The sequence below is a fragment of the Lissotriton vulgaris genome, chromosome 12, assembly GCF_964263255.1.
Source record: "Lissotriton vulgaris chromosome 12, aLisVul1.2, whole genome shotgun sequence".
Classification (NCBI taxonomy): Eukaryota; Metazoa; Chordata; class Amphibia; order Caudata; family Salamandridae; genus Lissotriton; species Lissotriton vulgaris.
Genome location: NC_141700.1, coordinates 806355359 through 806499537, shown reverse-complemented (window position 1 = coordinate 806499537; position 144179 = coordinate 806355359). Strand labels below are relative to the sequence as shown.

General features: G+C 48.4%; 2 protein-coding genes across 2 annotated transcripts; one reads left to right on the top strand and one right to left on the bottom strand.

Annotated features, from left to right (window-relative positions):
• Positions 1–32517: 32517 nt before the first annotated feature.
• LOC147678810 (calcipressin-3-like) lies at positions 32518–102897 on the bottom strand. Its single transcript, XM_086946267.1, has 5 exons — positions 102680–102897; positions 55156–55380; positions 49874–50047; positions 36186–36357; positions 32518–34065 (listed from the first exon to the last, which is right to left on the bottom strand). Exons 2-5 carry the CDS (start codon positions 55351–55353, stop codon positions 33905–33907), a joined length of 705 nt encoding a protein of 234 aa, XP_086802393.1. The 5' UTR covers positions 55354–55380; positions 102680–102897; the 3' UTR covers positions 32518–33904.
• Positions 102898–103279: 382 nt separating this feature from the next.
• FIS1 (fission, mitochondrial 1) lies at positions 103280–140568 on the top strand. The gene is made up of 5 exons (XM_086946265.1): positions 103280–103415; positions 119467–119599; positions 127355–127431; positions 129617–129722; positions 138480–140568. The coding sequence occupies exons 1-5, from the start codon at positions 103371–103373 to the stop codon at positions 138572–138574; spliced, it is 456 nt and encodes a 151-aa protein (XP_086802391.1). The 5' UTR covers positions 103280–103370; the 3' UTR covers positions 138575–140568.
• The last annotated feature ends 3611 nt before the right edge of the window (positions 140569–144179 follow it).

Genomic DNA, 144179 nt, shown 5'->3' with positions numbered 1-144179 from the left:
CGTGTATGGCACTATGGATAAATGCATGTGTATCGATGCAGAAAACATCGCATATGTATCGATGCAGAAAAGATCGCATATGTATTGATGCAGGAATAAACGAATGGGTATCTATGCAGGAAGGAATGCATGAGTATCAATACAGGAATTAATGCATGGGTATCGATGCAGGAACTAATGCATGTGTACCGATGCAGGAATGAACACATAAGTATTGATGCAGGAATTAACTGGTATGTATTGATGCAGGAATGAACGCATATGTATCGATTCAGTAATAAGCGCATGGGGATCTATGCAGGAAGGAATGCATGAGTATCAATACAGGAATTAATGCATGGGTATAGATGCAGGATGTAATGCAAGTGTATCGATGCAGGACTGAACGCATGGGTATCTATGCTGGAATAAATGCATATGTATTGATGCATGAATGAACTCATGGTTATCTATGCTGGTAGGAATGCATGAGTATCAATACAGGAATTAATGCATATTTATCGATGCAGGAATGAACGCATGGATATAGATGTAGGAATTAATGCATGTGTATCGATGCAGGAATAATCGCATTGGTATCGATGCAGGAATGAACGCATGGGTATCTATGCTGGAATTAATGCATGTGTATCGATGCAGTAATGAACGCATAAGTATCGACGCAGGAATGAACACATGGGTATATATGCAGGAAGGAATGCATGAGTATCAATAGAGAAATTAATGCATGGGTATAGATGCAGGAATTAATGCATGTGTATCTATGCAGGAATTAATGCATTGTTTTGATGCAGGAATGAACGAATTGGTATCTATGCAGGAATTAATGCATGTGTATCAATGCAGGAAGGAACACATGGGTATTGATGCAGGATTTAATGCATCAATATCTATGCAAGAACTAATGTAGGGATATTGATGCAGGAATTAATGAATACATATCTATGCTGGAGTTAATGCATGGGTATCGATGCAGGACTAAATGCATGGATATTAATGCAGGAATTAATGCATGGGTATCGATGCAGGAATAAATATATAGGTATCGATGCAGGACTGAACACATGGGTCTCTATACAGGAATTAATGCATGTGTATCGATGCAGGAATGAACACATGGGTCTCTATACAGGAATTAATACATGGGTATCGATGCAGGACTGAACGCATGGATATTGATGCAGGAATTAATGCATGGGTATCGATGCAGGAATGAATGCATTTGTCTTTATGCAGGATTGAACGCATGGATATATATGCAGTAATTAATGCAAGGGTATTGATGTAGGTCTGAATGCATGGATATGGATTCAGGAAATAATGCATGGGTATGAATGAATGAAAGAGTATTTCTATAGCGCCTGACTACCCGGAGGCCTCGTAGCGCTTTGAAGAACAGAAGCAGGCACAGTCAGAATTTTCAACTAAGAGGACCAGTCAAATAGGTGTGTTTTCAGAAGCTTACGGAAGGACGTCAAATTACGATTCTCACGTAGAGACTGAGGAAGAGAATTCCTCAATCTGGCCGCCGTACATGAGAAAGAACGCCCTCCCCATCTTGCCTTCTTGCTCTTACTAATAGAAGCCAGGTGTTGGGTGCTAGAGCGGAGGGGTCTAGATGGTAAATAGGGTGATAGCAGGGAGTGGAGAATGGCAGGGCCCGTTTTCCACCAGGCCTTATGGGTTATGCACATCGCCTTGAACTGTATCCTGGCGGCCATAGGCAGCCAGTGAAGCTGTCGAAGGGCTGGCCTTGCAGATTGTCTCCTGGGAATCTGCAGAAGCATCCTTGCTACACTATTCTGGACCACCTGCAATTTATTTATCATGGCCAATGGAGCTCCTAGGTACAGCACGTTTCCATAGTCCAGCCGAGATAGTATCAAGGCCTGGACCATTATTCTGCGTGCTTCAAACGGGAGTAGAGGGAGGATTTTACGTAGCATCCTTAACAGCCCATAACAGGTTGATGATAGGACCGAGGCTTGGTGTCCAAAATTAAGCGTGTCGTCCAGCTACACACCTAGGCTCTTTATGTGCTGCTTTGGTAAAGGAGCGGGGCCTAAACATGAGGGCCACATAGGGACGGAGATTGAGGGGGAAGAATTGCCCAGTAGCATAATCTCCGTCTTGTCTCCGTTAAGACGGAGGTAGGAGCCCTTCATCCACCTGGCTACTGCTTCCAAGCAGGGAGCAAGCATGCAAGACGATCCCTTGTCGTGGCACAAAGATACCACTAACTGGGTGTCGTCTGCATAGCTGACGATCTTGAAGCCAAATGGGTGGATGACTCCTGCCAGTGGCCTCATGTATGCATTAAAGAGCGTCGGACTTAAGGCCGAGCCTTGCGGTACCCCACACTCCAGGGACAGACTAGAGGAGGCCACATCTCCCTCAAAGACTTGGAAGCGGCGGTTACTGAGAAAGGAGGTGAACCAGACCAGTGCAGCGCCCGATACCCGACACTCTCAAGTCGGTTGATCAAGATGGTATGATTGACCGTATTGAACGCTGCACTAAGGTCCAGAAGAATAATGGCGGCCCTTCCCCCTTTATCCACCAGCCTCCTTGCCTCTTCGGTTACGAACAGCAGCGCGGTCTCCGTCCCACGTTTTGGACGGAATCCGGTCTGAGTATCATCCAACAATCTGTTGGATTCTAGATGGTCAACCAGGATGTTATTTATGTGCTTCTCCAATAGTTTGCTAAGCCATGGCAGAAGCGAGATAGGACGGTAATTCGCAAGTGTGGATGGATCCAGGCTAGGTTTTTTAAGTAGTGCTTTGACCATCGCGCACTTCCACATAAGAGGAACCGTGCATGTTGAGATGGAGGAATTTAGGACCTCTATGATGACAGACGGAACAGATTCCATGACCGCCCTTAGATGTTGGGGCGGAGCAGAGTCCAGCGGGGAGCCTGAGGAGACTTTGCTGATGGCCCAACCAAGCGTCTCTGTGTCCAGAGGACGAAATTGGTCAAGCACCGGAACGTGAGCTGGATTTACGACATCACAGTCCCCCTGTTCAGACTGATTGGAAGAGAAGGTAGTATAGATGGCCTGTATTTTTTCCTGAAAGAACGCCGCCAATAGGTTACAGCGTTCAAGAGCCCCCTCCTTTGAAGGAGGGGTTTGAAGAGGGGTGATAAGGGACTTCGCTATTCGGAAGATCTCCTTAGGAGAATTAGCTGCAAAGCTAATTTTGGTCTCATAGAAATGTGCCTGAGCCGTTTTGATCTCGGCTTTATAACTCCTAATAGCCTTCCTATAGGTGTCCTTTGTGTCTTGCCAAGGGTCCAGTCTCCATAACCTTTCCAACTTGCGGCAAGCTTGATTTAAGGCTCTCAGTTGGGGGCCGAACCAAGGGGCCGCGTTTTTCCTATTTTGTTTTTGGACAGGAACTTTGGGGAGGGTCTTATCAAGTGTTTCCTGGATCCACCTGTTAAAATTGTAATTTGCCTACTCAATATCAGTTCCCTTCGATGGCTTTGCGGCCTCAAGGGATGATTTCCATTCCTCCAGAGGTAGCCTGCACCGGTCCCACGCTGCATTGGGGAGTTGAGCTCCCCTGGCGGTCTTTGTTACCAAAAATAAAGGGACTAGGAAATGATCGGACCAAGGAAGGGGGATGGGGTCTCCTGAAGTGAGGTTGTCTAAGTTACTAAAGACTGGGTCCAGGAGATGGCCTTTTTCATGCGTAGGGAGGTGGCATTTTAGACCCAAACCAAGGGACTGAAGGCCCAATAGGAGGTTATTGGCTGCTGAGAGGGAGACGTCCTCCAAATGTATGTTAAAATCCCCCAGAGTTGTAAAGTTGGCCATGGCCAGCACCCTCTCCAAGGCTAAATCAATAAGTTTAGGAATTAAGTCTTTTAACGCCTCCGGAGGGCGGTAAATCAATATGCCCGAGAGGCAGTCAGTTGAGAACAGTTCAAGTGAGAAAGCAAGACTTTCCTCATCTTTCAATGAGGATGGTAGTGGTCCGAATGTGTGCGTGTATCTATGCAGGAATTAATGCAAGGGTATTTATGCAAGAATGTACACATGGGTATCTATGCAGGAATTAATGCATGGGTATCGATGCAGGAATGAACGCATTGATATCAATATAGGAATGAATGCATTGGTATTGATGCAGGATTGAACGCATGGATATTGGAGTAGGAATGAAAGCATGGATATCGATAGAGGAATGAACACAAGGTATCTATGCAGGAATTAATGCATGAGTATCAATACAGGAAAAAAGGTAAGGGCATCAATGCAGGAAATAATGCATGTGTATCAATGCAGGAAGGAACACATGGGTATCGATGCAGGAATTAATGCATCAATATCTATGCAGGAACTAATGCAGGGATATTGATGCAGGACTGAACACATGGATATCTATGCAGGAATTAATGCATGTGTATCAATGCAGGAATGAACGCATGGGCATTGATGCAGGAATTAATGCATCGTTATCTATGCAGGAATTAATGCAGGAGTATAGATGCAGGACCAAACGCATGGCTATCGATGCGCAAATTAATGCATGTGTATTGATGCAGGACTGAACGCATGGGTATCGATGCAGGAATTAACAAATGGGTATCTATGCAGGAATGAATGCATAGGTATCGATGCAGGAATGAACGCATGGATATTGATGCAGGGATTATTGTATGGGTATTGATATAGGACTGCACGCATGGATATCGATGCAGAAATTAATGTATGGGTATTGATGTAGGACTGAATGCATGGGTATTGATGCAGGAATTAACGCATGGGTATCAATGCAGGACTGAATGCATGGGTATTGATGCAGGAATTAACGCATGGGTATCAATGCAGGAATGAATGCATGGGTATTGATGCAGGGATTAACGCATGGGTATCAATGCAGGAATGAATGCATGGGTATTGATGCAGGGATTAACGCATGGGTATCGATGCAGGACTGAACGCATGGATATTGATGCAGGAATTAATGCATGGGTATCGATGCAGGAATGAATGCATTTGTCTTTATGCAGGATTGAACGCATGGATATATATGCAGTAATTAATGCAAGGGTATTGATGTAGGTCTGAATGCATGGATATGGATTCAGGAAATAATGCATGGGTATGAATGAATGAAAGAGTATTTCTATAGCGCCTGACTACCCGGAGGCCTCGTAGCGCTTTGAAGAACAGAAGCAGGCACAGTCAGAATTTTCAACTAAGAGGACCAGTCAAATAGGTGTGTTTTCAGAAGCTTACGGAAGGACGTCAAATTACGATTCTCACGTAGAGACTGAGGAAGAGAATTCCTCAATCTGGCCGCCGTACATGAGAAAGAACGCCCTCCCCATCTTGCCTTCTTGCTCTTACTAATAGAAGCCAGGTGTTGGGTGCTAGAGCGGAGGGGTCTAGATGGTAAATAGGGTGATAGCAGGGAGTGGAGAATGGCAGGGCCCGTTTTCCACCAGGCCTTATGGGTTATGCACATCGCCTTGAACTGTATCCTGGCGGCCATAGGCAGCCAGTGAAGCTGTCGAAGGGCTGGCCTTGCAGATTGTCTCCTGGGAATCTGCAGAAGCATCCTTGCTACACTATTCTGGACCACCTGCAATTTATTTATCATGGCCAATGGAGCTCCTAGGTACAGCACGTTTCCATAGTCCAGCCGAGATAGTATCAAGGCCTGGACCATTATTCTGCGTGCTTCAAACGGGAGTAGAGGGAGGATTTTACGTAGCATCCTTAACAGCCCATAACAGGTTGATGATAGGACCGAGGCTTGGTGTCCAAAATTAAGCGTGTCGTCCAGCTACACACCTAGGCTCTTTATGTGCTGCTTTGGTAAAGGAGCGGGGCCTAAACATGAGGGCCACATAGGGACGGAGATTGAGGGGGAAGAATTGCCCAGTAGCATAATCTCCGTCTTGTCTCCGTTAAGACGGAGGTAGGAGCCCTTCATCCACCTGGCTACTGCTTCCAAGCAGGGAGCAAGCATGCAAGACGATCCCTTGTCGTGGCACAAAGATACCACTAACTGGGTGTCGTCTGCATAGCTGACGATCTTGAAGCCAAATGGGTGGATGACTCCTGCCAGTGGCCTCATGTATGCATTAAAGAGCGTCGGACTTAAGGCCGAGCCTTGCGGTACCCCACACTCCAGGGACAGACTAGAGGAGGCCACATCTCCCTCAAAGACTTGGAAGCGGCGGTTACTGAGAAAGGAGGTGAACCAGACCAGTGCAGCGCCCGATACCCGACACTCTCAAGTCGGTTGATCAAGATGGTATGATTGACCGTATTGAACGCTGCACTAAGGTCCAGAAGAATAATGGCGGCCCTTCCCCCTTTATCCACCAGCCTCCTTGCCTCTTCGGTTACGAACAGCAGCGCGGTCTCCGTCCCACGTTTTGGACGGAATCCGGTCTGAGTATCATCCAACAATCTGTTGGATTCTAGATGGTCAACCAGGATGTTATTTATGTGCTTCTCCAATAGTTTGCTAAGCCATGGCAGAAGCGAGATAGGACGGTAATTCGCAAGTGTGGATGGATCCAGGCTAGGTTTTTTAAGTAGTGCTTTGACCATCGCGCACTTCCACATAAGAGGAACCGTGCATGTTGAGATGGAGGAATTTAGGACCTCTATGATGACAGACGGAACAGATTCCATGACCGCCCTTAGATGTTGGGGCGGAGCAGAGTCCAGCGGGGAGCCTGAGGAGACTTTGCTGATGGCCCAACCAAGCGTCTCTGTGTCCAGAGGACGAAATTGGTCAAGCACCGGAACGTGAGCTGGATTTACGACATCACAGTCCCCCTGTTCAGACTGATTGGAAGAGAAGGTAGTATAGATGGCCTGTATTTTTTCCTGAAAGAACGCCGCCAATAGGTTACAGCGTTCAAGAGCCCCCTCCTTTGAAGGAGGGGTTTGAAGAGGGGTGATAAGGGACTTCGCTATTCGGAAGATCTCCTTAGGAGAATTAGCTGCAAAGCTAATTTTGGTCTCATAGAAATGTGCCTGAGCCGTTTTGATCTCGGCTTTATAACTCCTAATAGCCTTCCTATAGGTGTCCTTTGTGTCTTGCCAAGGGTCCAGTCTCCATAACCTTTCCAACTTGCGGCAAGCTTGATTTAAGGCTCTCAGTTGGGGGCCGAACCAAGGGGCCGCGTTTTTCCTATTTTGTTTTTGGACAGGAACTTTGGGGAGGGTCTTATCAAGTGTTTCCTGGATCCACCTGTTAAAATTGTAATTTGCCTACTCAATATCAGTTCCCTTCGATGGCTTTGCGGCCTCAAGGGATGATTTCCATTCCTCCAGAGGTAGCCTGCACCGGTCCCACGCTGCATTGGGGAGTTGAGCTCCCCTGGCGGTCTTTGTTACCAAAAATAAAGGGACTAGGAAATGATCGGACCAAGGAAGGGGGATGGGGTCTCCTGAAGTGAGGTTGTCTAAGTTACTAAAGACTGGGTCCAGGAGATGGCCTTTTTCATGCGTAGGGAGGTGGCATTTTAGACCCAAACCAAGGGACTGAAGGCCCAATAGGAGGTTATTGGCTGCTGAGAGGGAGACGTCCTCCAAATGTATGTTAAAATCCCCCAGAGTTGTAAAGTTGGCCATGGCCAGCACCCTCTCCAAGGCTAAATCAATAAGTTTAGGAATTAAGTCTTTTAACGCCTCCGGAGGGCGGTAAATCAATATGCCCGAGAGGCAGTCAGTTGAGAACAGTTCAAGTGAGAAAGCAAGACTTTCCTCATCTTTCAATGAGGATGGTAGTGGTCCGAATGTGTGCGTGTATCTATGCAGGAATTAATGCAAGGGTATTTATGCAAGAATGTACACATGGGTATCTATGCAGGAATTAATGCATGGGTATCGATGCAGGAATGAACGCATTGATATCAATATAGGAATGAATGCATTGGTATTGATGCAGGATTGAACGCATGGATATTGGAGTAGGAATGAAAGCATGGATATCGATAGAGGAATGAACACAAGGTATCTATGCAGGAATTAATGCATGAGTATCAATACAGGAAAAAAGGTAAGGGCATCAATGCAGGAAATAATGCATGTGTATCAATGCAGGAAGGAACACATGGGTATCGATGCAGGAATTAATGCATCAATATCTATGCAGGAACTAATGCAGGGATATTGATGCAGGACTGAACACATGGATATCTATGCAGGAATTAATGCATGTGTATCAATGCAGGAATGAACGCATGGGCATTGATGCAGGAATTAATGCATCGTTATCTATGCAGGAATTAATGCAGGAGTATAGATGCAGGACCAAACGCATGGCTATCGATGCGCAAATTAATGCATGTGTATTGATGCAGGACTGAACGCATGGGTATCGATGCAGGAATTAACAAATGGGTATCTATGCAGGAATGAATGCATAGGTATCGATGCAGGAATGAACGCATGGATATTGATGCAGGGATTATTGTATGGGTATTGATATAGGACTGCACGCATGGATATCGATGCAGAAATTAATGTATGGGTATTGATGTAGGACTGAATGCATGGGTATTGATGCAGGAATTAACGCATGGGTATCAATGCAGGAATGAATGCATGGGTATTGATGCAGGGATTAACGCATGGGTATCAATGCAGGAATGAATGCATAGGTATCGATGCAGGAATTAATCCATGTGTATTGATATTGATGCAGGAATGAACGCATGGGCATAGATGCAGGAATGAATGCATGGGTATCTATGCAGGAATTCATGCATGGCTATGAATACAGGAATAAATGCATGGATGTGGTGAATGGAAAGTTGAATGTATACCCATGAGTGGCTAAAGGTATGGGAGTGTGTGTGTGGGAGAAATATGTGTGAGTGAAGGAATAGTTGGATAGATGTCCGTCCCCTTCCTGCAGTCCCTTTGTCCATCGGACATGCTCCGGTCGTGTTCTCCAGTTTTTACATTTCCTAACCAGGGGATGTGTGGGTGGATGAAGGTATGAGTTTGTGTGTGAGAGAGGTGTAATGGGTGGATAAAGAGAGATGTATACATATGTTAGAGCATGCGTGTGGATTGGATGATTGAGGGGATGTGGGCGGATGTAGGTATAAGTATGTGTGAGAGAGCGATGTATAGGTGGACAAAGAGGTAGTAGGGTGCATACGTAGGTTAGGACTTACAGCTGGATTGAATGGGTGAATGGATGTGTGGGGTTGAATGGATGTGTGTGGGTGAATGGATGTGTGTGGGTGAATGGATGTGTGTGGGTGAATGGATGTGTGTGGATGAATGTGGATGAATGGATGTGTGTGGGTGAATGGATGTGTGTGGGTGAATGGATGTGTGTGGGTGAATGGATGTGTGTGGGTGAATGGATGAATGGGGGTGAATGGATGTGTGTGGGTGAATGGATGTGTGTGGGTCAATGGATGTGTGTGGGTGAATGGATGTGTGTGGGTGAATGGATGAATGTGGATGAATGGATGTGTGTGGGTGAATGGATGAATGTGGATGAATGGATGTGTGTGGGTGAATGGATGAATGGGGGTGAATGGATGTGTGTGGGTGAATGGATGTGTGTGGGTCAATGGATGTGTGTGGATGAATGGATGTGTGTGGGTGAATGGATGTGTGTGGGTGAATGGATTTGTGTTTGTGAATGGATGTATGTGGGTGAATGGATGTGTTTGGGTGAATGGATGTGTGTGGGTGAATGGATGTGTGCGGGTAAATGGATGAATGTGGGTGAATGGATGTGTGTGGGTCAATGGATGTATGTAGGTGAATGGATGAATGTGGGTGAATGGATGTGTGTGGGTGAATGGATGAATGTGGGTGAATGGATGTGTGTGGGTCAATGGATGTATGTGGGTGAATGGATGAATGTGGGTCAATGGATGTGTGTGGGTGAATGGATGAATGTGGATGAATGGATGTGTGTGGGTGAATGGATGAATGTGGATGAATGGATGTGTGTGGGTGAATGGATGAATGTGGATGAATGGATGTGTGTGGGTGAATGGATGAATGTGGGTGAATGGATGTGTGTGGGTGAATGGATGAGTGAGGGTGAATGGATGTGTGTGCGGTCACATCAGAGGTGGCACCAAGTAGCCCGTGGCCAGGGCATGGCTTCTTGGGGCAGTCTGGGGTGCCGGAAGGGAGGTGACTGCCCACAGGTGAGGCTGAGTGAGCGGCACTCGAAGAGTCAGGAGTTAAAGACCAGCCTCTGGCAGTGGTGTCCGCTGGTGCCAGGGTGGTAAAGGCATTCCTGGTGGGGTCTACAGGAGAGCGAGCTGGGGACATATGTGAAACCTGTGGATTGTGGACCTAAGAGCAGTGACAGCTGTTTCCATAAAGTCTCTTGGCAGAGGGCCACTCGCCCGGGTGCCCGGCACGACCATCAGCCCTCGGGGTGTTCCTCAAGGGTCTTACCGACCTCCGTCTTCTCCTCACAGCACCTCGCATCTCAGCCCACTCATCAAGGGTTGCGCCTGGAGCTTCCATGAGAGGCGAGCCCCTCCACCCTGCTGCCCTCCTCGGCCACCCTCTGCTCTCGGTCGCCTTTAGTAGCGCCAACATTGGCACACCCCTTGAAGCCCGCCCAGGGCGCCTCCTCGGGCCCTTCCTTGACCACCAAGAGATTCAAGCCTGGTGACCCCAGCTCTCGCCTCGAGTCCCAGAAGAGTCAGCTCCTGCCCCCCATCCTTCCCATACCCCCCATCTCCCCCCACCCATCTCCATCCCTCCCACACCGCACCCCTGCCCCTATCCCGTGTGCGTGTGCGTGCGTGGGTGCGTGCGTGTGCGTGTGTGTGCGTCTCACTCAGTCATTACGGGCTCCTGCTCAGATAGGAAGGGATATATATGTCTTCCTACCAAGAATGCATTAGGTTCGGTGATAATATTGTCACACATTTCTTCAAAACTACATGCAAGTTATGTTACTTACATCTGTGTGGACACACGCGCGTGTCCAGAGTCGCCCACGCGGGATCAGCAGGAGTTTCTTAAAAGCAGCAATAACTTCTCGAGGGCGCAGATCTGCTTGCGTTTTGGCCCTGGGCCGCGCTGTACTAAGTATAAAGGCACACACTCGAGCACACACACACCTACACACAGAGACACGCACACAGTACACACACTGACACAGACACGCACACACACTGACACACAGACAGGCACACACGCACCAGTACCTGTCAGGGGGGGTCACTGCTCGTGTCCACACGCACCTCCCTCACTGGTGCACACGAGGGTTTGCCCATATATACCGTGCATTGTCCGCCGTGTGTTGACACAGCTCTTTCTCTACACAGATGGCCGTTGTGTCGCTTTCTTCCTTCCAACAATGCGCCGCCCCGGCTCCTTCAGAGTAAACAGCGCCTGGGCGCTCCTTTTGTTAGCGCCTCGAGGCCTCGGGCCTGCGTGTGCTGCAGACAAATGACACACCTGCTGCTTGTGTGCTCCCCGACAAAGAGGTTGGGGGCTCACTCTACTGTTCACTGAGGCCTCGGGGTCGGGTTACCGGCCCTGACCCGCAGCAGCGCGGAGAGGCGCTATGTGAGGCGCTATACATCAAGGACACAGCACGCGTCATCAGACCGGCGGCCATTCTCTCGGCTCCATCTCTTGTCACTGTGAGCCGTCCCTGTCCGGCCTGAGCCCAGGTGTTCTGTGATATTCAGGACTGGGCCCCTCCCGGCCGGACGAGGAAGGGGCTGGGGCGTGGGGGTGAGGCATGAACCAAGTCCAGCCGAGGCCAGGGCAGGGGTGGGCCGGCACCTGCCACAGAGCTCTGTGTGTGTCCAGCGTCCAGACAGCAATACACATTGTCAAGATAGCCCTTGTGGTTCATGTTCCTGCTACAGAGAGAGAGCAGGGTTGTGTCTGGTGGCACATTGAACTCCCTATAAAATAGCTCAGAGGGTTCATGAGCCTACTGCAAAGACAGATCTGTATTTTATATGGATAGCTGAGACGATTAGTAAAGCCACCCCTCACCAGCGCTTTAAAACAAATGAAATGTATGTGGAGAGTGTCTGATGTTTCTGCCCTGCTCTCTGAAAGAAGAACCCAGAGTCTGCAAAACAAAGGGCTCCAGAGCTGAATTGGACTATGCAAAGGCCAGGCGCGGTTCGTCCATTGGGGCGTGGGGGCGTAGCCCCCCCTGCCCGGCGCCGCCCGCAGCTCCCTCATGACAATAATGTCAATGAATCAACATGACGTCAGACCGCCGGGCGGGCGTCATGTTGATTCATTGACATGATTGTACAGACGGCAACACAAGTACGCATGCGTGGGGACGGAGGGTGAATTTTTACCCGTGCCCACGCATGCGCACTTGTGTTTTGGCGGCGTTGCGCATGCCGATCAGGAGCCCTAATGGGCGTGCTGCAGGCGAGAGGGTACCTGTGCCCCTGGCACCAGGATTGGCCTGGGGCCCTGTGAGCCTGTGACGTGTGCGGGACCGGCAGCAAGGTAAGAGTGTGTGTTTTTCGGTGTTCCAGTAAACTAGCTTGCACAAATGACTTGAGATAGTTCAGTGTGTTAAAGCATCTGCTGCAGAAATGTGTGCGTCTATTCCAGGTCACCCGTTTATTTCACGGCATGGGGTTTTGGAAATGTAAAAATTCTCAGAATTTCTTTTTTGATAGTTGCAACAACAGCCTTCAACAGATTTCATTTTATAAACATTTTCCAGAAAATGAGTTAACAACTGTCACCACAAATATAATGTACTCTTTGAACTAAGGTTATAAAATTTCAAAATGTTAACAAACGGTAGAGGCGGAATAGCATGATATATGCATTTATTATTGCATGCATGTTGGTGTATTTTTGTATGTGAATTTGTATGGTACATACCTAGGGCTTACAGGATGGCAAATACATGGGCGGTAGAAGGTTTCCAGCATAAAAAGGTAGGGGTGGTGTAATATGTAAACTGGCACATCCTTCAACATCGATCCTAAAGGCTTGTTAGAGTCCATCATTTATTTTTATATGGTCATAAAAATACATGAATGATGGATGGATGCAGGGTGGGTGCATTAATGATTGTTCGGTGGATGGGTGCATGGATGGATGCATGCATGATGGGTGCAGGATGGATGGGTGGGTGGATGGGTGGATGCATGCATGATGGGTGGATGCATGATGGATGGATGGGTGGATGGATGGATGCATGAATGAATGATGTATGCATGCAGGATGGGTGGATGGATGGATGCATGAATGAATGATGTATGCATGCAGGATGGGTGGATGGATGGGTGGATGCATGCATGATGGGTGGATGCATGATGGGTGGATGGATGGATGGAAGCATGAATGATGTATGGATGCATGCATGATGGGTGGATGCATGATGGATGGATGGGTGGATGGGTGGGTGCATGAATGATGGATGGATGGGTGGATGGATGGATGCATGAATGATGTATGGATGGATGCTTGCATGATGGGTGGATGCATGATGGATGGATGGGTGGATGGATGGATGGATGGATGGGTGGGTGCATGAATGAATGATGTATGGATGCAGGATGGGTGGATGCATGATTGATGGGTGGGTGGATGGATGGATGCATGAATGAATGATGTATGGATGCAGGGTGGATGGATGGGTGGATGCATGCATGCATGATGGGTGGATGCATGATGGAAGGAAGGGTGGAAGGGTGGATGGATGGATGGATGGACGGATGGATGCATGGATGCATGCATGATGGGTGGATGCATGATGGATGGATGGGTGGATGGGTGAGTGCATGAATGATGGATGGATGGGTGGATGGATGGATGCATGAATGATGGATGCTTGCATGATGGGTGGATGGGTGGATGGATATTCGATACTGACCTATCTTTTGACCAACACGCCAGGAAGGTGGCAGGCAGCTGCTTCGGGATTATAAGATCTCTAAAAAAATTCTTTGATTTCCTACCAACTGACGCAAGAAAGACAGTAGCAGTCGCGCTGATCCTCGCCCACCTAGATTATTGTAATGGTCTAATGGCAGGAGTGAAAAAAACTACACTGAAAAAACTGCAGAGTGTCCAACATTCAGCCGCCAGACTGGTACTAAAACTTCCCAGGAGGTCCTCAGCATCAACCGCTTTGAGAACCCTCCATTGGCTGCCTCTGCACAAAAGGATATTTTTTAAGATCCTAATCATTGCTTTTCGGGCATTCAACCGCACAGGCCCCAAATATCTAACCAAACGTTACCCCCACTACAACCCCTTGAGGACCCTACAATCCTCCAACAATAACCTGCTAAAACTAGCCAAATTCAACTTAAAAACTAAAGGTGGGAAAACCCTGACCTATCTGTCCTCTAGAGCATGGAACGCCATGCCCCTTAACCTCAGGTCCCAGACTAAAGAAATCCATTTCAGGAAGCAACTAAAAACATGGATCTTCAATCTTCCAGACGAATATGTTATGGCCGCCATCTAACTCCGCTTCTGTAATTGTATGCATACTATCTAACCAGCGCCAGGATGCTCCTTCCAGAGCGATAGTTGCGCTCTATAAATACCTAAATACAAATACAAATGGGTGGGTGCATGAATGAATGATGTATGGATGCAGGATGGGTTGGTGGATGGATGGGTGGATGCATGAATGATGTATGGATGGATGCATGCATGATGGGTGGATGCATGATGGATGGATGGGTGGGTGCATGAATGAATAATGTATGGATGCAGGATGGGTGGGTGGATGGATGGGTGGATGCATGAATGATGTATGGATGGATGCATGCATGATGGGTGGATGCATGATGGATGGATGGGTGGATGGATGGATGGGTGGGTGCATGAATGAATAATGTATGGATGCAGGATGGTTGGGTGGATGGATGGGTGGGTGGATGCATGAATGATGTATGGATGCATGATGGATGGATGGGTGGATGCATGAATGAATGATGTATGCAGGGTGGGTGGGTGGATGGATGGGTGGATGCATGGATGCATGCATGATGGGTGGATGCATGATGGATGGATGGGTGGATGGGTGGGTGCATGAATGAATGATGTATGGATGCAGGATAGGTGGGTGGATGTATGGGTGGATGTATGGGTGGATGTATGAATGATGTATGGATGCATGCATGCATGATGGGTGGATGCATGATGGATGGATGGGTGGATGCATGAATGAATGATGTATGGATGCAGAGTGGGTGGGTGGATTGATGGGTGGATGCATGAATGATGTATGGATGGATGCAAGGTGGTTCGGGCTCGCTCGCTGCGCTCGATCGCTGCGGTGCAATATGCAAATTAGTTTACACCCCACCACTTTCAAATGTCACCAGCTGCCCCTGGCAAAGGCCCCCCTGGCCTGAAAGAACAAAAGAAACTGGGTATAAGAAGAGGAGCTGTGCTCCTAACAAACTAGATCCTGTTTGTGAACCAAGACGCCCCCTCTGCCTAAGGAGAAGGAACCAAGGAAGCTGAAGGAGAGAGACTGTCCCTATCCTGGGGGACTGGCCTGCAGTGGGAACCTTGCTGTCAAAGGAAAGGAAGAAACTCTGCAGAAAGACTTTGCTTTTATTTGTACAAACACTTGTGCTTCACAGCTCATCTTTAAGGGCCTGGAAGAGAGCTGGCCCCCTGATCTGAGTCTGCCCGCCTACTAAAGCTGTGAAGAAATTGCTGAGCTCTCCCCCTGCCGCTGGAGCCGCCACAAGTGTCTCTTCTCTTTGTGGCTCTTCAGTGTCCTTTGTCTTCTTAGGCTGGGGGGATATGAAGATCTGGGCCCAGGGGTGCTAACGAAATACTGAATTAGGGGTGTTAGAGGGAGTGCCAGGCAGTAGCCAAGGGGCAACCCACCTTTAGGGTGACTACACCCTAATGACCACTTCCGTTGGGAAGAGGGCATAACCCTGAGCCTGGGTGGCTAATTCTCTTGAAGACAAGATGGAGGATTTGGAAAAGTGGAAAACACTTTGCCGGCCCCACCTTAAAGGTGGTGCTGGTTGAATGTGGGGCCACCTCCTAACCTAACTCACCGCCTGTCCTCCCGCCGAAAGTGGAGCAGGACATAGGAGGGGCATCCTCCACTACCTGGAGATGCCTGGATTGCATTTCAAAGGCAGAATCACCTTTGAAGCTTTCTTCCCTGGAAGGCCATTCTGGCTTGGTGGAGTAGTGAAGCGCCCCTCTGCAGCCCCCCCACTATTTCCCCCCAGAGCAGGCTTTGTTGCTGGCTCTCACCCCATGAGGGCAGAAACAGGTCCGGTGGAGGCAGGCCGGCTAAGACTAGTCCGAGACCACACCAGTGCTTGGTAGGTTTTCAGGGGCACCTGTAAGGTGAGTGCTCTTCTTAATACATCTAACACTGGCCTCAGTGAGGATGTATTAATATGAGATGTTTGGTTCCAAACATCTTGGGGTACAGTGAAGCCATCATGGAGCTGGGCAACTCGTGATGACGGGTGTCGAGCCCATGCACTCTGCGTGGCTTCCCTGTGCACTTACAATATCCAGGCATGGTTCGGGTATTGCAGGGTCATACCTGCTCAGGCAGATATGTCCACTCATGGGATATAGTGCACCCTGCCTTAGGGCTGTAAGGCCCACAGCAGGGGTGACGTACCTATACCTTATACAGTGTCTGTGGGCTTGGTGGACAGAGCTTTGTGCCATGTTGACTCTTCAGTTTTCTCTGCATCAAGACACACAGTCTATAAAGACAGTGTGCTTGGTCTTGGTGAGGGGTCTCTGGGGCTGCACAATTTGTGCTGCACCCTAGTGGACCCTCTTCAGTGACACTTCCCTAGGAACCAGGGGTATCAATTACTAGGGATTTGCAGGGGTGGCTGAAGTTGTGCCAATAGTGGGACAGTTCTTACGGAAAGAACACTGGTGCTGGGAACCTGGCTTGCAGGAACTCTGTGCACCTCAGTCAAAGTAGAATTAAAACCAGGCCAAAAGTGGGGGGTGCTGCAACAAGTGCCCACTTTCTTACAACACCCACAGTAAGGGGCAGTATCATGCTAAACACAGATGAGGGGAAATATTTTACATTATATAACCATCTTACGAGAGGAGTCTGTTGTCTGCTGTGGGCTTGATGATGTATGGAGTATAAAAACTTTTATTTACCTAAAGGAACATTCATGGATTTGGCAGTTCTTGTCCTAAAGAGACCCTAGTGTCTGGATAACACATTGCTGTTCATGAACCAACCCTTAGAGGACTTCCTACATGCCTTTGGTTGTTTTAACACACACATGTTCACATCTATGTCCCTTCTTGTCTCTACTTCTTGCTCGTGGTTTTTCCATTTCTTTGCACTGGGGACACATTCCAGGCACTTCTTTTGGAGAATGATTGGACAATGCTTGTTTTGAAGTGCATGCAGTGACGTCAGTGATTATTCTAACTTGTTTGTGATTGACATCTATGCCCAGGTTTGCATGGGTGAGCAGAAGCTCTTGTTAGATAGGTATGTTGTAAGGGTGGTGGGTGCACAGCAGGGCTTTTACCAGCTGATTCTCTAGATATACGCATAGCCAATGGGCGAACAATAGCCCCCGCAGCCCCTGCGGTGTGGGGGGCAGGGTGAGCTTTAGAGGGCCCCCTCCAGCACTGTGCAAGGGAAGCGGCGCCTGATATAAGAGACCCTGACTGGATCTGGAGTGTGGGGACCCTCCTTGTACTTTGCAGGGGGCCCCCTCAAGTTTCGTTTACGCCACTGCTCATAGCTGTCCGTTCAGATGGAGCAGTACTGATGAGGGGTCCCACTGCACACAGATGAACACATTGCAAAAGGAGTCAGTGGCCTGGAAAGAAGAACTTAAGGAAACTTGTGTACCCAAAAATAATTATTTGGGACAGATGATCCGAGAGAAGCACAGAAAAGTCAGAGACCACCCAACTAATGCAACATTTTACCAACATTGAGGTAAAAAAGCTGACTAAGTGTTGAATGGTATGGGGAATTTCTCAAAGGAAAGAGCATATTCCTATCAGACGGCTTCTATTCACAGAATCAACCCCAGAGTAGGACATGTATCTGGAGAAGAGACGGGAATCAAGCGGAAGGAATATTCTTTAATTCTTCATCCAGCTCAGGCAACTCAGGCATCCAAGAATGTCCAAGTGGCAGTCCCGTCACTCAAGAAAAACGTTTCTAGGAAGACGGCAAAGGAAACAAGGATAGACAATGCAACCAAACTCCAACACAACATCTCATCAGCTGAAGGTTCTGCTTTACAAGATATCAAGCAAAATTCAGCAGTTGCCATGAAGCAAGTGGACGCGGATCGGATTTTTAATACAAGAAGCACAAGATCACAATGTACAATTAAGGACGCCGTTGAGCAGTAAGGGAACATTAAATCAGATTTTATCAGAATCCCCTGAAGGAAAGACAAAATGGGATATTGGAAGGTATAACATTGTGCAAAGAAGAAGGTCTCCTGTGAAGGGGCGCCCCTTACCTCCAGGGCACCGCGATACCGTAGGGACGCCCATACGGGCGGCATCACTAACCCACAGCCAAAACAGGCTACACCTCTCTCTGTCTCCCTGCAGGCGCCGACAGCACCACCGGAGCGCAGCGGACCGGAAGCATCATGGATTGACCCCGGAAGTACAGCGGCTACTAAAGGACCGGAAGTGACCCCGCCTGACCCCGGAAGCCTTTCCTCAGGGACCCGATCGGATGATAGAAAAGCCGGCGACTCAGAAGAGGAGAGGTTCCCAGCGGTGGACTCGTGGCAGGAGTTAGCGGCACGCGAAGGACCGGCAACGGAGATTGTAGGAGAGAGGACGAGGCGAGAGAAGGAAGAAGAGGAAGACGTTTGGTGCGAGGATTGGTGGCATCCTCAGGAGGTGGCTGGAAAGCGGCCGTAACTCGGATGAGAGTTACGGCGGGGCACGTGAGTAAACTGTTACCATTCTCCGTGTTTCCCCCTCCCAGTGTAGTTAGTATAAATAGTGTAAATCTTGTACAGAAGTCACGCGCACACCACTGTATATTAGAATCACCTAAACACTGTATAGTACATTCCGCACATCCCCCCCCCCCTCAACTTGCACACTGTACCTACTTCCCGTCTTTTCTTTCCCTTCTTCCCCTGCCCTACCGCCCTCCCTCACCGTCTCTTTCCTCCATCACACTCCCCGGTGCCGGTGTCAGTCGACCGAGTTCCGTGACCATTGGAACTAACCGCCCCGTGTCTCTTTCCTTTAACTCCGAGGGACACACCAACGCCCACAACGAGGAAGGAGGACACCAGCCCTGCAGTGGAAGACCTGCCTGTGTTCTCACCATCGGACCCTCTTCGCTAGGAACCCCAACCCGACGAGGACTGTACCTAAACAACCGTGCCCAAGGGCTTGACTTTTCTGTATTCAATAAAACTCTTGCTAATCATAGCACATTACATCCGGCCTCCACGCCTGTTATTCCGGCCCGCACACCCCCACACTCCACAAGTGGTGTCAGAAGTGGGATCACCAGGAAGCATGGAGGCCGCGGTCAAACAGCTGGCAGAAGGCCAGGAACTTCTCGGTAAGCTGATGGAGCGGTTCCTCAAAACCGCAGAAGATGACCGGGGACAATTGCACGACGTCCTGAAAGGGCAGGGCACGGCCCAGGACCAAGCCCTGGAGAAGTTAACGACTGTCATGGGACAACAAAGACCCATGACTTCTCTTTCCTCTGTAGTCCTGCAAAAATATGTGGCTGGCGAAGATCCCGACTTTTTCTTCACCAATTTCGAACGCCTGGCTCAGGCCGCTGCCTGGCCAGCTGATCGTTGGGGTCATTATCTCGGCCCCCTATTGACAGGAGAACTGCAAGCAGCATCTCAGCAAGCGAACATACAGGGACAAACCCCCTATGCTGATATCAAAAAGTGCATATTGGAACGTCTGGGGATAGACGATGAAACGTACAGGGTTCGGCTCCGTCAGGCCAAGGAGGGGCCCCAAGAAAATCCCCGGGCATTGTCATTTCGCATACAAGACTTGGCCGACCGATGGCTAAAACCTGAGACATCCAGCAAGGCAGAAATAATGGCCAAGATATACCTTGAACAGTACCTAGCATCCCTACATCCCGCCACGCAGAAGTGGGTGCGCCAACATGCCCGGTTGACTCTCGACAGTGCTGTCGAAATAGCCAGTGCCTACAATCGAGCCCAGGAATCCCAGCGAGTGAAGGACGAACCCCCTACCCACATTCCCCGTGGCAACCATCTCCGACCATCCAGACCACCTCCGGTGGTCCGGAAACCAGAGCCAACCCCATTGATGCCCTATCCGGTCATGCCAAGACCACCTCATCCAGGACCACAATGTTATCACTGTGGTGGATACGGGCACATAGCTCGCATATGCCCCCAGAAGGAGGAACCCATGGAGATAGGGTTGACCAGGAACTATGTGTGTCTCACCACAGAAACAACTCCTCCACCCTTCCGTTGCCCAGTGCAGATCGACGGACACAGAATGATGGCACTTGCAGATACAGGGTGCTGCCATAGTGTTCTGCGTCCCCAAGAACTACCTCACGCCGTGGGCCCTGTGACAGGGTTGGTGGCCATCAAATGTGTCCACGGAGACACAAAATGTTACCCAACAGCACAAGTATGTGTGCAACACCCTACCGACAAAGGAAGCCTACTGACAGTCGGTTTGGTGCCCAACTTACCCGAACAGGCTATCCTAGGGAGCGACTATAGTGGTCTTCCCCATCTCCTACAGGACACCACGGACTCCCTGAAGAAATGGTGGGCAGAGGCCCCGTTCTCCCGTGATTCCCCTGCTTCAGTAGAGGTGCCCAAACCCTTGAAGACCAAAGCCCAAAGAAAAAAAGAAAAAAGGGAATTTGCCCTGGCCTGCCCCGCACAGCTGGACAATCATCCGTGGGAAACTGACCGGGAATTCCGCGCAACACAGCAAGAGGATCCAGTGCTGCAGGATGCCTGGGGTCGTGCACTCCCCAATGAGGATCCCTTACAAGTAGGTCCTTACTTCTTCACACGGAACGGACTCTTGTATCGGAAGGGAGGAACCCAGGCTAATACTCAATTGGTTATCCTGGGGCTGTTTCGTGATAAGGTGCTGTTTCTGGCTCACAGCCATCTGTTGGGAGGACATTTCAGTGATGAAAAGACTGGAGAGGCGATATTGGAGAAGTTTTACTGGCCAGGCGTGTATGCTCAGATTAAACGCTACTGTCGGGAATGCCCGGTGTGCCAAAAAACCAGCCGGTACCGACCACCGAGAGCACCCCTCCAGCCCCTCCCTCTGATTGATATCCCCTTCACTAGGGTTGGTATGGACATTATAGGCCCCCTGTTACCCTCCAAAAGCAGCTGTAGGTATGCATTAGTGGTAGTGGACTACGCCACACGATTCCCTGAAGCTGTGCCTCTCCGTCAACCAACCACCCAGAACATCGCCAAAGCCCTCATTTCCATTTTTTCCAGGGTGGGGTTTCCACGAGAAATATTGACCGATCAAGGCACCCCCTTTGTCTCCTCTCTTATGCGCCAAGTCTGTTCTAATCTGGGTATTAAACAAATAAGAACTTCCGCCTACCACCCCCAGACGGACGGCTTGGTGGAACGCTATAATGCCACGCTAAAGACCACCTTGAAGAAACTTTTGGGTCTCGAGAGCAGAAGGTGGGAGGAGATGCTTCCTTTGGCCCTCTTTGCCATCCGCTGCAAAGCACAAAGCAGCACGGGTTATTCGCCCTACGAACTGCTGTATGGTCGGGCCCCCCCGGACCCTTTTGGACATGGCTCGTGAGGCCTGGGAAGCCGAGCCAGATCGGACCCGTCCTCTCCCCGAATACGTCAACAATCTGAAAACACATTTAGGAGAAATCAGAGAGATTGTGAGACAGAACCTGCTGGCCGCCCAAACCTCTCAAAAGCAACAATACGACAAGGGAACCAAACCCCGGTCTTTTGTTCCCGGGGACCAAGTACTGTTGCTCCTTCCTTCCTCGGACCATAAGTTGTTAGGACAATGGCAGGGTCCATTCACTGTCACTAGACAAGTGACTCCGGTCACATATGAAGTCCAAACAGACGTCAACCGGGGGTCCAACCAAATATACCATATCAACCTCCTAAAGAAATGGGAGGGGCCCGTCCCGTCTTGTCTGGTGTTAGCCCCCTCCCGTTTGAATGCTGCTTTGATGCAGATCTATCGGAGTGCAAGAAACAGGACCTGTGCCAGTCCCTGTCATCAGTACGAACAGTGTTTTCATCCTTACCAGGACACACTACGGTAGTAGAACATGCCATCCATACGGAACCCGGGAAAATAGTCAGACAGCGACCATACCGTGTCCCGGAAGCCCGTAGAGCGGTCATAAAAGAGGAAACTAATCAAATGTTAAAAATGGGCATCATAGAACCCTCCTGTAGTAGCTGGAATTCGCCCATCGTCTTAGTTCCAAAACCCGATGGCTCCACCAGATTTTGTATTGATTTCAGGGAGGTGAACAAGATCTCAGCCTTCGACTCATACCCCCTTCCTCGTGTAGACGAGATGGTCGAACGCATCGGCCGGGCTAAATATATAAGTACCCTTGACCTCTGTAAGGGATACTGGCAGATCCCCTTAAGAGCAGGGGACAAACACAAGACCGCCTTTTCCACCCCAGAGGGCTTGTTCCAGTTTAAGGTAATGCCCTTCGGGCTTCATGGAGCCCCAGCGACATTTCAAAGGGCCATGAATCAGGTCCTACAACCACACTCCCACTACTCAGGTGCTTACCTAGATGACATAGTCATCTATAGTGATACCTGGGAACAACATCTGTCTCATGTGCGGTCGGTTGTCTCCTCCCTAGGTGCCTTCGGCTTCACCATTAACCCCGCCAAGACTACTTTAGCGGCCCAGAGCGTGAAGTATCTAGGGTACCTGCTGGGTGAGGGGCATATCCGTCCACAGGACAGCAAGGTCAGGACCATCCAAGCCATACCTTTTCCCCAAACCCGTAAAGATCTCTGTGCCTTCCTGGGTATGTTGGGATACTACAGGAGGTTTATCCCCAATTTCTCCCATACTGCAGCCCCCCTGACAGATCTCCTGAAGAAAACAACGAAAACGGAAGAGATCCTCAAGCACCCAACCCCCTTGTTGTTGCATGCCTTTCACCTACTCAAACATTCCCTAACATCCGAGCCCATACTGATGAGTCCTGACTATACCCAGCCCTTCATATTGCAAACCGACGCGTCTGACCAGGGTTTGGGGGCTGTGCTATCCCAAAAAGACGTAGAGGGTGCTGAAAAGCCTATCCTATATCTTAGTAGGAAATTGTTTCCCCGAGAGACCAACTATTCAGTGGTTGAAAAGGAGGCACTCGCCATTAAATGGGCGATAGAAAGCCTCCGGTATTACCTGGAGGGGCGGGAATTCATTCTGTACACTGATCACGCCCCTCTGGAATGGATGGCACGTAATCGGGGTAACAATGATCGAGTACTCCGGTGGTTTCTCTCTCTTCAACCCTTCCGCTTTCGAACACTCCATCGAAAAGGGCTAGAGCAGGGCAATGCAGAATACCTCTCCCGGTATCCACCTTCCCCAACCCCTACAAGAAACAATCCTAGGGAAAGGGGATGTGAAGGGGCGCCCCTTACCTCCAGGGCACCGCGATACCGTAGGGACGCCCATACGGGCGGCATCACTAACCCACAGCCAAAACAGGCTACACCTCTCTCTGTCTCCCTGCAGGCGCCGACAGCACCACCGGAGCGCAGCGGACCGGAAGCATCATGGATTGACCCCGGAAGTACAGCGGCTACTAAAGGACCGGAAGTGACCCCGCCTGACCCCGGAAGCCTTTCCTCAGGGACCCGATCGGATGATAGAAAAGCCGGCGACTCAGAAGAGGAGAGGTTCCCAGCGGTGGACTCGTGGCAGGAGTTAGCGGCACGCGAAGGACCGGCAACGGAGATTGTAGGAGAGAGGACGAGGCGAGAGAAGGAAGAAGAGGAAGACGTTTGGTGCGAGGATTGGTGGCGTCCTCAGGAGGTGGCTGGAAAGCGGCCGTAACTCGGACGAGAGTTACGGCGGGGCACGTGAGTAAACTGTTACCATTCTCGGTGTTTCCCCCTCCCAGTGTAGTTAGTATAAATAGTGTAAATCTTGTACAGAAGTCACGCACACACCACTGTATATTAGAATCACCTAAACACTGTATAGTACATTCCGCACATCCCCCCCTCAATTTGCACACTGTACCTACTTCCCGTCTTTTCTTTCCCTTCTTCCCCTGCCCTACCGCCCTCCCTCACCGTCTCTTTCCTCCATCACACTCCCCGGTGCCGGTGTCAGTCGACCGAGTTCCGTGACCATTGGAACTAACCGCCCCGTGTCTCTTTCCTTTAACTCCGAGGGACACACCAACGCCCACAACGAGGAAGGAGGACACCAGCCCTGCAGTGGAAGACCTGCCTGTGTTCTCACCATCGGACCCTCTTCGTTAGGAACCCCAACCCGACGAGGACTGTACCTAAACAACCGTGCCCAAGGGCTTGACTTTTCTGTATTCAATAAAACTCTTGCTAATCATAGCACATTACATCCGGCCTCCACGCCTGTTATTCCGGCCCGCACACCCCCACACTTCACATCTCCTCAGTAAAAAAAAAAATGATTTCCTGAATAAAAGATATTCAGGGGTTGAATTGCTTTATTAATTCTCATAAGTTCATAAGAGCCTTGATTCTCCCCCAAACCACTCCCCACCTCCCCCCAGGTGGACCCATCCTCTCTGGTTGGGGTTCGGTTCTGCAACGTCTGGGGAATACATTAATGAGCTTATCATTGACTTTTTCCACAACAAGAGACATATATATGTGACAGCACCTGTATGGTGAATCTAGTGGAAGGTATGACCTTTGACCCTAATTACAAAATGTTGGCAACATTAGACATAGTGTCACTGTCCCGACAACTATCCATTTCAGATACAACCAGGATTATCAGCAGTGTAGCAGGACAACAATAGGGGCTGTTTTCACCCCTAATCTTGCAAATATGTTTGTCGACTCTTTCAAACACCAATGCGTACTGACGGATATGAACCCCTATAGGTCAGCTGTAAAGTATTGAAAGACATCTATAGATGATACTTTTACGACCTGGGGCGACTTAGAATCAGGACAGGATGAGCAGCGCCTGATGCTTGCGTGTACATGCTGAGATGTATGTGTGCCAGTGCACTGTACATGACATAGAGGCCTGTGAGTACGATTTTGGAAGCCCAGTGACTAGAAAGGTTAGTTGTATGTAAGTATTGCAACCCCTAAGACAAGAGATGTGGATTGCTGACATTCCTGAGGGCTGGTGAGGGGACACACATGCTGAAGGAATGCGGGCATCAGCCGTCTGCCTCCATGCCAAGACCAGCTGACCCGGTGAAGAGGAGGAGAGTGCCTGGAGGGAGCAAGGCCCAGGGGTGATCATGATGAGTGGACCTTAGTCAGCGAAGTGTGAGACGTTCGGTCCAGTGAACTGCTCACACATTCTCCAACAGGCAGAATGTGTGTGTGCTCACTAAATTCCATGACAGCACTTCTCCAGTCATTTGGGGTCATTTGGCAGAAGTTTGCCGTCCACCTGTGTACTTGATTACAAGAAAATACATGGGCAGAGTGGGTAACATTGACCAGGTTGTTCAACCATACAACACGAGTCATGAAACTTGCACTTGGTTAGGAAGCAGTTTACCCACCTTCTCCAGTTGGTAACATACAACATGGTTGTTGTTTACCGTCAGCCCAGTGTCTTTTCTTGACTCTCAGTTGACAGTCCTACATAAATATGAAGCATCTAACCATACCCAAGTGTAACGAAGAGAAAATATTAAAATTCAATAAACCACACCCACCTGCAGGCAAGCTCACACTGAAAACAAAAAATATGAAAAACACAAAAATAATAAAAACACTTTTACTTTTGCAAGTCACAGAGCGACCTCTTGAACATCTAACCGCTCACAGTTTTGGAATTGAAAATAAAAGTCCAGGGAAAATTATATCAACCCAAATTAACAACGCAGAAATATACCAATCTATATATAGAAAAAAATACCTTTTTATATGAATTGATTTCTATCAATGCAACATTTGGAGAGTTAGGAACTGCACTAGTGGAATATCTATCGATACCTGTCTGGTGAAGTTCATTTTGAAATGGGTAGCTCATTTTGATTTTTTTGTTCTTAAATGCCTCATACAATAGTAAATTCAGTAAATGTCAACAATTTAACATAAAAAAGTTAAGCTTTTTATAATTTGTGTTAAAAAAAATGTATGCATATCTGTGGTAGCTAACGTTAGCTATGCTACTATTCCATTTAAGTATTCTTTAATGCATGTTCTTAACCACGTTTCTTCACTGTAGGCACCCCTCGACCTATTGTTGTTCTTGTATGCATTCATTGGTTGAGCTTTGTTCTGGATGACATTCCATGTTTTAGGCTGCCTGGTTCTTAGTCAGTTAGGCACCCGTCTAGCTCTTTGGTGGATGCTTCAATAAAGACTGGAATTTGAACACTTAGTTTAAGTGTTTCATCACATTACATCATCGTCACAAGTTCAGTTCCAGTATTGAGGCAAGTGGATTGGCGTGGAAAAAACATGAAGGACTGCTACTGTATCTACTGTATCTTGGAGAACTAGAGCAAATGAAGCTGTGAAGTGTTTTCCTGCACATGGATGCCTGTATTGGTCTGTTGACTGTCTCCATGTAACATTAGCCAGTTGTCTTGGACTTCCCCAAAGCAGCGCTTGATATTTTTACGTCGCTCGCGTCCCTGTTTTTTTCATTCTCAGTGGTCTCTTCACTCACTGAATCGCATGTGCACTACTGAACAGCCAATTAGATTATTGTGTAGCACGTTGTGGTGGCCATACTTTGAGACTTCCAAATTTTTTCAAGCTTAACACATCTTTGTTGCTCACTCAATTTTCTTCACATACAAGAGTTTCTGTTATTTTCTGTTTGTTTCACATAGGAAGATGTTACCAGCATTTACAGTATGTTCTTGAACTTTCATTCAGATTTGAAATATATATATATATATCCTATAATGGCTAATAACAATATTTGCGGAGATCCACCACCTGCATTTTTTTAAGGGTCCCAATCAAACCAGCATGAAATGGGCCAAATGGCTTAAAGAGTTTGACAATTATCTTATAAACATCCACAGATTCCTCCAGTAATTGATGCTGAGTGTAGAAATGAAACATTTCCAAAACTATATGAGGTTCATCACTGAATATTATTGACCATGTTTAAACAAGAGAAGAAACAAGCTACAAGGAGGCATAGCCAGCCCAGATCTATTGGAATACTATAAAGCGTTCCAGTTCAAAAATATAAGGATTCTGCTAGGCAAAAGTGAAGAATGGCCTTTGCATTGGAAAGCACTAATCGGATCCAGAAACGACCACCATCTAAACAAATTTGGATATCCCAAATTTTTCCAAAAAATCAAATTGAAGATAAGATCAGCAGCGAGAATATGGTATGACATAAGAACTACCCTGGGAATTCCATATTATAGTAAATACTCCCTAATTTGGGAATCCCCAGGAACACCAGAATGTTTAAAGGATAGCCTAATCAACCCGCTAAAAGAAGCCAATATAATCTACTGGGGCCAGTTGATAAAAGGAAACAAGATTACAGAGTGGGAAATTCTCGATAGAGAGACCCAGGGGACGCTATTGAGATTCAAATACTATCAATTAACAAGTTGGCTTAAAGAAGTAAAAGAAAACCTTCAAGGGGATGAATGTATTGAACAAAAGATCCAAAACACGGTGCCTTTTACGAAAGAGATATCATATTGGTACGGGCCTTGATAAGATCAGGAGAAGAAGTATATAAAGTCCCTCAAAACATCTGGGGTAATTCTATGCCAAACCTTCACATTGGGAACCTATGGGAATCTTCGAACATCATTGCAGGCAGAGTGATAAAATCTGCTCCTCTGAAGAAGAATCACTTGTTCGCAATACATAGAGCATATTGGACCCCCAAAAAAGTGTCAAAATCCAAAAATAATACGGTAAAGAAGTGTCCCAAATGCGGTATGGAGAGAGCGGATGATCTGCACATGTTCCGAGAGTGTTCACGGCTGGAAGAATTCTGGGACCTGATTGGTAAGATGCTTTCCGATGTTATAGAACAGGCCATTTAGGTAAGCAGGGATCTAATTATTTTTGGGTCTTGTAAATATTCTCAAAATATCACACTGTCTAAGGGGCAAGAAAGTATCCTCTTCTTACTAATCCTTTTAGCCAGGAGGGAAATATGTATAAATTGGATAAAAAAACTCACCACCAAGGTACTCTAACTGGTAAAACTCCATCCTAAGGGTATATAAACTGGATAATCAGGGGAGGCAGAGTAAGAAAAACAGGTTCTGGAATATTTGGGAAAAGTATAAATTGGTAACGGATAGGGGGTCCAATGATATAGGCAAAGGTACCATTGATTTCAGCGGAGTCTTGAACAGAGTAGTCAAAATGACTAGCTCTTCCCCCTCCGAAAATCATGTGCCAGGAGATGGACAAAAGGAGGCCCCAAAGGACAAGGTAAACAGGATATCTCGAAGAAATAAGGGTCGATTTAAAGAATGGGGCCTCTGATTCCTCCATACTCTAAATCTTTTTTTGCTTGATGAGGACTAAAGATTTTCTTTAAAAAAATAAAATAAAATAACAAGGTACTGAAAAAATTGATGATTTTGTTATGTATTGATAAATATTATTGTTTTTATTTTATTTTTATATAAGGAAGGGGGGTATGTGGTAGCTAATGTTTAATATGTTACTATTCCATTTAAGTATTCTTTATTCCATGTTTCTTCACTGTAGGCACCCCTCGCCCTATTGTTGTTCTTGTATGCATTGATTGGATGAGCTTTGTTCTGGATGACATTCCATGTTCTAGGCTGGCTGGTTCTTAGTCAGTTAGGTACCCGCCTAGCTCTTTGGTGGATGCTCCAATAAAGACTGGAATTTGAACACTTAGTTTAAGTGTTTCTTTACTTCAATATCTTGATTTAAAAGACTGCTCTTTTCTTAATACAAATAGGTCTTCTACTGCTCCCAATTGTTTTTAAACATTAGATAACCATTTTCCCTGACCACACCATGGACTTTCATGCCCTTTGAATCATTGTGTTTGCTGAACAGACATGTTGTTATCATTTTACAAAGATATAAGGAGGCCAGTGCATGCTGGTAATAATGATCTTTCACTCTGTGCACTTGAACCGTTTGCAACCCATATTGTAAGATGGCGGCTTGTCTCATGCCAAGATCACACTGTGCACCTACACCTGAACCTTGTCTATGCCTTTGTACATGACTCAAATTGGGGAGCTCAGACTTAGAGGGAACCCCAGACCTTTGTCAGAACCCCGGTTCTGAGCAATGAGCACCTTTCTCGTGCAGCTCATGAGGAATTCATGAGAGAATTTAAGAGCCACCCCTGCCCCTGGTAAAACTGCTCAGAAGTGTCAAATCCCCTGTAGACCTGCTCTCCCACTGCAACATCTACAGCTTTGAATGGTCATTTGGGCCACACGTGTGGAGAATTCTGGGGAATGGACATTATTGCCAGGTTAACTTAACAATATCCAGAATTCGAGTATGTGACTGTACTGTCTTCTTAAAAACAAGCACTGCGAATACCCACAACCCTGAGGGCACACACGTGGCAATCACAAGAGTGATACTGTCTAAAAAAAGCAGCATTGTGCTGCCTTGGTGCGCACAACTGACGTCAGACAGAGCCTTCTGAAGGACGCAAACATCATGTTCAGACACACGTGTGTGGCTACAAGTAGCGCCTTCCTTGTAGCCAAATATTGCAGGATCCATCCGAAGGCCACAAACATGATGCTTCGAAGATGATGAGCCTGAGAAGCAGCAGAGAACGGTCTCTATTTGATGACCCCACCGAAGGACACACATGCAGATGCTAATTACCTTCAATAAAGCTTTTAAGGGGGACACTCTATCTAATCACAAATGCCTTCTCTTCTGAATATCCCCATGTGTCAGAGGAGCCACAGACGTTTCTTAGCAGTACCTCTAGGCGCGGATTGATGGCACTGTGCAGCTCTGCAGTGACTCTGTACAGCCATGGATGAGAAAGCATGGAGTCAGTGGCGGCTCTTCTGCTAAGGTGGAGGAGCGTCGCCCCACTGCTTTTTTGCAGTGACACAGGGGAAAATAAAATGATAACTCACCTTGTTATCATTTTATTTTCTCCTACTTCTGCCCACTTTGCGTTCGGGGCGGGGGAGGGGAGGAGTGGTGGCAGGGGAGGGGCGGGGGCAGGGGAGGAGTGGTGGCACCTTCTTAAGGTGCCCAGTGATTGCTCGGCCGGCCCTCTCGGGCCACTCAAAATAGTCCTGCGCACTTCGCATGTTCTCCATGCAGGCTGCATTACAGCCTACATGGAGTACATGCCCAGGCTCTCAGTCAGTGTCTGAGCACCGGAACATGGCGCTCAGACCAATCACGATGCTTCTAAGTCAGTGTTGTGATTGGCTGACTGATCGTCTGGGTGTGCTACGGTTAGACCGAGCGAGGGAGGACTATGGAGGAGAGGAAGCGGCGAGAATGTATGTTTTGCTTTTATATTTTTAATTCCTGCTTCCCCCCATGTCCTCCCCACTACTGCACTGCCCCCTACCTCCGGCTCCTCTCCCTCCCTTCCGCCCCTGTCTCCCTACCTCAGATCTGCGCTAGCCGTCGCTGCGCGGAACCACATATATGCATCACCCATGCATGCGGACATCAGTTCCATTCATTTACCTCCTTCTCCCCCTCAGACGCAGAGCGTTGAACACAATATTTGATATTAAAGAGGGCATTCCACAGACCAGAGAGGTGGAAGGGAGCGAGGAAACCACTGCTGGCCAGAGCATCCACCAGAAAGACTGTTACAGAAGGTACGCAACTTCTTTAGCCTGAACGACTGACAGACCGACAGAGAGACAGAGAGACAGACAAAAAGTAAATAGATAGATAGACAGACAGACAGACCCAACCAGAGAATCCTCATCTTTAGAGTATATATCATATCAGTGCCTTCCGAGGTGGAGGATCTAAGCAGTGAACTCAGGCCAAATGTCCTTGAGAAGTGAGTGGGTGAAGTAACCTTCCTGCTGGACCTGACTGTCACGCAGTGGTGCGTCATGAACGTATGCACCAACGCCCACATTGCAGCCAGGAAGATGTGTAACTAAGGTACCGCTTGCGTCAAGACCATTCTGGCCCCCTTAGCCCTAGTGGAGTAAGTCCCCAGGCCCGCAGGACTGCTTCTTGGACAGTTCATAGCAAATTCAGATGCAAAGGACTATCCACCTTGACAGGATCCACTGTTGCATCACTTTCCCTTTCTTTCTGGGGGCAGATACATGGTTGACAGACACCACAACCCCGGGTGAGTCAGCGTAAGGACTTGGCCTCGTCTGACACACATCTACAAATAAGTTGTAACTCAATACTGCCTGGATGTACAACTTTGATTAAATTAACACAATTCTTCAGTGCATGTTTGTTACATACCAGTTTCAGAACTTACATTCATCCATACATTTCACTCACAAACTTTTCTAGAGCACACACACTCTCTTATCCCAAGCTGTGTGGTTCCTGCAGGGCCCCCATTTACACAGTTAGGAAATGAAACAATCTCAAAGTACCCGGGTGCTCGCGTTCCATTTCCGGTAGGAGGCAAGCATTTGGTGATTGAAGGAGCCAACAACACTAACACGTCGTGCCCAACACTCTAACACTCCCTGAACGAACGGTAACAGGTACCTCTAGGTACCACTGAGGAATGCACAAAACCCATAAGCGTAGTGAATTTTCAAAGCACACCTGAAAACTTTGCAAATTGAATCCTTTTTCCATGAGCAAGTCTACCTTCTAGAAGGAAAACTAATGGGAAATCCAAACCAGAAGGTGTTAATGACACAAAGGAAGCAACAGGAGATTCCTTTCCACAGCCTGGAATCTTTGCCCCACCTCATACAGCACATAGAGCAGGTTGAATGGGAGCCCGCCTGGCTGCCGGATCAGACGTTTCAGAACATATACCACCGCTGTCGCGTCTCCAGAGGTGTCTAAGGGTGTCAGGTCAAGGCCCTCGGGTACCTGGAGCTGGTCAGTCAATGCTTTCCCATGGGGTCACCTTGGTGTGCTTTGCGATCTTCTACGAGAGGTTTCTCTCCATGTGAAGTGACAGACGGTCAGCTATTCCTGTGGACCTATCATCCATGCCCTAGAACCTTCAGTCGTCGTACACGAGAAACGCCCAGACCCCTCGTAACTTCCGGCACTGCCAGCAGGCAAGCCTTTCCCTCCAAGTCCTGATTGGTGGGCTCTGGGCTCAGTAATCAGCAGCTGTGGCATTTCAATCCTCTATAAAGCTTACAAGCCGCAGCATCAATACAATCCATATAAAAAGCTCTCTTGGAATAAAAGGTGATCATGTATTTTTAGAAATAATTTAATGAGTCGTTCTGTTCAGCAAAAGCCAAAGAATAAATTAAGTAATTTTATATACACAGTTCTATACAATAACAACAAGACTTCACGGCCCCTCGCTCTAACGAGGGCGGACGCTTGCGAAAGCAACCAAGAATGACTTTTAAAAGACCCTCCCAATAGGATGTGCTTCTCTTTAGAACACCAAGAACACACCAGCCCTGCGGAAAAAGGAATATGGTGATGCTCTGATACAAGCACGTTACCCCCCAAATGTTCCGCACATGAGCTAGGCACAGACGCAGTGCGTGTCATGAGGAGTTGTGCAGGGTGAACACTGACCTGGCATCAGAGGGTGCACACAAATGTTGGAGTACAAGACAATGGAATAAATTAAAAAAGATACTATGTGCCTAGTTGGACTTTGGCTGGAATTTTCCAGCAAACAAATGTCTTTAGGGGGGAGGGTGTAGCACAACAACAAAAAAGAACAAATAAGGTAAACATCCAACTAGTTATGGCGCGGTTTGAACCACGAATTGTAGAAAATTGGCAGAATTAAAAACTACTACTTCATGTGAGCAAATTGCTTCTGGATAAAATAAAATAAAATACAAAATGTAGGTTTCATTGGGACCAATAAGATACCTTTTGAGTAAAACATAAATTTGATTTTTCATTAACCCTAAAACACCTACTTGGGATGAAGGAAGGAATATTAGAAAACTACTTTTTAATTGGGAGCAAACAACGATTATTGGAAATTGGGAAGTAAGTGCGAATTCGTTTTTCAATAAATACCCTTCGGGGGTGATTCGTCCTGCGCTTTTACAATTCTTTTACAAAATGACAAACTGTTGCTCACAGGTGAACCCCTCCATCCCTGGAGGAAGGTAAGGATTTTCAAGGGCCAGGCCTTCTGGAACATGAGGTAACCACACAATTCTTCAAGCAAAGTTGCAAAACCTAACCATAATGCAAGGAACCACAAAACTATCAACTTAAAAAACATTGGTAATAAAAAAAATACTAGTTTCTTTGCTAAAAATTGAGGACACAATTTGTTGGAGGGCTTTTTCTGTAACTTAAAGTGCAGAATGTTAGGAGTTAAAACTAACAGTAACACTGGAATACAAAAGGTAAGTGCAATGAAAAGCCAGAGAGGAGATGAGGACATTGAGACGAGGGTACAGATGTCACGCGGACAATGAATGTCCAAGAATCCATTAAATACAGACAGCATTTACACTACATCTGAGATTTCCCTACAGAAACTTCCAATATGTATAGTAGGTGCGAATACACTTCGATTTCATCGTTTGTGGTGTTGATTGCATTGAAACTCTACTACGCTCTACTATCTCCTACTTAAGCTCTTGTAGACAGGTTTGGGCTAGTTTGCTAGCGGAGAGGGCTCAGTTGGGCGCTTAGTAGGAACAATCTTTTGTTTTGAACATTTCATGTCATCCTCGTCCTCTTCGGTCTCGCTCTCGCATACGTGGACGACGACACTGGGCGTGGACTCGGTTCCTGCGTGAAGTTCGTACTTCTCTCCTGAAGCAGACAAGAAACAGTGGAGTTAGTGAGACAGTGCGGGAGTGCCATAAGAGACCAATTTATATGCCCAAGAGGGACACTTGCCCCCACTAAAGGATTTTACTCAGACGTCTGTACCCAGTGACCAGAAGCCCTGCTGCCGCTGCCCTTCTACCCCTGAAAGAGGACTTCGTGGACCCCGACCTCTGTGGCCAAAGTCGCCCCACATCACTCGTGGAGTGAGGGGCCATCATAGTTGACAACAACACAACTGGATCGTCTTTGAGCATCTTTTTATCCTGCGCCGCCAGCACCAGGACCACTCCATTGAGGTCTATGGCAGCCATGTTGTAAAGGCAAGAGGTGGACTGGAAAATGTCCAACTCTAACCCACTGACCACTAGACCAAGGATACTCGCAAACATTTTCCCAGGGGCCAAAATGTTTCATCAGTGATGTGGCCGAGGGCCCCACTGATGCCAGCAAGGTGGCGATTAGGGGGATGGGAGTTGGCGGTAGGGTGGGTGTAGGGGAGGCTAAGCATACACATCTGGCGGCTGAACTGCCCAACGTGAAACAGGAAACCGGGGAATAATCTCAGCATCTCCACTCAGCAAAACTGTGAGAACCAGGTTTTATTTCACTTTCCCTCCTTTTTTCTTCATAATCATAAATAAGGGAACCTTGAAATGCATGAATTCAGGATGTGTGAGGTACAAAACTTTCTATAGTGTTTAATTTAATAAACGTTGATGTTGTTCATGTACAATAGACACTGAGGCCACGCAAAGAGTGCGCAGAACAACTGATGTACCTCAAAGGTCACTATTGGCCTTGGTGTCATGGGGTGGGGGTGGGGGGAAGAGGGGGAAGAATAACGGTGGCCAAATTCATGTTTAAAAACGATTTCTTTTAAAAAAAATACTCTGCAATGCACTGGTGTAATCTGATGTTCTACGGTGAAAGAGTTCTGCATGTTAATGAAATACACTTTTAGAATTTTGAAGTGCCTTTATCATACCTTTGCACTTATGCAGCCAGATGGCTTTAATAACGAAGGAATTTCTAAAGCTAAGCGGCGCAGGACTCCCCAGTTACTTCCAGTTTTTAACTTTGAGTTGCCTTTAAATAAATGTTTGCTTGTTTATTCAACAACTTTTGAATGTTAGTGTCATGTTGAGTAAACAGCAGCCAGGACTGCTGTTGAAAAGGGGGCTGCATGTAAAGGTCAGGAGAGCCGCATACAGCCTCCGGCCGTACTTCGAGAATCACTGCCCTCGACCTTCATCCTGTCAGATTTGGTCGTCCAAGCTCGAACTGGATTAGCCAAACTAACTTTTAGAAACTTTCGAAAAGTTTCCAAACTTTTTGTTGGCTAATGTTTGTTTGCAGTCAAAATTAAAAGTGTTAAAATCTTTGCAAAATCATATCTCCAGAACCTTCAGGTCACTTTTGCTAATCTTCCACTCTAAAAATTCATGAAAATACACTGTATTTTCATAAATGGGTGCAGAGGTTTCTTCCGTGTTGTGTGATGTTCTTATTCCGTTAAATGCTTCACACTAAGTTCCTTTGCTCAAGCCTTGCTGCTCGAAGCCACAGCTTCCAGGGTTGAGCTTAAGGTTGGTCAAATGAGCCTGACTGGACCCAGTAGAGGTTTTGCGAGTATAACGTACGATAACGCCCCGCAGCCATATCATATAATAACGCCAGATCCTCACAGCAATCCTCCCCATCTGCATCCTCTTTGTTATAGTCGCCATGGTACATTCCCTGTGCATCTCCAACTTTGTAGAGACCTCTAGTGCTCTGTACAGGCCTTCGCGAAACAAGGTAATCTATGTATGCGCCTGTCTGTGCCGGCCGGCACAAATTGCACAAACCTCAGCTCTGCGCTAAACCCACATGACTCGACAGAAAATACCCTAACGTAGCCGGCAGGGAGCAAAAGTGGACTCCTTTGATTCCAACCCAAATCTAAGCATCCTATCAGAGGGGTGGCTATTCTAGAAGGGTGCGCAGAAGGCCACGCCTGCACCCACAGGCGACGTCCTCTAAGTGATACCTGACCCGGGGCCACAGAGTTCGCTGCATCACTGTGTCAATCACCAAGGTGTACTGTTAGAAGACATCCTTACCTGGGCCCAGTTTGGACACGGCACACAGTAGGTCATAGTTGAGAACAGGCATCGCATCGCCGCCCTGCCTCCATCCGACTGGTGGGGACGCGGGAGGAGATATCAGGAACTGCTTGACGGGCTTCGGGGGGAGCAGGAACGTCTTCTCACCCTCCTCACTCGACATCTGTATCTGAAGAGAGGCAGCGAGGAGAATTGAATGACATGCTTCCTGTCCTTCTCTTCCTAACTATCCTTGGTCTCACAGGTGCATAAGGCACTCGCCACTCAGATGTCACCACAAACATAGCACAGACAGAGCTGTATAATACAGTTACAACATTTAGGGCTTCCATAGTATGCATAAGACAGCTTTCACTCTCCTCCAAGTGCGCCTAGATACCAGCATCGAAGAGTAATAAATATCAATCAATCAATCAAATCATCTTTATTAGATTCAGAAGAAGAATCATAAAAGTATACATTACAGTACAATAAAAATTGAATCAGAATCTAAAAACGTGTGGAGTAAAAGCAAACACAATATAACATACGTCAGTTAATATCTTCCTTCTGGTAATAACTGCCCTCAAGAATCTTGCTAATACCACACGTGAACAAATATGGAAGCAGTTGTCAAAATAAATACGCCGGTCTACATTATATAAAATTTAGGGATTTCAATAAGGGCTTAATAAGTATGATCCTTAAATCGGTATAAAATTTACAGAAAAACAGTACATGGATGGTCGATTGACTAGAAGCCTTATCACAGGGACAACATGTTAATTGATGGGACCAGTTATAAGTGTTAGGGAAGCTAGTCAGAGGATGAAAGATATCTAGCCTGAAGTGTCTCAAAACAAACCTCTGTTGGGCATTAAAAACACTGATTGAATACGGTTGCATCGAGAAACTGGTCAGAACCATGTTGTTATGATGTACAGTTGACTTGACCAGTTCCAACGCTAATCTTGTTTCCTCTAGGATGTATAGACATTCTCTCTTTAATGATTTCCTAGAAAAATACTGCAAGGTTTAAGGATTATCATAATATTCGAGGTGGCAGATATCAGATATAAAATTCTTAATATATTTTAGCCAAGAGATTTTCAAGGTATTCCTGTACACTCACACGATTAAAACCCACACTGTCCAATGTCCATAGTTTGTGCCTGAGAAGAACTGGCTGTACCCTTATCAGATCTGCTCGATAAGTTGCTCCCTATTCCGCGTGACACATGAAATTAGAACAGCTGATTGGGAGCCAAAGGAGATTTTTGAAAAACCCATTTTCTAGCAGCTGTAATTCGTCCACATTTACAAGCTCCCACAGCTCAGAACGAAACATCGCGACTGACCGACATTTGGCATTATAAATGTTCAACATTTCTTTGAGAAGTTGCACAGGCCCGTAATTGATCTATGAAACGGCATCCTTCTCGATTTTACAGCACTTTTCTCATTGCCAGCACCATCAAATAAAATTCCCAAATACGAAAAGGTGGGTGTTTGAGGTAAAATTGCATTTCCTATTAAAATATTACGCCCCTTAAATAACTTTTGGCTGGCTTTCATAACAAAGGTTTTGCTAATATTAATTAATAACCCCAAATTCTCCGTAATATTTACAAATGTATCTAGGAGGTGCTGCAAAGCCATGGGGGTGCGGGCCATAAGCGCTGCGTAGTCCGCATAAAGCAGAGCTGGGACGGGCCGATGAGCAGAACTGGGACGGTATCACATGCTTTAAACATATTTAACTTAACTTCTGTGCAGGCTCCACCCTTCCCTTCTTGGGTAAGGTGATAAAGCTGTGTAGCCTCCCCATGGTCACCTCACAGCCATGTAAAGTACCTCGTAGACACTCTGGTGTCCGATCGGACTACGGCACCCAGACTGCACTTCTGCAGATCGTGAATGACTCGCTCCACATCCCCGATACTGGAGACTCATAACATCTTGTGCTCCTTGACCTCTTGGCCGCCTTTGATACAGTCACCAACACACTTTTATCAGCATCCGGAGGAATTGAAGGGGGCTGCTTTACCTCCTATCTGGCGAACTGTTCTAAAGCAGTGAAAACTGGGAGCGATGACTCTACTTACACCAGCCCGCAACATGGGGGTTCATCAAGGCTCAATCCTATCCCCAACCCTATTCAACCCCTATCCTGAGCCACTTTCTTTCACCTGGATGCTGATGAGAGCCAGTTCTATCCCACGTCTCGCCCCCGGATGACAGGACCCTTCTCCCCAACACCCCGGCAAGAATTCAAACATGGATCTCAACTCGCCACTTTTACCATAACCCTGTGGTTAATTCTTATATCTCTGACCAAATCCAGCGTACCCCTAGAAGCATGGATAGAATCCACCCCTGCCCTGGATCCCCAAACTACCACTGCTCAGAGCGCCAAGTCACTTGGCTTCATCCTCGACAGTCAGTTCAACCTCCAGAGTAAAACCACACCCTGGGAAAGAACGCCTGAATCCAACTATGGCCGCTCTGGGGATCCGGCAGCTCATCCCACATGTGGGGGGAGAGGTTTTGTCAGAGCTACGGCTCTTTATTGGAACCGCTTGCCACCTGAACTGAAAACAGCACCCTCCCTCTCTGTCTTCAGAAAGCAACTTAAAACTTGGCTTTTTAACCAGTGATCTTCTATAATACTTCCCAGGACCCCTTTGGCTCATCTCTGTTCCGCATAGCGCCAAGATGTCTCCGAGCGTTTGTGTGCTTTATACGTTACATCATTCATTCACTCATTCATTCAGTTATTCAGGCGTTGGTTCTTCCCAGACTGGACTCCGGGATCTCACTCCCCTCGGGCATCGTCACAGCACACGGAGTCCAGCTCAGAGCCGTTCCCTATGCTGCAGCCCCTTTACTACTGGACACAAGACATTCAGCCATAGCACACCCATCCTCTTGTTCCTCCAGGGGCTTCATATGGAGGCGAGAGCTCGATTTAAAACTGCCCACACCACACACAAGGCCCTGCCCACACCACACACAAGGCCCTGCCCACACCACACACAAGGCCCTGCCCACACCACACACAAGGCCCTGCCCACACCACACACGAGGCCCTGCCCACACCACACACAAGGCCCTGCTTACACCACACACAAGGCCCTGCCCACACCACACACAAGGCCCTGCCCACACCACACACAAGGCCCTGCCCACACCACAGACAAGGCGCTGCCCACACTACACACAAGGCCCTGCCCACACCACACACGAGGCCCTGCCCACACCACACACGAGGCCCTGCCCACACCACACACGAGGCCCTGCCCACACCACACACGAGGCCCTGCCCGCACCACACACAAGGCCCTGCCCACACCACACACAAGGCCCTGCCCACACCACACACAAGGCCCTGCCCACACCACACACAAGGCCCTGCCCACAGCATACGAGGACCTGCCCACACCACACACAAGGCCCTGCCCACACCACATACAAGGCCCTGCTTACACCACACACAAGGCCCAACCCACACCACACACAAGACGCTAACCACACCACACACGAGGCCCTGCCCACACCACACACAAGGCCCTGCCCACACCACACACGAGGCCCTGCCCACACCACACACAAGGGCCTGCCCACACCACACACAAGGCCCTGCCCACACCACACACAAGGCCCTGCCCACACCACACACGAGGCCCTGCCCACACCACACACAAGGCCCTGCCCACAGCATACGAGGACCTGCCCACACCACACACAAGGCCCTGCCCACACCACACACAAGGCCCTGCTTACACCACACACAAGGCCCAGCCCACACCACACACAAGGCGCTAACCACACCACACCCGAGGCCCTGCCCACACCACAGACAAGGCGCTGCCCACACTACACACGAGGCCCTGCCCACACCACACACGAGGCCCTGCCCACACCACACACGAGGCCCTGCCCACACCACACACGAGGCCCTGCCCACACCACACACGAGGCCCTGCCCACACCACACACGAGGCCCTGCCCACACCACACACAAGGCCCTGCCCACAGCACACACAAGGCCCTGCCCACACCACACACCACACACAAGGCCCTGCCCACACCACACACCACACACAAGGCCCTGCCCACACCACACACAAGGCGCTGCCCACACCACACACAAGGCCCTGCCCACACCACACACCACACACAAGGCCCTGCACACACCACACACAAGGCCCTGCCCACACCACACACAAGGCGCTGCCCACACCACACACAAGGCCCTGCCCACACCACACACCACACACAAGGCCCTGCACACACCACACACAAGGCCCTGCCCACACCACACACAAGGCGCTGCCCACACCACACACAAGGCCCTGCCCACACCACACACAAGGCCCTGCACACACCACACACAAGGCCCTGCCCACACCACACACAAGGCGCTGCCCACACCACACACAAGGCCCTGCCCACACCACACACCACACACAAGGCCCTGCACACACCACACACAAGGCCCTGCCCACACCACACACAAGGCGCTGCCCACACCACACACAAGGCGCTGCCCACACCACACACCACACACAAGGCCCTGCCCACACCACACACAAGGCGCTGCCCACACCACACACAAGGCCCTGCCCACACCACACACCACACACAAGGCCCTGCACACACCACACACAAGGCCCTGCTTACACCACACACAAGGCGCTGCCCACACCACACACAAGGCCCTGCCCACACCACACACCACACACAAGGCCCTGCACACACCACACACAAGGCCCTGCCCACACCACACACAAGGCGCTGCCCACACCACACACAAGGCCCTGCCCACACCACACACAAGGCCCTGCCCACACCACACACAAGGCCCTGCCCACACCACACACAAGGCCCTGCACACACCACACACAAGGCCCTGCCCACACCACACACAAGGCGCTGCCCACACCACACACAAGGCCCTGCCCACACCACACACCACACACAAGGCCCTGCACACACCACACACAAGGCCCTGCCCACACCACACACAAGGCGCTGCCCACACCACACACAAGGCCCTGCCCACACCACACACAAGGCGCTGCCCACACCACACACAAGGCCCTGCCCACACCACACACAAGGCCCTGCCCACACCACACACAAGGCCCTGTGTTCCTCCCCGCCTACCTATCTCATGGGTAAACTGACAATCTCAGGTACTAAATGTGGTTGTTATGGTATTTTAATTTATTACGCTCTCGAATCACCCCCAAAGGGGTATATAGGCGCGAGACCAGGACGACTGATACTCAAGAAACAAACAGTTTCTTCTTCTGGAGCCCCAACCTTCAAACACGAACGAAACACGAACCAGTCATTTCAGGCAGCCCTGCAAGAATTTGGGACTCACTCCGACCCTCCGTGCGACTGGTCTTTGATATACACTTGGGCTAAATCTAGGACCGCCCACACTCTGCAAGGCCTGCTTTATATTCTCACGATGATTATTGGTAACTGTAATTTTGTAAAGCCTCCTGATGTCCCTGGGACATGCTCACAATTTATGAAATCATAAATAAAATACTATAAAATAAGAAAAAGCTCACTGATTTTTTAATCTCTTTGAAAGCCTTTAATGTCTCTCCATTCAGATCCTTTTAATGAAGGGCTGTTCTGGGCTCCCACCAGCAGGTGGCAGTAGAGGCCAACATTTCAAGTAAGGAACCGCACTGAAGGAGTTTTAGGTCTGGTTTCATGGCGATCGTCCTCGTTACATGATTAGACAAAGAGTGCCTGCAATGCACACACTATGGAGAGAAGCCAAGATCAAGAGTGCCTGCAATGCACACACTATGGAGAGAAGCCAAGATCAACCCTGCAGGCCTGCTTCGTTTGCTTAGAAAAGTTAAGTAAAATCCGCTGGTCTGGTCGGTTTATTACAGAAAGTTATGACAAAGCATGGGGCCAGAATCATTAATGTGAACATACAATGTTTCAATCAATGGCCTTTATGGGTGAATTTGCATTACCCGGCCTCAAAGCTCGCGGAGAGGCATTCCTAGCACGGATCTCCGCATCAGCCCTCCTAAGAAGCAGCTTTTTGTTGATAACAAAAACATGAGACATTATTGAAGGAGCCCCAGAGCAGCAGGAAGGGGTTGCCATGGTGAACTCTGATATAAATATTATAGGAAGGGTTTTTACACCGTACGGTTGGCCAGAAAAATATATGCAATAGTTTTACATTGTGAATTCCCTGACAAGTCCAATCGGAAGGGGTTTTACAATGTGAACTCTGATAAATGCAATAAGAACAGACTTTATATTTTCAAGGTAACAAGAACCAGAGGAAGGTTCATGACAGAGCCCCTGCGGAGGTCTGGCCACGGTGAATGCTTGGCGTTGCAGGAAAAGACGAAGGCCCTCGTCGCGACTTGCAGGTACTGGGTGGAGTTACACAGGGTGCAATCACACATACATTTACCATTACAGCGGGGTAATCCGACCCAGTGCTCTGCAGTTACAATTTAAACGCCATGGAATGGGGAATTACAGTGTCAACCAGGTTTTACCAGCCAATAACCCAACACTTAATGCTTCATTCCATGGGGCTTCACGCTCTGGGCAGGTGGGAAATGTGTGCGGGACAACTGGGCGAGGTGCAGGGGAGGCCTGGGAAGAGGGTGGGGCCATAGGGGAGGGAAGAAGCACATTCCGGGGGGGCGGGGGGGGGGGGAGGTGTTGTATACTTGCCCTTGTCAGATTTCTCAAACACACCAGGAAGGGGTGTGTTTACATTGAGAGTCCACGGATAAATACAATAGGAAGGTGTTTTACATTGTGAACTCTGTTAAATCTGATAGGAAGGGGTTTTCCACTGTCAACTCTCAGTCAAATGCAATTGGAAGGGGCTGTGAAGGTTGATAAATATGGTACGCAGGGGCTTTAGAATCTTTAAAAAAGGGCTCGATTGGAAACCTGCTCGACAGAGCACATTTCAAAGCTTTATTTGCAAAACAACCACCCAATGAGGATAAGACGGCCAGGCAGCAGAGAGCCGCAAAAGGATGGGAACGGGCAGAGCAGGCGTCCCTATGGAGTCCCTGCAAGGGACCCCACTAGGACCAGTCCAGGAAGCAGAGAGCCGCAAAAGGATGGGAACGGGCAGAGCAGGCGTCCCTATGGAGTCCCTGCAAGGGACCCCACTAGGACCAGTCCAGGAAGCAGTGAGCCGCAAAAGGATGGGAATGGGCTGAGCAGGCGTCCCTATGGAGTCCCTGCAAGGGACCCCACTAGGACCAGTCCAGGAAGCAGAGAGCCGCAAAAGGATGGGAACGGGCAGAGCAGGCGTCCCTATGGAGTCCCTGCAAGGGACCCCACTAGGACCAGTCCAGGCAGCAGAGAGCCGCAAAAGGATGGGAATGGGCTGAGCAGGCGTCCCTATGGAGTCCCTGCAAGGGACCCCACTACGACCAGTCCAGGAAGCAGTGAGCCGCAAAAGGATGGGAACGGGCTGAGCAGGCGTCCCTATGGAGTCCCTGCAAGGGACCCCACTACGACCAGTCCAGGAAGCAGAGAGCCGCAAAAGGATGGTAACGGGCAGAGCAGGCGTCCCTATGGAGTCCCTGCAAGGGACCCCACTAGGACCAGTCCAGGAAGCAGAGAGCCGCAAAAGGATGGGAACGGGCAGAGCAGGCGTCCCTATGGAGTCTCTGCAAGGGACCCCACTAGGACCAGTCCAGGAAGCAGAGAGCCGCAAAAGGATGGGAACGGGCTGAGCAGGCGTCCCTATGGAGTCCCTGCAAGGGACCCCACTAGGACCAGTCCAGGAAGCAGTGAGCCGCAAAAGGATGGGAACGGGCTGAGCAGGCGTCCCTATGGAGTCCCTGCAAGGGACCCCACTACGACCAGTCCAGGAAGCAGAGAGCCGCAAAAGGATGGGAACGGGCAGAGCAGGCGTCCCTATGGAGTCCCTGCAAGGGACCCCACTACGACCAGTCCAGGAAGCAGAGAGCCGCAAAAGGATGGGAACGGGCTGAGCAGGCGTCCCTATGGAGTCCCTGCAAGGGACCCCACTACGACCAGTCCAGGAAGCAGAGAGCCGCAAAAGGATGGGAACGGGCAGAGCAGGCGTCCCTATGGAGTCCCTGCAAGGGACCCCACTACGACCAGTCCAGGAAGCAGAGAGCCGCAAAAGGATGGGAACGGGCAGAGCAGGCGTCCCTATGGAGTCCCTGCAAGGGACCCCACTACGACCAGTCCAGGAAGCAGAGAGCCGCAAAAGGATGGGAACGGGCAGAGCAGGCGTCCCTATGGAGTCCCTGCAAGGGACCCCACTACGACCAGTCCAGGAAGCAGTGAGCCGCAAAAGGATGGGAACGGGCAGAGCAGGCGTCCCTATGGAGTCCCTGCAAGGGACCCCACTACGACCAGTCCAGGAAGCAGAGAGCCGCAAAAGGATGGGAACGGGCAGAGCAGGCGTCCCTATGGAGTCCCTGCAAGGGACCCCACTAGGACCAGTCCAGGAAGCAGAGAGCCGCAAAAGGATGGGAACGGGCTGAGCAGGCGTCCCTATGGAGTCCCTGCAAGGGACCCCACTACGACCAGTCCAGGAAGCAGAGAGCCGCAAAAGGATGGTAACGGGCTGAGCAGGCGTCCCTATGGAGTCCCTGCAAGGGACCCCACTACGACCAGTCCAGGCAGCAGAGAGCCGCAAAAGGATGGGAACGGGCTGAGCAGGCGTCCCTATGGAGTCCCTGCAAGGGACCCCACTACGACCAGTCCAGGCAGCAGAGAGCCGCAAAAGGATGGGAACGGGCAGAGCAGGCGTCCCTATGGAGTCCCTGCAAGGGACCCCACTACGACCAGTCCAGGAAGCAGAGAGCCGCAAAAGGATGGGAACGGGCTGAGCAGGCGTCCCTATGGAGTCCCTGCAAGGGACCCCACTAGGACCAGTCCAGGAAGCAGAGAGCCGCAAAAGGATGGGAACGGGCAGAGCAGGCGTCCCTATGGAGTCCCTGCAAGGGACCCCACTACGACCAGTCCAGGCAGCAGAGAGCCGCAAAAGGATGGTAACGGGCTGAGCAGGCGTCCCTATGGAGTCCCTGCAAGGGACCCCACTACGACCAGTCCAGGCAGCAGAGAGCCGCAAAAGGATGGTAACGGGCTGAGCAGGCGTCCCTATGGAGTCCCTGCAAGGGACCCCACTACGACCAGTCCAGGCAGCAGAGAGCCGCAAAAGGATGGTAACGGGCTGAGCAGGCGTCCCTATGGAGTCCCTGCAAGGGACCCCACTACGACCAGTCCAGGCAGCAGAGAGCCGCAAAAGGATGGTAACGGGCTGAGCAGGCGTCCCTATGGAGTCCCTGCAAGGGACCCCACTACGACCAGTCCAGGCAGCAGAGAGCCGCAAAAGGATGGTAACGGGCTGAGCAGGCGTCCCTATGGAGTCCCTGCAAGGGACCCCACTACGACCAGTCCAGGCAGCAGAGAGCCGCAAAAGGATGGGAACGGGCTGAGCAGGCGTCCCTATGGAGTCCCTGCAAGGGACCCCACTAGGACCAGTCCAGGAAGCAGAGAGCCGCAAAAGGATGGGAACGGGCTGAGCAGGCGTCCCTATGGAGTCCCACTAGGACCAGTCCAGGAAGCAGAGAGCCGCAAAAGGATGGGAACGGGCAGAGCAGGCGTCCCTATGGAGTCCCTGCAAGGGACCCCACTACGACCAGTCCAGGCAGCAGAGAGCCGCAAAAGGATGGTAACGGGCAGAGCAGGCGTCCCTATGGAGTCCCTGCAAGGGACCCCACTACGACCAGTCCAGGCAGCAGAGAGCCGCAAAAGGATGGTAACGGGCTGAGCAGGCATCCCTATGGAGTCCCTGCAAGGGACCCCACTAGGACCAGTCCAGGAAGCAGAGAGCCGCAAAAGGATGGGAACGGGCTGAGCAGGCGTCCCTATGGAGTCCCACTAGGACCAGTCCAGGAAGCAGAGAGCCGCAAAAGGATGGGAACGGGCAGAGCAGGCGTCCCTATGGAGTCCCTGCAAGGGACCCCACTACGACCAGTCCAGGCAGCAGAGAGCCGCAAAAGGATGGGAACGGGCAGAGCAGGCGTCCCTATGGAGTCCCTGCAAGGGACCCCACTACGACCAGTCCAGGCAGCAGAGAGCCGCAAAAGGATGGGAACGGGCAGAGCAGGCGTCCCTATGGAGTCCCTGCAAGGGACCCCACTACGACCAGTCCAGGAAGCAGAGAGCCGCAAAAGGATGGGAACGGGCTGAGCAGGCGTCCCTATGGAGTCCCTGCAAGGGACCCCACTACGACCAGTCCAGGCAGCAGAGAGCCGCAAAAGGATGGTAACGGGCTGAGCAGGCGTCCCTATGGAGTCCCTGCAAGGGACCCCACTAGGACCAGTCCAGGAAGCAGAGAGCCGCAAAAGGATGGGAACGGGCTGAGCAGGCGTCCCTATGGAGTCCCACTAGGACCAGTCCAGGAAGCAGAGAGCCGCAAAAGGATGGGAACGGGCTGAGCAGGCGTCCCTATGGAGTCCCTGCAAGGGACCCCACTAGGACCAGTCCAGGAAGCAGTGAGCCGCAAAAGGATGGGAACGGGCTGAGCAGGCGGCCCTATGGAGTCCCTGCAAGGGACCCCACTAGGACCAGTCCAGGCAGCAGTCAGCACCCTGATGAAATGGAACCCCCCATGAGGCCCTGACCCCAAGGACAGGGGGTCTGGAGCAAGGACTCAAGGTAGCAACAGAGGGCACCTCGCACTCGCCTGGTGCCCACAAAGGAAACATCCAGGGAAAGGAGACCCCCTCTGGGCAGGAAACCAGCAAAATGACCAACCGGGCAACCCAAAACTGGGCAGATATCCAGGCGTGAAGACAGGTCCTGGCAGTAATGGCCTCGGTCAGAGGCGAGTGTGGGGACCAAGGAACTCAACCTGCAGGTCACCAAGAAAGGCAACTTAAGCAGAGAGGACGGACAACTGGACGGGGAGGGTCTGAAAACCAATGTTCTGCGCCGAGCCCCATGAACCTCGCTTCTGTGTCCACAACGCATCACAGGCGCTCCAGTATCAGGTAGGCGCTGCTGGGACCTGTGGAAGGAAACCAGATATGATCTCTGCTGGTTCAAAGCAGATCCTGGGCTCACCGCATGCTCCAGGCCACTCTTTCCTGTTGTTCTCCTTCAGGCAGACTGTTGGCATACTGCACTCAGATGTGAGGTTTCCTCGCGCTTGTTCGCGCGCTGCTGGCAGGAAGAGCAGAGAGACGCTTTGCACTTCCAGGTGGCCAATTCTACCTGGATGTTGAGAGGTGTATCATGGTACGAGGATTTTGTTCATCAACAGAAGCAATTGTATAATTATCAAGACACTCAGAAGAAGTGGGATTAGAGGTAGAAGCCCAGATGCTAATCAGCCAACCTTCAATCCTGTGGGATCCACACAAATAAGGAGCTGCATCCATGGGGTGCGCAATCCAACGGAAGGAAAATGAGGCAGAGGGTTGGAAAGGCAGAGAAACTAAGCTCTGTCCTCAGCATCTTCAGTGCCAAGAATGTTACAGAACTCCAAGATATATGTCAACCAGAGAAGAAAACAACAGGGTGCAAGGACACCAAAGGAACACAAAAGCTACCCGCAGCGGCAACCACGCAACCAATGTACACTGGGAGGTGTTGGACTCTTTGGACTGCCTCCACTTAATCTAGGCCAGAAGTGACAGCCTTACTGCAGGTCGGCTCTTCCTTGTCTAATACCTGAAGCTCTGTTCGTTTGTACCCTGGAAATTCCACCTGTGCCTACAACACCCAGGCCGCCACTGGACATCCCTACCTTTCACCCTATTCATCCTGGACTCCCTGCTCTCCTGGTTCTTGGATTTCCTCCTGCCAATGCTCCTGCCCGCCACATGAATCAGGCCGGGTCACTCACGACAAGGATTACGGGGGGCCACCTTCTGGTTCCTGGCTTTTAAATGCTCTTAGCAATCATGCTGCATGCAGGACTGTTTGCTCCAGTTTGGTTGAGCAGGGTCGTTAAGGAACTAAACTTCTCCTAACACTCATATATTTCAGCTGTAAACCACATACATTTCTCCTAATAAAACAGAGGTCAGCGCATTTCCTGGTGTCGAACCCAGGTATTTTTGCTGATGCGCTGCTTCATTCTCTCTTTTGCTCTGACACAGTCTCCAATGACGTCTTACCGTTGGAGCAAGACTGCCTGCATCACATACAACAGTGGATTTGTAGTACCGGAGCGTGGGGAGTAATTTTCGTTGTCTCAACACCAGCAATCCTATTCATAGATAAGCGTTTATTTACCCATCAGAAAAGTTACAATAAATCTCCTACTAATGCGGACTTCTCTGAGAACCATAAAATTGAGGGGATTCCCCAGATCCCATTATTAGGGATTTATCATGTCCTGAAACACCACAGAGGAGGAGATCAAGAAGATAAACTCTGCTGTAAAGAGACTCGTGGATTGACACACTGAGTGCTGTGGAGTGTGGTCTTAATGTAGATAAGGAGTTTCATACATTTCTGCATCAACAGATGCATGCAGTGAATTAAGACCCGTGCAGTTATCTCTCTGATTGAACTGTTAAATGATGCAGTGGACTAGTTTGATATTTCAAATAAGATTAAATAGACAATGACGTTATTTTTTCTTTATGCATACTGTAAGTTTGGTCGGTCGTTGTGAAATTGACTTCAGTGCGGCGACATTTACAATTAAGTTTTTCTAGCAAGGGGTTCGGATCTGTGGTAAATGCAGCCCTGCAATAGGAGTGTGCTTGGCATGTTGAACTGATTACAAAAGGGACATGCAGTTATTAAGACATGGCTGATTCTCCGTAAGAGGTTTCTTACAGTAGAACGCTGTAACACGCTTCAGTACTAGATGTTGTAAACGTTTAATGCCAGAGGGGATGATGGCTTAGGGTAGAGTGCGCACGGCCTTGTTTTCTGTTGTTCCCATATATTCATATAACAATGAACAGCGAACTTGTCTTCTGTGACAGAACCCTGGAGGTCTTCTACCTTTTATTGGCCTTCAGCAGATTAGTAAGTGATTTGCAAGAGGCAAGTTGTCGCTCTCCATCGACTCACTGAATTCACCCTCTCAGTGATGCGTTAATGGCCGGCCAAGTTCAGCTTCTGTTTCACTTTGAGAAACAAGAGAACCATCTTCAGGGAGTCTAAATGTGTCTACTTATTCCATTGCCATGAATGTCTTTGCGGTCAGTAATGAACTATTGTTTTTGCCTCAATTCCCACATTTAAATCCAGAAACTGATAAGTACTTACACTCCGACACAGTGCTTTTCCTGTAGAAGTTGAGACCACAATTAAGTTAACATCTCTCTCTTAGATTCCTAACATACCGACTACAACAGAGCAGAGGACATGTCAGTGTGGCAACTCGGAGGATGTCCGCCCAGCTTTATTTGATTCTGCACTTTACCGTTTGTGCCCTTCTGTACAGATGGAGGGTGCACTGCATTCATGGTAAAATCTCGGCCAAGTTTGTCATTTTTTCTGGTGATCACCATTGGAAGGCAATTCTTTACCTACCACTCAGCACAGATCCTTTCTGCAGTCTCTGTGCGAGTGTAAACCTGCCTGTATTTTTGTTTTTAAAAAACTGCTTTGCAGGATGGCATGGAAGAGGGCAGTGTTCCCCGGAGCAGGGCTGCACCTCTGTGGCCACTTACCTGTGCAAAGTAGAGCTTCAGCTTCTTGCCATTGAAGTCCGACTCGTGTAGCTCAATCCGCGCTCTGGCCGCTGCTTCGGGGTTGCTGAAGTTTATCCGGACTCTCCGGAAGCTTTTAAACAACTGGAATGTGACGTGGGTGTCGTACATGGTGAAAAGTGCCTCAAATCTTTCCTAGAGGAGAAAGAGTGAGAATTGACATGTAAAGAGGGTGGTTCACAGTCACAAATAAAAAGATCAGCATTTAGAAGCAGGTGTAGAAAAAGCACCCCAATTATTGGTGTGTAGTACCAGACCCTGCATGCTCCCTTGACCATAGATCAACATTTCACTGTCCTATCTGTCTCACACTTACATGATATGATCTTTTTATGTCCCCCCCCCCCTTCACAAGAGATGCTGCAAACACCTGACATTAAACATCTGGAGTTTGGCTGAGACATTTCCTCTTGCTGCCCGGTGCTGCTTATGACTTGTATTTCAGGGGAGTGAGAGAGCGTGGCCGGGCGTCAAGGGCCCTCTAGTGCTCTTAGCCCAGGACGTTTCTAAAGAGAGAATGCGCCCCTTATTTAGTGTAATGAATTAATTGTCACAGAGAACGTACATCATGAGTTACACTTCGGACGGCTGCAAGAAAACCCAGAGGGAGACCACGGATTTCAATATTCTCATTTAATTTCCATGCAATGACCCTACAGTAGAAACTGAAATCATGAGAATGACTGATCAGTGTCAGACCCCATTCTGGAGACCACAGGGTGAGCTGAGTCAGTGCGCCCCAACCGTTGTGGTTCAGTTAGTTTGACTCGGTTCTCCTGTGACGGATCCGCAAATCGGGCCAAGTACAGCCCTTCCCATGCTCGATTCCCAGGTAGGCGAGGGCGAGCAGTCACCGGCTTTGCAGGGAGGCAGGGGAGGGGGAGGCAGTCACCAGCATCTCAGGGGGTTAGCGAGGGCGAGCAGTCACCAGCGGCTTGGGAATGTAGCGAAGGCAAGCAGTCGCCGACACCTCAGAGAGGTAACAAGAGCAAGCAGTCACCAGCAGCTCAGGGAGGTGATGTGGGGGACAAAAGCTTAGAATTCAACACTCACCTAACTTCACATACTATCTCAGTTCAACTTCTTTTACCCCTTGAGTTTTCTTGGCAAGAAATATGATGTCTGCTGAGCAGACCTGTCCGCACATGATGGCCTCTAGCTGGAGCTGCAGTTCTAGACTTGCAACAAGTGTGGTTAGTTTACCCCAACCTCTAGCAGCGTCTTTGCTTCTGCAGAGGCCATGATGGTGACCTTACGCTGGACCAAGGAACCTTAGCTGAAGTGGCAGGCCTGGGCAGAGGCTTCGGTTCTGCCAGGGTCATGGCGGTGACCTTGCGCTTGAACAGGGACCGTTACATGGAGTGGCAGGCCTGAGCGTTGGCCCTCGTCTTTGGAAGTGGCAGCCTCTGAGCGGAGTCATCTGTGATGAATTGAAATGAAATTTGATTTGTAGAGCGCATGGCTGCCCGAAAGCGTCCCAGCGCTTGCTTAGGGAACCCGTCCTGGTATTCCCCTGCGAGATAACCCATTACTGGGCATCCCCAAGATGAAAGCCAGGCATCCCGCTGCGAGGGGCCGTTGTGGAGATTAAGCGAGCTATTGCCCAGAGTTGCAGAGTGGGACTCCATGATTGGAATAGGCACCGAGGCGAGAATTGTCAGGTCCGGGGAAATTTGAGCCAAAGACCCGCCGAGGCGGGGAATTGAACCCTGGTCCGGGCCAGACCTCTGCATCAGGGTCTGCCGCTCTAACCACTGAGCCACACTTATCCATAGCGTGTGTTTGTGTTATAGATTTGTATTGTTGTTGATATAACATTGATGATCGACCAATGAGACTGACTGACAAGGAGTTGGCTGTCCCACATGTCATATTACGAAAGACCGCTGTATAGGCGTTTGGAAACAGCCTTTTTCTACTGCAACTTGTGCTGCGGCCCAGGTAAAGGCATGCAGCATGGGCTGCAGTAAAAAAAGGGTATTTTGTGCACATCCATGCACTGTGTGCCAAGTATCATGCAGTGTCTGGAACACGGTGCGTGGATGTGTTGGGGGCACTACAAGTGCCTCCCGGGCCACTTAGCAGTGGCCAACGGGGGCCCTGCTTGGGGCGCCAAAATTTGCTTTCCGACAGCCTTTTCATGGTGGTGGGACTGCTATGAAAAGGCAGTCAGGAATGGACATCGCAATCCTGATGGCGGTGCCTGAATAGGCATTGCCTTATTTCATGATCACAAATCTGACAGCTACCCAGTCAAGAACAGTAGGGATTGGTACGTTCCCCGACAGTCATGGATCTGACCGCCTGTCCCATAATTCTTGATCCTCTAAGACCACGGTCCAGGCTCGATCCTCCAAACCCATAGTCCAGGCTCGATCCTCTAAGCCCATCATCCTTTCTCGATCCTCTAAGCCCACGGCCCAGGCTCGATCCTCTAAGCCCACGGCCCAGGCTCGATCCTCTAAGCCCAGGGTCCAGGCTCGATCCTCTAAGCCCATAGTCCAGGCTCGATCCTCTAAGCCCACGGCCCAGGCTCGATCTTCTAAGCCCATTATCCTTTCTCGATCCTCTAAGCCCATAGTCCAGGCTCGATCTTCTAAGCCCATTATCCTTTCTCGATCCTCTAAGCCCATAGTCCAGGCTCGATCTTCTAAGCCCATTATCCTTTCTCGATCCTCTATGCCCATAGTCCAGGCTCGATCTTCTAAGCCCATTATCCTTCCTCGATCCTCTAAGCCCATAGTCCAGGCTCGATCTTCTAAGCCCATTATCCTTCCTCGATCCTCTAAGCCCATAGTCCAGGCTCGATCTTCTAAGCCCATTATCCTTTCTCGATCCTCTAAGCCCATAGTCCAGGCTCGATCTTCTAAGCCCATTATCCTTTCTCGATCCTCTAAGCCCATAGTCCAGGCTCGATCTTCTAAGCCCATTATCCTTCCTTGATCCTCTAAGCCCATAGTCCAGGCTCGATCTTCTAAGCCCATTATCCTTTCTCGATCCTCTAAGCCCATAGTCCAGGCTCGATCTTCTAAGCCCATTATCCTTCCTCGATCCTCTAAGCCCATAGTCCAGGCTCGATCTTCTAAGCCCATTATCCTTCCTCGATCCTCTAAGCCCATAGTCCAGGCTCGATCTTCTAAGCCCATTATCCTTTCTCGATCCTCTAAGCCCATAGTCCAGGCTCGATCTTCTAAGCCCATTATCCTTTCTCGATCCTCTAAGCCCATAGTCCAGGCTCGATCTTCTAAGCCCATTATCCTTTCTCGATCCTCTAAGCCCATAGTCCAGGCTCGATCTTCTAAGCCCATTATCCTTCCTTGATCCTCTAAGCCCATAGTCCAGGCTCGATCCTCTAAGCCCATTATCCTTACTCGATCCTCTAAGCCCATGGTCCAGGCTCGATCTTCTAAGCCCATTATCCTTTCTCGATCCTCTAAGTCCATAATCCATGTCAGATCCTCTAAGGTCATGGTCCAGGACGGATCATCTAATCAAACCGCATTCCACAGAGTCCAATTTTTCTACCTGGCTCAGGACATGACTGAGGTTCCTCTATGAGACTGTGTCGGTGTCGAGGTTCTGGCACTCAAGTTCAGCAGTCTCAAGACAGAGTGAGGCATGATTCTGCTTTGTTTGTGACAATGTCTTGGTATTTTAATCGTGGAGGATGACTGCAGTGAGAGCTGAGTGATGGTTCTGAGGCTTCACACATTTTCTGTCTTGTGGGAAGGGGTTTAGGAATCCACCTCAGCCCAAGATCTACGTTTTTTTAATGTTGTAATGTTTGTTGCCTAAATCTGTCCCTGATTCACTCCTTTTGCTTTCCGTCTCTTTTTCCCATAAGAAAGGCATACATTATCGATCTCTGCGTCACATAGTTTCAGGTTACATTTTTTGAGGGAAGGTAATCCCTTGGGGCCAGATGTAGGAGCCCTAATACCGATCGGAAACGTCCAATTTCGGCCGTTTCCGACCGGTATTAGGGTTTACAGATGTAGGGGGCTGACAAATACAGAATCAGTATATTTACCGATTCGGTAAAATTACCGATTCGGTAAATTACCAAATCGGTAAATATACCGATTCTGTAATTACAAATGTAGGTGGCACAGTTTATAGTGCCACAGGCCCTTAAGAGTCGGTATTTTACCACACAATCCTATTGAGTGGTAAAATACCGAATTCAGGTGTGCATGCACATCTGTGCATGCACACCTGTGCAATGTGACACACAGACATGCCCTTAGGGCATGCATGTGTGCCACATTGCACACAAGCCTGTACTTGGGGTGCAAGAGGGTGTCAAAGTGACACCCCCTGCACCCTTGCAGGATTCGGTATTTACCGATTCTGTAAATACAGAATCGGTATTTCCCATTGATTCCTATGGGCTTCAAAGCCCGATTTACAGAATCGGTAAATACCGAATTTTACAGATTCGGTAATTCAGATTTTAAAATTACCTACATCTGCCCCCTTCCCATTTACAGACTCTTAAATACCGAATCGGTAAAATTCGGTATTTAAGAGCCTGTAAATGGGAATTACCTACATCTAGCCCTTGTTGTCTACAGTTTGAACCCCCCTTTTGTCTTGCTAAGGACTCTTTTGGAAGAGTACTAGTTACCTTCAGCTCTGCCTAATCCTTTCTGTCAACTCCACTGAGAAGGGTTCTACCCGCCAGCACTTGGCATCCCCTCTGGACCATCTGCTAGAGGATTTTTATGCCATTGGCTTTTGTCTCGGCTACAGTGACTTCCTTCCACGGCCTTCACAGTGTTATTGATTCCACTAATGGGGAACGGTGGCTACTAAAAGCGGTCAGTTTTACCGTGAATTAAAGAACAAGATCACGGTGCTACGGTTGCACCCTGCACTCAACAATAGGGTGAAACCCGCACTAATAAGGTGCCAATGAAACTACAAGCCCACCATATGTGATCTGTGCCAGCATTCATGACATGCTATGAGCAGTGGTAAGGGAAACGCAGACAGATAAGTCATTACGCTGGAAGCACCATCAGGCCAAGAGTTGGGTAGCCGGCCCAGGTTCAGGCACCTCTAGACTTCGGCTGCTGAAGGCTCTGAGTCATCAGTCTCAGCCATTGCTGTTGGTTTTTTGGCACATTTTCTGGTACAATGGTCCCTACACATGAAAATCACTGTAAATTACTTGGGTTACCTACCATTTCTTACCCTTTTTGTGAAGACTGGAGGAGATAGCCAGACGTGTGTTGACTTACCCTTTGATCCTCGACCTCGAAGACGGAGTCGTGGACGCTGCAGGCAAAGAGCGACGAGGGCAGGTCGCTCAGATCCATCATTTCTTCCAGATCGTCATCGTTCTCCCCAAAGATCATCTCTTCCTCCTCCTCCTCTTGGTCGCTGCTGTACAGGTCGGACTGGCTGTCGCTCCACGACTTCATGTTGTTGCGGAGCATTGTGCACCGATCGCTGAAGAACAGGACCTGGGGGACAGCAGACAAAGACAGGACACATGGACGATCAATATCCGCTCCAATCTCAACTGGAAGGGTCGTCGCTCTACAGCGAAGGGAAGAGGACAACCAAGAGATACAAAATCACAACCACGCTGGTGCCCAGCACAACCTCCACACAACAGACGTAGGTCACACTCGACTTGTCGGAAGGCAAAGACAAGCTCATGGTGCTGCAGAATTTATAATCAACACCACTCATCATGAAAATATCTCAATTACTCATGGGGCAGTTTAATGACACAGTTTTCTTCCAGGTATAAAGAAGGTCAGAAAGAACTTTGTTATGTTAGTGCCCTGAGGTCCTACTATGTAGCACCAGATGATTGCGTCACAGATGTTATGCTCTGTGCAAAACTACTAACGCCCTGCGTTTATGCCTTGAGGTCAGGTGTGTGTCAAAGGCATTTTACTAAATGCCCTCATGTTAGTACCCAGGCTCCTTTCTATGTGAGACCAGATAAGTACCCAAGACTATTTTCAGTATGGCACTAGGTAGGTGCCCATGGCGTGCCACCATCATGAAGACGGAGGCGCCCTGCCTGAAGCCGCATGGCTTGGAAGTCTCACTTCAGCTACCCTACCTCAAAAGTAATCTTGCAAGAGCATGAATTAGAGTGGTCCACAGCCTAAAAAACGTCCTATTTATGGGCTTCACATTTTTTTAACACAGGGGAAATAACTTGCTGCCTTCCACAAGAGACACTCGATTTTACAATGATGTAATGTAAATATGGCACAATAAATCAATAAAAGGTAAGTGATGTTTGTTTGGGGCTAACATCTACTGTAAGAGAACAAGAAATGTGAAGTGTGACCAACAGTTTATGCAGCACAGGCAGAGGCAGTCCCTACAACAATCCTGCGCCTTGTTATTTAAGTTCCAGAGGCCCTCAGATGGCTCTCGCCACATAGTCCGCTTTTACTACGGCCCCCAGTCTGATATCCAGATCATTTCCTGTCTCTCATAGGTTCAAAGCTGGTTCCCCCCTCCCTTAGCCAACCCTCAAGGACTCTCATCCGGCCCTTTCAGGCTTGCGATCAGCTCTCAAAGAACCCCTGGTCTCTAGCTAGCCCTCAGCTGACCCTAAGCAAGTTCTCAGGCACACTCGAAAGGTTCCCGGCCAGAGACACACTTGGACAGCCAACAATAAGCCATTAAAAACTCTTAGCTGGATCGCAGGCTCCACTGGATCCGAGTTACTCTGGGTCATTCGGAGGACGTTCACAGTCTGTCAAACCCCCTCTACTGGGACTAAGACGACCCAACTGTAGAGTCCTCCCCAGCCTGGGTTCCCACCCAACTGCTATGACACACACGGAGCTTAGTATCACACGTCTTTATTCGTCTGTGTGTAACCACAAACTCCACATTCTAAACTTGGCTTCTAGCGTTCCGCTCGAAAACTTACGTCACAGCTCTACGGAGTCCATCAGGGGTCAAAAGGGTTCAGTCATTGCCAACTAGCAAGACAACACATCTCCCCTTCTCTTAAATTAAACATTTAACACATTGCTGCACAACCACACCCCTGTCGCTGACAAGAGTTAAAAGTGACCAGAGGATAATTAAAATAGCCCACACTGCTCATGGACCTATTCTTTACTGCTATAGAAGCCACAGTTTTCTTCCCAAGCCCTCATGCCATAATACGGGATTCCCCATAATTAGCAGATAGCCCCAGAGAGAACTGATTAAACTGAAAGCAGCTGGCTTCTAACTGTTTTGACTGTTTTCGGTTCCAGTTGAGCACGCTGTCCAACCAGCAAAAGGAAAAGACAATCACGAGGGAACTTTGTGTTCCAAGTTTCAAGAAGAGCAGTTGGAGCTGCCAGGCCGCATCTCCTCCTCAGAGGAAAGACCTCTCTCTGAGAGCACTGGAGGAGATCCAGTGGTTGCTGGATCACATGGAGGTCTGGAATGGCTGTGCGATCTCTGAAATGTTCTCAGATCTAATTACGCAGTGTGGAGCCCGCCGAAGAGGCTGGGGGAGCGCTGTGGAGATGTTGCTACCGGCAGAAAACGATCAGTAGAGCGGTCACCGCACATAAACTGCCCAGAACAAATGGCGGGATCCTTCTCAGTAAGATGCTAGGCGAGGGACAATGCCAGGTGTTGCATCCTTGTAAGGACGGCCAACTTGCCCGCGGTGTGCTATATCAACCACCTGAGGAACACAAAATCTAGAATTCAGGCAAAGCTGGCAATAGAATTTTGATAAGTGTCTGGGAATAACGATGTCTATGCAGGGAGAATATCTTCTATGGAAACTAAACCAGGAGGCGCAAATGAATTTGCAAACTTTTAGGGATTCCACAGAATGGATGGTGGGCTTCTTCAAGTCACAGAACAGGTTGTGGACCCTGAATTCCACGGGACAGGCCTCGGCCTCGGCTCTCATGATAGGTTCCTATTTATAATGGGGTTACGCTGTGTACCTCAGAACCTGGGCTTTAAGTATCGGATCACACAAAAAGGGTTCTGGAAGCATGGCACCATTGGGCTCCAGTAAATACTCCCTGGGAAAATACCAGGCGTTCTTTCTAGCATATATCCTCGGGGTATCCACGTTCGAGTAACCTTGTGATTAATGAATTTGATTCAGAAAAATAATCAACCATGCCGGAGCAATTCCATATTATACTTAAAAATTGACCATATGGAAGTTTAACTCAGCCCTTGGGCGTTGACTAGAGTACCTTAAGAGAGTGTTGCGTTACCCAGGTTTTCGAAAGAGGGTGGAGTAAGTATAATTATCCTTCTGGTGTTTGGATAGAGATATCAGGGACATTGGTCTACATATCACTCTGTGAGGTGGTGAATTGAATGTTAGGGTACCGATTACTGAACCATTCAAAAACCAGATTGTGATTGATCGCTGTCCATTTACTATGCCGGGTGTGCTTCATTATTGTCCTGAAGAAGTCCCCCTCTTTGATGTACAACTTACACGCTTCAGTGGGTCGAAACGTCGACATGTCCATACTCTTGGCCTGTATCTGGAAGACTTGAGTTGGGCCAATAGCATGTTTGGAAATGTTCAGCAATGTCCCACCTAGAGAGACCTTACGTACAAGATGCTTTTGACCAGGCCCTCAGATTGAAAGAACTAGAATGTTGTTTTTTGACGGTATATATTTTGAACAGGTATTTTTGCGCTGTGCGGGCACTTCTTGCTCTGCAGATGGTAATGTCTGTTTGAATGCTGCCATGCTTCCACAGGAGTCTTTCATGGTCTGCGACTCCTGTGTGTGTCTCTGGGATGAGTTTTCACAATGTTTGTTCTGCACATACATGGAGTGAATCCGACAGAAGCGTCTGTGTGACACGTGCTCGGTGAGCCCGAGGACAGGGCCAGCAGGAAAGCACGGATCCCGGGTTCACATGGGTCGGGGCACTAGGGCAGGGCTGACCCTTGACCCTGCAGGGGGCATGCCTGCAGCAAGGCCTGGCAGAAGGGGCACACCCCTCAGGCTTGACTTCGAGCGGGGCCTGGGTCGCATTTTACCAGCGTTTCTGGTTATTTTGTGTCGAGGAGGAAACCACGACGACCTTTGTGTGCAGCAGAGCGCGAAAAACAAATGAAAGCAAACGACAGAGAGCGAAGTCTCACTGTGCACCCATTCGCGCATGCGCCGGATGTGCCCAGCAGAGGGCGCCAGACTCTAGCAGACCCAGAAATAAAGCCAACACTTTTAGCTTCTTTTGGAGTTTCACTAAAAGATCCGAGCCGGGTCCCCTCCACTGTGAGCAGGGCTCTGAGGACGTGTGGGGGGGCTCCCTCTGGACCCAGGAGGGATCCTGCGAACCAATGCGTCCGGACGCACACCTCTCTCTGCCACCAGCAGTATCGATTTAATGTGTGTGAGAAGGACGTTTAGTGAAGGCGTTGACTATTGAAGGTCTCTCATCCCTTCAGGGGGCGCACCCCACGGGCGAGGTTAAAGTTCATTGGGGGTCATTATTCAGGGCACCATCGCTCCTGTGAGGTTCAGTGCAGTCAATCTGGGGTGTTTCGATTGGTTGGAGATGGATTTTAGGATCTCATTTATTGATGACGCTTTATCTGGTGATCATACTGAGATGCATTGGAAGTTTACATTAATCGAACAATAGAGTCTTACCAATAAACAATACTTACTTCAAAGTCGCACTACTACCTCAGGAAATAGAAATTACACACAAATAAGACGTGTGGTTTTGTAAGAGAAGCTGCCAAGCAAACACATGAAGCAGTGCAGCGCCCACCACAGTCTACAGCGCCTACGACACAGGCCGCAGGGGGTGATAATGGTGGATGAAGCGGCCTGGGGGCAGTGTAAAACTGGGGAACCGCAACACTGTCCCCTGTGAAGCACAAACATGAAGACGTGTCCACCGGAGGTCGTGAGGGAACTGAGACGGTGCGCAGGTCAGACTGGGTGGCTGGGGTCAAGGGTCAGGAGCAGTTTTCAGCGGGTGGTCGATCCCCTTGCTCCGAGGCCTGACTTGTCAGAATCCACCCAGGAAGCATTAACAGCACCTCTGGTGTGTCACATCACACGGGCAGCACGGGGCACCCACCGTGTGTGAGGAGACGGCTGTGACAGAGCAGACGGTCCATACAGGACAGAGTGCCATGTGATAAGAAAGGAACGCTTCTTGTCAGACGGTGAAGTAAGCACAGATATCCATCAATGTTTGATATTCGATCACATGAGGATCTCAATCCATCAATAAGGGTTCTTGTAAAGCGCTTCTACTCACCCGCTAGGGTCTCAAGGGGCTGTGGGCGTGTGTAGGGGAGGGTGGGGGGGATCTGCAGTTCAGTTAAGAGCCGGGTCTTCTATACATGTTGGGTGCTCGAGTGGATCCCACAATAACAGTTCCGTCCACAGCTCGCAGCCCGGCGACACCAAACAGCCTCCGTCATCAGAACATGTTTGGAGGACATGACATGGGTCGCTTCCCATTAGGAATCAACACACCAGATCTCGTGGAGCCGGTGTCGTAAAAACAGCCCCCCCCCCCCCCCAAGGTACTGGGGGCTCTCGAGCTCCAGGACCCCGTCCCTGTGCACGGGTGCGGGGCCCCTGGCCTCCGCGCACCAGACTGGGTCCCTGGGTGGCTCCTTGTACTTTGCAGGGACCCCATCGAGTTTTGTTCGGGAGGGAGAGACATCACCTTGGGCATTAACTGGCCTGCTGCTACTAACCATAGGTCCACCCATTAACTGGCCTGCTGCTACTAACCATAGGTCCACCCATTAACTAGCCTGCTGCTACTAACCATAGGTCCACCCATTAACTGGCCTGCTGCTACTAACCATAGGTCCACCCATTAACTAGCCTGCTGCTACTAACCATAGGTCCACCCATTAACTGGCCTGCTGCTACTAACTATAGGTCCACCCATTAACTGGCCTGCTGCTACTAACCATAGGTCCACCCATTAACTAGCCTGCTGCTACTAACCATAGGTCCACCCATTAACCGGCCTGCTGCTACTAACCATAGGTCCACCCATTAACTGGCCTGCTGCTACTAACCATAGGTCCACCCATTAACCAGCCTGCTGCTACTAACCATAGGTCCACCCATTAACTGGCCTGCTGCTACTAACCATAGGTCCACCCATTACCAGTCTGCTGCTACTAACCACAGGTCCACCCATTAACTGGCCTGCTGCTACTAACCATAGGTCCACCCATTAACTGGCCTGCTGCTACTAACCATAGGTCCACCCATTAACTGGCCTGCTGCTACTAACCATAGGTCCACCCATTAACCAGCCTGCTGCTACTAACCATAGGTCCACCCATTACCAGTCTGCTGCTACTAACCACAGGTCCACCCATTAACTGGCCTGCTGCTACTAACCATAGGTCCACCCATTAACTGGCCTGCTGCTACTAACCATAGGTCCACCCATTAACTGGCCTGCTGCTACTAACCATAGGTCCACCCATTAACTGGCCTGCTGCTACTAACCATAGGTCCACCCATTAACTGACCTGCTGCTACTAACCATAGGTCCACCCATTAACCGGCCTGCTGCTACTAACCACAGGTCCACCCATTAACTGGCCTGCTGCTCCTAACCATAGGTCCACCCATTAACTGGCCTGCTGCTACTAACCATAGGTCCACCCATTAACTGGCCTGCTGCTACTAACCATAGGTCCACCCATTAACTTGCCTGCTACTAATCATTGGTCCACCCATTAACTGGTCTGTTGCTACTAACCATAGGTCCACACATTAACCTGCCTGCTACTAACCATAGGTCCACCCATTAACTGGCCTGCTGCTACTAACCATAGGTCCACCCATTAACCGGCCTGCTGCTACTAACCATAGGTCCACCCATTAACTGGCCTGCTACTAACCATAGGTCCACCCATTAACTGGCCTGCTACTACTAGCCACAGTGACACCCATTAACTGGCCTGCTGCTACTAGCCATAGTGACACCCATTAACTGGCCTGCTGCTACTAACCATAGGTCCACCCATTAACTGGCCTGCTGCTACTAACCATAGGTCCACCCATTAACTGGCCTGCTGCTACTAACCATAGGTCCACCCATTAACCGGCCTGCTGCTACTAACCATGGGTCCACCCATTAACGGGCCTGCTGCTACTAACCATAGGTCCACCCATTAACCAGCCTGCTGCTACTAACCATAGGTCCACCCATTAACGGGCCTGCTGCTACTAACCATGGGTCCACCCATTAACTAGCCTGCTGCTACTAACCATAGGTCCGCCCATTAACTGGCCTGCTGCTACTAACCACAGGTCCACCCATTAACTGGCCTGCTGCTACTAACCATAGGTCCACCCATTAACGGGCCTGCTGCTACTAACCCTAGGTCCACCCATTAACTGGCCTGCTGCTACTAACCATAGGTCCACCCATTAACCAGCCTGCTGCTACTAACCATAGGTCCACCCATTAACTGGCCTGCTGCTACTAACCATAGGTCCACCCATTAACCAGCCTGCTGCTACTAACCATAGGTCCACCCATTAACTGGCCTGCTGCTACTAACCATAGGTCCACCCATTAACCAGCCTGCTGCTACTAACCATAGGTCCACCCATTAACTGGCCTGCTGCTACTAACCATGGGTCCACCCATTAACTGGCCTGCTGCTACTAACCATAGTCCACCCATTAACTGGCCTGCTGCTACTAACCATAGGTCCACCCATTAACCAGCCTGCTGCTACTAACCATAGGTCCACCCATTAACTGGCCTGCTGCTACTAACCATAGGTCCACCCATTAACCGGCCTGCTGCTACTAACCACAGGTCCACCCATTAACTGGCCTGCTGCTACTAACCATGGGTCCACCCATTAACTAGACTGCTGCTACTAGCCATAGGTCCACCCATTAACTAGCCTGCTGCTACTAACCATAGGTCCACACATAACATTGACCCTGTTGACAAGGGTGGTGTCCTTGGACAGGGGTCACCTTTGGAGTTGGCACACAGAATTACTTTTTGAGTTTGACTAATTACTGGTTTACTTTCTGAGAGTGGTGCCTATTTCAGTTATATTGGTCCACTGTCCAGTTTATGAGTGTGCAGTGTCATAGAGTGCAGTGGCCTAGAGTGCAGTGGCCTCGAATGCTGTGGCCTAGAGTGCAGTGGCCTAGAGTGCAGTGGCCTAGAGTGCAGTGGCCTAGAGTGCAGTGGCCTAGAGTGCAGTGGCCTTGAGTGCAGTGGCCTCGAGTGATGTGGCCTCAAGTGCTGTGGGTTCAAGTGCTGTGGGTTCAAGCGGATTAAAGTAGTGGAATGGACTTGGGTGTATTGGATTGGAGTACAGTGGGTCGGATTAAGTGGGGTGGACTAGAATGAGTGGGCTGGATGAGGTGGATTGGACTGAAGTAGGGTGGATTAGATTGGTTTGGGGTGGAGTTGATTGGATTAGAGTAGGGTGGTTTGGAGTGGGGTGAAATGGAGTGGAAAAGAGGGGAGAGGATTGGACTAAACTGGAGGAGGGTGGTTTGGATGAAGTGGGGTGGATTGGATTGAACTGGAGTGGGGTGGACTAGAGTAGGGTAGATTTGACTGGAGTGGGTGGATTGGATAATGGGGGGGCTAGATGGATTGGATTGAGTGGGGCGCAGGGGTGAGGAATTTAATAAAATATCTACTTGTCCATGGGGCAGGTTGCTTCATAAATCTGCTTTTCCTGTAACAAAATCCATTTGCCCCTTTGTGCCATGTAGTGCGGCAACAAATTATGGCAGCACTCTCGTTATATAAGAGCTCTGATGTAGCCTCTCTGATTATGCCAGGGCTCATACCATAGAAGTGTTTGAATACTTGCGATCCTCTTATGTTGCCACGTTTCCGCAGATCTACATACTGGGGCTGAAGGTAGTGGTAAGCCATAGTTCCAGGGTTGAAATGCCCTTTTGAGTCTCTGCAAACCTACTAACTTGCATGTTTTAAGGGTTTTCAACAACTCTTCTCTAATTTTTTCCCATACTGAGAAATGTTGGAAATGTGCTCCTGACAATGACTGACATAAACCTTCTTCCAGAGTTGGGAAAAAAGGTGTTGGAGGGAAAGTGAACTTGCAAACACTCAGATTTCCGCATGAGCAAATCTACACATGCATATTTGCTCGTGCTAAAATGCAGTTCACAAATAATTTCTAGGAGTACTATTTCTTGTCCTATTTCTGGAAATTCTTGGGAATTCACGAAAGCTGTATAGCTGCACTTAAAGCAAGGACATATACCATGGGTGCACTTTGAGACAAAATACACATGAAAACGTGTTGTGACCCCAAACAACATGTCCTGGGGGTCGGGCAATAGGAATTCCACATCCCTGCAGTGGAGTGGACTGAACTGGGTGGGGTGGAGTGCAGCAGAGATGGATGGATTGGCCAGCAGCGGAGTGTGGCGGATTGGAGTGGGGTGGACTGGACTGTGATGGAGTGGATTGGATTGAGTGGGGTGGATTGGGGTGGGGTGATGTGGATTAGATTGGGGCAGATTGTTTTGGATTGGAGTGGGGCAGATTGTTTTGGATTGGAGTGGGGCGGAGATTTCTAGATTGGAGTGAGGCAGATAGGAGTGGGGCAGATTGTTTTGGAGTGAAGCAGATTGTTTTCGAATGGTGTGAGGTGGATTTGGTGAGTGGTTTGGATTGGAGTTGGTTGGATTGGATTGGTGTGAGGTGGATTGTGAGGGGAGAGGTAGGAAGATTGTTTTGGATTGGAGTGGGGCAGATTTCTTTTAATCGGAGTGGGCAGATTGGAGTGGGGTGAGTTGGGAGGATTGGAGATTGGTGGATTGAAGTGGATTGGATACGGGTGAGAGGTTTGGGTTGGATTTGCCTGGGGTGGATTGGACTGAGTGGGGTGGATTGGTGTGGGGTGGATTTGAGTGGGGCAGACTGGAGTTGGGTGGATTGGGGTGTACTGTACGATTGTGTGCTAAAGTATCATTTCAGAAATTACACGTAAAACTGAAACAATGTCGCGCTGCAATAGAATAATCCCTGCCTTGAGAGAGCAGCACCCACAAGCAAAAACAAAAGAAAAGATGAGTGCAAAGCGAGAAAAGAACACTTGGCAAAATAAAAAAAAGTTAACACTGTAGGAAACTGGCTCTCTATAGAGTGCACTAAAAAGATGTGAACTGTGCAGCGAGGCCAGTGGGTCCCAGATTGGTCAACAGAGGCACAAGTAGATAATACTAAGGCCCTCTTTTGCTGTAGTGCGAGCGAGCAGTTAGGCCTATCACACGGCAGTGTTAAGCATTTGTTGTACTCACAGAGGCAATACATGAGACACACACTCCCAAAATAAACGAGGGACCAATTACAAAAAATAGCAAGTATCTCTACAAATGTTTAAGGCCGGTGCGTTTTGAAAATACAGAAGAAACCGATGCAGAAGAAAATGCTTAAAGACCGTCAAGAATTGACCATGATGGTCAATGTAGAATACACAGCGGTTACCAGCCTCGCCGTCAAATAATTTAGCATTGCAAGCAATGGAGGAAATCGGGTGACGGGCAGGACCGCCAATCAAAGACCGTGGCAGTCGGTGCTAAAAGCACACAGGCTTTTTCAAATGTTTGTGTCAACGGGCACTTGGAGTCAGATTTGATTTCTACACCTCCAGAGCAGAGGTCTGTGGGGTCCGAGGACCAGAGTGAAACATGGAGTTCTTGATTACCTTGCCCCGGGACTCTAGATGCAGGGACACATGGAAATGTCAGTCACCCGGGGCGAATGCTCCACAGATACGCCTCGTCTATCCATCAACGAATGGGGGTCGTGCCAAGACAGTTTCTGCCACACAGTCGACACCACCAAACAAGAGATGCAGAATCACAGAAGCGGGGTCCTTTCTGATGTCGGTCGCAGGTGCTGTGAAATGCCCTCTTGTTAGAGTGAAGACTGAAGGGGTCAGTGGACAGACAGGCTACCAACAAACCTTGGCTACGGCAAATGGAGTAGAAAGGGACCTCTCAGGCTGGAGGTCACCAGGGGTTAAGTAGGAGCTCGGAATGTTGGTGAGAGCCAGCTGCCACTCTTGGAGTGCTCTTACCACTTCTCTGTGGGTCACCACCTCGACTGACACAGCGTCAAGGACTTTGTTGTTACTTCGGACTTGGCCTGCAACGTGCAGGGGACCAATCCAAGGGAGTTCCTGGTTCTTTGTCAAAGGCAGACAGGCCTCCTGGGTTTTTGGATAGAGCTGCAGGACGAGATAACTTTGGGGCAAAAGTCCGAGACAACAGGCAGGCCAGCACGGTTGGCGCCAGGTCAGTCATTTGTCCTCTTCTCCATGCAGCTCTTCTGTGTCCTTCTTCTTAGGTCTGCATGATCTGCCTCTCTGGTGCCAGGGGCTCCCCAAAATACTGAATTTAGGGGCATTAGGGGAGTGTAGGGTAGTAGCCCATGGGCAACCTACCTTTAGAGTTTACTCACCCTCTGTGTGACGTCTTCCAGTGGAAAGTGGGCACAGCCCTGATCCTGGTTGTCTAATTTTCTCCACCACAAGATGGAGAAATCTGAAAAGTGGGGTCCACTTCACCTGCCTCACCCTTGGGGTGATGCTGGCTGAATGTGGGCACATCCCCATATCAAACTCATTTTCCTACCTCTCCTGCCAAAAGTGGGTTCTGGACAGGGGGTTTGTCATCCCTCACTAGCTGTAGAGGCCTGGGTTGCATTTCAAAGGTGGCACCACCTTTGAGGCTTCCCACCCTGGAATGTCGTTCTGGCCTGGAGGAGGTGGGAAGCTCCTCCGCCCAGAGCAGGCTTTGTTCCCGGCCTCTGAGAGCGCTGACCCTCACCCCGGTGGGTGCGGGACTTGTAAGGTCCCCGGTGGGTGCGGGACGGGTAAGGTCCCCGGTGGGTGGAGGGCTATGTAAGGACCCTCCTGGATGCAGGCCATTAAAGGACCCCCATGGATGAGGGCCTTGTAAGGTCCCCGTTGGGTGCAGGCCGTGTAAGGACCCCCATGGATGCGGGCCATGTAAGGACCCCATGAACGCGGGCCATGTAAGGACCCCATGGATGCGGGCCATGTAAGGACCCCATGGATGCGGGCCATGTAAGGACCCCATGGATGCGGGCCATGTAAGGACCCTTGTGGAAGCGGGACTTGTAAGGACCCCGTGGAGGTGGGCCTTGTAAGGACCCCATGGATGCGGACCATGTAAGGACCCCATGGATGCGGGCCATGTAAGGACCCCATGGATGCGGGCCATGTAAGGACCCCATGGATGCGGGCCATGTAAGGACCCCATGGATGCGGGCCATGTAAGGACCCCATGGATGCGGGCCATGTAAGGACCACAATGGATGCGGGCCATGTAAGGACCCCATGGATGCGGGCCATGTAAGGACCCCATGGATGCGGGCCATGTAAGGACCACAATGGACGCGGGCCATGTCAGGACCCCATGGACGCGGGCCATGTAAGGACCCTTGTGGAGGTGGGCCTTGTAAGGACCCCGTGGAGGTGGGCCTTGTAAGGACCCCGTGGAGGTGGGCCTTGTAACACCTCCACCATAGCTCTCAGATCTACTAATGCAAAGCAGTTCTTAGAAGGAGCAGCCTCAGCCCAGCCTCAGCAGGAGGGACAGAGAGCAGCAGCGCTAATTGAACTGGAGGAGGTGGAAGTTTCCACTGCAGGGCGCACTCCCAACAGAGAAGCCGGAGAGGGCGCGCCGGAGACGAGGCGGCCATCAACACCTGAGCTCTCTGGGGCTTTGTCACTGGAAGGAAGGATCTAAAGATAACAGCTTGTCATGTTCTTCAATCTCTGGGTCGATCAGTGCCAGGAACAAGATGCATGTGCGAGGTAGAGAGTGGGAAAGATCATTTATTACCCCAAACTCACTGCTCTCTGGCAACTGCAGCTCTAATTATCACCAGGAGAAAACCCAAAAGTGATCAATGGAAATACTTGAATTAATATTAACCACCGTGGGCAAAATACCCCTTACACGAGTTGGCAAAACAAATGGTTGTGTCAACGCTTGTTGTGTTCAGGTCTGGCAGAGGGAGCTGTCGGCAGAGCTATTGTTACCCATACAAGAGGGCAAAAGGTTGGCTACATTCAGCCCCTGGTTGCTGCAAGAAGAATTCACACATTCATAAGCTAGTGGCTAACTGTGCCATTCATGATGCATGCAGCATCACCTGTGCCCCGACACATGCCCACTTCACTGGCGCAAACAGTGTCTGAATCCACAGAGTGCTACGCAAACAAATGAAGGACGGAATGTTGAATACATCATACATTCAACCCCAATCAAGAGATCTGGGTTAAATCCATTTTTCTTTTGCTCACCATGCCACCCCAGTTTAGACCCAGTCATGTGCAAATCAGTCTGACCCTGTGCCTCATGGGAACAGTCCAGGCAGAACTGCCAGGCCAGGTCCTCCCTGGACCGGAAACAAGCATCCTAGGACCGGTTTCAGGGCATCACCCCTCTTCAACCAGGATTTAACCCAGATCTTTTGACTGGGCAGAATGTTTGAATACACAGAGGGCGTGGTACGTGCTGCATACACTGTGTTTGAATCCACAGAGGGTGTGGCACATTCAGCACACACGGTGTCTGAATCCACAGAGGGCGTGGCACATGTAGCACACAGTCTCTGAATCCACAGAGGGCGTGGCACGTGCAGCACACAAAGTGTCTGAATCCAGAGAGGGCGTGGCATGTGCAGCTGGGGAAATCTCTGATGTTTAGGGGTTTATGTTTAGGGGTTTTATAAAGCGCATAGCTGCTTTCTCCGGCCTTTGAATCTATGTTTTATGATCCACTGTATCAAAAGCTGCACGAAGGTCGAGCAACAGGACTGCAGCAGTGCCACCTGCTCTAGCATTCCCTTGAGTTTCTCCATGACCATTTGTAAAGCGGACTCCGTGCTGTGCTCTGAACCCCATTTGGGTCTGGTGTAGCACCTTGTCCTCTTTTAGGAATTAGGACAACGAGTGGTTGACGTGTTTTTCTGCAATTTTCCCTAGAATGGGTAGGAGTTGGATGGGGCGTTAGTTCCCGGGGTCTGTTGGGACTAGGTGTGGTTTCTGTAGTAAGGGTCGGACTATGGAATGCTTCCATTTTTTGGGGACTCTTCCTTGAGTGAAAGACGATGCTAATAGCTCTGTGGAGATGGTCAGAGTGGCATCCCCGCCTTGTAGTAAGATGTGTGCAGGTACTGGGTCTTGAGGGGAGCCTGAATTAATGTTCCGTAGATTCAAGATTGTGGTTTCCTTGCTTAATGTCGGAAAATACCCCTAGTGTGGGTACTGCCACCTGAGCCGAGGGGTCCGTGGTTCCAATAGGTAGGTCTGGGCTGTCTGCGTTCTGTTGCATAGAGTTATATATATATATATATATATATATATATATATATATATATATTCTACTTTGTTTCTGAAGAAGACTGCAAGTTCGTTGCATCTCTCCTTTGATGAAGATTGTGGGGAGACTTCTTGCTCAATGGACGTGAGGTATCTGACCATCTTGAGGAGTGGATGGCAGAATTTATTTTTTCCTCGTAATGCTTTGCTTGGGATTGTTTGATTTCATCATGATAAAGTCTGATTGCTTTCTTGTACTGACCTCTGCTAGTCGGGTAATATGATTTCCGCCAGTTCCTTTACATTTTTTTGCTTCCTTTTTTCAGGGAGGCAAGATGGATGTTAAACCATGCTGCTTTTCTCTGTATGCCGTGGGACACTGTCCTCTCTTTCTGCCTCCAATTTTCCGCCGCTTGGTTGAGCCATTCGTCCCACAGCATGTCTGCGTCCTCTACATTCTCTGTCAAGACTGGGATATATGCTTCTAGGGACTTGATCATGCTGTCCGCAATGAGTCTAGGCCACTTCCTATCTGCCTTCCTGGTGTTGCCCCCTATGGTTTGCGTATTTGTTTTGGCCAGTGTGAAAGGGATAAAGACACGGTCTGACCAGGGGACTGGTATAGGTGAGTCTGCCTTTAATTTGAAATCATTTGAAAAGATTGCATCTAGTGTGTGCCCTTTTTCATGTGTGGCCGATTGAACATGCGGTCTGAGTTGCACGGCTTCCATGTCTTGGGTTCGTCTGTTAGAGGATGTATTATTGTGTTCATCTAGGTGAATATTAAAGTCACCTAGAATAGTCACTGAACCTTTACTAGCGGTGATACCTGCAATGGGATCAGAGAAAGACTCCAGGAAAGCGTTACAGGGTCCTGGTGGCCGGTGGATAAGCATTCCTGAGAAGGTCTGGGTGCGGGACAACCCGATACGGAATTGTATTGTATCACAATTGATTATGGACTTTGGTGAAATGCTGCAACTGTATATTTCTTTATACAGGACGGCCAATCCACCCCGACTTTCCCCCCGTATCCTGTCTCCAAACGTTGATTCCTGGAGGGAGGGTGGGAGGGCCGTGACTAAGTCTAGGGTGGAACAATCTTTGAGCCAGGGCTCGGTCACGAATAAAACGCCTAAGCGTTCCTCCTCGATTAAAAGCCTGATCTCCGTTTTGTGGCCCAGATGTATGAAAAAAGTAGTAGGAGGCGTACATTACCCAGCGATCAAAGACAGCCTCCAAAGTGGTGACATACAAACAGAAAACCGGCAGAAAGTTGCACCTCTTCCGAACTCTCACCGCTTAATGCAGAGACAAAAATCCCGGCCAAGCTGGTAGCGTCTCGACTCCTCCCCGCTGTTGCCAAACTAGTCATCCACGACCAATCTGGTTTCTGCCAGGGCGTAATAAGGCATTACATTTGGTTTGCCTTAATGGGGTGTTGGGACAAATTAATTCAGTCAAAGAAGATGCACGCATCCTGTCATTAGACGCCAGAATGGCATTTGATACCATTGAGTGACCTTACCTCTATACGCTCCTGGAGTGATTGGGAATTGGCCCGAAATACCTGCTGTGGCTCCGATTACTATATGCTGAGCCCTTAACACAAGTGGTGGTGAACGGCCGCACATCACACATGTTTCTTCTCCGACGTGGCACACAGCAAGGCTGTCCCCTGTCACACTGATCTTTACTCTAATGTTGGAGCCTTTGGTGACTTGGGTCAGGGGTGATCCGCTGATACGGGGGCTGCGCTGGACTGAGGGCTGGGAGGATAGAATCTCCGTATATGCAGACGATATCCTCCTATACTTCGCATCGCCATATTCCTCCATTAATCGAGTCCTGCAAATCTTTACCAATTTTCGAAAATACTCAGGCTATACTATAAGGTGGTGCAAATCTGTAATATAGCCTTAAAGCCCGCCGTAGCGGGCTATACCGGCTATTAAAGGCCCGCCGCAGCATTAAATGCCCGAGCCGAAGGCGAGGGACTTTAACAAAGTAGCGGGACTTTAATTGCCGGTATAGCCCTGCTACGAAGGGCTGTAAGGCTATTAGAATATTCTAATAAACAACAAAGGTACCAGAGGGTCTCAGATTAATGTGCCCATAAATAAAGAGAACCAACCAAGAACTCACCCTTGCCCCCAGGTTATGTCACAGAGAGCTCTCCATGGATGAGGAAAAATACCCATCAGTCACCATTCGGATCCGCCCTTCATCATTTGGGATTTTGTCCGTACCACCCGTCAGAGGTTATTAGTACTCTCCTTAGAGGTCAACCCGGTGGTAGGGGGTATCCTCAATGAGTATAAGAGACGACAGTGTGGTATACCACTCGATGTAGGTGAGTGGCAGAAAAAGTGGGACTGGGGTGTGCAGTGCAGAAGAAGGTGTAAAAGGAAGAAACCAAGAAAAGAGTGTTTAAAATTGGTTTAGAAAAAGCACTAGACACAGATTTATTCCAGTTGTGCTTAACATACCAATGTTAAAAACAGTGCACCCGCAAACTGTCTGTTTATGTAGACAGCCTCAGGTCAATGTGGTCAACTAGTTTCAGCAATTAAAGGACTATTTTTGTCATTGCTTTCTTCAGGACCAGAATTCAAATAAATGCTACTACACCAGGTGAAAAAGTGAATCACAACCAAAAAGTGACACCAAAGAAACATACACAAGTGCACTCGGTCACCTGTATGCTCCGGGTGCCCTTACAGTCTGTGCAAATCACTGTGGAAAGAAAATGAGGAGATATAGCTCTCAATAGTAAATGGGCCAGATAGTAAAACCATCAAATATGATTTAAACTAGAACACATAAAGTGTTGTCCAAAAAAGGCACTATCTGAGTGCAAAACACAGTTTAGATACATTTGGGGAAAGATTTATGATGCCAAATGTTAGTGAGCTCTTACCTCAATCTGTAAGGTTGGCTAGCCTCACCCCACCTGGCAGAGGCTCAGGGGAAAATGAAGCACCGCTCTAAAAAACATGTAGGACACACATTAACACATAAAATGCACGTGACAGAACAAGGTTCCTCTCACTACCATTAGCCGAAAATACATGGTCAAATAAACCAATCACGGTGGTGTCACGTTCAGAAAAGAAGCTCCATATGAGTAAATACCCATAGTGGAAAACATGCTCGCAAATGCGCCTGAGCGCGAGGGCTCGCCTTACCTAACCGTCGGTACTCCTGGCCGGCGTCCTGGCCTTCTGGGGAGGTACCGACAGCTGGCGAGGAAGTGTAGATAAGCCCTGCCCTCATTGGGTGAGAGGTCACGTGGGGCGTCTCACTAGCGTCTCTGGATTGGCGTAGGTGCCTGTGTCGATTTACACCCACTCGCTGCTCAGCCAGAAGAGGTTCGAACGTGAACAGCTGCAGGCGGGCGGGAGGCTGTATAGAACCCGCGCTGCTATTGGAAGCGCGGTGACGTGACGCGTTCATAGCGCGTGTCCCGATTGGATCGAGTGCGTATTAGAACTGCACTCCTATTGGGAAGCCGCGCCAGTGGCTCGTACCGGGTCTGCCTCGGTTGCCAAAGCGACGAGGATAGACAAACTGCGAGGGTAAACAAGGAAGGGGTTTAAACACGTGCTGATGGTGCACGGACTGTAACCACTAGAATAAGGAATGTGAGTGACATGCGTGCGAAGCGCTAGTGATTTAAAAGCGCTATCAAGCATAACGTGTGGAATGCAACGTACACTCAAAGGAGTTTGTAACTTCTGGATAGGACGTAGATGTTACACCGGAAACAGTTTAATTAAGATTTTGTAACTTCTGGATAGGACGTAGATGTTACACCAGAAACAAAGCAGGGCCAATATGAACTGCTAATTTAAAGTGCCACCCACCGGCCCATTGGTCAAATGCCAAGTAATATATAGCACATGATGGTGGTTCACCCACTAAGACAGAAGGCTAGGGGCATGATATAAATATGTAATTATCTCCAAGAGTCTTGTGTACCTATCTCCCTCCTGTTATAAATGAGGCAAAAAATGACACAGTATTGAATGAAGCTGTAATAAGACGATGGTACTATTGTTACAGAGATGACCATGGAATTTCGTCATTCAGACCCTCTTTGTGTGTTTTCAATTTGAGGACCCATCTCTGTTCTTTTCTCATTAGATAGCTGGCCACGTCTGTAGTGTGTGTGGGTATGAAAGGTTGTTTGAGAACAGTCCATTGGAATTCTGTGGCTAGGTGTTTGGCTTCCAGGAAATGGGCAGTAAGTTTGGTGGCTTGTCTCGCACAACGGATCGTGCTCTTGTGCTCAGATATCCGTATGCGGACCTTGCGTGTCGTCATGCCCACATACTTGTAACCACATGGACAGGTGATAAGGTAGATCACGTGGTCACTATTACAATTAGTGAACTTAACTTGCTTCCACGGTCTGGTGGTCCCTATATCAATTTCCAGTGATTTCTTAGTCTGTGCGCAGACCTGGCAATTGCCACAAGGATGATGTCCCTGGACAGGGGGAAGGTTCCACAGTGTGCCCACAGCTCTGGGCATCTCCTCGCGTGGCCTGGTGTGCACAAGTCTGTCCCTCAGATTTGGGCCCCTCTTAAAGGAGACCAGGGGGTGGGGAAGGGTGAGGCGCCCAGAGTTCAATATAGGCCAGTGCTTCTTGACCGCACTCTGAATGCAGTTCGAAAGACTGCCAAATGTGTGAACAAAGGTGAGACGGTCTAAGTCCGGTTTGGGAGGTCTAGGTTCCAGTAGGGCTTCCCGGTTGATATTCATAGCCCTTTTCATGGACCTTTTCACAAGTTTTGGAGGATATTTACGAGCCACAAGTTGCCTGCTTAGATCATGAGAGTGTTTCTCGAAAGCTATCCCCGTGGAACAGTTCCTCTGTACCCGTAGAAATTGGCTAAAGGGGAGGCTCTCCCTTAGTGCTCGTGGGTGGTTGCTGTCAAACAACAGCAGAGAGTTCCTTGCGGTTGGCTTCCTGTAAAGCTCTGATTGTAAGCCATCTGGTCCTGCTGTTATCAGAAGATCAAGGAATGCTAGTTGTAGATGACCGATCTCAATTGTAAATTTCAGGTGATTATTTCTGCTGTTCAGCCACCCCAGGAATTCTAAGCAGCTCTCGCTCGACCCTCGCCACACAACAAAGACGTCGTCAATGTACCTTTTCCAGGTTTTCAATTTGTCAATGAAAGGATTAGTCTGGTTCAGTACATGGTTTTGTTCGAACGAGTGAACATACAGATTCGCCAGACTGGGGGCGTAAACGCTCCCCATGCTGGTCCCTGAGGTTTGAAGGTAAACCTGATCCTCAAATTGAAAAAAGTTTTGTTTCATGGCCAGTGTGGCGCAGGCCATTATGAATGAGACAGGAGTGATGCTGTTGAACTCTCTGGACTCAAGAAGTTGGTGTATCAAGTCCAGTGTCTCATCCTGCGGGATGGAGGTGTAGAGTGCCTCAACATCAAATGAAACAAGGAGGTCAGTATCTCTATCAAACTCGATGTTGGGTATCAATCTGAGGAGGTCGGTGGTATCCTTTAGGTAAGTGGGCATTTCCTGCACCATGGGTCTCAAGAAATGGTCCACAAAGGTGGAGAGGGGTTCAAGGGCTGACCCTATCCCGGAAATAATGGGACGTGCTGGGGGTGGTCGTTGCACCTTGTGAACCTTAGGTAAGGTGTAAAAGTAAGGCATCTTGGGGTGCTCAGTGCAGAGGTACCTGGCTTCGGCTGGGGTGATCCATCCCTCTGTGGAGGCTTCCTCCACCATTGTTTTAATGTTTGATTTCAGCTCATCCGTCGGGTCATAGTTCAGTGGGGCGTAAGACTGTCTCATATTCAGTTGTCTAAGGCACTCTGTTCTATAAACTTGTGTGTCCATTATAACAATTGATCCGCCCTTGTCGGCTGGCTTTATTGTTAAGTTCTTGTTGTCGGTCAAGGACTTAAGTGCTGAGTGAATAGATTTAGGCAAGTTGTTAAAAACTCTGTGGTTAGTGCTGAAGAGGTCATCCATTTCTTTTTCTAAAGCCTGTTCATAGGCCAGCACCTGGGGAGGCATAAGATGGGTGGGAGGAGTGAAAGTAGACTTACACTTTAGTCCGGTATTAGCATCTTCTTCACTCTGTATGCTCTCTTCCTTGTCCGCGAAGAAGAAGTGTAATCTAATTTTTCTAAGAAACCTGGCTAATTCTAGCCGGGTTTCAAACTCATCATTGTAATGAGTAGGCACAAAGCCTAAACCTTTATTTAAGGCCTCCTCCTCTTGTTGGGTCAGAACATGACTGCTCAGGTTGATGACTATACTGGTGCTGCACTGCTCTGTCCGGTCTCCTTGTTCTTGGATGAGTTGCTCCTCAGTGTCCTCCCTTCTGTTGATGTTGATGGGGGGCTGAAGTGAACTTGGGGCTGTGTGTTCCCTCTCTTCCTGCCTCGAGATCTGCCCCGGCCAAACCCTAAAAAAGGCTGCCCATTGAAGTTGTTTGCTTGAAAATTGCCGGGGAAGTTAGGCATGTTAGGACCCATAGGCTGTTGAAACGGGCCTGGTTGTTGTGGTGGGAAAAAAGGGTGCATGCCACCAAAATGCCAGGGATGGGGTGACCACCACTGTTGTTGTTGGTTGCCCCTCCAATTGTTTCTAAAGTTCCTCTTGCCTTGGCCTCGGCCTCGTGAATAGGAGTTATCACTACCAGTGTCACTACCTGACGAATTATCGCCGGAGCTGGATGTACTGTAGGATGATCCCTTCCTGCGGGCATTATTACCAAAGTCTGGGGGAGTGTAAGTATCACTAGAGTAAGGATAAATTTTCTCGAACTGAAACTTGTCAAGATCTTTTTTGAATTTATCCATCTTAACCGAAAGTGTATGTTCTCTGAAGTCTCTGTTGTTTTTATTCGTATCATCTAAGTTCTTACTAAAGACTTTAGGAGCAATTGTGGTTTTGATTTTGGACTGGTCTGCGCACAGACAAAGAAATCATTGGAAATTGATATAGGGACCACCAGACCATGGAAGCAAGTTAAGTTCACTAATTGTAATAGTGACCACGTGATCTACCTTATCACCTGTCCATGTGGTTACAAGTATGTGGGCATGACGACACGCAAGGTCCGCATACGGATATCTGAGCACAAGAGCACGATCCGTTGTGCGAGACAAGCCACCAAACTTACTGCCCATTTCCTGGAAGCCAAACACCTAGCCACAGAATTCCAATGGACTGTTCTCGAACAACCTTGCATACCCACACACACTACAGACGTGGCCAGCTATCTAATGAGAAAAGAACAGAGATGGATCCTCAAATTGAAAACACACAAAGAGGGTCTGAATGACGAAATTCCATGGTCATCTCTGTAACAATAGTACCATCGTCTTATTACAGCTTCATTCAATACTGTGTCATTTTTTGCCTCATTTATAACAGGAGGGAGATAGGTACACAAGACTCTTGGAGATAATTACATATTTATATCATGCCCCTAGCCTTCTGTCTTAGTGGGTGAACCACCATCATGTGCTATATATTACTTGGCATTTGACCAATGGGCCGGTGGGTGGCACATTATATTAGCAGTTCATATTGGCCCTGCTTTGTTTCTGGTGTAACATCTACGTCCTATCCAGAAGTTACAAAATCTTAATTAAACTGTTTCCGGTGTAACATCTACGTCCTATCCAGAAGTTACAAACTCCTTTGAGTGTACGTTGCATTCCACACGTTATGCTTGATAGCGCTTTTAAATCACTAGCGCTTCGCACGCATGTCACTCACATTCCTTATTCTAGTGGTTACAGTCCGTGCACCATCAGCACGTGTTTAAACCCCTTCCTTTTTACCCTCGCAGTTTGTCTATCCTCGTCGCTTTGGCAACCGAGGCAGACCCGGTACGAGCCACTGGCGCGGCTTCCCAATAGGAGTGCAGTTCTAATACGCACTCGATCCAATCGGGACACGCGCTATGAACGCGTCACGTCACCGCGATTCCAATAGCAGCGCGGGTTCTATACAGCCTCCCGCCCGCCTGCAGCTGTTCACGTTCGAACCTCTTCTGGCTGAGCAGCGAGTGGGTGTAAATCGACACAGGCACCTACGCCAATCCAGAGACGCTAGTGAGACGCCCCACGTGACCTCTCACCCAATGAGGGCAGGGCTTATCTACACTTCCTCGCCAGCTGTCGGTACCTCCCCAGAAGGCCAGGACGCCGGCCAGGAGTACCGACGGTTAGGTAAGGCGAGCCCTCGCGCTCAGGCGCATTTGCGAGCATGTTTTCCACTATGGGTATTTACTCATATGGAGCTTCTTTTCTGAACGTGACACCACCGTGATTGGTTTATTTGACCATGTATTTTCGGCTAATGGTAGTGAGAGGAACCTTGTTCTGTCACGTGCATTTTATGTGTTAATGTGTGTCCTACATGTTTTTTAGAGCGGTGCTTCATTTTCCCCTGAGCCTCTGCCAGGTGGGGTGAGGCTAGCCAACCTTACAGATTGAGGTAAGAGCTCACTAACATTTGGCATCATAAATCTTTCCCCAAATGTATCTAAACTGTGTTTTGCACTCAGATAGTGCCTTTTTTGGACAACACTTTATGTGTTCTAGTTTAAATCATATTTGATGGTTTTACTATCTGGCCCATTTACTATTGAGAGCTATATCTCCTCATTTTCTTTCCACAGTGATTTGCACAGACTGTAAGGGCACCCGGAGCATACAGGTGACCGAGTGCACTTGTGTATGTTTCTTTGGTGTCACTTTTTGGTTGTGATTCACTTTTTCACCTGGTGTAGTAGCATTTATTTGAATTCTGGTCCTGAAGAAAGCAATGACAAAAATAGTCCTTTAATTGCTGAAACTAGTTGACCACATTGACCTGAGGCTGTCTACATAAACAGACAGTTTGCGGGTGCACTGTTTTTAACATTGGTATGTTAAGCACAACTGGAATAAATCTGTGTCTAGTGCTTTTTCTAAACCAATTTTAAACACTCTTTTCTTGGTTTCTTCCTTTTACACCTTCTTCTGCACTGCACACCCCAGTCCCACTTTTTCTGCCACTCACCTACATCGAGTGGTATACCACACTGTCGTCTCTTATACTCATTGAGGATACCCCCTACCACCGGGTTGACCTCTAAGGAGAGTACTAATAACCTCTGACGGGTGGTACGGACAAAATCCCAAATGATGAAGGGCGGATCCGAATGGTGACTGATGGGTATTTTTCCTCATCCATGGAGAGCTCTCTGTGACATAACCTGGGGGCAAGGGTGAGTTCTTGGTTGGTTCTCTTTATTTATGGGCACATTAATCTGAGACCCTCTGGTACCTTTGTTGTTTATTGGTTCTGTTGGGGATAGTACCCAGAGCCTGGTCTTTAAACTTCCCCTAGGTCCTCCTCCACCGTATTGTTTTTGGTGGTATTAGAATATTCTGCCACTAAGGGCAGATTGTTCTAACAAATTAAACAAAGGCTTCTCGAGCTCACAGGGATTTAAATCCCCTCGAGCTCCGAGAGGCCTTTCTAACACACTGGAATGTTGCACGGCGGGCCTTTACCGGTCCGTAGAAGCAGGGAGAACTCCATTATCTACAATGGAGCTCATAACACTCCAATGTTCTAATCTTTATTCTACATGGCCCGATCCCAAGACTGCCCATGAGCTGCGGGAGGTGGTGGTGACAGATGGCTTTCACTACCTGGGGATCTTCGCCACGGAAGATCCAGACCTTTTGTATAAGCACAACCTGCCGAACCCCTTCACACGACCTCAAAGTAACGTCTGACACCGCAGATCACTACCATTATCCCTACTAGGTGGCGCAGGCCTTTTTAAAATGATGGTGCAGCCACAATTCATATATTTCATGCAAAACACACCATGCACTCTTTTCATGCTTTGGAAAGCAAGATAAGGACCCTACTCTGGGATGGGAATAGCAATAAAGAAACTCACAAAGGGATGGTTCGACGGTGAGATTGCATTACCTGACATTCAAGTGTACAATTGGGCAGCCCAACTGGCAAGAATTAACCTGTGGATGCACAGATCGCATGATGATTCAGCATGCTGAACGGACGGATGGCTCATGGGTCCCGGGAGCTACAACAGAGCTCTATACACAAACCCTAAATATCAGCGACTGACAGGCCCAACACAACAAACAACCGCGCTGTGGCACCGAGTATCCAGGAGGATGAGATGACACAATAAAGAGATCCAGTCTATCCGTTGTGGGAGGCGGACAAATTTGGCAGATTGGTAAGATGGCCAGGATTCGATAATTGGGATATAATATATATCTCAAGAGTTGGAGACCTATGGTCGAAAGGAAGAGTTATCCCGTTTTCAGATCTAAAAAGAGAATTCGACATGGCAGCCACAGAAACGTATAGATACCTACAAATAAGGCAGGCCCTTATGGCAGCCATTCCGCCAGGCACAGACCTCCCAGAGGCGTGACCCCTGGAGGAAGGCTCCTGGCTAATTATATGGATCGCAGGGCGATATCCATGACATATCAGAAACAACTCCATAATCTGCCTGACCTTTTCCTGCGATTGAGAGAGCTCTTGGCGGGCGGACTCAGGAGACCTAGAAGACGAGGAATGGCAAGAAGCATTGTCCTCCCCAAGGGAACGAATTATAGAAGATCTACCTTTGAGGAAAGTGACAATGTGTTTTAATGAGATACTTGCTGCTTTGACTAAACCTGCTTAAGGAATTGTATTTTGTACTGCTGTAAGACCTGATTTTTTTTTGTTTTAATATTTTTAATATTATTGCATTTTTGATATAAGGTTACATGGATGCGACAAGCAGGATAAAATACAACAGCAATCAGTCTAGCGCATGTACCACTTGTTATACATATTACTCATGTTCAAGCAAAAGGAGAATGAAATAAGACAAACGCATCCAGTAATTTACGCTAGGGTATCCATAAACAACTACAGTCCAGCACCATAGTCATCAGCACCGCACACGCCCTGTGAGATAAATAAGCTAAGTTCGACATCCCACACCGAAACCATACAGTACAGGCTCTAGGCAAGGCCTATACTAGCCAGTAGGTACGCCTCCAGCTAGGTGGCGTTGGCTTTTTACGATCAACAGGTACTGTTTCGGGTAGAAGATACACCAGGGCATGTGCAATCTGGACATTGAGAGCGTTCCCTAGTGCCAGGGCGCAGCTATCCCATTAAAATATCCCTGCTCATGAAATCGCGCAATCCGCTTCTCAACCAAATAGTGCACTCCCACCTTTGGGAACCCTGATGGGTCAGCGTAGTGCAATCCGCGCTACCGGTCTCTACATGTAGCCCAGGGGGAGTCATAACTGATGCAACATTCAATATCCCAATCTGAGAACGATAAATTCAAACCAAACTCTATAAAGCAGGAACCGAACAAGATGCAAATCAAAACAGGTCAGGAAGTAAATGCGAGGGTGTGTGTAGGGTGCGTGCTCTGCCGATCGTAGCGTAAATAGTTCAGTGTGAGCGCGGGCTGCAGGCGCGGGTGGAGGGGTAAGGGGGGGGGGGGGGGAGAGGACAAAACGCTGTTAATGCAGTGACATCCAAGATCGCGTGTATGTGGCCATGCGACCGTGCGGAAGTGTTATCTGTTGCCTTCGAAAGGGCGCAATGAGATGTTCAGATCACTTCACCCTCCTTAGTTCAAGTCCTCCGAGCGGCAGGCGATCCACCACAAGGAAAGGCCCAGCACTGATAATGGATACCACTCTTAGCCTGCACCAGAACAGCCCATCCGATTGCTCAGACGCCCAGCCGGGCCCGGCCACCCTAACGCATATCAGCAATGGACACTGGACAGCCGTATAGTCATTCAACGGTCTCGGTGACCACCGTCGGCCCCCCAAGGTGAGCAATGTTTCCAGTTGTAGGGTGGACTGGCTCAGGTTTCCAGCCTAATCAACAGTGATACCTCCCTCACTCCTTAGACGCAGGTCAAAAGATAGGTCCGGCCTGGTCAGCACACCGTGTGTCTCACCAGTAAGAGGGGACCACAGCTCACAAGCAGCAGCACATGTAGCTAGGGCCAGGGGGTGGAGAAATGTCTTAAACAAGAGCCTCAGGAGCTTTCTCTCTGCATGGACACTGCCCCTCGGTTGTGCCCACCTCTCCGCATAAGGAAGTCCCAGTGCCGTTGCCTGTAGGAAGATGCCTCCGTGTACCGGCCAGACTCGACCTCGGACCAGGGCGTACCGCTGACAGGGGGGGCGGGCAAATGAACTAGGCTCCCCGGGTCAGGTCCGCAATACGGCAAAATTCACCACCGTGTTCGTGAGGCTCTGGGCACGGTAGGCCACTCCGCTGCCCACCAATGCCGGCGAGGGCAATGTGCGCGCCCACACAGCGTCACCCCCAGAGGCCGCCTCAGGCGGGGCCGTAGGCTCCTAAATCCGCGCCGATACGCGCGTTGAGCAAGGAAGGCCCACCAAGACGGCCGCACCGGCTTCTCAGCTGGAAATCAGGGACCAGGGGGCTTGGCCCGCCCCGTAGCAACCCCCCGTTGTCACCAGGGGGAGGGAGGGGACACAGATACAGTCCTCGGGGGTCTTGTTGTTCCCAGCCGCAGCCGGGGCTGTCCCGCTGCGCCTGGATCCGAGCCCTCCAAGGCCCGGTCGGGACCAGCCTACCAAGATGGCCGCTCCTGTCCGTCGCCTTCAAGACGATCAGCCGCTCCCCGATCGAGTCACAGCGAGCAGGGGGTCCGAATCTCCACCCGACCAATCTCCGCCGACATCAGGAGGAGTTCAGGTAGGATTCTGACGTCCGCGGAGTCCGGTGTCCGCCTGGCTCATTCGCCAGGCCCGTCTCACAGCGCCCGACCCTGGGCTCGCGTAGATATGGATGCCGGCACCGAGGGTCCGCAGGAGGGGCTGGTGCTTCTCGCCCCCGCAGAAGCGGCCAGGGACCGCCTCCCGGCTCCAAACTTCGCCAAAGTGTGAGGAACAGTCACCTGCAGCCTCTCTGCCGACGGGGACCGTGTGCTGGGAAATTTGACGGGGAAATTGCCTGTGTAAGGGGAGCTCAGCACGGAGCTCTACCCGGGCACGTCTGCTTCCATTGCGTGCTTAGCCATGCCTCCCTGCTGTAAGACCGGATGTAGTGATTTGTCACAATTGTATACTCTTGCAATGCCTCAATAAAAATAGTTTTAAAAAAAATCACAAAGTATAAAGTGCTTTTGCCTAAAAGCCAGAACTGACTAACGGTGTTAAAAATGAGAAGAGGGAATCTGCCACACAGACGAGACGACGTGAAGAAAATAACCTAAAACAGACATCACTGTTTGTCAACATTTCATGACTGTTCTCAAAAGCCCCTCACATATTAAGGCTTGTATATTTACAATACATTTTTAATTTCACATATGGGACTTACAATAAAAGCAAAGACAGAGTGTCCCTCCAGTCCACTGGACACGTTAGTTCAGGCAGGGCTTGCTTGCTCTGGTTTACATTACATACATTTACTCTGGTGAACTGAAAAGCACCACTGCACAGCAATGTTGTTTATACTTGTTAGAGGAAGGGCCTTAAGGCACACTGAAATTGCTCAACTAGCTTGCAGTATTTAACATTTTATGGAATAAAAGTTAAAAAACAATTCTGTTACTTTGTGGTGTGGCACTATTCTTTTACACTAGGGGTTGAGGCATTAAAAGGTTTGGAGACTTGCTGTAAAGGGATGGGTGTACTGTGCAGCAATCTGTGAGCATAAAGAAGTGAGCTGCAGAGTAAGGAGTGTTTGTGACTCGCCTTATAAATAATACCAGAGCTTGCAAGGTAGGACCTGCCGGCGACAGCATGAGGGTCACCAGCAGCAGCGGTGACACCATCCTATCCGGTGACACTTCCGTCCTCCTCCGGTTACCGCTCTGAGCGGGGATCCTGTCGCAAACATAAGTACTCTGTTAAACACAATACACAATGCCAGAATCGATCTGACATAAAAGACAAGGAGATTCAAGATAAAAAGTGGTTCAGCAAAAAGCACTGCTTTGAAGTACATCAACCTTCCACTGGAAGACTAGCCCTCCCAGCCCCCTTGAGATGCTGAAGATGCATTAGTCAAACCACCATTCTGGCTCCTCCTTGCCCTAGTGACTGTGGAACGGATAGCAACTCGTAGAAAAAACAAGAGATATGCACCAGAGACCGACTACGAGTGATAAGCACAGACAAGAAAAGTGAGATTTGCAACAGACGAGATTTGAGAAACACGCAGCAGAGTCGATATGTGACATGCAACATAAACAACAGGAGGAGATGTGTGAGAAATCAGGTTGTTGGATTAGGGGGGTGTTAGCCCTTCGTATGCAACAGCCACAATCCTCCATCAGGAAGAACCACAAAAGTCAGTAAATTAACCTGTGCTTAACCTTCTGGTAGCCTGGCACAAAAGCGGTCAGGCTTAACTTAGAGGCAATGTGTAAAGTATTTATGCAGCACACAAACAGTAATACATAGAAAACACAACACAAGAAAAAGCGCACACCAATTTAGAAACATAGAGTAAATTGTAATAAATTGAAACCAAAATAACAAAAGTCAAATCAGTAGAACCAGAGATATGCAATTTTAAAGATTAAGGCAAAAATTGTGCTTATAAGCACAAAGAAGTAACTATGGTCAGCTGGCCATGCCGGACTGTGACAAAGTCAGACGTTCAGGGTGACCACGATGGAGTGCAGGCCAGATAGAGGGGCCAGGTCTTTCATGGACCAGAAACAATCATCCTAGGACCATTTTGGGGGTAACACTCCTCATCAGCCAGGCTATCTTGAATCCAGTGGCAAAGTGAGCAAGGGACCCATGTTTGGGCATAACCTGCCAACTAGAGCGAACAAAAAAGAGTGGTTCAAATATAAAAATGGGTGTACATGTCCACAAAATGTAAAACTTTGTGACTATTTCTATTGCTCCCAGGATATCCTACACCATATGCATAGGATTCAATCAAGATAGCGGTTTTATTCTAAAAAGAAACAATTTATCTGATTCGCTCTGTGCTCGTCCATGAATGCCTCTCACTCCAGAGACTCTTCACAAAGGGGTAACCCATTGGACAGATCTAACGCTGACGAGGCAATGAGTTCCCTGTGCCCGCTTCTCCATTATAGAATTGTTGCTATCTAGGCACAAGCAGGGTTCACCACACCCATGAGCATGTCTTCTCCTCCTCCTGAGGGGATTCACTTGAGCTGCACCTTGCATGCTTCTGAGTAGTTTTCTCCCAGTGACCTGCAGTATACCCCTGGGTCACCGAAGGTTGCCCCCTAGGTACACTTATGTACTGATGAGACCCTTGGATTGAGTTTGGGATTGAAATGTTGTCGATATTGAACACAAAAACAAACATGTTACCATTCTGTGATTTACACAAACAGAGGCAACTGTGGGCATCTTCCAAAGGACAAAGAGAAAAATCAACGTACAGTTGTCGATTCACACAGTACTGATCACTAATTCTTGGGGTTCTCAATGGAATAATATTACACCGACTGTGTAACATTAGATCTAATGATTTTGGCTTATGCTGTAAATAAACCATAGTTTACGATTACGTTCTTTCACATTCATTGCTTTCAGTGTGTAAGAATTAATTATAGTTAAAATGAGATCCTTGCGGCCCACTGTTCCTCTGGTCACTAAATACCCAGGTTCACACAGACATAGGCACTGCTCTGGTTTTTATGATTAATATGAGCCTTGGCATAATCAGAAAGGCTGTTATCACAACTCTGGCATAATTAAAGTGCTACCACAATTTGACGCTTCAGTGAAAGACACTCAATGCCAATAATGGATTGTTTAAAGGACAAGTCGATTTCTGAAGCATAAGGTCAGATGGGCAAGTTGATATTTTATAAAATTCCACACACCAGATAAGGCTTGCCACAGTAATATTCTGAGTTTTGTTAAGAAGAACATTTATTGCTGAACGACGCTACAATAACCCCGCTCAACAGCCTTTTAGATGACTCACTTACACCCCTTCACTTCACTGTTTAAAACATTTAGGTCATAAAACCCAGTTGATCCATTTAGAACTTCCATGTATTTAACGAAGAATGTGATATTTCTTTGAACAAACCATTTGAGTAACAATTAATTTTCGGTAAATATAAAAACCCAGAGTATGAGGACTGTCTCTACTTAGTTTGAATAACGAGATAAACATTAACGCTAAAGTGAAAGTCCAACAAGACTCAATGCCAAAGTCCAATTTTGAGGTCCCTGGTGGACAATACAAATAATCTCCACAGGACAGGCATTCCAGCAGGCCCGCCGCCTGGCCTTCCAGCAGGCCCAAGGGCTGGCCTTAGAGAATCACCACCGCCTGGCCTTCCAACAGCGCCGCCGCCTGGCCTTCCAGCAGCGCCGCGCCTGGCCTTCCAGCAGGCCGCCGCCTGGCCTTCCAGCAGCGCCGGTGCCTGGCCTTCCAGCAGCGCCGCCGCCTGGCCTTCCAGCAGTGCCGCCGCCTGGCCTTCCAGCAGCGCCGCGCCTGACCTTCCAGCAGGCCGCCGCCTGGCCTTCCAGCAGGCCCGAGGGCTGGCCTTAGAGAATCGCCACCGCCTGGCCTTCCAGCAGCGCCGCCGCCTGGCCTTCCAGCAGAACTACTGGTTGGGTCAAACATGGAAGCCAGATTGGGCACAATACTTCAAAGCTGTGGTTATTTTAGAGCATTATACATCTGATGGTTGTAAACAACACCTGCCATATTGATTTAAAAAATGAACATCCAATAAACTAGCCAACTACCGGCCCATTCCTGGAGAGTGACATGGAGAAGATCATGAATAAACATCGACAACAACTATCTCAACACCACCCAATCCAGCATCAGATCCAATCACAACAGTGAAGTTGCCATCATGGCTGCCACAGACGACATCCAAATGATCATGGGCAGAGGAGACACCGCTGCCTCATCCTTCTCAATCTATCCGGCGCCTTAGATACAGTCTCCCATCTCATCCTCTTTCAACGCCTACACAATGCCAGCATTCATGGACCAGCACCCTGTTGGATCTGCTCTTTTTTCACGGGCCACACCCAGCCGGTCAGCCTGACTCCTTTCACCTCAACCACCGCCGAACGGATCTGCAGAGTACCATAGAGATCCTCTTTCTGTTCCACTTGGCTCGACACCGACATGGCGCCTGTTGCCAGTATCATTTGCCATCACAGAATCAGAGTGATCCTCTATGCAGGTGACACTCGGCTCATCCTCCTCCTCAGCGGAAAATCATCAAACACCCAGGGCAGCTTTTCCGCCTGCATGGCCAAAGTTGCCAGATGGATGAAAACCAAATGCAGCAAGCTTAACATAGACAAGACAGAAGAAGTTATCTTTGTAAAGTCCCACATGGTGGCCTACCAATAACCCATGCGAAGAACCTCAGAATAATATTGGACAACCAGCTCGCTATTACAGGCCATGTGAATACAGTCTCCGCTTCCGGCTTCCACGCACTCAAGATGCTCAAGAAGATTTCCAAATGCTTCCCTTCAACGCACGCAAAATCCTCACCCAGGCCCTCATCACCAGCAAGTTGCGCTACAGCAATGCACATATGTAGTAATCAGGGCACAACTCGCCAGAAGACTCCAGACCATACAGAACTCAGCTGCTGGACTCAGACCTGCATCAAAGACCTGCACCTGCTCCCCATCCAGAACAGGCCCCAACTACCCCAACAATTGCATTAACTTCCACATACCTACCTGACACACCTTCGCTCAGATGGACTCCTACTCACACAACCCCCTATGGCAGGTGTTTAACTAGATCTGGTGGTCGTGTCTACTCCTACCTCGCTCCAAAAGCTGGAATTACCTACTTCTGTATGTTAGAGCCGCTGCTCAGTTCTTGAATTTCTCAAGGAACTGAAGACACTGCTCTTCGCAGTCTGAGCCCTGGCCCAGCCCATACTGCTCCTGCTTTTCAGTGCCAGGTTACCCTCCCGTGGGATGAGCGCTCCACAAATAACCATGACATAACAAAACAACTTGGCAGGCACAACTTTGATAGAAGAGAGTATTCTCCTAAATTACTTGGATTCTCCTTTTATGAAGATTACCTCAGAGAGTGCTCTCCTACTGCTGTTAGGTAATCAGATATCCTTCCAGTATTGCACGCAAAAGTGGCTTTAATACCGCTACCTCCAATATGGACTTTCGTAGTCATTGAAAGACAGTCTGGGGCATCGAAATGAAAAGATTTCACATTCTGATCAGTTCTAGCGCTTTTTCAAATACAACCATGACATCAGTTATATAATATGGCCATTAATCCAAGACTAATACTCCACAGGGCCCTCTGACTCTATCTCGCAACCCAGTGTCTTGTGGAAGCTCCGCTAAAGCATGTTTAGCCTCTAGGCACTCTCACACCCCTACCAGACAGATTCATACCTGCCTCGCGGGGAAATCCGATCACTCCTGGGTCTGAGGCGGTTGACACATTTCCATGATCAACTTGGAAGTCAAGATATTTTCCAAAACCGTGGCAAATAGAATTCAGTTAACCCCAATGGCCCCAATTCACCCAGATCAATGCAGCTTTATGCCCAGCCGCAGAACCCGCCAGCGTATACATGTGGCCTGACCCGCATTGGCCAGATCAAAGACCAAGGCACCCTCCTCCTAGTCAAGTTTTGAGAAGGCGTTTGACTCGGTCAGTCGGTCCTTCTTAGACAATGTCCTTCAGCATATGCATTTTGGCCCCAGATTTCAAAGACACATCATATTCCTCTACTACGGCACCTCTGCGCAAGAGTGAATAATTGCTCTGGACCCAAATCCATTCCCAGAGGGACAAGAAGAGGGTCACACTGTCCATGCTCCTCTCTGTCCTCGCTATAGAGCCTCTAGTCAGGCTGATCTGATGGCGCTGGGAGAGGGGGCGAGTGGAAACCAGGATAGCACTATATGCTGACGACGTGCTGCTCTTTCTAGCCAATCTTCATCTCACTGGGACACCAATTTTACAACTTCTTGAGGTATACGAAGACGCCTACGACCATTGAGCCAAAAGGTCCAAGTCTGGTCCAAGTCCCCGCCGATCCCACTTAAAAGACGTATTAAATGTATAAAGTAACAGACCTCTACTTCAATAAGACGACCACACTTCTACTATGTGGGCATGTACAGCTCACTGTAATCCGGTCTGTCCTAGAGCATTATCCACCGAACTAAAATGGAGAAGAAAAAAAACTTCAGAGATGGGCTAAGCTGCTTCTCCACATTCTCGTCAGAGTAACTGTGTTCAAAGTGATTATCCTCCCGTGCTTCCTACACGTCCTGAAAAACTTCCCACCAATGATCCCTTATAGTTTGTTCAAGAATCTCACTGCCATGATCCAGCCCTTTTCGTAGGCAGACTGCCCTTCCCGTATCACCCTAGACAAATGTCGAAAATCTGTTTAGGAAGAGGATGGGAGATATACATCTTTACTACGAGGCCGCACAAAACCTGGTGATCAAAGATTAACTCTGTAGAGGATGGGACGACCCGGCCTACGGCGTGCGACTGCCCCTATTGGGCCTTGACAACATTATGGGTATACTCTACGGCGACCCTATCCTGCAGAGCCTCCTGGAAGTCACTACGGTGATGCTTTTGAGCTGGCACTCAACACAGCTGGACAGGATTGAACCATTGTTTGACACAACGGTCTCCACTATGCAGGGGCGATGGCTGTCACTTACCACCCAGTTGGAAGGCTTTAGCAAATGGGACAAGATGGGCATCACTAACTTGGGAGAAGTATGGCGAGGGTTGCAAAGGAGATCATTACAGGAACAACAAGACCACTTCTATCTTTCTAACAAGCAGCTTCATAAATACTTGCAGATACACCATGCCCTCACTAGCCACCAGACCATGCTCTCAGAACTCCTAGAATGCAACCTTTTAGAAGCCAAAATCCTGATGGGGCAATTGGGAAAAGGTGGGATACCACAGATACATCGTTCACTGGTCATTAAGACTCTCGATCCATCTGAGGCCATAACCCTGAAGCAGTGCTTAATATGAGCCGGTGGTTTCCGATGCTTGGCACTGGCACTTCATTGTCAACACCGCACTTAAGACCGTTTGCCACACGGTGGCGCTCCTCATCTAATTTAGAGGTAAGCAGAACAATGGTTGTTTATAAATACAATATACATTAAAATAACTAATACTGGCCTCCCCAGCCATTCCTTTAGCTTTGGGGACCTGTAATAATATGAACGGTCGGACTTGAAGATGAGAGAGATGGTTAGTAGTTGCTTTGGCAGCGATGACAGGGCCGTGGGTGGTACAAGCAGCAGTGGCCACCTGGTCAGAGCCATTGCACTTATTACTTTACAAATTAAGCACTGCCCTTAAGTGGAAGTGTTGGACAGGACACTCTCGACACTGTCTGCTGAGCCGCTATAATGTGAAATTGTCATCACATATCACCTCACACTGGTCCAAATGAACGACCTGCATAGGACATATTTTAATTCCCAACAACTTTGGGGTGCAAATAAAAACCGCACCCATACCAGTTTTCGCTGAACGAACCAAAAACGCAAACTTTGTCCACATAGTTTGGTCGTGCCATCAAATACTGGCAAACAATTGAGAGTCTTGGCCCGGGCCCTTGAGGGACCAGTGGCGGCATCGCCTAGCGTGGCCCCATCTTGGACGACTGAGGGGTCACATATTGAGCATACCTTAGGAACAGGAGTTATATTTCTATAAGAATTAATTCCTTGGAAATAAAGTATTTTTTACTTTGAGCATAGGTTGGTGGGTATGGCTACAATACTTGCTAAAAGGGGTATTGCACATAAAAGGAAATCCCTGGTCCTCTCACACTATTGGAATGGCCTGCAGCAATGGACTGGTGGGCGAGACAGAAGGAACTATCGACCTGGCTAGTGGGTGCCCTCGAAAACATCTATCTTTGTCTCCCCCGCGTCCCTCTTTTAATCATTTATCGTCCCCCACTCTATAGGCTTCAAAAAGTCTCCGACGAAGGGATCCTTCCCATGCGACCCCACCGCCTTGAATCAAACCCGACAAAGCCCTTCCTCCCCCTCGGCCGACTCGGGGCTCCGAGTCTGTGCCTTGCTTCCGATTAAATGTAAGTTTTTGCGCATTGCATTACCCCGATTATGCAACTGTGCCACCAGTACCCTTTCTCACCTTGCCCCCCTCCCTTTCCAGGACCCCTGCTCTGGACTGTGCTGAGCCGCACGCACCTAGTGGACCCCCCCAGGCCACCTTACAGCCTACCGGACATTCCTCTTCAAGACGGTGCCTTCCCCCCTGGCCAGCTCGGGCTCCGAGCTTGTGCCACCGTTCTATACAATTGTGAGTTCTTGCGCTCTGCGAATCTACCCACTGTCCTACTCGATGTCACGGGCTAATCCTGAACCCTTACTTCCAGCACTCCCCAGGACCTCTGCCTTGGACACCTCACAGCCGCACGTACCACACAGTGGACCTCAAGGCCGCCTCCGGTAATGTACAGTATGTCCCCCTTGGACCTTCGGTTTTCCCCGTTACCTTCTGGAATCACAGTAGGTCAATCTTCTCTCCTGTGCACGCTTCGCCGCCCTCTTCTACAAACCCATCTTCCTGCTACCTAACTGTGCCTCCCCTTGCTCCCTTACACCAACCAAGCCAACCCCCACTACCGCCCTGACCCTGACTTTAGCGGACCGTCCAGCAACCCACGTTGGTCGCAGCACCCTTGACCAGGCCGTCCGGGCCTCGCTTCCAGTCCCCTGACCAAAGGGCACTCTCTCAGGGATCTGGTGCCATTACATTCTTGTCTAACTGATCCGTCACACCTACATTCCTGTCTTGCCCCTGAGGCCTGACTCATACCAGTGCCTACCCCCTGAACCATTGCCCCCGGGCCCTTCCCTCTTGTTTAGACTTCCTTATCCAGGTCACCACTTCCTTTTTCACATTCCCTGGTCTCTCCCACAAACCCTCCGAGAAGCATGCTGTCCGTCCCATACCCACTGCGTTCCCTACCCTGCCTCCCTCTTGCTACCCTAGTGCAAAGTCCAAATTTTCCTTACCCTCCCTGACATATTCCCCACTCCAGCAACCTAACCGCGTCCACTGTCCTCTTACCGGTCCTCACCGCTCCTCTTCTCCCTACAGCACTACCCGAATTGGCAACCTGGTCCTGATGAAGATCCTGATTCAATAGGATCGAAACGCCGTCGACCCTTTTACAGTGCGACTCTTGGCGCACCATCAACCTTGGTTCTCTAAGCTAACAACCATTACTCATTCTTCGAGGAAGAACCATTGTCTTTGTATATATTGTTTCTTCACATTGTCACCTTGCGTCCTTCACTGTATTCACCCAACTGTCACTCACGTTGTCACTCTTTGCTTCACTATCACTACTGCACAAAGCCCCCTTGGGTTGCCTCTGCATTTCGTGCCTACAGTGCTGTTTCCAACTGTTTTGTATGAAATTTTTTCAAATATATGATGCTTTATGTACCTTCTAAAAACTAAAGTTTACAGTCCCTCTCCCTTTTTTTCCTATGTTCTCATAATGTTTAGTACATATAATTTTATTTGTCTCTCTTACTAAATCCGGTTGAGATATTGTTGTTAAAATACTCAAAAACATGTCAGGATTTGGTGAATGTGGTGGGGAGACTACAGGCTAACAAATGACCAATGTGGTGTGTCATAAGGGGACGGTGTCTGGTATATATAGCAGCAAAGAATATGGAGTTGCTGGATGCTATTTGTTTTGTTCACCTTGTGTCATAAAACCAATCAAGTTTATTTAGAAAATAAATAAGCTCAGGTAGGAGAGAAACAACATTGACAGGTTACAGTTGTATGAAGAATTTACTCCATCAGAGGAAAGATGTGGGATAAACAGTCAGATGAGAGATCTGATATGAGCATGGGAGATGTGTGGTGTGCAGGGGGGTAATGCAGGGTGTGTAAAAGCAGGGAGAAGACCTGTGCGATCAGCACAGACAAAGATGTGTGAAACAAACACAGCTGGGTGAGTAATGCAGTAAACACACACAGGAGGTATGAGAGATGTGAAAAACACAGCTGGGTGAGTAATGCAGTAAACACACAGGAGGTATGAGAGATGTGAAATAAACACAGCTGGGTGAGTAATGCAGTAAACACACAGGAGGTATGAGAGATGTGAAATAAAAACAGCTGAGTGAGTAATGAAGTAAACACAAACAGGAGGCATGAGAGGTGTGAAATAAACACAACTGAAGTGAGTATTGCAGTAAGCACACACAGGAGGTATGAGAGATGTGAAATAAACACAGCTGGGTGAGTAATGCAGTAAACACACATGAGGTATGAGAGATGTGAAATAAACACAGCTGAGTGTGTAATGAAGTAAATACAAACAGGAGGTGTGAAATAAACACAACTGGAGTGAGTATTGCAGTAAGCACACACAGGAGATATGAGAGATGTGAAATAAACACAGCTGGGTGAGTAATGAAGTAAACACAAACAGGAGGCATTAGAGGTATGAAATAAACACAACTTGGGTGAGTAATGCAGTAAGCACACACAGGAGATATGAGAGATGTGAAATAAACACATCTGGGTGAGTAATGCAGTAAACACACACACATGAGGTATGAGAGATGTGAAATAAACACATCTGGGTGAGTAATGTAGTAAACACACACACGAGGTATGAGTGGTGTGAAATAAACACATCTGGGTGAGTAATGCAGTAAACACACACAGGAGGTATGAGAGATGTGAAATAAACACAGCTAGGTGTGTAATGCAGTAAACACACAGGAGGTATGAGAGATGTGAAATAAACACATCTGGGTGAGTAATGCAGTAAACACACAGGAGGTATGAAAGATGTGAAATAAACAGAGCTGGGTGTGTAATGAAGTAAACACAAACAGGAGGCATGAGAGGTGTGAAATAAACACAACTGAAGTGAGTATTGCAGTAAGCACACACAGGAGGTATGAGAGATGTGAAATAAACACAGCTGGGTGAGTAATGCAGTAAACACACATGAGGTATGAGAGATGTGAAATAAACACAGCTGAGTGTGTAATGAAGTAAACACAAACAGGAGGTGTGAAATAAACACAGCTGAAGTGAGTATTGCAGTAAGCACACACAGGAGGTATGAGAGATGTGAAATAAACACAGCTGGGTGAGTAATGAAGTAAACACAAACAGGAGGTGTGAAATAAACACAACTGGAGTGAGTATTGCAGTAAGCACACACAGGAGGTATGAGAGATGTGAAACAAACACAGCTGGGGTGAGTAATGTAGTAAACACACACAGGAGGCATGAGTGGTGTGAAATAAACACAACTGGGGCGAGTAATGCAGTAAGCACACACAGGAGGTATGAGAGATGTGAAATAAACAGAGCTGGGTGAGTAATGAAGTAAACACAAACAGGAGGCATGAGAGATGTGAAATAAACAGAGCTGGGTGAGTAATGCAGTAAACACACAGGAGGCATGAGAGGTGTGAAATAAACACAACTGGGGCGAGTAATGCAGTAAACACACAGGAGGTATGAGAGATGTGAAATAAACAGAGCTGGGTGAGTAATGCAGTAAACACACAGGAGGCATGAGTGGTGTGAAATAAACACATCTGGGTGAGTAATGCAGTAAGCACGCACAGGAGGTATGAGAGATGTGAAATAAACACATCTGGGTGAGTAATGCAGTAAACACACACACATGAGGTATGAGAGATGTGAAATAAACACAGCTGAGTGTGTAATGAAGTAAATACAAACAGGAGGTGTGAAATAAACACAACTGGAGTGAGTATTGCAGTAAGCACACACAGGAGATATGAGAGATGTGAAATAAACACAGCTGGGTGAGTAATGAAGTAAACACAAACAGGAGGCATTAGAGGTATGAAATAAACACAACTTGGGTGAGTAATGCAGTAAGCACACACAGGAGATATGAGAGATGTGAAATAAACACATCTGGGTGAGTAATGCAGTAAACACACACACATGAGGTATGAGAGATGTGAAATAAACACATCTGGGTGAGTAATGTAGTAAACACACACACGAGGTATGAGTGGTGTGAAATAAACACATCTGGGTGAGTAATGCAGTAAACACACACAGGAGGTATGAGAGATGTGAAATAAACACAGCTAGGTGTGTAATGCAGTAAACACACAGGAGGTATGAGAGATGTGAAATAAACACATCTGGGTGAGTAATGCAGTAAACACACAGGAGGTATGAAAGATGTGAAATAAACAGGGCTGGGTGTGTAATGAAGTAAACACAAACAGGAGGCATGAGAGGTGTGAAATAAACACAACTGAAGTGAGTATTGCAGTAAGCACACACAGGAGGTATGAGAGATGTGAAATAAACACAGCTGGGTGAGTAATGCAGTAAACACACATGAGGTATGAGAGATGTGAAATAAACACAGCTGAGTGTGTAATGAAGTAAACACAAACAGGAGGTGTGAAATAAACACAGCTGAAGTGAGTATTGCAGTAAGCACACACAGGAGGTATGAGAGATGTGAAATAAACACAGCTGGGTGAGTAATGAAGTAAACACAAACAGGAGGTGTGAAATAAACACAACTGGAGTGAGTATTGCAGTAAGCACACACAGGAGGTATGAGAGATGTGAAACAAACACAGCTGGGGTGAGTAATGTAGTAAACACACACAGGAGGCATGAGTGGTGTGAAATAAACACAACTGGGGCGAGTAATGCAGTAAGCACACACAGGAGGTATGGGAGATGTGAAATAAACACAGCTGGGTGAGTAATGAAGTAAACACAAACAGGAGGCATGAGAGGTATGAAATAAACACAACTTGGGTGAGTAATGCAGTAAACACACAGGAGGTATGAGAGATGTGAAATAAACACAGCTTGGAGTATAATGCAGTAAACACACACAGGAGGCATGAGAGGTGTGAAACAAACACAGCTGGGTGAGTAATGTAGTAAACACACACAGGAGGCATGAGTGGTGTGAAATAAACACAACTGGGGCGAGTAATGCAGTAAGCACACACAGGAGGTATGAGAGATGTGAAATAAACAGAGCTGGGTGAGTAATTAAGTAAACACAAACAGGAGGCATGAGAGATGTGAAATAAACAGAGCTGGGTGAGTAATGCAGTAAACACACAGGAGGCATGAGAGGTGTGAAATAAACACAACTGGGGCGAGTAATGCAGTAAACGCACAGGAGGTATGAGAGATGTGAAATAAACAGAGCTGGGTGAGTAATGCAGTAAACACACAGGAGGCATGAGAGGTGTGAAATAAACACAACTGGAGTGAGTATTGCAGTAAACACACACAGGAGGCATGAGAGGTGTGAAATAAACACAACTGGGGCGAGTAATGCAGTAAACACACAGGAGGTATGAGAGATGTGAAATAAACAGAGCTGGGTGAGAAATGCAGTAAACACACAGGAGGCATGAGAGGTGTGAAATAAACACAACTGGAGTGAGTATTGCAGTAAACACACACAGGAGGTATGAGAGATGTGAAATACATTTATACACACAAGAAAGGGCTCAGGAAGTTTAACGACCAGCAGGGGGCAAATCCCCTCGTATTGAATCTAGCAGCACAAAAAGGCCACCCTGGGTCACGACAAGTGGCAACAGAGTGTTGGGAAATCCCTTTTATAGGACAAATTCCCTCCCCCACCCGTAGGTGGCATGCTTCATCATCAGGAACGTCCTCGCACTGCGCACCTGGTCGCAGTGCGGGCTACAACCCCCTCACTGTGAGGAAGGAGTGCAGGGAGGTTTTAATATTGATTGAGGAGAGGTATACTAAGACCTTCAGATGAGCTGGGCGTGGAGGGAGTGTGCAAGGGTAATAAAAGTAAAGTTAAAACTAACTCCCTGGTATGCTAAAAATTAATTTTAATGGAACATCCAGTGGTCAGGATTTTAAAAAAGGAATGCGAGCCATGACTGGAAAAATCAACCTTGCATGGTTCTAATGTGATCAAAGAAGTGTCGACATACTTCAGCCTAAGTACCCTCTGCAGAGGTGACGTGGCTTTGTTCAGGACTGAATGTAAAAAATTGTGTAAGGATGCGAGTAAATCTTGCCACTGTACCAAAACTGGTGGAGGAAAAAAAGAATACAAGCAACTGATGAAATGAATGCATCAGTTGAGGTGGACTGATGTTCAGCATTGTCCCCTTCTAGTTGGGGAAGCTAGTGGCAACTCCACGCTGCACGCACTCGACGTAGCTTCCAAAAACCTCAGGTCAAGGTCCTCATTGTCAGCTAGATCAGCCGGGGCACAGAGGGGGCGTAATGAAGTAAACACACATAGTAAGTATGAGGGATGTTGACTAAATACAAGTGAAGATGAGGCACGCAAACAACACGAGAGCAAAAGTTGGAGAAGAAATAAACACAGAGCAGAGATGTGTAAAAAGCATAGGTAGAGAATGTTTAATAAGGAAAGGTGAAGGACACATGAGAGGAGAACAGATGTAATTAAACAAAACAAAGGAGTAGAACAATCATAAATGGTAGGTACATGTGCAGCAAGAGCAGGAGAGGAGTCTAATAAACACAGGCAGGAAGCAAACGTTCAATAGACACGGATAGAGATGTGCAATAATCACAGGTAGAGAAAAATGTGCAATAAACACAAATGCAGAAGAAATGTGAAGTAAATGCATGAGGGGAGATGTGTAATGAACCACACCTGCAGGAAAAGTGAGCAATAAACATGAGTTCTGGACAGATGCACAATAAAAACGGTGCAGGAAAGATGCACAATAAACACGGGTGCAGGAAAGATGTGCAATAAACACGGGTGCAGGAAAGATGCGCAAAAAACACGGGTGCAGGAAAGATGCGCAAAAAACACGGGTGCAGGAAAGATGCGCAAAAAACACGAGTACATGAAAGATGTGCAATAAACATGGGTGCAGGAAAGATGCACAATAAAAAAAGGTGCAGAAAAGATGCGCAATAAACATGAGTACTTGAAAGATATGCCATAAACATGGGGGCATGAAAGCGGTGCAATAATCAGGAGTAGTTGAAAGGTGCGCAAAAAACACGAGTACTTGAAGGATGTGCAATAAACACGTGTGCAGGAAAGATGCGCAATAAACATCATGAGTACTTGAAAGATATGCAATTAACACGGGTGCAGGAAAGCAGTGCAATAAACATGAGAACTTGAAAGATGTGCAACAAACACGGGTGCAGGAGAGCGGTGCAATAAACACTAGTACTTGAAAGATGTGCAATATACATGAGTACTTGAAAGATGTGCAATAAACACGGGCAGGAAAGTGGTGCAATAAACAAGATTAGTTGAAAGATGTGCAATAAACACGAGTACTTGAAAAATGTTCAATAAACACGGGTGCAGGAAAACGGTGTAATGAACACCAGAACTTCAAAGATATGCAATAAACACAGGTGCAGGAAAGCGGTGCAATAAACATGAGTACTTGAAAGATATGCAATAAACATGGGTGCAGGAAAGCGGTGCAATAAACACGAGTAGATGAAAGATGTACAATAAACACGGGTGCAGGAAAGATGCGCAATAAACATAAGTACTTGAAAGATGTGCAATAAACACAGGTGCAGGAAAGCGGTGCAATAAACATGAGTACTTGAAAGATATGTAATAAACATGGGTGCAGGAAAGTGGTGCAATAAACACGAGCAGTTGAAAGATGTGTAATAAACACGAGTACTTGAAAGCTGTGCAATAAACACGAGTACTTGAAAGATATGCAATAAACACAGGTGCAGGAAAGCGGTGCAATAAACACGAGTACTTGAAAGATGTGCAATAAGCACGAGTACTTGAAAGATGTGCAATAAACACGAGTACTTGAAAGATGTGCAATAAACACGGGTGCAGGAAAACGGTGCAATAAACACGAGTACTTGAAAGATGTGCAATAAGCACGAGTACTTGAAAGATGTGCAATAAACACGAGTACTTGAAAGATGTGCAATAAACACGAGTACTTGAAAGATGTGCAATAAACACGGGTGCAGGAAAACGGTGCAATAAACACGAGTACTTGAAAGATGTGCAATAAACACGGGTGCAGGAAAACGGTGCAATAAACACGAGTACTTGAAAGATATGCAATAAACACGGGTGCAGGAAAACGGTGCAATAAACACGAGTACTTGAAAGATGTGCAATAAGCACGAGTACTTGAAAGATGTGCAATAAACACGAGTACTTGAAAGATATGCAATAAACACGGGTGCAGGAAAACGGTGCAATAAACACGAGTACTTGAAAGATGTGCAATAAACAAGGGTGCAGGAAAACGGTGCAATAAACACGAGTACTTGAAAGATGTGCAATAAGCACGAGTACTTGAAAGATGTGCAATAAACACGAGTACTTGAAAGATGTGCAATAAGCACGAGTACTTGAAAGATGTGCAATAAACACGAGTACTTGAAAGATGTGCAATAAACACGGGTGCAGGAAAACGGTGCAATAAACACGAGTACTTGAAAGATGTGCAATAAACACGGGTGCAGGAAAACGGTGCAATAAACACGAGTACTTGAAAGATATGCAATAAACACGGGTGCAGGAAAACGGTGCAATAAACACGAGTACTTGAAAGATGTGCAATAAGCACAAGTACTTGAAAGATGTGCAATAAACACGAGTACTTGAAAGATATGCAATAAACACGGGTGCAGGAAAACGGTGCAATAAACATGAGTACTTGAAAGATGTGCAATAAGCACGAGTACTTGAAAGATGTGCAATAAGCACGAGTACTTGAAAGCTGTGCAATAAACACGAGTACTTGAAAGATATGCAATAAACACGGGTGCAGGAAAACGGTGCAATAAATGTACATGTATTTTATATAGCGCAAATCGCCCACATCGCAGGCATCTATGCGCTTGCTTAGGGAACCCGTCCTGGTATTCCCCTGTGAGATACCCCGGCAGGGTATCCACAAGGTGAAAGCCAGGCATCCCGCCGCGAGGGGCCGTTGTGGAGATTAAGCAAGCTATTGCCCAGAGTCGCAGAGTGTGAACCCGTGAGTCGAGTAGGCACCGGAGTGAGAATTATCGAGTCCGTGGAATTATTGAGCCCAACCCCCGTCGGGGCGGGGAATTGAACCCTGGTCCAGGGCCAATCTCAGCTTCCGGGTCTGCCGCCTCTAACCCCTGAGCCACACTTCTCCACACGAGTATTTGAAAGATGTGCAATAAGCACGAGTACTTGAAAGATGTGCAATAAACACCAGTAATTAAAAGATTTGCAAAAAACACGGGCGCAGGGAAGCGGTGCCAAAAACACCAGTACTTGAAAGATATGCAATAAACACAAGTACTTGAAAGATATGAAATAAACACGAGTACTTGAAAGATGTTCAATAAACACCAGTAATTGAAAGATGTGCAATAAACATGGGTGCAGGAAAGCGGTGCAATAAACACGAGTAGCTGAAAGATGTGCAATAAACACAAGTACTTGAAAGATGTGCAATAAACACGGGTGCAGGAAAGCGATGCAATAAGCACGAGTAGATGAAAGCTATGCAATAAACACGGGTGCAGGAAAGATGCGCAATAAACATAAGTACTTGAAAGATGTGCAATAAACCCAGGTGCAGGAAAGCGGTGCAATAAACATGAGTACTTGAAAGATATGCAATAAACATGGGTGCAGAAAAGCGGTGCAATAAACACTAGCACTTGAAAGCTGTGCAATAAACACGGGTGCAGGAAAGCGTTGCAATAAACACCAATACTTGAAAGATGTGCAATAAACAAGGGTGAAGGAAAGTGGTGCATAAACACCAGTACTTGAAAGATGTGCAATAAACACGGGTGAAGGAAAGTGGTGCAATAAACACGGGTGCAGGAAAGCGTTGCAATAAACACCAATACTTGAAAGATGTGCAATAAACAAGGGTGAAGGAAAGTGGTGCATAAACACCAGTACTTGAAAGATGTGCAATAAACACGGGTGCAGGAAAGCAGTGCAATAAACATGAGTATTTGAAAGATATGCAATAAACACAAGTACTTAAAAGATGTGAAATAAACAAGGGTGCGGGAAAGTGGTGCAATAAACACCAGAACTTGAAAGATGTGCAATAAACATAGCTGCAGGAAAGTGGTGCAAAAAACACCAGTACTTGATAGATGTGCAATAAACACGGGTGCAGGAAAGTGGTGCAATAAACACCAGTACTTGAAAGATGTGCAATAAACACGGGTGCAGAAAGCGGTGCAATAAACACAGGTGCAGGAAAGCGGTGCAATAAACATGAGTATTTGAAAGATATGCAATAAACACAAGTACTTGAAAGATGTGAAATAAACAAGGGTGCAGGAAAGTGGTGCAATAAACACCAGAACTTGAAAGATGTGCAATAAACACGGGTGCAGGAAAGCGGTGCAATAAACACCAGTACTTGAAAGATGTGCAATAAACACTGGTGCAGGAAAGCGGTGCAATAAATAGGAGTACTTGAAAGCGGTGCAATAAACACGAGTACTTGAAAGATGTGCAATAAACACAGGGGCAGGAAAGCGGTGCAATAAACACGAGTAGATCAAAGATGTGCAATAAACACAAGTACTTGAGAGATGTGAAATAAACACGGGTGCAGGAAAGATGCGCAATAAACATAAGTACTTGAAAGATGTGCAATAAACACTGGTGCAGGAAAGCGGTGCAATAAATAGGAGTACTTGAAAGCGGTGCAATAAACACGAGTACTTGAAAGATGTGCAATAAACACGGGTGCATTAGAAATGTCCTATAAGAGAGGGATGAATAGGAAAAAACACCCCTAGTTCATCGCCATCTTGGACTGGGATTGCGGTAGTCTTCATCAATGTGATGTACACAGGTCGATGTGAGATGTGCAGGAGATATAAAATAAACAACGATACATGGGAGGATTTTCCATAGACTCCGGAAAAGGAGAGATGCAATAAGCAATGGTGCTGTAGACATGTGCAACAGCTAAGGTGCAAGGGAAGATGCTCCACAGACACAGGCGGAGGAAGGGTGGGCTATGAACAGATGGAGGGGAGGATGCATCACAGCTGGGACTGTGCAATAAACACACGGAAGTGATCTATGGCATATACATGGCTGGAGAGGATTGGAAGCCATTTGCCCTCCAAGCCCCCCATCTCACCAGAGCCTGCCCCCTCTGGGCTCAGACTCACCTGTGCAGGGGCAGGGGTGCAGGCTGGCCCTGCAGTGATTGGGGGGAGGGGGAGTCTAAGCCCCCATCCCACCACAGCCTCCCCTCCCCCCACTGGGCTCAGACTAACCTGTGCAGGTGCAGGCTGGCAGGCAGTGATGGGTGGGTGGGGGGAGGGGGGGAGGGCAAGCCCCCATCCTACCCTTCCCCCCTGGGCTCAGACTCACCTGTGCAGGGGCAGGGGTGCAGGCTGGCCCTGCAGTGATTGGGGTGGGGGAGTCTAAGCCCACCACAGTCTCCATTCCCCCCCCCCCTGGGCTCAGACTCACCTGTGCAGGGGTGCAGGCTGGCCCTGCAGTGATTGGGGGGGGGGGGAGTCTAAGCCCCCATCCCACCACAGCCTCCCCTCCCCCCCCCCTGGGCTCAAACTCACCTGTGCAGGTGCAGGCTGGCAGGCAGTGATGGGTGGATGGGGGTGGGGGGGCAAGCCCTCATTCTACCCCCCTGGGCTCAGACTCACCTGTGCAGGTTGGCCCTGCAGTGATTGGGGGTGGGGGAGTCTAAGCACCCATTCCCCTCCCCCCCCCCCGGGCTCAGACTCACCTGTGCAGGGAGCAGGCTGGCAGGCAGTGATGGGTGAGTGACAAGCCCCCATCCTACCCTTCCCCCCTGGGCTCAGACTCACCTGTGCAGGGGCAGGGGTGCAGGCTGGCCCTGCAGTGATTGGGGGGAGGGGGAGTCTAAGCCCCCATCCCACCACAGCCTCCCCTCCCCCCACTGGGCTCAGACTAACCTGTGCAGGTGCAGGCTGGCAGGCAGTGATGGGTGGGTGGGGGGGGGGGGCAAGCCCCCATCCTACCCTTCCCCCCTGGGCTCAGACTCACCTGTGCAGGGGCAGGGGTGCAGGCTGGCCCTGCAGTGATTGGGGTGGGGGAGTCTAAGCCCACCACAGCCTCCATCCCCACCCCCCCCCCCCCCCTGGGCTCAGACTCACCTGTGCAGGGGTGCAGGCTGGCCCTGCAGTGATTGGGGGGGGGGGAGTCTAAGCCCCCATCCCACCACAGCCTCCCCTCCCCCCCCTGGGCTCAGACTCACCTGTGCAGGTGCAGGCTGGCAGGCAGTGATGGGTGGATGGGGGTGGGGGGGCAAGCCCTCATTCTACCCCCCTGGGCTCAGACTCACCTGTGCAGGTGCAGGGTGCAGGCTGGGCCTGCAGTGATGCAGGAGGGCAGCACAGGTTGCTGGAGGCTGGTGCACGCAGTGAGCAGGTCACCCCTGGTGAGGCAGGGCCCCCTCCGATGCCAGCCCGGGCCCCTCACTGGCAGCCATGGCAGTGCAGGCTCCAGTGTCCTTGCTGCTGCTGTCACTGCACTGCTCTCACTGGAGGCGGGGCGAGGCTGAACCAGCCAATGGGACCACATGATTCTGACATTTAGCGTGTGACTAAGGGCAGCCAATAGGAGCCGGGGATAGTGAGGGGTCTGCGCGTGACTGGAGGTAGCCAATGAAAGCAGATTAAGTTGTCATCAGACAATGAATGGGAAAAACACCGTAAATGCATCGCCATCTTGGGCTGGGATTGCGGCAGCATTCGGCCACGTCATGTCACCATCTTTGGTTGGGATGAAGGCACCATAGTGTTGCAAAACATCGGCCATCCTGGACTGGGGATTCTTTGCGTGCTTTGGCGTACTCTGTCATTTTGGTTTGGGATTGCATGTTTCGCGCATGCGCATTAGACACTTCTTGTGAAACGTAGTCAGCTCTTACATCCACACTTCCGCTTTCTAATACGCAGCTTCCGGTGTGTAGTCTCACTCTTCCGGTTTTCTTGGTTGGAAGCTGCTCCATCCTCTATCGCAGCTGCGGGAAGATGGAGGCGGTGCTGAGCGAGGTGGTGGCGGTGGAAGACCTGCTGGTGAGCGGGCTAGGGGCTGCGGGAGGGGCCCTGCCTGGCGCCAGGCAGGCAGAGACTGTGGCCCTTGGCACCTTCTGGTGATGGCAGTAGTGCCCGGCAGGGACTCGAGCGCTCCCTCGGCTTCTGGGCGCTGTGCAGTGTCATGCAGGGTTATTTGTAGGGCGCCCCGTCCCCGGGGAAGGTGTCCAGGGGGTGAGCATGGCGAGTCCAGCCCGTGGGCTGCAGCCGGTACAAGGACTGGAGATACTTGTGCTCCACGACCATCAGCCGAGCTAGGAATAATATTAGAACCGTGCACATAAGAAAAGATCATATGAGAGCCCACCCTATGCAAGATCAGCAGCCGTGATCACCCCAGGGCAGGAATACCAGCCCTCGTGTGAAAAAGGCTTTTTACATTTTGAATGCCCCTACAAGGGTGATAGATAGCGGCCACATCTGCAGTCCCTTGGCACCAATGTCATATTAGTCATACGTCTCCCAATGCTGTGTAGTTTATGATTGAAATATCAGTTGCAAATATAGTATGGGAATTAGCCGTTTCGAAAAAAACTCACATGTTCATCTTTGAATACTCACTTTTCAATTGCCGCCTGTAGCTCACGAGCTACTTATTGGAGAAGCCTGGTCCAGCCAAACCTAGGGCCTAGTGGGGCTACTCGATAATTCAGGTCTTAAGCTTCTTGCTGAGTTTAAATGAGGAGGCGGCTCTGATGTGCAGGTCCATGTCGTGACATGCATTAGGAGTGATGTAGGACAAAGCTCAACCCCTGGATCTGGTTTTCTGTATCTGTGGTATGTGTGCAAGTGTTGAATCCCGCATGTTCTCTTACAAATATCCATAGCGTGTAGCAGACTCCCAGGCCGGCTTCTTGGTGCTGTGAAATTGTATTGTAATTGCATTTATATAGTGCTTACTACCCCTGACGAAGTGTTGAAGTGCTTTCTCGGCGAGTATCACGCTCCTCCAGAACCCATAAAGGCTTAGTGGTGAATTTAGTATAGTGAAATATGAAAGTAATTTGAGTAGTGGATATTGCTGAGTCCCACATCTCCTCTTGTTGTCCACAGCTCCCAAGTTTCCTGTTCTCCCCATAAGGACCTCAGTCGGCCTCTTGGTGCTGTGGGGTGTAGTACAGAGCCCCACACCTACTCATTATTATCCACAAATTGTAAGAGACTACCAGTGCCCCCTAGAGACCCTCGGCTGGTTCTTAGTGAGCCCGACAGCTCACACTGCAAAGTTCCCATTTACAAAGAAGGGCGCCAAGAACCCTGGGAAAAAAGGCAAAGACTTGCCCTCATGCTGGTTGTCAGCTGCTATCTTGGAGCAGGTGCCAGTCTGCGAGCGGAGACACTTTAGAACTGGGGCAAGGACTTCCATCATTGAGTTATACAATCCTTTTCCATTTCAAATTGTGAAACATGAAGGAAGAGGGCAGTCTGAGCCTCACCAGTGTATGTTAATCTTCACTCTGATCTAGTGCGTAGCTCTAACGCTGTATTGTGCACCCCTATATACCATAGAAATACTGCTCGGGGTTGAACACTTTTGAAATGTGCTGAATTTCATATTTCACAGGGTTGTATCAATAAACAGATCCAGTGTTTAACCGCTTAGCGAGAGTAATCCTAGTGCCGGCCTTTAAAAAGAGCATAACAGTCCTGTTTTAAAGATGTGCCTAAATTACCCACCCCTCGCTTTAGGTGCATCAGTAAATTTGATTAGCAAAGATAGAAGTTTCCAAATATTGCTCAGGATAGAAATGGGATCCAACCATTATTCATTTAGTAAGTATATTTACAGCTGAGGCGACAGCTCGAACTAAGATTAACTGGTTTTCTACTGTGTTGAAGGCCTTATCTTACCTCCAACAGTGCCAAAACATCAATATATGTAAAAGAACCAGATATCCGTGTAAGATTTTAATTGAATCAACCACACAAATTCTTGATGCATTTAGAATGCCATGTGACTGTGGCACAGCTTTTCCCCTAAGTTGTGTTGCAATTTAATTGCACTCACTTTTTCTTCATGTTAACTAACTTGGATTCACGTAACGGTCATTGTTTCAGATCTTTCTCCTTTCGCATGTAATTTACTTGCATTGTTACTAGCCTTGCTCTATAATACGTATACATCCTATGTATTCGTATATGTTACAAATAAATAGTAATTCACGTATCTGCATGCATTCACCCCAGCTAATTATGTTAATCTCAGAGTGACTCTGTTTTCTACGGTATTTATAATACCAACTGTATGTGTGAAGCATTTTTCAAGCTTCTTTAGTCCAGTTTTGCACCAATACGCCTCTGGTAATGTTTTGTTTGCCCTGCTCTGCTTAAATATACAACCATGCTCCACTAGGACATTTTGACGTGTCATGCATATTTATCCGGTTCCCTTTGCTTTTGTTTAGCTTTAACGCTAGCTTTAAGGATAATGTTTTCTAGAGGGTTTTTAACTCTATGCAGGTCACAAGTCGAGAATGCTCACAGAATGTGGTGCTCAACCCATTTCTATATGATTTCGTTGATCACTCCCTGAGAAAAAGTTGTGTACTTTCAGATGTATGTATACTTGGTGCATGCACAAATTAGCTACAATATACCTTCATGTTGATTGCACGAAGGCATGGTTTGCTTGAGAAAATGCATTTGTGCGCCTGTAGAGAAAGCAGCACACCATGCCTCAAGGTCTCACAGTGATTTCTTGGTGACTCTTAACACCATCACACTGATGCAGATACTAATACAGTACTCGTTGGAGTACACTGGATTCAGTAATGCCCCTCAGTTTACTCTGAGAACTCTTGCTAGACGTCCTCATGCACTAACCCACTACACAGCACTGCATTCTAGGAGCATTAACCCACCAGACTACATCATAAGGTCACTAAACTACTGTACTATAAAGGGACTGCACATATATTTATTGGCATTACCACTCCACACTGTACCTGAGGGCACGAATACCACCCCCTGCACATCATTTTTCATCGTTGTCAACACAACTCATTGACACTCTCCAACCATATTTTACAAGCAGTGAACCAGAAAGGTGCACACTGCACTACAGAGATGCAAACTCCTGGCTCCTCCATATCATGCAGTGACTGAGCCACCACACTATATAAAGGAATCGCTAATCCTCCTGTCTTTAAAGAGCGAAACCTGCCAGCTTGCGATGCAGCAAACCGCATCACATGGACAATAGCCCACTACCCTGAATTCTAGTAATACTAAGCCACCATACTGGAATTAAGAGACATTAACCCATAAAACTGCAGCTCTGTCCGCAAGGCTGAGGCCCACCGCACTGCAGCTCTGTCCGCGAGGCTGAGGCCCACCGCACTGCAGACAAGGGCCCCACAATGCAGCACCCTGTCCTATGGACAAAACCCAATTTACTGCACCCTACACATCCTTGCCCATAGTATTTCTTTATAGCCTAGCAGTGCTCAGAAAACACTTTCTCTCCAGTAACAGGCTACCAGAATGCACTGATATGATTCTTTCTGAAATGCTAACTATGTATCCCACAATATTCTTTTTGTTGGTATTCAGAAACCAGTATTCTGCCGTTTTGACCCTAGGGGATGGGGTCTCTGTGGTGGCGGGGATGGGGTCCCTGTGGTGGCGTGATGTTGGCAACTTGCGGAGGGGTTGGCCACAGCCAGGGCCTCTGGACAACTTCTCGGAATGCTCGGCCAAAGGCCAAGTACGTGTTGCCTTCCTTTATGTATGGTAACAAAATATTACCTTACGTTAAAAAAAAAACTTGAACTTAACAGAAAAAACAAAGGTTAAAGTACGTTTATAGTTAGATGAAATGTTCAGTAACAGCGTAACATTAAAAAATCACACATTCACCTGTTATAATTATCTCAAGTAAGGTAACGACAACTCGCACCCTCTCTATGTTCTGTTAATTACCCAACATACTACATCACTCACGAGATCTTCAATGACATCATTGATAATGTCACTGCAACATTTGCAATGGAATTATTGATGAGAACTGTGCATGTGGTATCTGTAAAGAAAGGTGCTCTACTTCTGCATCGATTCTCGTGCAATACTTCATAATGAGCGCAGCAATTAAAATAATTGCCTATTGGATTTGTTGATATTTAATTGTTTTGCGCCTCGGTTTGCTTTAAGGTAGTACCTTCAGTAGTTTAGGTGGATAGTCATTTAGGGTCTTACCCTACTAGGGCCTTGAGTTTTATGTGTGAAGTTTCACCTTTGTTTGGCTACAGGAATCCTATCTATATGCCATGTCTTCTTTTCAGTTTGTTATTGGTTCTGTATGAAGATCTCTGTTCCTGACCTGCTGCTCACCATTCGTGGTCCAATACCGTCTCAATTGCCATTTGATATGTCTGAATCCACCTCTGTTGTTTTTTTTTTTTGGCCCAGGGGCATGACCAAGCTTTGCTATAGGATCAGACTTTGTGCACTTTTTTTAAGGCAAAGGAAGGGTAGGTGATTTTCCAAGATGCGCAGGATGTTGAGTCAATGCCAGAATCTGAACCTGGTTCCCCGTGTTAAAAGGCCAGAAGCTTTTTATGTTATCGATCATTTGCGTTACTTAAACCACACTTGCAGCAGTTGTGTATATGTTCTGTGGTGGTATATCCTGACACATAGTGTGATTGTGTGACTGACAAATTTTTCACTGGAAAATATGGTGTTCATGCAGTGGGTCATTCATCATACGTGACTGATGAATTATCATCACGAGTTGGATATGCTGCCCGGTCTTTCACTTAGAGCACTTTGTGTAGAACGCGTCCTTTTTTGGGTTTACTCTAAAAACGGTATATCTACCTAAGGTTGTTTGTTTTCAGTGGCTGATTGTGCCGAAGGGTGCTGCGAGTCCAGTTGAAGGGGCGATGCCTTATAGAGAGACAGGGACTCACTCGTGGTCTGAAGCTTGAAGAGTCATGTGCTATTGGCCTTCTGCAATCCAAGATGCTCTGAAAATATCTCACCTGGTGGGAGAGGGGCAACGTTTGTTGAGTAGGACAGAGTAAGAATGACCGCAGTCAGGATTTGTTGAACATTTTATTTTAACGTATTAGTGGGCAGTGACCCCGATATTTTATGAGGGAACCTTAGTCCAAGTCGCTGAAGTGCTCAGCCCATCATGCTTAGTTCCTCAAAAGCATTTCATCATGACTGAAAGCCAACAAAGAGTTAAAAGTACTGGGATGACATTACCCCAGGTTCGAGATGGAGCATTCAGAGTGCGGATATTTTGACCGGTTGTAGTTTGTTCAGAAGAAGTTTTAGTGATCGTAGGTAAAGCCTGTTTGTATAATCTAGGTGAGACGGGTGTCTGTCGCTTAAACTTAGTGGGGAAATCTAGGTGCGGCAAGATCCGGCTTTAGAATGCTGAGCATATTGATAGAAGATATCTCCTCTGGATCTATTGGGGTCCTCTGTCTGAGAGAATTCTAGGCTTGCTATTTTCCCCACTGTGTCAATTGAGAGCATGTCTGGCCTAGATCCACACGAAAGTAGGCTGCCTGGTTCGACTAGTGAGGATTTCTCGTTTTGTCCAGATTAAGTTTAAGGTGGTTAGCGGTTATCTAATTATTCATTAAACCAGGTGCAAACTGGAAGCATGGCGTCCCTCTGTTTTTGAAGAAGCTTTAAGATGACCAAAGTACTGGATTCAGAGACCTAGTTTGTGTGTTATGGTCACTGCTCAGAATATGTCAGTACAGACCAAAAAAGAAAGAACAATTTCTTTCTAGAGTCCCCTCACTCACCGGGGTTTCCCCACAGTGACATACTTCATCATTGGGGCCATCCCAGTTCTCTACGAAAAGGGGTGTGCTGCGACTAGCGGACTACGCAGGAGCACTATTGTTGTGAAAAGACTATGTGTGGTGTAAAGTGATGTGGTGGTGGTGGAGTGGGTGTAAGTGAATTAAAAATACCGTGCTAGTGGGCCTCAACCAATTTTATTTAGCTCCTAGATTGGTATATTAAAATGGGGATGACACTGCTATTTAGCCTTTTAATAGGGCTAAATCAGTGTGTGGTCAACATGTTTCAAGCTCCCCAGTCTTTTCGTCAGGACCATACAGGGACCAGCCCCGTATATACCACTCCTATATTCTACTGAATAGGATGAGTAAAAATACCAAAATACTTTTAACGCTGTTAACTTTCAAACACGCGTGTTATACATACGATTGTACTTTCTCGTTGTTTATGTTTATGTATTGTTGCTTAATATCACTTCATGGTCTCTGGTGGGGGCAGGATCACATCATGGAAACATTGTTCCTTAACGGCGAAACCGCACCGTGTTACCTACTCTTTCCCCATATGCAGTCCGGAGGGGAACGAGTAGGTAACACAGTGTGGTTTCGCCGAGTCCGTGTACGATAGTCCTCTCTGAAGATGCTTGATCTTCAGGCGCTGAAGTGCCCTGTAATGAAGGGGACCTGGGAATATTGCCTGAATCAATGAGGCCAACATTCCCACTACCCTGGCAATCGCCCTGAGTGTAACCGTCTGACTGTCTAACAACTTCACAATTTCCCTTTTCAAGTCCCTCAATTTCGCCTGGAGTAGACACAGTTGTGCCGCCTGGGAGTCTATCGTGAACCCCAGGAAGTCTATCGCCTGTGTCGGCACCATCACCGACTTCTTCTGATTGATAACAAAACCTAAGCTTTGAAGCAGCGTTGTCGTCATGACCAAATGCTGCTCGAGCGTGGCCTGGCTCTGTGCCAAGATCAAGATGACGTCTAGGTAAATTATAAGTCTGACCCCTCTCTCTCTGAGGTGTGCCACCACTGGCTTCATCACCTTGGTGAAGCACCAGGGCGCTGAGGAGAGCCCGAAAGGAAGAGCCAAATATTCGTAACACTGGCCTTTCCAGAGAAACTGCAGGAACCTGCGGTGTGGAGGAAAAATTGGTATGGACAGATATGCGTCTTTGAGGTCCAATTGGACCAACCAATCTCCCTCCTGCAACAAATCCGCTAACAGATGGATACCTTCCATTTTGAAATGTTTGTAAGTACGGTATTGGTTGAAATCCTTGAGGTTGAGCACTAACCTGTTGCCACCCCCTTTTCTTCTGAACAATAAAGACGTTGCTGCAGAACCCGCGAGGTCCGCCTAGGCATTGAACAATCGCTCGCTTCTGCAGCAAGTCTGCAATTTCTTCCTCTATGAAACTGAGATCTTGTTGGGGAAAAATGGAGAGTCACTGGAGGAAACGCTTGTGTCGGATGAGAATAAAATTCCAACTGAAACCCTTGAACGGTCTGCAATACCCAAGCATCCGGAGTCCGGGCCTGCCACTGTGGAAGGCAATGTTGTGTGCGACCCCCCCCAAAGGAAGTAGAGAGATATCTTGTACACTCACCTGCACTTTGCTGGGACTTGAAATTCGCCCTGAAACTACCTTTGTTGAAGCGTCTGCGGGACGGGTAAAAGGTACCTCCACAGGTGGAGTCCGAGACTCCTCTTCTGCGACCATAGTCCCCGCGCTGGGAGCCTTGCTGAAAGCTTCGGCCTGACGAACGGCCCCCGCCTCGCCCTGCTGAAAACACCCTGGGTAAGGGCTCTTTTGATAACGCTCTGTGCTTTGTCCAGTGCGGTGAATGTCCCAACATTTTTCGAAACATCCTTGACGAATCGGTCACCGAACAAGTGACCACCAGCCAGCGGACCTGGCTTTGCCTCTGCCAACTCGGCCAGGTTACTGAGGAAATAGAAATTTTACGTGGCCAGTGTGTCCCCTACACGCACCCTATGTATGTACCTATGCCCCATGTATGTCCATGTCGTCATGTAATTCCCTTCTCATGCCTGTAATAATAATGCCTCTGCATTTCCGTCCAATGTTAGCATGTCAGTTATTAGGCCCTCCATGAATGAAACGTTAATTCTGCACTGAGGCCTATGTTGCCAATACATTTACATGGTACACGTTTAAAAGTCGAGATGAACACGTTTTTGTGGCACAGCTAAGCCAGGACCCGAATTCAGGCTCCGAGCCTCCTGATACTCTGAAAGCTGCAGTTTAGTTATGTATCCCTGACCTCTCGCATACTTCCTGCTCAGCCGAGAGGTGCCCAGCCTGGCCTGCCAAGACAGTATTTTGCCTACAGTTATCTGTTCAGCTCCACAGAAATGCATTCCTGTCTAACGAAAGGGGTAAACATATTCCGCCTGCAGAAGATAGGGCCTAGCCTTTCTGTCTCCATCCAAGTGATTTACTGAACCCGTTTCCATAGAAGGCCCATGGCCTCCACGCAATGCACGAAGAAATATATGCACACACTAGCATTTAGTGATGAGCAGCCTTTGCTCGAGCGACCTTTACTTCAGACAATACATCCTCCAAACACAAGATATCAGATATGCCAAGGGTGCAGGTCGTTCTGACATTCCAGACTCTTCTACTAGCACTAAAGTCAGCTCCCCCCAGCTCTCCCCAGTTACACGTCAATTCCACGTCATGACCAGTTTTGCGCGCACAAGTAGGGTAAAGGTTCCTGCTGACCATACAGACCCCCTCTATGCATCCACCCACCTATGACACACCTATGACTCATCAAAGTGAACACCCACATGTACGCCTCCTTGCACGCCTCTTTCACGCCCATGTGCTCTTATCTCTCTTTCACTTGCTCCGCCTTCTCTATCCCAATTCAATGTATGTTTTAACTATATATAATGTATTCTGTGAATAAAGATTCAGATGACGATCCTGATGACGATCCTTAGTGGTGATGGAACCCGATTCTCCAGTAACTCGAGTTATTGCATTAAAGCCCTTCTGAATCGGACACCACGGACTCTGCCTCTCATTATATGCATGATCCTTATTAATGTATGGAAATTATGACAGGGTAATTAATTATTTACCACATTACTGTCCATTCTAAGGAGCAAGGACTTGCGTCTCTCCGAGGAGATCGCACAGTTTGCGTTGCCAATGAGGCAGATAGCGCGCTGGGTCCAGCCTGCCAAAATGTCCGGGTCGACTGGTTTCGCCCTTTCCTTGGCCGCCAAAGCCATCGCTAGTATTTTCGCTAGGGGACCAACAACGTCGAGCATTTTACCTTGTAAGTTACTATGGGGTAACCCAGTATCCCTCAGAACCTGGGCTTTATACACAATATAAACAGTGGTTCTGTTGGGCAGAAGACTGACTGGTATCACAACCCGAGAGCAGAGTGGATTGATGGCGCTGCGAGCGAGAAGGAAACAGGACGTTGAAACGCTACTCTGAGCAGAAGAAAAATCAATAAAAAGAGTCTGCGCCATTGAATCACGAGCTAAGATGCCCATTGGAATAAGAGTACACCGCCATTGAATCGGTGGAAGTCTGGGACTGTGCCATATATCACGCACAGGCACCCCATAGGCGACATCAGTTCTACCTAACCACCATCCCCCCAGTCCTGATGAAGACCCGTTGTGACCCATGAATTAGGCGTCATTAGGGTCGAAACGTCGACAGATAAAGAAGTCCGTGGACCAAGAAGGAATATTTCACAGTAGTGGCATATAGGAATATTTCCAATCGAATACTGTTTTGGCCAACCTTTTTTTTAAAAATTCCAATTGTCCTTTCACTTGTATATATCTCACTGTTTATAGTTTTTCACTGCACTAATATATCACTGTCACTTTATTCTGATGCCCCGTTTTGTAGAATCTGTAAATGTATACATTGAATGCAGGGTTATTATGAATGACATTGAATTCATAAAATAATTATTCTGTACCCTATTGGTTGTTTTGGATTTGCATTTTTTCGTTTGAGCTTGACAAATTGCAATTAGGATAAGACTATGTTTTTGCAAAAGAAATTAATGAAATAATGTCTTCTGCCGAGCATTTTATCTTGGCAACCTCGCCAAGCACGATCCAAGCCACGTTTGGGATCTTTAGAGAATTTCTTCAGGAAGGTGAGCATGCTGGCATCGATCTCCGGAGTCTCTGCCATGTTGTCTGGCAGTTCCGGATGTGGACACTCTGATTTTAAACGATTGCGGACTTCTCTAGAGAAACTTTTCCGCAGGTTTTCGTGGAGATAATCAGACACTGCAGGGGGCGGAATCCAGTCCGAGGACCAGGGATGCACAATGTCTGAGGGATCAAAGGTGAAAGGAGTGATGACCTGCTCTGCCGAAGCTTTGTGTGCAACCTTGGCCTTTTTAGGAGGAGGAGGCAAGGTATCAGTGTCCGTGTTGGTGGTAGTCGTATCCGTATTCACCTGAGCAGGACGCTTAGCTTTCTCGAGTATGTCTCGAGCTCCCGTATACGGTCTGTAACGCCGTCCAAACGATACAGACCGTATACGGGAGCTCGAGACATACTTGATGGTCTCAAGACATACAGGCTTATTTTGCCTATCGTCTTTACAATGAGATTGGTAGACTCTTGAAGACACGAGTGAGGAATAAAATTACGATACCACTCAAAGGTGGATTGCTCCATAGAATTTCCTGATACTCAGCCGCTCTCACATCTGCAAGTGATATCGTTCTTTTGCCCTGAGGAAGTCATTGGGTGATGCCCCTTGACGAAACACGTGTTATCGTTTGGCTGTTGTAAATTATATCAGGACTGTACTGCTGTATCTACAAGTCTTCGAGATCAGCTGGAAGAGAAATAAAATAAGGACTTTTTTCAAACTTGGATATATGGATATGGACTTTCATTGTTTGAATTGATATCATCTGTAAATCAAACAGATACACTCACATACTTTTGTGCTCAGGGAACTCTGCAAAACCAGAAATAGAAGGTGCCAGTGACAGGAACCAGGTCCTGGGGGAGGGGGAGCCAGCGGCAGTGGGGCAGTTAGCACTGAGGGGTGATCAGGGCTGTGAGCGTCTAACAGGTGACGTGTGAGGAGAAGAGTGGGGGCCCAGCAGCTGACCGGGTTTATGAGCAGTAACCTCTAGTTGTTACTCGAGAGGGTCCTAGGCCCTCGGGATGACTGGCAGACTGCTGTGACATGTCAGCTGGTGATGTCATTACACGAGGGAGATGACGCCAGGCTTGAGTCAGCTGTATTTTGATCTGACGAGACTGTGGTCTGCTTGCGTGCTCTGTGCGGTGCGGCCTGTTACCGCAGCCATCCGCCCCCAAGTGCCCACTTTCCAAAGCCTCGTCTCTCTGGAAACCCCTGCCACCATTATTCATTACAAAGAAGGACATGTTAAAGGAGCAGGGTGGCTTTCTCCCCTTTATTTTGATTAATTTTCATTGTGTGGGGGATCTGTGTTGCTACCTAGGCATCGTCCACCCCCACAGAGGTGGCCCTCTTATGAGCTGCTTTGTGTGTGTCTTCATTCACACACATCACATGGTGGAAACGCTGCAGGTTTAGGAAGGATGTTTGTTAGCGAGAGGACGATTACGGAACATACTACTGAAGGGGTGCGCCTATCCCAATTCCCAGATGCATCTCTTATTAGCAGAGATCATCTGTGTTGGTGTTATGCAAGAGTTTAATTTATATTGGTCGTTGTGGCATTCTTGCTGGGGCACAGCAGTGGTTAATTTGTAAAGTAATGAGTGCTGATGCCCAAAGCGCCGCTCTGTGTAGTGTCCTGCTGGATACGTTCTCAGCCAGTCCCTCTCACCCTTGCAACCCCCTCACCCTCACACACCCTCACCCTCTCCCTCACACACCCCCACCCCCCACACCCTCACTGACCCTCACTCACCCTCACCAGCATAGCATAACAAAACATAGCATAGCATTAAAAAAACATAGCATAACAAAAAAAAGCATAGCATAGCAAAACTTAGCATAGCAAAAGACAGCATAACAAAACACAGCATAGCATAACAAATAAAAACATAGGATAGCAAAACCAAACATAGCATAGCATACAGCATCACTCAGCACACCACAGCATCACTCAGGGGCACCACAACATTACTATGCGCTACGACAGCATCACTGAACGCCACAGCATCACTCGTTCGCCATCACAACATCACTCAGCGCCACCAAAGCCTCAATCTGTGCAACCCTTCAACAAAAACTAGTTCAAATATGTTCTCTCAATGTTTCAAGCTTCATTACAAATGTAACAAAAATAAGTTAATATTTCATTTCTGTTCTTGGATTTTCATCACAATAAAATACACTGAACATAATCTTCACAAGTTATTTACAAAAGTATAAGCTATTGCCATTATATATTACAGTAACTTTTATTTATTAAACATTTTTTAAAGCCGTTGTTATTTGTAATACCAATACATGTAAGTCACGTAAATACAACACATATTGCATTACAAATGCTATAGGTGTCACATTTGCGAAAGTTATAACTATTGGCATTGTAAACGACAAAGCTATTAATTTAGCTATTTTCAAAAACAAAACATAAATAACAAATGTGTCAATTACAAGACCACTAGCTCAAACTTTCCTAATGTGAGACCTATTGCATTGCAAATGCTTGTTTAGATCTGGCAGACTGATTCTAGCTGTCGAGTTGTGAAATAACTCCTTTGGACTCTACCAAAAAAGTGCATTGGTCTTCGATCCCGGCCTTTGCTTACCATTGAGTTGCTTTTTATCGTCTGATTTGCTTGTTTCTGGGTGTCGATTGCTTGCCTTTCTCCTCTTGCACTCCTGCCTTGATAACATTTGTGGGCGATGTTAAGTACAGGGATTGCTTAATAAATCTTGTATCTCTGCCAGGAGTGGCCGGTAACATGTAATCTAGCTCTAGTAGAGCGAGAGATTACCGGGGTTGGCACTTGTGGTCTAAGGATCCGCAGTAGCCCAAGACAAGCCTCTTTGCAGATAATGCTACTTGTTCTGTTCAGATGCAGTAGTATGTGCTTCGGTCTCAGTAGGTTGATCATATCGTTGTGGAGATCAAAATGGGAGACAGTGGGTATGAGCTGTAAGTGCGTGCCGCCTGGTCTTTATGGTTGCACTTCTACTTGTAAATATGTCATGTGTGGGAGTGTTGGACATGGCAGTGCAGGTGGAGATGAGACTATATATGCATGCCAGACATTTGTTGGGTCTGTGGATCCTGGGTCGAGCTCGTGTTAGTGAGAGAGTTTTTGGCGCAGGTCGTGCTGTAGGGGTTTTGAGGACTCCTGTGGCTATGGTGGGTGTGCAGAGATGTAGAGGACGTCTCCGAATGTTTGAGACCTCTGTTTGCCATCTGGGGAGAAGGAGAGAGAGCTGTAGTGTGAGGTAGTCCCCTGTGAGACATGGACGGATAGCAGTAAGACACAAAATATTGCAAAGTGAGCTTCAGACCAGAGATTCTCTTCTCTAGGTTGAATATGCCCTCGAAGGCTAGGGATCAGTTGTTTGCAGGCATCCTCTGAGGCAGATAGGGATTCCCACACAAAAATGAGATGACCGAGTATACCCGTAAGAGATTTACTGCAGCGATTGTTGTCCCTTATTTGCTCACAAAAGTTGGTAGCCTGGTGTCCCGTGCTCTCAAGCCAGTACTGGTCATAAGCACTAATGTCCTCTTTATTTACAATTAAAGTTCAATTTGCGGCTTTTCTGATGATTCTATTTTAAACACGAGAGCACACTATTTCACATGTATTTTTGTTTTTAAGAGTGGAGGAAATACAAAATTTCAAATTCAAAAAGCTTTATTCGACAGTAAGTCACAAAAGCACACACAATACCAACAACTATTACCATACACAATAAATAATACATATACTCTACACAAAGTTAAAAAGGTATTTAATTCCATTTAGTTACTGTCGTTTAAAAAGAGCTTTGATAAAATTTATTTATAATGTATTAAAATTAATTCATGAGTAAAAACAATTCTTGAATACAAATAAGACCATATGGCTAGCTAGCAGCAATTGGCAGTAAAGTGTGTGTGCGAATGATCCAAGCCCAACTTAAAAACTTGGCTAATGCAATAGCTATATGTGGAGAACAATCAGATCCTAAAATCCTTAGGGCATCAGAACACCTCCGAGTGCCCAGGGAGGTGCAGATAGGTCTCAACCATTTACGACGTGGGGCGGCATATAAAGGCCATACAAAAAATAAATGAGATGTAGTCTCCGCCATGGTTGGACAATTATGAAAATTTTCATCTGAGCAGGGAGCCCAATTGTAAGTAAATGCTTTAATTGTTAGGGTTCCTATCCTAAATTGAAAATACAATTTTCTATCAAAAGGCCTCTCGATTATGTCCCAGTATGCTTCACAGGACGGCCACGATTTATTGTCTAAAAATCGGCCTGTCAGATTAGTGTTCATACCGGACAAGTAGGATGACATCAGGACCATTTCCCAATATTTTTGCTTCAATAGCTTTTTTGTAGGAAAAACTGCAGTACCTGGATCGTCCCGCAAAGATTTTAAATCCAACTCTACCAAAAGAGACCTTAGTTCATTTAGCCAATGTATTTTATGAAAGCGATCTACAAGAATCACGTTCTTCAAACCCTGGGCATAATGTATAAGTTCAGGGGTGATCCAGATTCGCCTCCAATACAATAGTGGGCGTAGCCTTGCCATATCCACCACATTTTTCCTGCCTAGGTCTAGTAAAAGCGGGGCCTTGGGAGTACTTTGGGGGACACCGATTAAACCAGGTAGAAATTTATTTTCAGCTTATAAAAGATGGCCCAAATTATTGAATCCCCATAACTCTGCTCCATAAAGGGCAGAGCTTATCACTTTGATGTTATATATTTCTAAAACTTGAGTGATTGGTTTAGTGAAGGAGGATTTATGTTTGTTCGATAATACACCTACACGCTGATGGTATTTTAGGATGGTCATATCCATGTGGCTTTTCCAACCCATGTTCTTCTGAACCGTGATGCCTAAATAAGTAAAAGCACCCACCTGCTGTAGGGGGGTGTTATTCAAGTAGATTCTGCCTTTAAAGGGTTTATGCTGGTTGAATGACATAAACTTTGTTTTTGCAGTATTGACCTCAAGCCCACGAGAGAGACAAAATTCCCCAAATGCGTTAACCGCCTTCTGTAGGCCACTCTGGGTCCTGGAGACGATCAAGGTGTTGTCCGCGAACATGAGGACTGGTACACAAACCCCAGCAAGCACAGGAGCATCAGTGGGGGATCTACGGAGATGGTCCACTATCCCGTTGATGTATAATGAAAACAGGGTCGGTGCCAATACACATCCTTGTCGAACACCACGTTCGACTTGAAATGAATCGGTAACCCCACCTGTGCCCCATCTAATCCTTGCAAAGTTATTCTCATGTAGGAGGACGAGGAGCGTCAATAATTCAGGTGCCATCCCCAATTCCCTGAGGACTCGAGTTTGCAGCGAGGGACCAAATCGAAAGCCAATTTCAGGTCGACAAATACCGCATAAAGTGTCCCTTTAGTCAAAACCACATTCCTCCAATATATTGTTATGAGGCGAAAAACTTGATCCATAGAGCTGGTGCAAGGGCGAAAGCCAGCTTGGAATGGAGATAGGATGTTAAATTCCTCTACCCACAACTGGACTTTATTCTGGACTAATCGGCCCATTACATTTTGTGCTGAATCTATTAGGCTGATGGAAATACATAAGTTAGACCTTCTCTTGAGTTTATCCTTTCTGCTACTCGTGAACCGAATGCCAGTAGTTGTACATATTGACAGCACAGGGAAATGCAGGTTGTTTTAATAACTTGTATCTGTAGATACGCACAGCAGGACTACAAACCTAATGTCTTCAAGTGAGGATTATGTTTTTATGGCTAGTGTGCATAAAACCACACCGGGTAACCAGATTTGAGTGCACCTTTATTGGTAAAATGTGCAGATTTACTATTTGCATCTTAATATATTCAGTAGCAAAAAGTAAATATGCTTAAATGCCAATAAAATGAGAAAAATATAAATAAAATCAGAAATGTTAAATTGTGCCATAAAGCTGGGAGCACCGTTCATATTGCTTGCCTTTGTCACTTTGCCCGAAGCTTCGTTCTTCGCAGTGGTCCGGATGGCCTGTAGGAGCGCACTTTGCAGAATCAATAATAAGTATTTTCTTTGCTGCTTCTTGTAGAGATTTGAAAAGAAGTACCAAGGGGAGAAGTCGGCTGGATGTGTGACCAAAAGCACCCAGTTCGAGTACGCCTGGTGTCTGATCAGAAGCAAATACAATGATGACATCAAGAAGGGCACAGAGCTCCTGGAAGGTAAATGGTTTTTCTCTGTAACTTACAATGATTCATGTGACTGATCCTAGCTGTCGAGTTGTGAAATACCTCCTTTGGACTCAGCACACTTTATTGTCTCTATTTCTAACTGGTCCCGAGTCTCGGTGTTAAATGCCTTATGCCAAGGAGGCACAGAGGACTTAGGCTTGCGTTGCCTTTTGACGTCATTGCTGCTAAAAAAAAAAGTAATATGTTCTCCAGTAAAGCATCAGGCTCTACCATAATTGTGTTGGGTCCTCAAGGATGCGTTGCATAATTTTGGGTGGGAAATAGAATTATTTTTTATTTTTTCGTGAAGTAAAGTTAGATTCCATTTAGGGCAAGTAGTCCACTGGGTCTTCTTGTACTCCATGAGGCGTTTGACCACACACAACTTTGTTTTTTCGTGATCGTGACCGTTAGATAAAGATATTGAACGGTATTCTTCCTAGAGCTCCGGGCAGTCACAGGCATGGTTGATTGGAGTTAACATGTGATCCAGTAGGTCAGTGGCTCCAAGATCACACATTCCTTTACACAATAAGTGGCAGAACTACTTTGTCACCTTAGAAACCTTCGTTTACCAGAAAGCTTCTCATTTACTGGAAAGAAAGAGGTTAAGCTCTTTACATCCCACAAGTAATCCAACCTGTCAACTGGAGGGAACGTTAACCTGGTGCCAAATGTCTGCACATTAGTGGATGTTGTCAAACCAGGTAACCATCCAGCAAATGAAATTGCCTCCTTAAAAACAGCTTTATATGCCAGGCCTTCAACTAATTCCACCAAAAAAAATCACCCTGGATAGTTCTGCCCCCACAGTGTTCATACCCCTCGCTTAAACCAACTTGTCCATTGATTCAAGGTTGAACGGTACTAACTTGTTGTTAGAAGGTGGTTCGGACACTAGGGGTCGCCCGGATTTTTCGCTTTTTGAGCACCTAATTGTTGATCTTTTACTGTGGGGGAGCCTCATAATCTGGGACTCACTTACAGTGAACTCATAATGAAGGAGAAAAGTGAAGAGAAGACGGTTGACTATAATGTTCTGCACCTCGTGCCAGTTCCAAAATCAGACAGTCCCTCGCCAACAGCCCTGGCAACAACCGTCATATGGTGCCACTGTGCGCCAGATCCTTCAAGATTACGTTGTTTTGGGCGTGCGTCGGGAAAAAGAAGTAGAGTGGATCACCAGATTTGATTCTTAAATTCTTTTATTTCATATGCATGGGTTAAAAGTTCCTTACAGTCCAACCAACGTGTTTCGTTCTCTTACCGAGAACTTCATCAGGGCTTTAAAGTATGTAGAATCTCCAGAATTTCCTTACTAGCTGCCTTCTGTGCAGGGAGAATTGTGGAGCAGGGTTCAGACGTGTCCCAAGAAACTCTCTATAAAGGACCTATAAGCAACGTCTGGTATGTCGAATATTTATAGGTCGAACATCCACGGTATAATATCAAATTGTTGCCAGAAAACTTTCTTTAATATGGAAAAAAAATAACTTCAATCTGTGCGCCAAGGGAGGATAATAAGCCTTCTTGAGTAATATAATAAATAAAACAGTGATCCTCAGTGCCTCAACCAGACCTCGTCATGGTTGACTTAAGTTCAACAGATAAAAACACTGTTAATCAGTACTCCTTGTTTTGTAAGTGCATGTATCGCAGGGAACGTTCCCATAAGGCAGTGTAATGCATATGAAATGATTCAATTCCGTGCTTCATAATGAAGGAGACTGCATGGAGATTTTACTGGTGTACCCCTGGCTTGACTAGGCCGGTGCGCAGCAGCTGGAGTATGGGACACCTTGCTGGTTACATGCAGACACAGGTGTACCTGCATGTGCAAATGTGTAGGGGCTGCGCAGGGGAGATTCCTGGCGTGCGCAGTCCAGGAGCAGCTACAGAGTGAATGATGTGGCAGGACTTATGCAGAATTGGGTGGTGACATAGAATAGGCTTTATACCCTGGAAAGGAACATGCCAGGGAAAGTCAGTGTGTTTTACTGTGTTTTTCACTTCATTATTCCCTTATGGAAAGGTGAAACCCATGGCTAGAGTAACTTCCACAAGGCCTACAGATTCCAGACACGCACTAAAGTACAGAGTAGCGGATGTGAAAATGAGTATTCTGCAGAGTCCAAAGTCATATTTGTACTGCTTTTGGGTCGTCCAGAAATGTCATATTTCTCCGAGTCCCTGGCTGGGGTTTGGCCCTGACAGGTTAGATTAATGACCTTTCTTCCCCGAGTGAAGATCTTCCCTCCAAGGAGAAAAGATAGGTGGAGCTACAAGCCAATCCATCAACTGCTGTCGCTGGGTGCCAGGCACCAGGCTGCACCAAGGAGGGCAGGCAGTGAGTGGGGAAGGAGTTTGGTTTCAGACGCCATGTGGCCAGAGACACTGGACGGCACCATTTTGAACAAACCCAGAGGTGGACAAGAAGGAGGGAGCAGGGGAAGGGAAGTGAGGTGTCGCTGTTTGATAGGACACACAGAGACTTCCTGCCAGCCCCCTACTCCACTTTTAAAAAGTGCTTGCACAGGAAGAGAAGCTCTCTCTGGGGTGTGGTCTGCTGAGGCGAAAGGTGCTGGAGCCTGGTGCCATGGGCAGTTGGAAGGAGGACACCCCTGACTTCCCAGGCCCCTAACAGCGCCAGAAGAAGAGCCCAGGAACAGTGCGCAGAAGAAGAGGCCTCTGCGCAGGGAGAAGAGAGGCATAGGGAGCCAGTGAACACCACTTCCTGCGGAATGCACCCTCTTGGAGACCCGGAGGGCAAAAGAGTGCTCCCAGTGGTGGGCCTGAGATATGGCCCTCGGAAGGTAGGCGACCTTTGACCCCTAAGAAGACCGACTAAGCGCATGGGGCTCCGCCGCCCGTCTCAGAGATGCCCCTGAGGTGAGTCAGGTCCCTGGGGCTGCTCCCCCCCCTCTTCCCCCCCCCGCGCCGTTGTGCACCCCGTTAAGATAACACCCTGCGGGAAGCCAGGAGCCCACCCTGGCCCCCGCTGAATCCTGTGCCGGGGATCGCCGTCGCGCTCCCCGTGAAGAGATGCAGTAGGAGGGGCCTGTGAGCCCAACTCCGGGCCCCGTGTGAGGAGGCAGGGGCGGGTGGTGCCGTAGCACCCCCCGCAAAGAAGATGGGAGTAGGGGCCCGGGACCCCATCTCCGGGCCCCATAGTGTCCAGGATGGGGGGAGCACCTTTGCGCCCCCCAAAGATGTCAAGGGGCCCGTGACCTCATCCCCGGGCCCCGAAACAGAGGAGGAGGCCGGTGGAGTGCCGCCGCACTCCCCCCGAGGTATGGAGAAGCTGGGGAATCCTCACGGGTCTGCCTGCCGGAGTGGTTAGACCAGTACTGAGTGGCCGGCTCCCGCGGCAGCACGCGAGGGTGCTGGCCGTGCGGGGAGCTGCCGGGGCAGGGCTCCCTTGGCGGGGCTCCCTTGGCGGGGCTTCAACGCATGGGCATGCGGGGGTCCTGGAGGGGACCGGGACCCCCAGGATGAACGAGAGAAGCGCCAGGGACCCGGGTGGGACATGGCCCCCGAAAATCGGCGGATCGGCCGGGGGTGGACTTCCCGAGCCGAATTTCTTACCTGGGGGTCCGGCTCTCCCCGGCACAGCGGGGAAAAAGGAGCAAAATCGCCCCATAATGCCTTGCCAGGTTTCCAGGTATTTGGAAGCCTGCTATTCTAGTGCGAGGTGGGTCACCCTCAATGATGAAAATGTGTGGAGAAGCGCAGCCAGACTGGACAATCAATTATTGAGTGTTATTCTTGCGCACCTGCAAATGGCGATTACTAGTCCACACCACCTCCCTTGAGTAAGCCTCAGACTGCTCTGCAACGCTACCCTTCGAGAGTCAGGCGCTGCCCTAGGGTGTTTGGTTCCCAGTGAAGGACACATGTGTCATGTTGTTTGTGCAGGCCTCACAGATGCTGCCTCGTTTTCCAACACTTGTGCGCTCATACCAAGCTGAACAGATCTATTCAGCAGCCTGGTCCAGAATGCCTGAGATCGGACAGCTGCTGCTGAAATCTTCACGCTATAAGGAATCACCATGAAGGCTGATGGTTCCTCTCAAAATCTTTCCCTTACTGGATTTTATTATAGCCAGCCATGAGTGGGCTTGCAATATATCAATTATTTTTATTTTTTAAATACAGCACTTGAAGTTTTCAGGGCAGCCCACAAATCTTTGTACAGCACTTTTGGAGCGAGGACGCACCTGCCCCATGCAAGTGGGAACTCGTAGTGCAATCGAAGGCCCGTCCTTAGTGGGCGGATGATCTTGCCCGTGGTTTTGGATTGAGCGCGCCACTACTAAGGCTGCCTGCAGCACAGCAGGAAATGGAATCAATCCTGCCTAGAGTGGGCCAAGAGGAAGGCATAGACTGGTCTGAGGGTGATGCAATACTAAGCTAGGGAGAGAAAATGACAACCAACATTAGCAATAATTAAAAAGACCTTGACACAGTCCCTAAACACACAAGGAAAAAAATAACTTTTACCTGGCTCTGAAGAAAAATGATGGGTCTAGTTTAGGGTTTCACTTTGGTTTTTGGCCTGTGTTTAGAATGTTGATTGGGTGAACTCCTGTCCTACTCAGAGGCTGATCTGACTTCTAGTCCTTGATGTTACTGTTTAAGGCTTCTCTGTAGCTAATAAAAGAAAGAAACTGCATGTTCTGAGCCCCTGGGTCCTGAAATAGAATTCTGTTTTAATTAGTGGGACCATGATCTGGGATTCATGAGCGTTGGGCCATAAAACCCCTAAGGCTTTCCTTCAGGAAAGGAAACTGGGCAGGCTTCGCTCATTTCTGGATATTCCACAAACGTGTGTGGACACAGAGCTGCAGAGAATGGAGAAATGACCGAGGCTAAGCAAGACATTCGAAGCCTTATATCTGAATCTCTGGCAAGCGGTCAACTTTTATTCAGAGGTTTCTTATACAATGTCCCAGTAGCCAGTATCTGCAGCTGCCTGAAGGGAGAGCGCATTATAGAAATGCACTGTTTTATACTTGTCAAAACAATATTGTGGCCCAACACTCTCTGGCCTGCCTTTTACTTGCCTTGTTAATGTAGCTCGTGGTGATTTGTGCACTGTGTTAGACCAACTCCGCCTCGTTGAATAGCCAAATAATAATAAAAAACGTCGTGTATTTTTCCCAAAAATGTATTTATGATGAAACTTTATGTATTAAAAATAATTTGATTTATAATTGTGCCCGTTTCGTTGGGCTCGGGTGGGCACAGATAGTGTCTGTGACATCTACATGTAGAAGCATCCTGTTGTGCCTATGACAATATTTATGGCAGCGCTCTTCATTTCAAGCCTGGCATCTCTTACTGCAGAGCTATGGTTTGTTACATCACCTATAGAAGAGCTGTGGGCCCTAAATATCTGTTGATGGTTCAAAAATTCATCCGTAACCTTAGGTGTGACCCAGTGGGATAGAGAAAATAAGAACCGCTGTGGATCGTTAGTTATGGTGCACCAATCTAACCATCGGGAGTGTACACCCTGCGGACATTGAGATCAGACGGAGACCATGATACGTTTCTGCCTTGATATGTGGAGCAGTAGTTTGCAGTCTCTGTGTCCCGGAAGTGAGGAGTCTCGTCATAGTGCTGTGCACTTGAGCTGGTGTTCATAGTGCTTGAGTCGGTGTCTCGTCAGAGCAGCACCCTTGTCATGTTCATAGTGCAGTGCTCACCAGCCGGTATCTGCGGATAGTGCAGTGCGCTTGCGTTCATAGTGCAGTGCTCACCAGCCGGTATCTGCGGATAGTGCAGTGCGCTCGCGTTCATAGTGCAGTGCTCACCAGCCGGTATCTGCGGATAGTGCAGTGCGCTTGCGTTCATAGTGCAGTGCTCACCAGCCGGTATCTGCGGATAGTGCAGTGCGCTTGCGTTCATAGTGCAGTGCTCACCAGCCGGTATCTGCGGATAGTGCAGTGCGCTTGCGTTCATAGTGCAGTGCTCACCAGCCGGTATCTGCGGATAGTGCAGTGCGCTTGCGTTCATAGTGCAGTGCTCACCAGCCGGTATCTGCGGATAGTGCAGTGCGCTTGCGTTCCTAGTGCAGTGCTCACCAGCCGGTATCTGCGGATAGTGCAGTGCGCTTGCGTTCATAGTGCAGTGCTCACCAGCCGGTATCTGCGGATAGTGCAGTGCGCTTGCGTTCATAGTGCAGTGCTCACCAGCCGGTATCTGCGGATAGTGCAGTGCGCTTGCGTTCATAGTGCGGTGGTCACCAGCCGGTATCTGCGGATAGTGCAGTGCGCTTGCGTTCATAGTGCAGTGCTCACCAGCCGGTATCTGCGGATAGTGCAGTGCGCTTGCGTTCATAGTGCAGTGCTCACCAGCCGGTATCTGCGGATAGTGCAGTGCTCTTGCGTTCATAGTGCAGTGCTCACCAGCCGGTATCTGCGGATAGTGCAGTGCTCTTGCGTTCATAGTGCAGTGCTCACCAGCCGGTATCTGCGGATAGTGCAGTGCGCTTGCGTTCATAGTGCAGTGCTCACCAGCCGGTATCTGCGGATAGTGCAGTGCGCTTGCGTTCATAGTGCAGTGCTCACCAGCCGGTATCTGCGGATAGTGCAGTGCGCTTGCGTTCATAGTGCAGTGCTCACCAGCCGGTATCTGCGGATAGTGCAGTGCGCTTGCGTTCATAGTGCAGTGCTCACCAGCCGGTATCTGCGGATAGTGCAGTGCGCTTGCGTTCATAGTGCAGTGCTCACCAGCCGGTATCTGCGGATAGTGCAGTGTGCTTGCGTTCATAGTGCGGTGGTCACCAGCCGGTATCTGTGGATAGTGCAGTGCGCTTGCGTTCATAGTGCAGTGCTCACCAGCCGGTATCTGCGGATAGTGCAGTGCTCTTGCGTTCATAGTGCAGTGCTCACCAGCCGGTATCTGCGGATAGTGCAGTGCTCTTGCGTTCATAGTGCAGTGCTCACCAGCCGGTATCTGCGGATAGTGCAGTGCGCTTGCGTTCATAGTGCAGTGCTCACCAGCCGGTATCTGCGGATAGTGCAGTGCGCTTGCGTTCATAGTGCAGTGCGCCTGCGTTCATAGTGCAGTGCTCACCAGCCAGTATCTGCTGATAGTGCAGTGCGCTTGCGTTCATAGTGCAGTGTTGATCGGTTATTGTGTGTTATGTATCACTAGGGAATACCGTGACTCCCTACATGACACTGGTCTGAATTGTCTTCTACTGTACCATGTTTGAGAGAGGGGGAAGAAATGTAATGCATTTACCACTTCATGCCTCTGACTAGGCTGGGGAGATTAGGCCAGGTTACTCCCTGCAGTTTGAGCTCTCCAGAGCACCGACTCTCCTGTTCCCCACACTCTTTATATGTTGGAGTTTGGTGTCTGTGGAACAAACCTGAAGATACGTTGGCAGATGTGCTTGCCTGATGCACCTGCCAGCTTGTGTATTTGTACCTGCCACTGCAAGTGTGTTTTCATGTGTGTTGTGTGGAAGTGCTTCATTTTCCTAACCGGGACATGCCACCAAAAATGGATGAAGGCCAGCTGGGTTTAGGAGTGCACGAGCTACCTCCGTGAGTTACTTGTCCTTCTGTGTCAGAAGCATCTTGTGTACTTGGACACACAGCGAGGTGTAACGTGGCACAGCGCGGGAGCTCGTTGTGACTGCCTAAAGTCTGCTTGTGAACACACAAACTTTTCATGCCTTGTGAACTGTAATGTTTCACAGCTAATCATTGCTATGTCTTCTGTCCTTTCTAGATTTGGTGCCTAAAGGAAGCAAGGAGGAGCAGAGAGATTACATATTCTATCTCAGTGTGGCCAATTACAGATTGAAGGTAATTGCATCCGGCGGGGGATCGGAGACTGGGGAGGGGGATCGGAGACTGGGGAGGGGCTGGCGGGGGATCGGAGACTGGGGAGAGGCTGGCGGGGGATCGGAGACTGGGGAGGGGCTGGCGGGGGATCGGAGACTGGGGAGGGGCTGGCGGGGGATCGGAGACTGGGGAGGGGCTGGCGGGGGATCGGAGACTGGGGAGGGGCTGGCGGGGGATCGGAGACTGGGGAGGGGCTGGCGGGGGATCGGAGACTGGGGAGGGGCTGGCGGGGGATCGGAGACTGGGAAGGGGCTGGCGGGGGATCGGAGACTGGGGAGGGGCTGGCGGGGGATCGGAGACTGGGGAGGGGCTGGCGGGCGATCGGAGACTGGGGAGGGGCTGGCGGGGGATCGGAGACTGGGGAGGGGCTGGCGGGGGATCGGAGACTGGGGAGGGGATTGCGTGGGGTCGGGGAGGGGCTGACGGGAGATCGGAGACTGGGGAGGAATGCTGACAATTCAAACATTCTCCCCCAGTCAAAAGATCTGGTTAGATTCATTGTTCTTTTGCCCACTACGCCGCCCCAGTTTAGACCTGGCCATATGCAAATCAGCCTTGACCCTGTGCCTCATGGGAACAGTCCAGCACGATCTGCCAAAGCAGGTCCTCCCTGGACCGGAAACAAGCATCCTAGGACGACAGACAAACCGGCCTTCTGTCCACAGCTGGCCATCATCCTGTGTTTGCAGGCTATTCTCAATGGGTTACAAATTGCGCTCTGCTTCATGAATATTTACGAGATAGGTCCCTTGCGACCCATTTGAGAATCGCAAACAGTGTCTCAGACACTGTTGTACATTCCATTTTGCGGGTCGCAAAATGGAACGGTCCTACATCTGGCCCCTGGTTCACTCATGGCGCTGTCATATGGGCAGGAGCAGTAATAACTCCCAGTTCATCTTTAATATGATGTGGTAATGCACTGCCATTTACAGATAGCATATTTTCCATTGAAATGGGCCTAAAACGTTCCCACTAACCTGTAGTTTCAGTGATAATGGTGCATAAACAATGTTTGAAAATTGCGTTTCAGAAACGCATTTAAAATTCACATGTCACCAAGTGTTCGAATTTGTTTTGAGCCTTTACCCAAAAAAATTCACCACAGAATTACAAAAATGTATTCATAACTAGTGAAATATATTTGACCTGTTTGAACAGTTCCCTAATGTAAATGTGTTTGTATTTATATAGCGCCTTCTACCCAGAGGTCTCGTAGCGCTGTATTCATACCGCTGTGGAACCCATCCTGGCTTTCCCTGTGAGGCGTCCACTCCTGGGCACCCCCAAGCGCTGCTGGGCCGTTGTGGAGATTAAGCAAGCCATTGCCCAGAGTCAGAGTGGGACTCCATGATTGGAATAGGCACAGAGGCGAGAATTATCAGGTCTGTGGAGATTGAGTCCAAGAGCCGCCGAGGCGGGAATTGAACCCTGGTCCCGGGCCAGTCCTCTGCATCAGCGTCTGCCGCTCTAACCATTGAGCCACACTTCTCCACTTACCTATTTTAGTGTTTTATTATAAAAAGCCTGACATCTTACACCCTTTCATTTCACATGCTTTGCACAGTTCGATTGTAACACAGTTCACTTTTCAAACTCCTCTAACTTCAGTCACAGAAAAATAAATGTAGAAAGACCAACTGACTTTTGGCCTCTGTCACTGAAAGCAGCAAATGTGACCAGATAAGATGTAACTGCATTTTTATTGCTCTTTCACTTTCTGAGCAATAAAGATGCCTTTAAATCGTATCTTGTCACATTTGCTTCACTTTCAGAGACCGGTCAAAAGTCAGTTTGTCTTCCACAGAAGTCAGAAGATTTTCAGCTCGCCAGAAAGGGCGAGTAGTCCTTAAAAAAAGCTTGTCCTGATTTCATCTTGCTCTGCAATGCAAGTGGGCAAGTGGATTTTTCGAGCCCTGCATAACAGTAATCCTTGTCTCTTTGGGAAGCATAGTCAAGCACTTAAGTGAGTATTGGCCAGTCCACCTCAGGGAACTGGTTTTTTATTTACACAATATTTATTTAGTAAATTAATTTGAGTTTCGGTGATTTTAGGTTATGGTGTGAAGGTAGGTACATTGTTAATGGTCTAAAATGTCTCCTAAATAGAAAGTCTGAGAGGTAAGTCATCATTGTTTTCTTTCAGGTATATGATAAAGCTCTAAAGTACGTCCGAACACTCCTGAAGACGGAGCCTAAAAACACACAAGCGTTGGAGCTTGAGAAGCTGATTGAGAAAGCAATGCAGAAGGGTGAGTATGTTCGGACTCAACCTGTGATACAACAGGAGCCAGGCTATATACGAGAGTCCTTTGCTATTAACCCTAGTTGAATGCTTAAATAAGGTGTCTTATGTCCTCCATGCGCAGCAGCTGGTGGTGTGATCTGGGCAACTGCAGAGTAATTTCAGGTGTTCTTGTTTGGGAGAAATTCCTTCTGCTAAGAACTGGAACCGCATCCAGGCAAGCATCTGCACAGGAACTTGATGTGTGAGAAGCGTTTGCTTTGGCAGTAGCATGTGATGTAAAGTAAATACCACACATTGACAGACCTGGGGTAAGCCACGAGCAGCAAGGGGCCGCTGCAGAACTCTCCCCGTGCCAGCAACTGTTTTTGAGAAGCTTCTGAATATTGCTCTCTCTGCAATTTAAATGGAAATGGGATTCTGGATGGAGCGAAGTTTGGCTTTAGAAAAGCTCATAGTACAGAGTCAGCAAGGGTAGTGGGTACCAAAGAGATGTTCCATCATGGACAATGGAGGTAAGGCTGTGGTGATCCTAATGGACCTATACGCAGACTTCGATACCGTGAGCCATTCTGTCCTGAAGGAGCTCTATTGTAATGCCCTTTATCTGGGCATTCAGCTAGACCTATTCAACAAACTTCAGAGGTTGCAGAACGCATGGGCTCGTCTCCACAAGAACATTCCTAAGTTCAAGTCAGTCTCTGAGGCTCAGTGAAGCTCATTGGCTCCCAGAACAAAAGAGATCCTTTAAAGCACTGGGCGCAGCGCACAAAGCTCTCCATAGTACAGGAAGGGGTATCGAAAGAAAAAATGTCATGGTATGCTCCAAGATGATGTTTGCGATCTGCAGTTTACAAAACAGTGATGGTACTCAAAATGTACACGCTATCCTGTAGTGCTGGGAGCTTTTTCTACTCCATTTCCTTGCTCCCTCTATAGGTTCATTAACTTTGCTTTTCACAGTATAGTATCTTGCAGATTTGGGTGCGCAGCTCAAAAAGTCCAACATGCCAGTGTAGTTGGAAAAATAACTTCTTTATTCCCAAAATTCATTCAATATAGACAATCCAGCCAACGCGTTTCATTCCCATATTGGGAACTTCCTCAGGGTGAAAAAGTTTTTTGTATCACATGTACAGTACACTTCGAAATGGATGTCAGTAGCTAGTGATAAATAATAGCCGATTTAAAGCTGGTGTTTCTTAACATAGAACAAAATTCTCCTTTGTACTCCTGTATATGGAACACATCTGTCCTTCCTCGTAATCAGAAGGACAGATGTGTTTACGAGGCTGAGGAATACCTCTTTTCTACTAACTATATATGGGCCACGGTGCAATACACTATAACCTATGCAGATTCTTTTGGAACCATTTTTGGTGATGCAAAGAAAGTAAAGAGGTATATGATTTCCGGCATACGGACTCAGTCACTATCCATCTTTGGAGTGTCCTGTTTGATCGTAGCAGGTGCATCCCGATAGAGCCAATTCTAGGTCGTTTATCTCTTCCTGTGGGGGCATCATAGTACAGTTGGGCCCCTTTTTTCAGAATTCCAGTGAAATTTCTTCCTGTTATACACAGCTAATACCTGCTCATCGATATTTTCTCGTGGGGCCACCTCACCATACTTGGACCCCTTGTTTCCAGATATCCAAGTCAAGAGATTTATATAGCACGCTACATACCCAGAGGGTCTCAAGTAACTTGAAGAAGGGTGGGGAATTACTTGTCGAATATCCAAGTTTTAAGTTGCTTTCTGAATGCTAGGTGGTTCTGAGTAAGGCGAAGGTGAGTGGGAAGTGAGTTCCAGGTTTTAGCTGCCAGGTAGGAGAAGGATCTACCTCCCATGGTGGTTTTGTTGATGCGAGGTACAGTGGCAAGGGCTTGGTTGGAGGATCGTAGCTGGCGGGAGGGGGTGTAGAAGGACAGTCGTGTGTTAAGGCATTCGGGTCCAAGTTCGTAAAGTGCTTTGTGTGCGTGGGTTAGGAGGCGGAAAGTAATCCTCTTATTGACGGGGAGCCAGTGGAGGTTTTTCAGGTGACCAGAGATGTGTTCTTTACGCGGGATGTCTAGTATGAGCCTGGCTGAAGCGTTCTGGATGCGTTGGAGTTTTTTCTGGAGTTTTGCGGTGGTACCGGCGTATAGGGTGTTTCCGTAGTCCAGGCGGCTCGTGACCAGTGCGTGGGTGACCGTTTTTCTAGTTTTGGTGGGGATCCAGCGAAATGTTTTTTTGAGCATGCGAAGAATGTTGAAGCAAGATGAAGAAACAGCGTTGACTTGTCTGTTCATCGAGAGTGAGGAATCCAGGATGACGCCCAGGTTCCGTGCGTGGTTCGTCGGGATGGGTGCTTTTCCAAGGGCCTCTGGCCACCAAGAGTCATCCCAGGCGGAGGGGGAGGTGCCTAGGATGAGGACTTCTGTTTTGTCTGAGTTCAGTTTCAGACGGCTGTGCTTCATCCACTCGGCTACTTCTTTCATTCCTTCATGTAGGTTGGTTTTGGCAGTGTTAGGGTCTCTGGTGAGTGATAGGATCAATTGAGTGTCATCAGCGTAGGAGATGATGTTGAGGTTGTGTTGGCGTGCGATGACCGCGAGGGGGCTCATGTATACGTTGAAGAGGGTGGGGCTGAGTGAAGATCCTTGTGGTACGCCACAGATCACTTCAGTGGCCTCTGACTTGAATGGTGGGAGACGGACTCTCTGGGTTCTTCCGGTGAGGAACGAGGTGATCCATTCCAGTGCTTTTCCTTGGATTCTGACGTTTGAGGCGTTGTAACAAGGTGCTATGGCAGACTGTGTCGAAGGCTGCGGAGAGGTCGAGGAGGATGAGGGCGACTGTGTCTCCATTGTCCAGTAGAGTTCGAATGTCGTCTGTTGCTGCAATGAGGGCGGTCTCAGTGCTGTGTTTGGCTCGGAAGCCGGACTGTGAGGAGTCGAGGGATTTGTTGGTTTCGAGGAAGGCGGCGGGCTGGTTGTTGACAGCTTTCTCAATGACTTTGGCCGGGAATGGAAGAAGCGAGATGGGGCGGTAGTTTTTGAGTTCGGTGGGGTCAGCTGTGGGTTTTTTCAGAAGGGCGCTGAGTTCTGCGTGTTTCCAGCTTTCCGGGAAGGTGGCAGAGTTGACGGAGCAGTTGATGACATCTCGGAGGTGTGGTGCTATGATGGAGTCTGCTTTGTTGAAGATGTGGTGAGGGCATGGGTCTGTTGGGGATCCTGAGTGGATGGAGTTCATCAGGCGGATGGTGTCCTCAGTGGAGATTGGGTTCCAGTCATTACGGATGTTCAAGGGGGTGAAGGTCCTGCAGAAGGTTGGGTGGGTTGGTCTCCGGGTCGGTTGTCGAAGCTGTTGTGGATGTCTGCGATTTTGTTGTGGAAGAATGAAGCTAGGGAGTCGCAGAGGGCTTGAGAGGGGGTGATGTGTTTGGGGTTGGCTGATGGGTTGGTAAATTCTTTGACGATGTTAAATAATTCCTTGCTGTTGTGGGCGTTGTTATCTAGTCGGTCTTTGAATGCAGCTTTCTTGGCAGACCGGATTAGTTGGTGGTGTATGCGGGTGGCGTTTTTGAAGGCGTCCCTGGTGCTGGTGTTTGGGTCTTTTTTCCAGGCCTTCTCGAGGGAGCGACAGAGTTTCTTGGATTTCTTAAGATCATCGTTGAACCAAGAGGCGTTTTTGCTGCCTAGTTTGCTTTGACGTTTTTTCAACGGTGCTAGGATGTCGGCGCTGTTGGATAGCCATTGGGTGAGGTTAATGGCTGCTTGGTCGGGGTTTGAGGAGTGGGTGGGGGGGGTTTAGAAGAAGCGATGAGGAGATCTGGTCGATGGTGATTTTGTTCCAGTTTCTTCGCAGAGAGGGTTGAGGATGGTTGTGTGTTGTGGTCTTATTGTAGATAAAGTGAACGCAGCTGTGGTCCGTCCAATGAAGAGCTGTGGTGTGACTGAATGAGACATGTTTGCTGGAGGTGAAGATAGGGTCGAGTGTGTGACCTGCAATGTGGGTGGGGGTGGTGACCAGTTGTTTGAGTCCGAGGTTGGCGAGATTGTCCAGAAGGGTGGTGGCGTTGCTGTCATTGCTCTTTTCCAGGTGAAAGTTGAGGTCTCCCAATAGGATGTATTCCTCAGAGGGGAGGGCGTGTGGGGTGATAAAGTCAGTGATATCGTCGCTGAATCGTGCACGGGGTCCTGGAGGCCGGTAGAGGAGGGTGCCTCTGAGTGTGGTCTTGGGGTCGGAGTGGATCTGGAAGTGAAGGTGTTCGGCGCTGGCAAGGTTGACGTCTGAGCTGGTTGAGATGCGGATGGAGTTCTTATGGACAATAGCGATGCCTCCTCCTGTTTGGTCGGTGCGGTCCTTACGGATGATCTTGTAGCCTTCCGGGATGGCAATGGTGATGTCTGGGGCTGATGAGGCGTTCATCCATGTTTCTGTTAGGAAGGCGACGTCCGGGGAGATGGTGTCTAGTAGATTCCAGAGGTCGATGGTGTGCCTGTGGACTGAGCGGGTGTTGAGCAGGATGCATTGTAGGTGGTTGGGGTCGGATATCTGTTTTGTGTTCGTAGATGAGGAGTTGTTCTTGCTGCCGTCAAACTTGCAGGAGTTGCAAGAGAAGGGTCCATAGGTGTGTCCAGGAGCGGCTTGGACGCAGTTGGGGGGACGGCCGGGGTTAAGGGCTAAGAGGGTGGTGGCGTCGTACGTAATGCGGGGGGGGTGGGTGGTACGGGGGTCTGGCGTTGGGCGCGGTCCAGGCACGGACGGGCTTAGACGGGCTTACCTTTGGCGCACCTTCGGCGCGGCCGTAGCGCGTGGACGCTGCGCGTTGATTCATCTGGCATAAATCGAGAGTGGAGGGGGCGGAGTGTGGGAGGGTCAGCTGGGAGGCGGTAGCAGGGGAGTGTAGGCGGGCCAAGGGGTCAACAACAAACAAACAAGATAACAAAATGGAGGATGGCACGTGAAATGGGGGCAGATAACTATAAGGCGAAATTGCTGTAAATAATGCACACAGTAAAGCAGCACTAAATATAGAGTCACTGGCGGCAGAAGTTACAATCAAAACACATAACGTTGCGCTTCAAAGTGAATTAGCATGCGAGGTTCGGCGCTGTGTCAAGTCAATGCGCTATTATTTTAAAGTCTATTGCAATCGCGACCAGAGCGCTGTGTGTACGATACCAAGGCCAAATCGTCAGAGGCGCTTCAGGAACGAGGATAGCAGGCAGATTCTGTGGCCAGGGAGCGTGGGGGGAGCGACCTCTTAGAAGCAGATCCAGACGAAAGTTCTTCTTTCATATACAGGAGTACATAGGAGAATGTTGTTCTATGTGAAATAACACCAGCTTCAAATCGACTTATTTATCACCATCTACTGACATCCGTTTTGAGTGTACTGCACATGTGATACAAAAAACTTTTTTGCCCTGAGGAAGTTCCCTTTAAAAAACACGTTACCCACCCACTACGCCGGCCACATGCTTGACCCCATCTTCTCCAGCAAGCACATCACCTTCAGCCACTTCACCGGACTACACTGGGCAGATCACAGCTGCATCCACTTCAACTTCAGGAGAACCACGACCCACCACCACCCGCAACAGGTTCCCCGCAGAAGCTGGAGCAAGATCACCGCCGACCAGCTCACCACCTCCCTCAGCCAGAACCCTCCCACCAACACGACGGACCCCAACGAAGCAGCCCGCAACCTCACACAGTGGCTCACCAACTGCGCCGATGACCTCGCACCACTGAAGAACCCTCCCAGCAGACCCGGCAGCAAGAAAGCCTTGTGGTTCATCAACAACCTCAAACTCCAAGAAAACCTGCCGCACCCTCGAGACAGCCTGGCGCCACGACCAGACAACAGAAAACATGACAGCCCTCAAGTACGCCACCCGCAAACACCACCAGCTGATCCGCACCACCAAAAGGACAACATTCAAAGAACGACTGGACAACAACACCCACAACAGCAAGGAACTCTTCAGCATCATTAAAGAGCTCTCCAACCCCAGCGCCTGCAACAACATCACACCCTCGCAAGACCTCAGCGACTCACTCGCCTCGTTCTTTCACCGCAAGATAGCAGACATACTCAAAAGCTTCGGCGCGCTGACCACGCACCGAATCAGCGCCCCCCACCACCACCCTCCGCACCTGGACCTCAGTCAGCATCGAAGACACCTCCCGCCCGATTAACACCATCAACTCCGGCTCCCCAACCGACCCCTGTCCACACCACATCTTTAACAAAGCCGACTCCATCATCGCACCCCAACTCCGAGACATCAGTAACAGCTCCTTCGCATCCGCCACCTTCCCGGAGAGCTGGAAACATGCCGAGCTCAACGCCCTCCAGAAAAAACCCACCGCGGACCCCACGGACCTCAAGAACTTCCGCCCCATCTCGCTCCTCCCTTTTCCTGCCAAAGTCATTGAGAAGGCCGTCAACAAACAACTCTCCGCCTTCCTCGAGACAAACTGATCCCTCGACACCTCGCAGTCTAGTTGCCGAGCAAACCACAGCACCGAGACCGCCCTCATCGTAGCTACCGACGACATCAGGTCCCTGCTCGACAACGGGGAAACAGCTGCCCTCATCCTCCTGGACCGCTCAGCAGCCTTCGACACCATCTGCCACCACACCCTGATACAGCGCCTCAGCAACACTGGAATCCAAGGAACGGCCTTGGAGTGGATCATCTCGTACCTCGCCGGTAGAACCCAGAGAGTCCGCCTCTCCCCGTTCCGATCCGCGGCCACCGAAGTCATCTGCTGCGTTCCGCAAGGATCCTCGCTCAGCCCCATCCTCTTCAACGTCTACATGAGCCCCCTTGCAGCCATCGCACGCCAACACAACCTTAACATCATCTCCTACACTGACGACACCCAGCTGATCCTCTACCTCGCCAACGACCCCGCCACCGCCAGAGCCAGCCTCCAGGAAGGAATAAAAGACGTCGCGGATTGGATGAAGCTCAGGCATCTCAAACTGAACTCTGACAAGACGGAAGTCCTCCTCCTGGGACCATCCCCCTCTGCCTGTTGACTACTCCTGCTGACCCCCTGCTCTGGGCACCGCCCCCAAGCCAATGGACCATGCACGCAACCTGGGCTTCATCCTGGACTCTTCCCTCACGATGACCAAGCAAGTAAACGTCGTTTCGTCATCCTGTTCAACACCCTGTGCATGCTCCGAAAGATCTTCTGGTGGATCCTCACCAAAACCAGGAAGACTGTCACCCAGGCCCTCGTCACCAGCCGACTGGACTACGGGAACAACCTCTACGCTGGAACCACCACCAAACTCCAGAAAAGACTCCACCGCATACAGAAGCTTCGGCACGACTCATCCTGGACATCCCCCGTCACGGCCACATCTCTACCCATCTGAGAGACCTGCACTGGCTCCCCGTCAACAAGAGGATCACGTTCAGACTCCTCACCTACGCACACAAGGCTCTCCATGACATGGGCCCCAAATACCTCAACAGCCGCATCACATTCTACACACGCACCCGCCAGCTCCGATCCGCCAGTCTCGCCACCGTCCCACGAATCTGCAAAGCCACCGCCGGAGGAAGATCCTTCTCCTACCTTGTGGCCAAGACATGGAACTCCCTCCCCACCCACCTACGGCTGACCCAGGACCATCTCTCCTTCAGGAAACAACTCAAGACCTGGCTGTTCGAGCAGTAGCGACTCTTCCCCCCCCCCCCCCCCCCCCCCCCCCCCCCCGCCACCCCCCCTAGCACCTTGGGACCCTAGCGGGTGAGTAGGGCGCTATACAAATTTGCTTGATTTGATATCGGGATGCTACAAATTGGGTGGCAATTTGATGATCGCCTACTTAGTCATGTTGAATCTTGAAATTTTAGTTGAAATGATGCCCAGACACCCTTTTCTGTGGTGTTTGCTCGGGGAGGCAGCCCAGCCCTGGGTGCAGAGCTCCAGACCCTGTGAAGTATTTGGTATTGGATGCACAAAACCAAGACCAAAAGCAGCAAAATAAAAAAAAAAAAACGAATCTGCTACGAATTCTGAAAAAGTAGCCCACAACGCACACTAACCAGTTGGGCTGGGCACAGGCAAGATGGAGTCGGGCCTGGCCATGTACTCCCAACCCTCTGCATGACAGGGCTGTTTGCAGACGGTTTGGGTGGCACAGGGATGGCTACTGGCCAGGCCCTACCCAAACCCAGCCAACTGTGTTAAATGAGTAACCGTTTCTGTAGAGTGATATTTAAACACAGAAGATATTTTTGTAGTCTATGATTTGATATGGACCCTTCTGTTCTTCGTGGCCTGGTTCCTTAAGATACAGAATGCATGCAACGCTGTGCTCTTCCACAGCATGTTGTACTTTTCTTATTAGTTATAGAAGGAATCTGTGAACTGTTTTTATGGATGAAAATATCTTCAAATCTCACCTTTTGTGAGTTGCATATATATTTGTTGCCTTTAACTTAACCCCTTCCATGCTGGGCCGATTCTGCTTGTGTGCTAGGCTTTTAAATAATTAATGGCTTTATGACGGCCCCCAGCCGTCATAAGCACACGAGCACCGTGATGCATGACGGATGGGGGCAGTCATCAGCATGGAAGGGGTTAAGCGGTGGGTGGTTTCCCGATCAGTAGCCTTGGTGTGTTGTCACAATAAGTCCCATTTTAAGCCTACGTTCCCTTAAGTGGTGCCTTTTTCTATGTGTGGTACCTTATGTTTTCATCACCTGTGACAATTTGTTGCTAATTGTCTGGATTCTTTTCTCTGCAGATGGTCTCGTTGGCATGGCGATTGTTGGAGGGATGGCTCTAGGCGTGGCTGGCCTAGCGGGCCTGATTGGACTGGCCATTTCCAAGTCAAAATGAATCCTGCCTAGCACTGCTCTGGTGTGTCTGCCTAGTGCCCTGAAGCCCTCATGAGCTGCCCCCGGGCGCCCTGGAGGATGCTGCTGAACTTAAAACTGAACTGCTTCGTCTCACCGCTGATTACTTTATAGCACTGCAACTAACTGGGCAAAGCTGACCTTCCACCGTACAAATGAACTCCAGTCGAACCTTCCACCATATTAAGTGAGAACCGAGAGCCTCTGGTGAAGCCTGTGCTCTGCGCTGTGGGGTGAGCCGAGTGGGGGAGGAAGCGCTGAGCCTTTCAGTGCTGATCAGCTCTGCTTCTGGCAGCTTGGATGGTTTGAAACTAGATGGTGAACAGTAGACACACCTTTTAATAGAGGGCACTCCAAGAACCGCTGTTCCACGCATTTGAAGCCTCTATTGGCGTTTTACAGACTGTGATATGTTCTTGTGTTGTCCTTGCCTCTGGGCTCAGCTTCATTAGGCAGTAGCATAAAGACAACATAGTGGCCTTTTCCCTTCCAAACTAGTTATTTATTATAGAACATCTAAAATGAGTACGAGGCACTAGTGTAAACTGCGTTTCAGTGTAGGTTAGCGCCGCATGTCATGCTCTATGTAATTCTTTAGTAGAATAGTCGTCGACTTAAGGATTTGTTTAGTACATCAATGTTGGGATGAACCTTTTAATGGCACACTTATGTAAACGGTCAGGCTTTTGATGGGCTTTGACATGAAAATGCATTGAACGTTTAATAAAGTTAGCCCTTTCAGTTACAGCAAGATGGAGGAACTCCCTAAAAAGCGCTCGCTAGTGTGAATTCACTCTGGGAAGCTCTTTATCCATTCCATGTGCTCCAGATGAAAGAAATGAGCTCTGAGCCCTCTGCCCTGTTGAATACAAAGGTTATAATTTGGAAACCGGTGTAGACTGTTTCTCTGTATTGTTTACTTTGCGATGCATTGGAGAAAAGAGATGCAAACTTTGTTGTGTTGCAGTCAATTGTGTAATCAACAGCTCGTGTGCATTTCTAAATCAGGTGTCCAACATTGGTCTGTTGAGGACCGAATCCGTCCTAAATTTCATGACATCCATGTAGCACATATGAAAGTAAACCAGAGCATTTACATATTGAACTATCATCCTAAAAATGAGACGTGAACTCGCCCCTCCTACATAAGCAACTCTTAAACCAGTAGTGAATTATCTGCAAGAGCCAGGTCAGCAGCGATGTCCTCTTAGTTGGTGCAGTTAATCTCAGTTGTCCTGTTGAGGTTAATTTTCTAATCACTGGTGTGCTGCTCCCTTGGTTGTCCCTGCTCGAGATGTTCACACGTTGCCTCATGTCATGGATCAAGAACCTTCTTGTTTAATTGTTCTGAAACCTTACTACATTGATGCTTTCACTCAGTGGGTGGACGAGTGATCAAACCAGCATAGCTCCATACAAGATGTCTACAGAACCAACTTCAATAAAACCCTAAATGCATTCTTTGTGACTGTTGACCCTGCCAGTCCACTGAAGTAATCTTTCTGCTCTGCTTATTTTGTCTGCCATACACACAGGCTGCTGCTGGTATGATTTCATTGACATTACTGTGTTTCACTCTATAAAAGCCAAAGTTCTGAATTTTTTTCTTGAAATTTAATGAGCCACGTCTTGGGTTGATTCTTTTGCACCGTACAGAAAGAGTTAACACCAAATGTCAAATTAATCTTAGCAAGCAAACTCCTTGATTAAATCAAAAGTAGCCTCCTTGTTAATCCTGCAAACACCGTTGCCACTACTCTGCAATTTGAAGGTGGCGTAATGTTGTGGCACCACATTTTGTGCTTATCTCACCGTGGAGCCAATGGTAATAACTGTAATAGAGGGAGTTCTTAGCACTCCATTTCTTACGTTTGTCATTTTCTTTTAGCTGAGTTAATTATTTTTCTTTCTTTTGTTTTAATTCTAAAACAAAAAGCTTTACAGTAAAAAATGTAAATAAAAGTTATATTATTTGAACATGTTTCTGTTTTCTTTTTGTGTCCTAGATAAGTGTTTTAGGACTCATAAGGGAAATGTAGTTTGTTAAATTGTGGTTATTTATAATAACATAATATAAAACCAAACACTCCATGCATCCGCGTATTAAGCTTAACTTCTTTCAAAAGGCAGACTTTACCTTACTCCAAAATAGTGACTGCAGTTCTGAACATGTTTTGCAGTCTCTTTGCAAGTACTTGCATCCACCTAACCCTGGCTCCTCTCTTCAATGTCTCTCCCTCGGCCAAGAATGTCCTGCAGCAGCAGGGAGGGCCAGAGACAGCTTCAAAAGAAGTAAACTGTCACGAAGAATGGTGAACCCTCCATGTCTGAGCATCCCACCGCTCACACAAGCTCCTGCCCATTACCACACCCAGAACAGCGATTACTCCCTCGGTGCTTCCTTTTTCAGGCGTAGACTTACATTATTTCGTTTACTCCTATTCCCTGGAATGGCGTGCCTTAATTATGAGTTCATGTTCATTGAATCTCTTGGTTTACTGAAATCAAATAATCTTTTCATGTTCTGGGTGGTTTCCCAAAGGTGATCCACTCTTTCAGGCAATGGTTTAGAGTGTTACGTCCGCACATTTCAGCAGAGGTCTGAGGCCTTTGTTTTCATATATATTGAAATATTTACTTAGTTTGCTTGCTTGAAAATGTCATTGGGTCTAGGCAATAGAAGCTGGAGAGCTGCTGTTCAATCGCCAAAAAATGCTGGCAGTGGATGTTCATAATGAGTGTTTGTTGGTGTCCCCTGCAGCTTAGAATCCGTCTCGCCTCAAAACCCCAAAGGGCAGATCTAAGCTTGTTTATTTGTTGCGTGTTAGTGAAACATTGGGCCTTAAGTACCCTGTGCCTTTAGAATGCCAATGTTTCTTTTCAAAGAGATAAGGAAGTGTTGGATCACAGATCAGGAGAGTAAAGGGGTGCAAGATGTCTGCTAGATCCAAGCTGCCCGAGAAGATGTTGGTGTTGCCTGACCATAACTCCCCGGAGAAATCCCCCCAAAAGCAAACTTCTCCTCAAAGATAGATGCATAGACTTGTCTACCTCCCAGAAAGGAATGTTCCATTGATTAATAAACCGACCAGGAGCTGGGGGATGAGCTCCTTCCCCTTGTTGATATCCTCATTGTTGAGTCCCTGTCTGATAAATGGAGTCAACCACTCCATGGACCGTGGCTCCACATTCCCCAATTCCAATCACCGCAGTCATTGACACTGATCCCATAATTAGCCTTTCAACAAAAAGGGGGGTGCTGCACTGTTCCTCAAAGGAGGGAAAGATTAGGAAAAGCTGACGTGACCGAAGGTGTGGGTAGTACACCTTTGGGCATCCATTTTGTTGGATGTATTTGCCTCACACCCAAAAGGGTGTCATGGTTCATCATTGGCGGTTGCTCCTCGTTGGGGGGGCGGTGCAATCCCCAACGGGCTCACCTCGAGGAGGGGCTCTTTAGCGGAGATCTTTTGTATCCAACTGCCCTATGGTGAAGTGCGGTTGTGTGGGCAGAGTAGCAGGTAGGCTCGGTGTAGTGATTAAAATGCAGCAGGGGATGCCGGAAACAACTTTATTCTGGGGGTCCCCCTACTACAATTAAAACCAGTGAAAAAAGGGGGGCTCGCTAGGTGTCACCACGTTAGGTAGAGTAATCCTAGAGAAGCCTTAGAAAACAATTGGTCAACATGTTTCTCGCACTTAGGTTAGTCACCTGCGATTCATCAGGACCTTGTAGAGGTGAAAAGAAAAAGAACTCATCAACATGCCAGTGTCATGTATGTGGTGTAGGTGTATTTTACCTTAGTGGAAAGTCCTATGCCTAATGGTCAAGGTCTAAGAGCCACATGAGTGCTCGGCGGGCCAGTTCAACGGGGTTAAGCCTTCAGGTGTGGCTTAGTCAGCCCGTGACCGCGTGGATGCACCTACCCATCTCCGCCGAACTCGGCGGAGATAAGTAGGTGCATCCACGCGGTCACGCCAGGAGGCTTATAAGGCTGACCTTGGCAACGCGCTGCTCAGGATACAGCTGGGCGAGGATGGGGCCCGTCTGCAGCCGGACGAGGCTGAGCCTGCTCTCTCCCTCTTTAATTTGGTCAGCGACTATAGATACTATGAGGAAACGAAAGACTTCAGAGGGACCCATCTCTTGTTCAACTACAACCATTGACAGCACGCTGGGAAGGGCAATGGGGATAGTAGCAAAGAAGTCACATTCACTGAGTGGAGATCATCTTTGGAATGTGGCCTTAATCAAGTAGCTAGACTGGTTAATTCACCCCCGTTTGAGAGGGCATGACGATCCCATGTTTAACAGGTGACCGATACAATCACAGTCTTCCCTGCCATAAGGAACCGGTGCCTAATTGTGCCAATAGCCTAATCCTGCCCCAAACTCCCATCAGCATTTTGCCTGGCCCCGAACCAGAAGTTAAAAAGATAAAGCTTGCTGCCAAGTCCACTACTGGGTTGAGAAATTATGCGCTGTCTTGAAAGAAAAACTCAAACCAATTAAGGTGCAACTGAGTAATATTGAAAGCAGCATATCTGACATTGTTCTTAACTTATCTCCTTGAAAATGTTCAACTACTCTTACCACCTCTGTCCTTCTCTTCAGTTTCTAATAGGCGGGTAAAGCATGCCAAGTGATTCCATGCAACAGTGCTCCAGCCAGCGTTAGAGACAACATTACGTAGAATCCAAGGTAGTCGGCAAGTCGGGAATACATGGCGACCACACTTGACCCATTCAGAACATTCAATCACACAAAATACTGGTCCTCTGGGCAATTATTCAGTTGATCGCGGTCGGTCTGGAAATCCTGCCCTGCCCCATAGGGATAAAGTTGATCTACCCCAGCATTGTGCCCTTATGTCCTGGTGCTCGCGGGAGTCTTAAGGAAACCCCAGCAGTCCTGGTTGGAGCTACCCAATAAGAGCTGTGGCTGGCCCCAGACCACACACATTTCAACAGCCTCCATTGTAACGAAGTTCTGATGGTGCGGAGGGTTGGATGGGATGGATGGGTCGGAGGGTTGGATCGCCCGGAGGGTTGAATGGGATGGATGGACCAGAGGGTTGGATGGGTCGGAGGGTTGGATGGACCAGAGGGTTGAATGAGTTGGATGGGTCGGAGGGTTGTATGGTCAGGAGGGTTGGATGAGTTGGATGGGTCAGAGGGTTGTATGGGTTGGATGGACCAGAGGGTTGAATGGGTCGGAGGGTTGGATGGTCCGTAGGGTTGGATGGGTTAGATGAGTTGGATGGTCTGGAGGGTTGGATGGGATGGATGAGTTGGATGGTCCGGAGGGTTGGATGGGATGGATGAGTTGGATGTGTCGGAGGGCTGTATGGGTTGGCTGGACCGGAGGGTTGGATGGGTTAGATGGCCCGGAGGGTTGGATGTGTTGGATGAGTTTGATGGGTTGGATGGTCCGGAGGGTTGGATGAGTTGGATGGGTCGGAGGGTTGGATGGGTCGGAGGGTTGGATGGGATGAATGGTCCGGAGGGTTGGATGGGATGGCTGCTCCAGGAAGGACATTGGAGGGGATTGTATCGTTCGACATTTCCAGAGACAGCATATTGTAAGA

What these genes read in the sequence shown, in the direction of transcription:
- LOC147678810 (XM_086946267.1), bottom strand. Translation starts at nt 55,353, where the DNA reads ATGCTCCGCAACAACATGAAGTCGTGGAGCGACAGCCAGTCCGACCTG. An exon ending in TCGAGGTCGAGGATCAAAGG is followed by an intron (nt 50,048 to 55,155) that starts GTAAGTCAACAC and finishes TTTCTCCTCTAG; the next exon opens with GAAAGATTTGAGGCACTTTT. An exon ending in TGAAGCTCTACTTTGCACAG is followed by an intron (nt 36,358 to 49,873) that starts GTAAGTGGCCAC and finishes GCCTCTCTTCAG; the next exon opens with ATACAGATGTCGAGTGAGGA.
- FIS1 (XM_086946265.1), top strand. Translation starts at nt 103,371, where the DNA reads ATGGAGGCGGTGCTGAGCGAGGTGGTGGCGGTGGAAGACCTGCTG. An exon ending in TGGCGGTGGAAGACCTGCTG is followed by an intron (nt 103,416 to 119,466) that starts GTGAGCGGGCTA and finishes TGCTTCTTGTAG; the next exon opens with AGATTTGAAAAGAAGTACCA. An exon ending in GGGCACAGAGCTCCTGGAAG is followed by an intron (nt 119,600 to 127,354) that starts GTAAATGGTTTT and finishes TGTCCTTTCTAG; the next exon opens with ATTTGGTGCCTAAAGGAAGC.